A 144,179-nucleotide genomic window follows, 5' to 3' on the forward strand; every position below is an offset into this window, starting at 1 on the left:
GGACACTGTGTGACCATTAAGCAGAATAGTTCTTCATAGGGTTACAGAGGAGCAATCTTCACCTTTCTCTTCTGGGCTAACACTGAAAAGGTAACACAAATCCATTCTACTTGTCACCAGCAACCACCTGCTTCCTAAAAAAAATTCTGCACCTCTGCTCAGGCAAACCAACTAGTTCTTCATGGGAGTGGATAAGTGAGGCTAAACATAAATGCCATCAGGTGTGTTTAAGTAAACACTATCATTAATTTTAAATACTGTACGTTTCAGTTTGCAGAAGGGTAAAATTCTAACCAACCCAAACTGACAGTGTCTCTTTGTAGAACAATTATTCCTACACAGGCACTGCTTGCATCAAGAGCATAAAACCCCACAATTCATTCCCTAAATTTATTACATACTTTCCCACCTTCTTCATGTTTTTCACTTATCAGTATAGAAAACCAACCTATGAGATGGAAGCAAATACAATATGGTTGGATTTGAGCACACTGGGACAGAAATCCACTGTAGCTTAGAAAGTCTATTTCTTGTTTCTTTTAGTGGGCTGTTAATTGTTCCCCCATGGTTTCAACCAGCTTAAACAGAACAGAACCTTGATAATTTGTATTGAAGATCAGGGGATTCCAAACATCATGATCAATTAATGATTACGTGGAAAGTGAATCAAGTGAAATTAGCAGAAATAGGATACTACAAGATGCTCAGTGCCCACTGAACAAAATAAACTGCATTTTATTGGTCACTATAAGAACCACCACTAGGGCTGGTAGATAACTGGTTTTCAACATTCCAATCTATGTCTGAAACATGGAGGTTTGGGGAGAGTGAAGATCGGTCAAAGGAGCAGCCATGAGGGAGATCAGGTGAAGGAGCAGTTGTGGAGATTAATAGGTATGTGCTATGTGCACTGTAAATTCCTCCTATCAGAGGCAGGCAAGCACTCGAGTTTGGAGTGCAAATTCCTTCCACTCCTCCCTAGATAAAGGGAGAAGGAAGAAGCAGCCCAACCATGGTTTCTGCAATGTGTAGAGACACTGCAACCACAGTTACGGGGAGGTGCTGAGGCTGGGAGTGGGGTGTTCTGCCATCGGAGGGGAAAGGGAAAGCAGGAAACCAGCTGCCAGAGGGCTCTCAATTATACTGCCCTCTGGAGTTGTGAAGTCTGTGCTTTGCAATACATTGCCAGCTCAATTATTCTGAAACGGTTCTCACAATGTGGTCTGCAAACTAATTCTGGATGATGTATCAATACATTGCCCAGCCCTAATCACCACCCTGTGTGATATCTACTAAGAACTAGTGGATGCAGTCAGGACACCATATACCAAGATTTGTGAGACCCTGGAACACTTCAATCCAAAGTAGCAATATTCTGCTTTCTAAAGGATAGAAACTGCTGGGAATTAATGTCATCCTCTCAGTGGATAAGGCCACAAGTTTTGCCATTGGCTATGGGCAGTGAAAAATCAGTAGTCAGTTGGGAATGGGAGGGAACACCTTATTTTGTAACAAAAGGAACAATTAATCCATGGTGCTTTTTCCTCTTTTTTTCTGCAGCACAACCACCAGTCCTTATATGCTTCCTATAAATACATTAAAAAAACTTCCTTCCAAGAAGCTTCAGTAGATTTTCTTAGCTGGGAGTCGAAGCAAATCCACACAGAACCTAAAGACAGGCACAGCACTGTGGAAGATGCCAGTTATGAGTTTCCCATGAATCAAAGTCATGATCGTCTGGTGGCCGGAAGCCCATAGTCGATACGAAGGGCCATAGAAAGGATCCGAGATGGCAGGGCACAGCATATTGTTCAAATTCACTTGTGTGGCCTAGGAGAAGGGGGGGGGGAAAAGGATGGTTCAACAATCCTCACAGCAACCAATTTGTTTACCCAACTCCCTTAGCAACCCAGAAGCAGCAAGCCAGTCACTCCCTGAACCTCCCATGGCGCGCGCTGTTAATAGGTACAGGGCTGGGCAACAGCAGTTGGCCAGATGCAGCATCTGCAAAGAGAGGTGTGGCTCAGAAGCACCTGTGCACAAAGCAACATTGCCTAGGTAAGTCACATTAGCATTAAGCACCTACACACAGTAATTGCTCTTTCAACTACTGGCAGGCATATATAGCAAACATTAATGTTCACTCACCAGTCCCAGAATTTGTAAAACGCTAAAGTGGTAGACAAACATCAGTCCAGTGGATAATAAAGCCCACCAGAAATTCCAAGATGGCTCAGGAGTGTAGACACCTAGTAGAAACAGAGAGATGGAGAGGAAGCAGAAGTCAATGTTTCATTGATTGCTATAGTTCCCAAGTAAGTAGTGCCTCTTTAATAAGGCATTAATTTTCGCACCAAGATAGATTACAAACTGCGGAGCACCATTTCTTGGTCTTCAACCATTAGGGTCTGCACCTTGCCTCCAAAAGATGGGGGATACCTCACTTGAAAATCTTAACTTATGAACATAGTCACAATTTTATGCCGTGTATGTTTCCAAAGGCATGTGAACAACACACACATGGTTACAGATCCTGCAGCCTTTCAAACCAGACATTCTGAGGATGTAACCAGTCAAAGAAGGCTTCTGCTTCCACTACTGCCCTCAGACGTAGGATTCTTAGTTTGGAGAATACGGTGGCATCAATGTGTAGTTGATGCCAAGGTATTCTCCAGACCTGCTTCTCCTAACCTTCAGCCTCTAGTTTACTCTTGCTGTGTAAAACAGATTTCTACTATCACCACCTGCAAACACATGGAGAACTTTTTGTTTGTTTACCACACAGCAAACAAGACAATCCGACTCTAAACACTGATGCTCCCTCCTCATGAGCAGCTTCCACACATGCAAGGGAAGCCACTTGCAAAGGAGCAGAAGCTGCTAAGTGGGAGGATCAGATCCTGTGCAGGTGGCAGGAACAGGAAGGAAAAGAGGCCTTGAAGTGGCGGAAAGGAGGAGAGGCCTGGTGGAAAAGGCATCTCCCCCCCACACACACACACAAACTTTATCCTGTGAAGATGCAGCTGGCCAGTAGTTCTCTCCTTTTCACAGTTTCCCCTGGCTTATGGCTAACGTCTGCATCTCTTTCTTGCCTGACATCCTGACTCTGAAAGCCCCAGATGGCTCTGGGAATATCAACCCAACCGGTCACTACCATGTATCTGTATCACTCTCTGGGGGTGGCTCAACCCAACTTGAACAAGGCACAGATCCCTTCAAAAGGGCCTGATTTGGCTCAGTGATTTGGGCTGTAGCTGAATCCAGTGCACAGCACAGCCCTGCCAATTAGGCAAAGCTGCCTGAATATTGTAGGAGTGATGCCATTTACACAACCTTGGCATTCGTAACTGAGCACCTTGACTTCCCAGGAGAGGCGGTTACGTGCGCTTCCAGGGAAGGAAACAGCTTTCAGGCCCAAAGCAGCTTATAAGCTTTCTTAGCCAGTGGGTGGCTAAAGGTCAGCACAAGCTTGGGGGGGGCGGATTTTGGAAAGCAGAGTGCCAGACTCCATGGAGAATCCTTAGAAATCCCAGGAGTGAGCACATGCTGCTTCAGCAGAAACAGGCAATGAGAGGAAAGCTTTACTGGGGAGGAAGGAGGCTGATCAATGTGGCCTCTGAATGCACTTCTTTCTCCCCCCACCCCACCCCATGTAAATAAATGGTTGCCTATAAAACAAAGGGCAGTGCTTCTCTTGAAGACACTATTACAATAATGGCAAAGCCAATTAACGTAGGAAGAACTTTCGATATATAGGAAGAACTTTCTGACAGCTAAGAGCTGCTTGGCAGTGGAGAAGACCACCTTAGAAGGTGGTGAACTCTTGTTCACTGGAGGTTTTTAAGCAGAGGTTGGGTGGCCATCTGTCAGGGGTTATTTAGCATTGATTCCTGCATTGCAGGGGGTTGGACTAGACAACCATTTGGGCTGCTTCCAACCTTTCAATTCTATGTTTTTATGAATTCTGTACTGAAGGCAGCCTCTCACTGATGGGGGGTGTTATTCATTCAGCTAAAACAGGGGTTTCTGAAACACCTATCAGCTCATCACCCATTCCCACCAAACTTCTGAGTAATACCTCTCCCCACTCCCTCACTATATTTAAGGGTCTGGTGACTTCTGTTTCAGTGTATCTGATGAAGTGTGCATGCACACGAAAGCTCATACCAAGAACAAACTTAGTTGGTCTCTAAGGTACTACTGGAAGGATTTTTTTATTTTATTTTGTTTTGAAACATACAAGTTATCTTGAAACGCAAACCTCACTGGTCTCAGTGCTAGAAGGGAACAGGGAGACAGAAAATGTATTTCAACTTTTCTGAAATGTGTCTGCTTTTACTGCACAAGATGATGGACGGATACCCATGCCTCGACCGCTTTTTGTGTGGAAGCAGGATGATATGAACCTTCATCCTTATCTACTAGGGCATTTTATTGGTATATAGTTCAGACCCCCCCCCCCCCAAAAGCCACTCACAAATAGCCTACACCTAGTAGAAACTGCCCTAGAGGCTCCTGACTTACTCCTGGATTTCCAGCACAGGTATATCCCTACTTAAAATAAAAATCCACAGCATGCTCAGAATAGTTCCGAACAAATGGTGCATGTTTCAGCCAGCTGGAGAAGGAAGCAAAACATTGGAAGGCTTTCAAATGCAACTCACTCCCTTCTAGCCTTTCATCTTCAGTTTGTGGTTGCTTATCTCCTTAATTAAATTCTCTCTCTGGATAGGGCTGAAAGTTATTGTTTGTGGCTCCATTAGCAAGGTCATGTATGGAAATACTGGTGATAAAAGCAGAGGGTGGGAGAGGAAGACAACTGAAATTAGGTTAGTTTTGCTCTCTCTCTTTTCATTGATTGATTGCACATATAGACCATTTTTCATCAGTCTTCAAAAGCAATTTCCCTGCTTCCTGGCTGCTCCTCCTGGCCTCTCATTAAGTTTAATTTCCTCCAACCTAGTCCGTCTCCCCCTTCCCCAAACTGCTTCACCACCACTGCTGTGTTATTTGAACAACTGAAATACAGCAACAGAAGGAGCCACATTATACAAAACAAGCGAAATTGCACATTTTGATGCCTGGAATCATCTAAGGGGCAAAATCCAAATTTATTTCAAGTTTAGTGCTAAATAAATAAATAAATAAATAAATAAATAAAGCATTATCACTGCCATGAATTCCCTGTATATTTCTCCCAACACGGATGCCTCAACACTGTTCAGCTGCTTCCAGAGCTTAGGAGACTATTAGGAAGCCAGTTTATTCCTTCACATTTCTAGGTGTGAGCAAAAGCAACATGCAACATTGCAAGCTTCATCACAGACTTGACTTTTTAAAATGTCACTTGCATCAGAAAAGAGATAATATGAGATGACCCAACCCAGGCCAACCTTAATTAAATTCTAGCACCTATAACAAGCCTATATAGCAATATTATGCACGTGACTCTCAACTCACACTGAGGTTATGTTCCAGGGACAGTGTGTAAAGCCAAAATTGTGTTTAGTCAAAACACACTGGATACAATGGTGGGTGGGATTGCCAAAGTATTTTTTCCTCTGTTAAACCTGTCCACATTCTGCCCCCTTTCTAATTCTTGAAAATTGTTTTGCTAAGTGCGTAAAGCTGAATGTGCATGAGTTTAATGCGCGTAAGTTGTGAGTTACCTGTACATACATAATGTGTAATACTACTGTGGGGAGGGGGAGGTTGCGCCAGCCCTCTTGCTTCTCTTGCACTCATGGGCTTCAGTATCCAGCTTCTGCAAATGGTACACCAGGCATGTCCAACAGGTAGATTGTGATCTACCGGTAGATCACTGGACGTCTGTGGTAGATCACCAGTAGATCAGTGGCTCCCCCCAAAGAAGCTAAAAAACTTTGGCTCCCCTAAAAAATCTCAACATCTTTGCCCTGCACCCCTAAAATGACCTGAACCACCAAAAACAGGGCTTTCCTTCCTTAAAAAAAAAGCTCAATGTTGCTTTCCTCTTCCCTAAAGAAGCTCAACAACTTTTACGTGAATCCCCCCTAAACAGGGCTTTCCTTCCTGAAAAAAGCTCAACAACTTTGACCTGAACCCCCCAAAGGGGGGTAGATCACTGCCAGTTTTTAACTCTGTGAGTAGATCACAGTCTCTTGGAAGTTGGCCACCCCTGTGGTACACTAAACAAATGGTGGCATTATGCTGAAAAAAGGCACCAAAAGGAGCAACCACATCTTCTTCAACAGAAGAGGGAGCTCTGGCTCCTCCTGCTGGGTGATGCAGGCCACATACACAAGGTTTAAACTTAAAGGGAACTTTCCTAGACAAAGACTGCGATCAAGCTACACATTAAAAGCACATGACTTCCCTGCAACAATCCTGGGAACTGTAGTTTGTTCAGGATGCTGGGAATTGCAGACCTGTAGAGGGTAAACGATTGCTCCCAGGATTCTTTGGGAGGAGTGATGCGCTTTAAATGTTCAGTGCTCGCAACCAGAGGCATGCAGGGGCTCTTGTGTGAGACAGGTTGTAATGCAATTGTAAGATAGCCTCAGTGCTCATTTGCACCACTGCTTTCCTGCACCAGCACATATCAGATGTTAACTTGCAATTTAAATCTCACATGTGAAAATGTCCTAAGGCTGAGCAGCAAGCTATGTAATCAGCAGCACTGAGTGGTGAAACCATTGCTGGGCTGTACCACTTCAGCATGCAAGTGAAGGATTGGTATTTTTGGTGCTGATACACACACACACACACACACACACATACACCCCCCCAAAAAACCAACCACCACCTCCCTATGTATACAGAGCTAGCAGGAAGAAAGCCAAGACAGAACCCCAGGGATCATTCACACATGCAACACCTTGTGTTAAGTTAAGAGAAACATAACCAAGCAATTGCAGCACCACATTACTCCCTTGTGCAGCTTGCTTTTAAAGTAAAAAAGGGATGCAAAATGTGCACCAATTGTCATTTTGGTATCAGGATAGGGAGGGGAGAGGAGGGAGAGAAAGAGAGAGAGAGAGAGAGAGAGAGAGAGAGAGAGAGAGAGAGAGAGAGAGAGCATAAGATTCTGGGATGCTTGAGGAATTTAACCTTTGCAAATTCCAACACAAACTGGCATTATCCACAGGTTCTACATCAATATCGATGCAGTTATCCACTAACATCTGCACCTCCCAGATGTTGTGGCATGGTTAGGAACATAGGAAGCTTCCATATACAAAGCCAGATCATTGGTCTATCTAGCTCAGGACTGGCTGCACTGACTGGCAGAGGCTCTCAAGGGTTTCAGGCAGAGGACACTCCCAGCTCTACCAGGAGATGCCAGGGATTGCACCACTGAACAATGATGCCTTTTGAACATTTCTCTGCTCAAAAGTGTATCTAGAGCACACTTGTGATTGCATATTCCCTCCAGGCCAGCATTCCAAGGGCCACATGGCAGTAGTGGCCAAGGCCAGAGAGAAAAGCTACAGATACAAAATTTACCTCCGGACAGCAGGCAATCTTACACACATATTCCTTAATCTAGGCAACCAAGGGGCATTCTCAAAGTCTGAGAACATACTGCAGCCAAGCAAAAGGAGTCAATGAGAGTAGGAGGCCAGGTGTTGCTCAGGTGAGTCCAAAGGGCTAAGCGGAGTGGCTCAAAGGGCTAGGGAACAAAGATCTGCTGGGTTGTGGTGGGGCTGGGTGGGATGAGATGGTTAGAGAATCTTTTAGCCAATATATATAAACAAAGTTGAGAAAATGCATGGAAGAAATGGTGAAAAATAAACACTATGTTACTGTGAATTGTGCTAGAGAATACTCTCCCTTTCTTGCAGTGCTGACTGCTTTCCAGCAGGCTAATCAGGAATTCACACTTTCTAAGCAACAGTCCTACAAACTCTGGCACTCGCCACACTCCTAGAACCCATGTAGGTGGAACAGATGCTGGCAACAGCTCCTGGATCTCATGTTGACAAGGTACTGCTCACCAGCCAAGATCCTTCAATGGGCTTTTGTAATGCAAAGTTGGCCTTCCGGCTACAACTTTGTATATATCTCTAAGGCAACCAGGATTTTAGAAGGGAAGCTGGTCAAACTCTCTCGGGCCAGCACTAGAGGGCAGCAAATAGCTGTAAACCAGCAAGCTGTAAACCTATCGTAATGCAAGGCAGCAGTCTTCAGATGTGTCACACACTTTGACCTTTTCTCAAAAAATCAGAGTGACTATGAAGAAATGTGAGGCTTTATATGGTTTGTCCCCTTCCTATGAGCTCCCTAGGCTCCCAAATTAATCTTTTTCTGTTCCAGCAGGCTTTTAGCCTCACCAATTTCATGTTCTGCTTCCCAAGTATAACATGGAATAAATGTTATCTAGGGATGGAGGAGGAAAAAGTCCTCATTCGGAAGCCTCAACTTTTATACAGATTGATAGATGTGCTCAAATTGGATTGTGCACCTCTCCAAACTTAGGGGACGAAGGCATATAAAATATGTATACAAAATGTGTACAATTTAAATGCAAAGCGGGGGGGGGGGGCTTAAAAAAATCTCCAAATAAGCCTTACACACACACACACACACACACACAAAACATACCTCTTTTATGCAGTAGATAGATGGGAACAATGTACAACATGACATGCTGAATGTAATAGACCTCCAATTCAAAAGGTAGCTGGGGAAAGAAGGAAAAGAAAGCAGTAAGTACTTTGCAGAAATTAACATAAGACTATAGATAGAGTCCTGCTGGATCAGGCAAAAGGCCCATCTGGTCCAGTTCTCTGGTCTCACATTGGTCAACCAGATGTCTTTGGGAAGCCTACAAGGACCTGAGTGCCATAGTGCTCTTCCCACCAGTGACTCTCAGCAACTAGTATTCAGAAGCATCTTGCCATCATTTATTTACAGAACTGCATCTGGGAATAGCCATTCAGGAGATATTTCAGCTCAACTTTCCATGCATTCGTAGAGCGTGTAAAAATTAACATGGCAGCCTCCTTCAGTTTTCTTTAAGAAATCACACAACAGGAAAACAGATCTGAAATACTTTCTAATTCCAAAGCTTCACCAATGCCCTTGAGTGACTAGGGTCACTGTGGAGTCAAATCCTGGCACAAGAGAAGCAAAAGCGTCTTCAACCCCAGCTGAGGATACGTATATAGATACCAACAAGTACTGATTGTCAAGCTTTAGGGCAAAATCACACAATTATGGTCATGAGTTTATTCACTTACTTAACAGGTTGTGTGGGCCATGTAATATGTGAGATAATAACCCATATAATTACTGTGGTGTAATGTACTGCTATCCCTAGTGCATTTCAGGTTCATCATTAATATGTTTCCTGGTTGTCACTAGTGACTAGAAAATGTTCGGAAGTGAGCAATTGTGACTCACAGCCTCTGATTTGCAGCACATAGCCCATAATGCATTTGGTCTTTTATTCTTCTTCTTCTGAAAGCGCACTAAACAACTTCATCACAGCCTCCCACTAATTATGGAGCCAATTTTTCAAGCTTTGTTACCCTTAACTTTGGTTTGCAAGGAGTTCAGCTGTTTAGATTTCATGCTGAATTGACTGGCTAAATTGACATTTGCAAGAGCATCAGATGTGTACTTGCAAAGCTTTGCTTGTTTTGTCTTGGATCTTCAAGGTTTGTTCTTGACTTACCACTCCTGGTTTATTTGAAGCAAAAGAAACCATGGGCAGAGGTTCAGATGTTATGCTTGAGCCAAACTATGGCTGAAGCCCATATCATTACATCATAATTTTTGACCTGGCAGTGTATCACAAATCATGGTGCATGTGTGCGTGTGTGCACACTATGCAAAAATCACAACACAGGAAAAACTGTAAAGGCAACTATCCTTATTTCAGACATTGTGATATATCAGTACAGTATATTGTAATGTTTAGCTGGTGTAGGAGCAGGCTTAGGTGAAAGGACAGTGAGATCATTTCTAGTCCTAAAAATAAATGCCTTCTTTCTAAATGTACAGAGGCTCCCTTTGCAAACATTTTGCATCTGGCTCTGGTTGGTGACTCTCAAAGCTATAGGAGAAATCGAAGTAGATCCATCCAGCCCAAAGTCTACCCACCCCTAAATTACACTACTTAGAAAGGGTCTTAAATAAACAGCAAATCCTCTAAAAAATATAAAGAAATCTTCACAAACTGCTAAATATACACATTGGCAAACTGTTTTAAAAAGCTTTATTAAAAGGCCCCCATGGCAACATGGGGGCCTTTTATGACACTTGTTGTTAAGCAAGTTGACAATTTAATGCCACCAGAATCCCAGATGTCTTTCTGGAAAGATTTAATGCGAAAACATTTGCTAGTTTAATCCTCACTGCTATCTTAGTCACATGTCTGTATTTAGATATCGTAAGTGTATCTCCCAGAGATATTCTTAATATGCGGCTGACAGGTATTATGCTCTGTTTGGATGTATTTTGTTACCTATTATTATTATTTATTAATGATAATGATGAAAAAACCTTGCACAGAAAACATTTTTAAACTGTGATTTTTCCGAACGGTTTTAGGTAAAAAAAAAAACACACACACACACAAAGTATTCGTTTCTACTGTTGCCGATATTTGATATTTGTTGCTGATTACATAATTGCCACAAAGGGAACACTTCTGAAAAATGATTCTGCTGCAACAACATGCAGAACAAAAGTAACCTTTCATAGAATGAGAATGGTTTTTTCTCCAGTTCGGCTAACCAAACAAGTACCGGCATGTTTCCTGGAACAACACCGGCATCTGTCTAAACAACATAATTAAAACAAGGAATAACCAACACCCACTGTAATCTAAGATGGAAAAAGGAAGAACATCACATCTATCAAATTAAACACAGCAGTACATTTATTTCATGAATTCATGACACCGTGTGTGACAAGAAACAAGGGCACACATATCAGGGCACAAGGGCCTGAGTAGGTCCCTGATGAAGGAAGCCAAAGGCTCATCTAGTCCAGAACTTAGTGCAACATCACTCTCCCCACTTGTGAATCCCAGGAAATTGTATTCGGCAGCAGTATCCTAGTTTAAGAACAAGTACCTGGGTTCACGTGCACCCATAAGGCAAAGTGAGATGCAATGACAAATGATGGTTAGTTGAAACCCAGACTTGTATGCTTTCAATCAGCTCCTCAGGGCCACAGGAGTTTACATGCCAACCTAGCCATTATATTACAGAGCCATGCTATCATTTTAATGCTACTAATGGTTTTGAGAGCAAAAAGCACTTTGCCTACATTATCATAGTACTCCTTGCAACCTATTATGCTAATAAGCATTTCTGCCCCATATAATGCAGCTGGGGAGATTCTTGGGCTGAGAGAGAGAAAGGCTTGCATAAGGCTGCCTAATAAGTTTATTACAAGATTAAAGCAAGATTTCAAATGGGGCCATTCCCATTCTTCACTCTCAGCCATATTTGACAATACTGTAAGCAGCCTGTCAACCCTGAGGAGGGCCAAGAGAGGCAAACAAGGTAAGACAGGAGCAATCCCTGAGATTCTCTTAACTATATATGCATTATGTAGCAAGGATTGAAGGAAATGGGGAATGCAGGAAAAAAGCCTGGGTGTTCTGGATTTTCCAGTGTTGATATTGCAACATAAGAAGCACTGCCAGCCATCTAAGAGGAAGCCATGAATGCGCAAGTCAGGAGCAGCTTAGTCAAAACCACAGTTGCTGTTTATTAGTCCAGGCACATTATTGCACAAGTATGACTATTCTTACCAGTAAATTGTTACAAAACATTTTCCTGCACATAGTGAAGTTTGAACGCCATAGAAATCCTGGACACAAGGGTTGCATTGACTGATGACCAAAAAATAAACAAAATATGCCAAATCTGATCCCATGGTCAGCAGCTTTGTCAGACAGTTACATACATGTGGTATTAGCCATTAAAGGATACATGTAGAGAGAAAGGGTGATAATTCAACTGCCATACCCAGAGTAAATCCACTTAATTCAATGGACTAACCCCTAAAGGCTGTTAACCTCACTTACCTGTGAATAAACCCCACTAAATTCAACAGGATATACTTCTGTGTAGATGTGGTTAGGGTTATGCTGTAAGGGCCAAGCACTGAATGCACACATGCCAACATGTGAGAGAGGGAGGCTCCCACACTGTGCATCTTATCTATCTCTTATTTATTTAGAGTATTTGTAATATGCTCTTCAGCCAAAAAGGCTCCCAAGAGTGCCTTACATACAGTCAAAACAAGGCAGCCCCTACCTGAAGGCTTGCAATATAAATACAAAATGAAATCCCAACACACATAGGGAAAAGGTCAGGGAAGGAAGAAGAAAATTGAGACCAAAACTCAGAGCCCAATCCCTAAACCGTTCTTCCCAGCTAGCACAGGTCAGGGGCAGGAGGTGCCTGGAGGAGCTAGGCTACCAGCACCTTGTGATGCTTAAAAGTTAAACATGCCTTGATAGAGGAAGCACCCACAGTTTAACTATCATTTAAGTTTTACTACAGGTTCTACATCCAGCGGACTTAAATGTGTTTCTTGGTTGAGACACAAAACTGGCATGCTGGCAACTCATCTACAACTAAAGACACTGAAAATTAATGACAAGGGGAGCTTTTATTAGTCATCAACTGCTATTATATTCTACTCTTATGTCCAAATAGGCACCAAGAGTTTGGCACAGAACAGCAAGTTACTGTTGTGCTATTGGTGGCATGCATCTGCCTTGAGAGACAATGGAGTGTGTGTGACTCTGGAGATGAAGCCAAACTGCTGCATTAGCAGCATAAAAGTGACACACACACACCCTGACGCAAGCCTGGGCAGTGTATATGGAAGTCCTGGGCTGCCTAGCCAACAAGACTCCCCTCTGGGCCTGCACTATAACACTTCCCCCTATTTTCAGGATCCCTGTACACCATACCATTATCATCATCACTCTTGGCCTGATTTTCTGGGAATGATCCATCCAGTTGATGGATGGGGAGCCTGATGCTCTCCAGATGTTGCAGGACTACTATCCCCAACAACACCAAGAGGTCACTATGTTGGCTACTCCTGCAAATGTACCTGGAGGGACACAGGTTCTTCATCAATGACCTAGTTGTTCCAACACAGTGATTTTGCCATTCAGCCAGCAAATGCACTTGCAAATACAATGGCAGGTGGAGTTTGGGTGGTGGAGCCAGAGTTCTGAGCCGCCCTACTGTCTGGGAGGAAGCGTTACATAAGAATCAAGCATTGTCCCTTACATAAGAATCAAGCATTGTACAATGGAAGAGGCAGCACACAAACTCACACACTCCTCTCTATTCTCTACCTAGGTGAGAAATAGAGTTGAATTAACATATTCCGGCAAAGAGGGTGCACACAGTTGGCCTAGTGAGACAGAATTCGCTGAGGAGAAGGTGTGACCTGGGAAGAGGGATTCAGGCTAAGTAGGAATCCTAGTACGAGGAGAGTCCTGAGGCTCAAAGAGAGAGGGCTGGGGGGGGGTGCATTTGGCCCCTGGCAGGAGGTTCCCCACCTCTCCTCTATGCCAGTTTCAACATCGTTCTCTACACCCAAATCCCTTTCAAAGTAGATTAGAAATCAATGCTTTGGTTCTACAGTACTTTATCTTCTGATTTCTAAAGTACCGGTAAATGCCTCTTTAAATCACATGTGACACACAAATTAATGTGACAATTAACTGAGATCTACAGGACTAACTAAATAAATAAATACTAAAAGACCACATGCAAAGCTCTTCAGAGTTACCAAGTTTTCTTCCTAGACTTCAACTTGTGTTACTTATTTACATGACAAGCCCCTAAATCTAAATTCCTTCTTAGAATAACCCTAGCCTAGGAGATATTTTTTGTGAGCTCCCCAGGGAACAGCTATAGGGTGTGGTCTATAAACTCTATGAATATACAGAGAAAATTTTCCCAGTTTACAAATGGAAAACCGATGCTGATGAATTCTAGTGCTTTGCCTGAAACCATATAAAGAAGTCAGAGTCAAGGTGGAACCCGATCCAATCCCCACAGGCTTTGGGGCACTACAGTGGTACCTCGGTTTATGAACTTAATCTGTTCCGGAAGTCCATTCTTAAACCAAAGTGTTCTTAAACCGAGACACGTTTTCCCTACTGAGGCCTCCTGCTGCTGGTGCCCTTCCACAGTTCGGCTTCCGAGGCAAAGTTCGCTAACTAGAACACCTACTTCCGGTTTTGCAGAGTTCATATCCCAAATAGTTCGTTAACAGGGCTGTTCGTAGACCGAGGTACCACTGTACTTTTATCTGACAAACTGAGTCAATAATGCAGAGCTTGTTTTTGATTTTTTAAAAAAGTACATTGCCCCTGCTACCTAGGATTCAAGCTGTGCTTCTTGGAAGTCCAACTGGAACTCTGCATCTTCTTGCTTCCAGAATTCATAGGTCCAGTTTCAAAGAGGCCTTATGAGGTAGCAGAACACCATTTGGAGGTTTGCCTTGGAAAAGGCAGCTGAGCAAAGCAACGTCAAAGCTTGATGTTGCCATAATCCCTGTCCCAAGAGGAGCTAGTTCTTCAGTGGTCTAAGTTTAGCATTCGTCATCTGGTTACACAGGCAGGATGCAAATGCAGTTAAGAATTTCACGAAAGCTGCAAATGTTTCCAGATTACACAGTTTATTTTACTAGGTTTGTTGTCTGGAACCCAAACAACTTAATGTTTTTTTTCTCATGTGGTCTTTTATGGAGTTTAGATTTGATTCTATGCTAGTCTAATCCTCGCTTGGCCATGGAGCTCAAATGGCAAGCTTAGTCACTGCCTCTCAGCCTAGCCTACCTCACTTCCCCATTGCAAGGGGAAGACCAAGTACACTCCAAGTATTTCCCTGGAGATAAGGTGGGATACAAATGAAATTAAAAATAAACAGGACTGCATATACCTGGAGGGCACTGACCACATTAAAGACATTATTTTTTTTTTTTTTTTTTTGCAAATATTTTTTTTATTTTCATCATCTTACAAAACACAAATATACATGTCAAATAAAGTTTTACAATATTGCTAAACTCCGCCGAGTTTTTATTGACTTCCTCCCCTCTCTTCTCTGGCTTTCTAATTTTTCCTCTTTCCTACGCTTTCTCTTCTTTTCTCTTTTCTTCTTTCACATGTTTTATTATCTTCATATTTTCATTACTCATTTGTCCTGTTACAAGAATTCCATTATACCCCGTAAGTGCTTACACCTCCTTATAGTCCTTTATATATTCCAGAAATTTACCCCATTCCAATTGAAACCTTTGATCCTTTTTTTCTCTTATTTTCCCAGTTAATTTTGCCAACTCTGAGTATTCCAATACCTTCCTTCTCCAGTCATTTATTGTTGGTACCTCTTTTAATTTCCACTTTTGCGCCAATAGTACTCTCGCGGCTGTGGTGGCATATAAGAAGAGATTTTGATCTTGTCTTTCAATCTCTTCCCCTACTAACCCAATCAGGAAAGCCTCTTGTTTTTTTGGGAATGTATACTTAAAAATTTTCTTTAGTTCATTATAAATAGCCTCCCAAAAAGGTTTGACTTTTTCACATGTCCACCACATATGGTAAAACTCACCGTCCTTCTTCTCACATTTCCAGCATTTCTTATCATATTTTTTATACATTTTTGCCAATCTTACGGGTGTGAGATACCATCGATACATCATTTTCATGATGTTTTCCTTTAACAATATACATGCCGTAAATTTCATATGTTTTTTCCATAAATTTTCCCACATTTCTAATTGTATATCGTGACCAACATCTATCGCCCATTTTGTCATTACCTCTTTGACTTCTTCATCCTTAGTATGCCAATCTAATAGATAATCGTACATTTTAGATAATAATTTCTCATTACCCTCTAAAATATCCACTTGGAATTTTGATTTGTTACTGTCGAAAGACATTAGGCACAATGTAATGCAGGGCCTACTGTATGATAGACCGAGCAGGAAATTTTTGCATCATATTTTGTCCTTACATACAGTCTGGTTTTAAAATATATATTATTTGCACCTTCCTACCAGCCAGACAGGGATTTCCAAACTGTGACCGACAGATTACAGGTGGCTTTTGAGCTTCATTCAGGTGGTCTGTGACATGTCTGTGGATTTGTGGTTAAAGATGGGAGGGACCATATGCATTGCATTATATTATATCTACTGTTTTTTAATGACATGTTTTCTTTTATTTTATTTCTTATATTGTATTGCAATATCAATTCCTGTGTGGTGTTGGGACTAGGACTTGGGAGTCTCAGGTTCAAATTGATGCTGAGCCATGGGACTCACTGGAAAACCTTTTCCCAGTCACAGTCTCGGGCCTAATTTACCTCACGGGGTTGTTGTGAGGATAAAATAGGGAGGAAATGAACCATATATGTCACCATGAGCTCCTTGGGAAGAAAAGCAGAATGTAAATGAAATAAATAAAAGTCTAAAAATGGAAAATTGTAATACAATGAAATACTATGTAAAATGAAAGAAGCGATTTTTTTAAAAAAATGCAGTTAAAACCCACACAGCATCTAGCACAGTGCTTTGCAATTGCTTCAACAGGTAGAAAAATCATTAAGTGGTCCACAAGCAAGTGGCTTGCGGGGTTGGGAACCGTTGCTACAGTTAATAGTGAAAAAGCATGGAAGGGAAATGTATGTGGGCAAAGAGAAATTAGCCCATAGACCCATGGGGGGCTCCAGGCTCTCTTTTCATTGGGGGGGGGGAGCGGTTCCAAACACTTAACCATGTTTGAGAAGTTGAGAGGGGGAAACTGCGACATTTGCATGTAATGCTAAACCAGACTAGGGCTTAGTGTGTATGTGTAAACTCTCAGGAAGGAAAGTGCAGCTACTCTGTTCCTCCCCTCCCAGGTAATTTTAGCTCAGTGCGGCATTGCAATTAAGACATAACTCTGATCAGAATGTCATCCAAGTCCCTTGGAACTCCCTCCCTAGAGAAGCTAGATTGGCTCCCTCCTTGTTGTCCTTCCGCCAGCAGGTGAAAACTGTTTTATTCTGACAAGATTTGGGAGACTGATGGGGTTGTTCGTTTTTTGTTTGTTTTTAAAGGAAAGGGCTTTTAAATAGTGCTGTGCTCTTTTTATGACAACAAAAATAGTTGTTTTTATATTGTTTTAATTCTATTAGAGTTTAATTACTTTTCAGCTATTATTTTTAGTATGTTTTTAGCTTTTTGTTATTTTATCAGCGCTGTTTTAATTTGTGTAAGCCACCTTGAATCCTGGTCTGAGAAAAAGGCAGGATATTATTATTATTATTTTAAAAAAACTTGATCTGCAGCCAGGAACAAACCTGGGCTGCAGCTCATGGTTAGCAGAGAAGTATTACCCATGACTCCTTCATGGACAGTGTTCTCGAAGCTACCAACATGAGTCTGGCCAAACTACGGGAGTCAGTGGAAGACAGGAGTGCCTGGCATGCTCTGGTTCATGGGGTCACGGAGAGTTGGACATGACTAAACGACTAAACAACAAAAACAACAAAATTACTCATGACCCTGGGTTTGAATGATACATAAAGCCAAACCTTGTCTTCAAGGCTGGCCTAATACATTTTGACACCTGAGACGAACAACAAAATGGTGTCTCCCTCCCCGCCAGGGAAGAAAAGGTTAGAGAAGAGCTACATCAGGAACAAGGGGAAAAATAAAGACCTACATCAGGATTTGCTGCCCCTGGGGATACTGCCACCCGAGGCAGTTGCCTCACCTTGCCTCATTGGTGGGCCAGTACTGCTTGTCTGAGCTGCTCTGCCACAAACTATTATAAAAAGGACTGGAGAGGAACAAACTGGCTGTGATTTTCTCCCCAGGAGGCAGTGCATTCACACGGTCTCGGTACACCATAGTTTCCTGCGAACCAGGCCTTTATTATTTCTACATTTGGATCGCCAAAGCCTGCTCAAGCAGAGAACCCTGGGCCTAAATTGCTGCTGTTCACTATGTGGCTAACATGGCCAGGCAGCATGAACAAACACCCAAATGCTAAAGTGGGGGCTTGGCAGATCTTTGAATTATAAATGTCAGAGAGCAGATTGTGAAACTGAGCACTGGAAGTACTTTGTTTGTACATCATGGGGGTTTCAATGACACCTTGTTTGTGTCAATCTGTTCAGCGGGTTCTCAGCTTTCCAACAAAAGCCGGGAAAACTACTCCTGCTGGTTATAAAGAAAGGTTTGGTGCTGTGCATATTAGAAATTACTGAACTGCCTTTTGTAATTATGACAGCTGGCTTCTTATACACTCGCTTTCATGATATGTGATAATTTCCTCTCAGCCCTAATTAAAATGGTCCAACAGGAAAGGGGGGATTAGTAAGGAAGGCCTGTAACATATAGAAGTGGTGCTTTATTTCATTAGCTTTCTGAAGATTAGAGCATTTAAAAGACTTGGTTTAAAAAAAAAACTTTTCAAGAAGGAAACTACATCTTTTGCATTTCTTTTTAAAATTTCTGTTTAATTTCCCTGTTTTGTTTATTTTATATACAGATAGATAGATATAGATGATATAGATATAGATATAGATATAGATCTCAGGAAAGTTCCTATATTAAAGAATGTCCTGGACTGGCTGGATGCAGAGGAGTGGTGGGGGCACCAGCTGGGTAACCCGTGAGGGAAGAAGGCTCAGAGCCAGGGGATTGGGTGGTGGGACGACAGTCAATGGTCAGAGGGAGAAGAGGGAGCAGGCTGGAAGGAGGAGGTGTCAGAAGCTGAAGAGGCAACAGGGTTTGGTAAGCAGGAAGAGTCTGGGGCAGAGAGCAGTCCAGAGGCAGAGGCAGAAGTGGAGGCTGGAGAGGAGAAGGGGCCACAAAGCAGAGATCAGACAGAGTGCTGAAGAAGCCAGGGAGTCTCCCCATCCTGCTGCAATCAGCTCTGCTGCCCCCCTGGAGAGAGCAGAGGGCAGAGCAAAGGGAGACAAGGCAATGAAGTCTCAGATTGCTTGGGAAGGACAAGGGCAAGGAGTCATCTTAGGGCGCTGTGGGAAGGCAGGGACTTTCAGTCCTCATAACTACCTAGTTGGGGCAATATCTACTGTGGAGAGTTACTGGGTTCATTAGGCCTGAGCTGTTTTGTTTCTTTGAATAAAGAATTAACTTCACTGGCACTCTGAGTTCACCGGCCCTCGTATCTGTGTCTGACATAGAAGTGGCTTGTCTTAATTCCTCTGCATTAATTCAGAGCAGATACTTATTTGTGACTCACCACGCCAAAGGCCTACAGCAAGCAAAAGTCATTATATCTGAATTTAGCATTTTGCAGGCAAAAGTTAGTGGAGGCAGGTGAACAAATATTTCAGAGGACTAGTGTGTGCTACCACCATCACTGCATCCAGTGACATCCTGTACAAATGGAACAGTCTGAAACAGCCTCCCTCTAGGAACACCCACTTATGAGAGGCAAGCAAGTCCTGAATTGGCTTGTCCAAACACAGGATGTTGCTATGCTGCCTGCCTAGTTCTTACCAACAAGACAGATGCCATTTACCAAAGGCATCCCTTTCTCTGCGCACTCAAGTTGGGCACTAAGGGGGGAAAGAATCAACAGTTTTTCTGACATGAGAGAATGGATAGATTAACCATGTCAGTTTCACTGGCGTTCAATCATTCTGTTTTTAAGAATGCATGGGGGAGGGGAATCTGCATTTAAATTGTACATCTTTTGACCAGGTTGTATAGATTCTTCGTCCAAAAATATGTGCTTTGTATGCTTTTCAGTATATTACCCCCCTAGAATGCACAGTTTTAAAATACATTTTAAAAGTGAAATTTGTATTTTGTGCACATTGGGGGGAATGAAAATGGCAGTGCAAAATCTGGAGAATGAAATCTGACTGAAAGTTGCATTCTTGTTTGCCAACAAGTTCACTTCTGCTCCTCTCAGCTAAAGCCATGATATTCTTGATAATGAGGGTAATCATTAATCTGGTCTTAATGTAACCAGCTGTTGATTCATAAGACATCTCATTAAGATTCTCAGTAGATTGGGAAGAACTGCTAAAGTATCGAAACAAGATTTGAGTTTGCTAACCCAATTCTTTTTAGTCACTGTCATCAAGACAGGACACTTGTTTCTCTAAAATGATAGGCTGGAGAACAAAATTTGGATAAATAAAAATACGCACAGCTTACAGCTCATTCTAAAATATGAATACCTGGTTATTTTATTTTTGGAAAAGATGAAGGGAGGCAGCAGTTATGAGTTATCAATCTCTGCAGTCACAACAGGTGCTGTGATTCTTCAGTAGTTTGACTTCACCCCCAGAGGCACACTGCATTGTCTCTCAAGACAGATCAGTGCAAACAACCAACAATACACAAAATTGCACTCTGTGCATTCAGATTCTAGTCAAATAGTGTGGGGTTATCTTGCTTTAAGTGACCCATGTACAGTGGTGCCCCACTAGACGAATGCCTCGCTAGACGAAAAACTCGCTAGACGAAGGCATTAGTCTAGTGGAAGGCTGCCCCACAAGACGAATTTGTCTATGGGGCTGCCTCGCAAGAAAAAAAAAATTTCCGTCTAGCGAAAACCGCGGTTTGCATTGCCGCTTCGCTAGACGAAAAACCCGCTAGACAAAAATATTCACAGAACGAATTATTTTCGTCTAGCAGGGCACCACTGTAGTTATATAGCCATGTTTAATGATTGTTTAATTATTTGGGTTTAATTGTTGCATGATAAACATTCTTACCTGAAAAGGAGACATTAGCATAACCCGCACTTCCATTATTACCAATGTGTGTGATCAAAGATCAGTATATTCTGTTAAAAATGAGAGCGGCTAAATCAACATTGCCTAAGTGGTACTGTGTGCTCACTTCCACGTTGGCCTTGCCTGGAATCCACTGCAAAGGTCAAGTGTCTTTCCAGGGAAAGAGTGTGTTGTGGAAGGACATAAGAGTAATATCTAGGAGAGAACACAGAGTCAAGTAAGGAGAGAGGCAGGTTTTGCTTACTCACCAATCGAGTGTTAACCACAGGAAACAGCAATGCCAAGAGTGCCCCATTAAGCATATGCATCTGCAACCTAACAAAAGGAAAGTACAGGGTCACCTTTACAATGTAAGAACATACATTTTTAAACAGATGTTCCATATGACTGCATAAAATGTAATGCAAGAGATTTGCACTGTCCATGCCTATCCATATTGGCATTCTGCTGGCTTCAGATGATGCACCTATACACAAGCATTCTCTTCATCTCTCAATACAAGCCTCCTGTTTTAATTACTGTGTTTGCTTTATTGCATATTTTAATTATAAAAAGGTAAAGGTACCCCTGACTTTTAAGTCCAATCGCGAACGACTCTGGGGTTGCAGCGCTCATCTCACTTCACAGGCCAAGGGAGCCGGCGTTTGTTCACTTCCGCAGAGTTTTTCCGGGTCATGTGGCCAGCATGACTAAGCCGCTTCTGGCGAAACCAGAGCAGTGCATGGAAACGCCATTTACCTTCCAACCGGAGCGGTACCTATTTATCTACTTGCACATTGACATGCTTTCGAACTGCTAGGTTGGCAGGAGCTGGGACCGAACAACGGGAGTTCACCCCATCGTGGGAATTCGAACTGCTAACCTTCCAATCGGCAAGTCCAAGCAGCGCAGTGGTTTAAATCACAGCGCCACCCGCACCCCCTATATTTTAATTATAGATGTTTATATTTCAATGCTTATGTAATTGGTATATAACGATGCACATTTTCCCAGTTAGTGACATTTTCCGGTTAGTGACACAGCCAAAAGATGCATTTTTGTGTGTGCAAGCATTTAGAAATAACTGAATTTATCAGGCCCTAACCCACAGAGCCTAGGGCTTGCCAAGCAGAAGGTCGGCAATTCAAATCCCTGCAACGGGGTGAGCTTCCGTTGTTCGGTTGCAGCTCCTGCCAACCTAGCAGTTTGAAAGCACGTCAAAGTGCAAGTAGATAAATAGGTACCGCTCCGGCGGGAAGGTAAACGCCGTTTCTGTGCGCTGCTCTGGTTCACCAGAAGCAGCTTAGTCATGCTCGCCACATGACCTGGAAAAACTGTCGGTGGAGCGGACAAACGCTGGCTCCCTCGGCCTATAGAGCGAGATGAGCGCCGCAACCCCAGAGTCATCCGCAACTGGACCTAATGGTCAGGGGTACCTTTACCTAACCTACTGATATAAGTTTTAAATTATTTTAATGTTTTCCTGATCTAATGCTTTTTATTTTCTGATATATGTTATGTAACTATTTTTCATATATTTGTTATGTAACTATTACATGCTGCTCTAGGATCATTGTCATGAACGGTGGCTAATAAATCCAATGCAGATGCTTACTTGGGTGGAATCTACACACGTATAAAAAACACTGTGAAAATGCTTTTTTTTTTTCAAAAACGTTTTGAAAAATACATTGAATTTTGCGTAGCTCACTGTTGCCATCTGGTGTCACATCTGTATATTGCACTTTACAACACATTTAAAATGTTTTATTTGCAGCTGTGTAGCTGAGTCCTTGGTCTAGATCCAAACATTTTTATTCTTTGGTCTTTGCTACATCTACCTTCACAATTTAGCCCAGAGGTAGCCTGAACCCTGCAGCTTATCATAGGGTGGCTCAGAGAACAGGACTTTTCAGTGGTGGCCCCATTTGTAGAATATTCCCCCTAGGGACCATCACTTTTCAGGTGCCAAGCCAAGGCACTTTTTATTTATCCAGGGTTTTGGTAGTGCAGTTAGCCACAACTGTGTTGCTCACCTTTCACAGAGTGGGGTAGAACTTATCATCCTTATTGTATTGCTGGGTGAGCATTTTAGGAATCATGTAATGTACATTGTTTTAAATTTTCTGATTTTCAATTGATTTTATCTGTTTGTATTTTATCTTGTCAATTCACCTTTTCAATGAAGTGACTAGCAATCGCAGTAAGTTTTTTTTTTCTGTGACATGTGGCCTAAAATATTTCACATAAAATTACATGAAATATGAAAGTTGCTAAAAGTGTTACCTGAAGACAACCATTGCAAGATGACAGGGTGGACAGGCAAGCAGAAAAATCTGAAATATTAACAAACAAACAAAAATCACAATTATGTTTTTTTTATGCAGAGCATGATACAAATAGTTTGCTTCACTTTTTTAAAACTGCTCCAACAGCTTTCGCCAGATGTTTCCACTTATCAGACATTCCATCAAGAGTGCAAATATTCAGTTTCAACTTCTCTCGGGATCTTTCTCCTTATTTCAACAGTGACTACTATGACACACCTGATATCAAAGTTCACCACCAGTTAACGTTAGCTCCATCAGCAGAACCTTTACTTACTGCTCAAGTGGAAGCACTGATTACAATACCCTACCAAGAGCTACAGTTTCCAAGAACATAAGACGAGCCTGCTGGGTCAGACCAATAGCCCACCTAGTCCGGCCATCCTGTTCTCACAGTGGCCAACCAGATGCCTGTAGGAAACCCGTAAGCAGGACCTCATCACAAGAGCACTTTCCCCTTCTGCAGCTTCCGGCAACTGGTAAAAGCAAACATCTTATTCCTGCTATTCATATAGCAACTGTGTGAGCTTTTTCTGTTTAGGGTTGTTATGTATATGGGCTTAAAGCCAGAGGGGGAAATTATACTATACTATACTGTGTGAGCTTATCAATCAGAATTTGGGTGTGTGGCCACATAAAATAGGGCTATCATATTTCAAGAGGTGAAAACTATTCAACACTTTTCCAATGTGGGCTGCCATATGCCCAGGTTTTCCTGGACATTTTAATCGACTTTCAAATATTCCACCCAGACACCATTTTTGACGGATGAATCCTGGCCATGTTCGAGAAATTCCAGACCTATGGCACCCCTACCAAATAAATGAACAAATAAAAAATAAAAAATGACCTTCCAGTAGCACCTTAGAGACCAGCTAAGTTTGTTCTTGATATGAGCTTTCGTGTGCGTGCACACTTCTTCAGATACCTGTAAATGACCAAATAAGTTCGTGTGACCTGTTAACTTTCAGGGGGGAGCAGAAGAGTAGCAGATTCAAGAGTCCACTTGGTATCTAAGTGTTCTGTGACACTTGTGGGGCTTGCTCATCCAAAACATTTGACAACAGTCAAGTAACATGAAGTACATTAATATCCCTGGACATCTTGTCCATCCCTCTGCTCAGTGCAGGTAATCTAGAGCCAAAGCATCTCCAGCCTCTGCCTGATGCAAACCTGGTTCACCAGATTATGAGTCTACTGCTCTTAACCACTACTGGCTCATTAGAACCAGTCCTGCCTCTGAGGCAGCAGAGAACCAAGCTACATTCACACCATAAAACACTGTGATGCCCTGTTAACCAGCAATGGCTCCCCCCCCCCCAAAAAAATGAAAGCCATAGTTTGCTAAGGGCACTAAGAGTTGCTAGGAAACACCTAGAGTCACAGTTCTCTGTGAAGAAGGAATGATTGTTAAACCACTCTGGGGCTTGTAGCTCTGTAAGGGGAATGGGAGGTGGGCATTAATTTCATTGGAGTGTGACTAGTATTGGATACAACCCTGAGATCCCATGAGGTTGCAGAGCTCATCCACAAGCATTCCCAGGAACCTCTACTGAAGATCACTAGTAACCAGATCACTGAAGGGCTGACCACACACAGGAAGGCAAAGAGTTAGACCACATTAATACCATATATTTAAAGCAGTATTATACCAAAGTCTTCTTTGTGTTCACTGGAACATCTGGAAGAATGATGCAGCCCTCCCTGCCTGCAAAGTCTAGGTTGCTCAAGCGTTAAATTAGTTAGATGCTGAGTGTTTTATTATTATTTTTTATTAATATATTAATAATATGTTTTATTACATATTGCACTCTGCTTAACTCTCCCCCATGTCCTTACTCATTGCTTTTCTAAAATAAACTCCCTTAACGTTTTTGAATACAGTAGGTAGGCTGGTTGTTATAGAACACTATGGTTTATCTCCCACAAGCCAGACTGCTTTAAAGTTTAGGGAATATTAAAGATACGGATTGACTCTTGCACCCAGTGGAAGCTGAAGGGAGTTGGCTGGCAGCTCCCCCAAATTCTAGGATAACAGCCCGAGGACTTATGGGGATCCTTGCTTCCCCACTAGTTTGGGGACTTATAAGCACAGTGGCAGTCGCAGCAGTATGGAAAGGTTGGTGCCATGGGTGACAGTTCTCTATGTTCTTTTGCATACTTTAAATTTATGTGTCCTTATATTCAGATAATAATTATGAATTAAACCTGGGAGAGAACAGCTGCTATGGGATCTACACAACTATGCCTTATTGGGCAAACAACAAAGGAAAGGTTGAAAAAAAAGAAAAGAAATAGCAATGTGCATGGCTGGACCAAGACATTTTGGCACCTGAGGAAAACCACAAAACAGTACGACACCCCCCAGCCAGGGGAGAAGAGGTAAGTGAAGATCTGCGTGAAGAACAAGGGTGGAATGAAGATCTACATTGGGGCCGAGGGTCAGAGGAGACCAGTAGGTAGCAGAACTGGAAGGAGCTGCTGAGGTGACAGCAGATCTGGCCTCCAAGAACTGCACCCCAGCTGTTATTGCCACTACGGCAGCAACTGCAGCATTGGGCTATGTATTTCTTGGAGGCCAAATCTGCTGCCCCTGTGGATCCTGCAGACCAAGACAGTCACCTCACCTTGCCTCACAGGTGGGCCGGCCCTGTCAATATGACAGTGGACAAAGATGGGTACACATGGTTTGAGCTCAGTAAGCAGACAGCAACATCATCATTCAGAAACTCACATTTCTAGATGGAGGGAAAGGGGAGGTGAAACACCATCCCCATAAATTTATCTAGAGCAATGCCAGTGAAAAAGTAGATATATCAAGATCTTTGCCAGCAGCAATTCATGAAATCTGGACTGCATAACTGCTTTAAAAAAAAAAAAAATGTTGTCCTCTCGCTCAGCTGTTAAACATCAAGTGATGAGTGGTTCTGTAATGTGACAGGCAAACAATTTATCTTTGGTGTATATCCCAATTGCGTTTATATTCTTTTTTATACATAATTCAAGAAAATGCTTTGAAATTTGTTTTTTTTATAATGTAAATATATGAGGGGTGTTGTTTTAGTTATTCCACACAAAACCCCTTTCTGCTTTCGAAGGTTCCCAACCGTTTTGGACCCAATGTGAAATCTAACAAACAGTTGTGGACAGCAAAAATATAATTTCATAAAACAACTGGCACATAGGCACCCCTCTCCCCCAAATTCAGGACTCCCAAGAAGGCTTTGGTTGGCACCAAGGGCCCTACAGTCACCATGGGAGCCATGTTGGGGACCCCCAGCAGTTTATCAGGCTTTAGGAGTGCAAGGAATCCATACATCGACCAATTTCCCCTTGGTCTTAATGTCTCTAATGACACCTAGTTTGTAACAAGACACCAACAAGCATGGAAATTGGAAAGGCCAATCCCTGCTTCATGTATGAAACAAAATGCATTTGCCACTTAAGTGTTCAGATTCATAAATCACTAGTGACACTTGTTTTAACAGTCGTCATATGCCAGAAGCCCTATCTGTCAGGGCTGTAAACATTATCCAAGCCACATCGGATCTGCTTAATTAACATCAGTGCTGTTCCAACAGCAGGAACCCACGTAATTCCATAGTAATTACTGTCACCTTAACACATGTGCACTGCTAATGACACCAGCCTTGCTATATCCTGTGTAACCCATTTGGTGAACTCGTTTTTTTTATTTTGGTCCCTTACTCTGTGCTTAAAGCTGTACTTTCACAAAGATAAAGAAGACAATCAATAATTCATTTCCAGCTTTCTCCAAATATCGAAGGCCTTGATGTGGCAGCATGCATTGTAACTGGGTGAGAACTTGCTCATCTCAAAGATTACAGTATTTATCTTATTTAGAAAATGTCTTAACTGCATTGTAGTCAAAAGAATCTAAGAGTCAAAAACAAAACAGAACTCAAATACACCAATACAATGTACTAATCATCAAATAAAAAGCTATTAAAATAGCATTATTCAATCAGTATCAGCCACCTGCAATCTGGCGGTACACTTTGTAGAGGGAAAGATCTTCCTCCGTTCTGAGGCTGCTACTGAAAGGGACTGAAAAATCAAACTGCTGATATCGTAATGCTGTTATACAAGTCTATGGTGAGACCACACTTGACATACTGTGTAGAGTTTCAGTAACCTCGCCCCCAAAAAGGATATTGCAATAAAAAGTTCAGGAAAGGGCCACCAAAATAATCAAGAACAAGTTCCCCATGCGGAAAGGTGACAACATTTGGGGCATTTTTAGCTTGGAAAGAAAGGTGAATCAGAAGATACATGACAGAGGTGTATAAAATTACGCATTTCCCTTTCTCATAATACTAGAGTTCAGGGTCTTCAAATGAAACTAAGTGTTGGAAGATTCCAGACAGAAAAAAGAAAGCACTTCATCACATAGCAGATACCGGTAGTTAAAACTGTGGAATTTGCTCCCACAAGATGTTGTGATGCCACCAGTTTGAATGGTGTTTTTAAAGAGGATTGGACAAATTCATGGTAGGGGAGGAAGGCTACCAGTGGATACTAGCCACAATGGCTATGTTCTACCTCCATTGTGAAAGGCAGTATTTCTCTGAATACCTTTTGATGGGAATCACTATTGGGGAGAGCACAGTTGAACCAGGGGCGTATGAAGGGGGTGTGGTCCACCCCAGCTGTCATCCCTGAGAGGGTGACAAAATGGCACACCGCGGGGGGGGGAGCAGTTACCACGGGGCCTGGCCTGCAGTGTGCCCAAGCCACGTATCTCTCCTGGGAGTGACGCAGTGGCTTGGGACCCCGCGCTGCCCGAAACAGCAGCGTGGGGCTTGCATCCGCCAGGCGGACTCCATGCACACAGCTCACCGCGTCACCCCCCCTGGGCAGATTGCCGTGGCGCTCCCCCCGGGTGGATCACCAACACGGCCCTCTGGGTGGCTCGCCCTGCCCCGCTGCTCCGGGTGCCGGAACAGCTACCTACACCCCTGTGTTGAACTCAGGTCCTGATCGCAGGCTTCCCATAGGTTGGCCACTGTAAGAACAGGATGCTGAACTAAGATAGGCATTTGGCCTGATACACCCTCTCCCATAATGCAAATTCATTCCAAAAGATTTGGAAAGAACGTGAATCATTTCCTGAGCCAACCCAAGGTTTGGAAAGTCGCCAATACACATGCCTCAACTCCTAAGAACCCTCCTCTCTCCCTTTATTCTCCTCAGCAGCAGCACTAGGCGTGGCAGGTTGCAGGGCAGAAGATCTGTCAATGTACACATTCAAAGGGCTACAATGCCTTTCCTTTGGGTGCATTGCCATTGGCCAACTAAATGGAAGAGTGAATAGGAAGGAAGCCAGGACTTGGAGGGCTTTTATAAAATGCTTTTCCTTTGGAGGCATATTGCTACAGGCCTGGCTTGACAGAACTTTTGCTAACATAGCTAGGGGTTATAAATGCTCTCTGAATTGAGTGGTTCCGGTGTGCTCCTTTGCAAGCAGCACATATACTATACAGAGACTACTTTTGCATGCCGTTTTGGCAAAAAGGAAAGCTAGGTGAGGATCCTTTCCCTGCCCCAATGCCATGCCTGCCTAGCCTCCAGCCCCCCACACAGGAGCTGAGTTCCAGGGAAGGTGGGGAGCAGACTTCACCCCCTTGAGGATGATAAACAGCAGAAAGAAACCCTCCTCCAAAATCTGAGTGACTTGCAGAAAACAGTAAAGAAATATGGGGCTGAGTGTCATGGACCGGTTGGATGCAGAGGAATGGTGGAAGGAAACCAGCTGGGCAACCACCAAGGGAAGGGGCTCAGAGCCCAGGGAATGGTGGTGGGACGACGATGAGTAGTCGCAGGGAGAAGGGGGTAGACTGGGAAAAGGGGGTGTTGGAAGCTGAAGGGGTAGTAGGGCTTAGTGAGCTGGGAGAGTCTGTGGCAGAAAGAAGTCCAGAAGCAGAAGCTGAAGTAGGAGAGTGGGATGAGGGAGGCCAAGAGGCAGGGGTGAGTCCTGATGGTGAAGATTCACAGGTGTCTCCTCCTCCTCTTGCAACAAGCTCCCTTCCCACCTAGTTTCCCAGAAGAAGCATGAATATGGCAGAGAAGAGATTGGCACTGTGAAGATACAGTCTCCAATTGCTTGTGGGGAAACCCTGGAGAAGAGGAAACTTAGCTGTGGACAGGCAGGGACCTTCAGTCTCAGCAACTGCTTCATGGGGACAAGACCTACCAGAGACGAGTTGCTTTTCTCATTGGGCCTGACACTCTTGTGCGGATCCTGCTTTTGCTAATAAAGAGTTACCGGTAACACCAACTTGCATGGTGTGATTTACTGCTGGCTCGCTCCTGAAGCTGGGTATGTTCCTGTGGGCACTTCTGTGCACCTCTCTAAACTATGAGGATACTGTTTTGCTAAATGTTCACCACAAATTAAAGCTTTCCTATCATTTCAGGTGTTACAAATGACGAGGTGATGACCTAGGCAGAGAGAGCAGCACTTGAGTGGAACAATGAAGATGGGTAGATGCAAAACTGATGTGAAACTGAACTGCATAGCATTCCAAGGAGCTGACAACTTGCAACCCTGTAAGTGAAAGTGTTAACAAGGGTGTTGTTGATACCACCATTATGCACCATTTACACATCGCCCCTGCCACTCCCAAGAGGGTATTTAATATTCCTGTAAGTATGAAGTGGCCCACTTGGTATGAAAAGTTGGACCACCCTAACTTAGAAGCACATGTTACCTGTGCTTACCTTTATACAGATACTGTTTTCTTGAGTATTTGTTTTGATAGCAAGTTCATGTCCTTTTGACTTCAGTGGGCCTACACTCAGTATGAGTAACCTTGGATGTTATCCAATGTCCCTCCCTCACCAAACAACATCTGTGCTTGGCACTGATTGCAAGCAAGATTGGCAGGGGTCCAACAACTCAGTGGCATCCAGGATTGGCCAAGATCTTATGCATGATCACTGCAACTGTTTATTACACTAAGGCCACATTTGCGCCATGTATTTAAAGCACTGTGATACCACTTTAAAATAACCATGGCTTCCTCCAAAGATCTGTGGAAGCTGGAGTTTTGTGAAGGGTGCTGAGAGTAGTTCCCAGAGAAGTTTAATAATTAATCCCTCTTGCCCAGGGAACTCTAGGAATTGTATCTCTGTGGAGGGGAATAGGGTTCTCCTAGCACCCTTCACAAAACTACAGCCCCCATACTGTTTAAAGGGAACCTAGATTGTTTAAAGTGGTATCATAGCACTTGAAATTTATGGTGTGAATGTAGCCTTATATTCTGCTTTTGTTCCATGAAGAATGTCAAAGCAGCACACATGGGGATGCCATGCAGCCCTCCTCCCAGGCAATTATTGGACCTAGATCTGTTTACCTTCGTCAAGATTGCTATAACTATGCACCTTCGGATCATGCTCCAAGAAGACGTCAGCCTTCACTGATGCAATACTTGTCACCACCCTAGAAAGGCAGCCTCCTTGGAAACCAGTCTCCATCTGTCTATTTAAGAGAGCCACCTACCTCTGCAATAAAGGCTAGGCACCAGCAGTCAACACCACCCTCAAATCACATCATCATATCCCTATAAATGCCTTCATAGCTCCAGTGTGCTGGTCACAGCCTCACTATGCTTTTCCCCAATCTAGAAAGGTATGATAGTTTCCCTGATCCTCTCACTCCTGGTACACAGAGCACATGTGTATGGAGATGGCAGCTTCAGCAGTGTTTTCAAACCATTTTTCAGAGAAAAAATTGCAGAAGAATAGAAATGACCCTCATGCTTTCCCTGCCAAGGAAACAGAGGCGCACACAGAGTCATCTGCCAATAAGAGAGGCAACAAGCTCAGCAGAGTTTCCTTAACTGAGAAAATTCAGTGTCACAAGCAAAGCCAAATTTATTTTGCCACAAAATAATTGCTCTCACAAAACCAGAATTTCCTGTGCATTATTCAAGGTTCAGGCATTAACCAACGCTAAGAAGTGAAGAATACCAGATCAAGGAAGATTATACCCAGTTCACTCACTGAACCTTTCAAAGACATCCATAAGCCTAATTGCAAGTGTTATCTAGACAAGCCGGCTGCATTTGGGTTATGCTCTTTGTAGAACCTGCTTTTTATCTAAATAGTGCATTCAGTAGATACTCCATCCACGGAACTCTTTCAGAGCAAACAAGTCTTGGAAACATGATCACTACAATGGAAACATCATTCAGTTTATAGTAAATTACGGTAAGAGCTAATGGATGGACACAAAATCAGTGCAAGGAAAGTCTTGGGGGGAAATGGTTGAAAGAAAGACCATTAGGAACTAAAAATAAGTTAGGTTCATGGGCATAGCCAAGGAGGTGCAGGGGAAGCTTCTCCCCAAATCAAGTAAATCAATGGAAAAAAAAAATACTTAACTGAAGTTCTGCCCCCACTAGCAAAAAGTCTGCCCCATCCCCCAACATAAATCCTGGCTACACCCAAGGTCAGGTTTAGTGAGAAGCATGAGCTACTAGATGCACATCACTCCTTTTAAAAACGTATCTGTTCTAAGTGCAACTCTAGTATGATAAAACAGCCATGAAAATGAAAATGGCAGGAGTTATTAGGAAGGCACAACATGCTGGAAAATATTGTTTAGCAACTCAGTTGAGCCTTGAGTGATTTTTCAACTCTCCACTTGCAGCCTTAATCCACAGCAGGCAATAGTCTAGAGCAGGATATTAAACCAGTCCAGACTAGTGTGGCATGGCATCACTTAGAAACGGACCACTCAGGAGCATGCTCCAACAGCTTTGCAAATCATGTTGAGGGGGAAACTACTCAGCTCCATGTCGCAACTGGTTAAGGCATGTTGGAGGTCTCTGGTGCCCAATTACAGCTTGCAAGATCAATTTCAGTTGCTGCAGCCCAAGAATGTCGACAGGACACTTGCAGTGGTAAGGCTGACTATGTGCCCTGTTGATCCCTTCACGTATGGCAACATCTCACGGAACAGGAATGACTGGATGAGTTCAGATCAATGCCATCCCACAGGAGGGAGTTGAAGCCACTTCCCTGAAAGAGGTGATGATGTGAAAACCAGAAATTCTAGCACTACCAACCAGTCTCTAATATCCCCTCCCTAGGCAAGGTGATTGCGAGGGTGGTGCCTAGCCAGTTTCTGGGATGCTTCCAGGAAGCAGATTCTCCAGATCATTCCAGTCTGGTTTCACGCCACGTTTTAGAAGCACAACACCCTTAATTACCCCTGACTGATGACTGCTATCAAGATATGGGGAGTATGACCCTGATGCTTCTCCTTGACCATTCAGTGGCTTTTATTTATTTATTTCATGAAATTTATACACCACTTTTAAAAAAACAACAACCCAACAACCTCAAAGCAGTTTACAAAAGATAAAACAGTAAAATCAAGAAAAATGATTTAAAACATGTCAGAATACTAAAGCGAAGCGAAAACAAGGCAACACGTGACCAAATTGCAAACATTCAATATGTAATCACAACTAATATAATGTCAAAAACAGGACATGAAACTGAGCATATATAATGTAATTCTCATCAACATAAACAATAAAACAGAAATCTATAAGGTCTCTGAAAGTCACAGCAGAAGAGCCTGCCGTGGCGCTCCAACCGACGGGTGGGCTCTTCCCCGTACTCAACTCTCGGGCCCCAGGCTCTCGGACTGACGCCCCTGAGAGCCCGGTGCCTGGGTGCCCTGCACCCCTAGCACCTATGGGTAACACAGCCCTGGATCTCACTTTGGCTAAACAAATCAAGGCTTAATCATAACATGTAAACCAGGCCACTGAGTAGCTCAACAAAAACGTTAAGAGTACAAGTTGTTACAAATTTTCATGTTGATAGAACCACAATTAACAGTTATGACAGGCAATGACAATGAACTGGAATCCACAAAACCTTACCCCTAATTCAAGGAGCTGTTATTCCACCAACCCAAACCTTGGTAAAGAAACATTATTAGACAAAGGAATTTTTGACCAACTTCTAAGTGCCTTCCAGGTTTTTTAAAAGTAGCTAACTAAATGTGAAATCTACTGTAGACAGTAACATGCAGCACTAAACAGCCTTCAGGAGTGCAGTATTTCTGGCCAATCCACCGAGCAAATAACTTCTGTTTGCTAAGTGGAGCATGGGAAATGTAACCTTTTCAAAAGGAAAAAAGGATCAAAAAGGAAAAGGTGAGGTTTGTATGCTAGAAGTGACAAACCTCCAGCCATTTGGGTGCTGAGTGTTACATCAAGGTGGGAGCACATTACTCCAATTATATTTTATTATTATTATTATTATTATTATTATTATTATTATTATTTCTATATAGCCCTTCATTCAAGGGTCAAAGGGTGGTTTACAATATAAAAACACAAAAATATATACCATAGTAACAAATAAAAACAATAAACCCACCCACACACCCACAGTTTAAAAGGCCATCCATTATTTAACTACCTAAGGCTAGGACATTTATCATTTGCACTGCCTACCTATATTCTTCCAGGCCCAATTCAAGATGGTGACTTACAACAGGCTGAATGACTTGGGCCCAGATATTTGAAGACTCACTCTATCTGTTACCATCGTTTTTCAGTTTTGGGCCTGAAAAATACATTAGCCCACAGGAAAGTTGCCAGAGACTATAGTCCAGGTGTGAGAGGGGCTATAATCACACACCTTTCACACACCATATCACACACCCAGAAAGAGAGAAAGCCATTTTCCACGAAAACAGAATCATATTTTTAATTCTAATTCCATTTCTTCTTATCTGTATTAATATTATTGATTCCAACTCTTAATTCTAATTTTAATGTTGCTCAAGTTTCCCTTTTATATTTTCTTCAAAGACCTTTCTCTTTCACAAAATTTGTAAATAAATAAGAACTCTCCTACTTTATGCCCTTTATCTGTCCAAAATGTGGAAAAGGCTAAACCCTCAGTAATCCCAGAAAATGTAACACTAATGCAAACCTGAACTTCACAGCTATTTAAAACCTCTGATTTCAACTTGTGTTGCAAGAGCAACAATAGCAGCAAACTGCAAGGGCTGCTTCTTCTATATTTCCAGGGAACACAAGCCTGCTGAGACTTTATCTTCTTGCAGAGGAAGCAGCTGCAACTGCACACTTTGAAGAAAACCAAAAGCCCTTTCCCTTCAGAGGGAATTAAATCTGGCTGTCAGAGCTTCATATTGATTTAAACCTGATAGCTATCCATAGGCTTATGCTATATGCAAAAACATGCCTTTTGTTGTTGTTCTGCTTCCGTTACTCCCCATGTGGTTGACACCTCAGAAATTAAATGTAAAATATTAATATCAGTATCTTCCTATCTCCCAAGGACAGTCACACATTTGCCTCTGTCCTTCCAACGGCATCCCTGGCTGGTCCTTGGAGACATTTAATATTTGTTTAGTTACCTAGACAACTCACTCCTGGACATTAAATCATTCAAGAGTAAAGAAAATTCCTCGGCCTGAGAGCCACATTCCCTAGTGGGTAACCTTCCAGGGTTCGCATGCCTGTGATGGGTAGTGATGGGTAGGTAAATGGATCATGGAATCACAGAGCTGAAAGGGACCATGAGGGCCATCTACTTTAACCGCCTGCAATGCAGGAATCTTGTGACTCTCTCTGTCTGTACAGTAGGTTACCATCCAGCTATGGAAAAGTAAGAGGTTTCTATATGTTCATCTCTACATCCAGGCAACCAAGAGGCATTATTACAGTTCAATAACATGTTTGCCAGCCTGGCAAAACAACTAGAGGAAATTGTGGAGCAGTGTCAGTAGAGTGGGGGGCAGGGATAGCATGTGGGGATTCCTGGGGGCTGTATAGAAGGCCCAGGGGGGCACATTTGGCCCCAAGGCCCAAAGTCCCTGACTCTTGCTTTAAATACTGTCAAAGGGTCAAGCTGAAACACCCACTGCACATGCCTATTCCATGACTGCAGCATCATTTGAGATTCTGCAGTATTTCTAGTTCCAAATCGGGGGCATCATTTGTACATTAAGTTATGGAGGAGAAGGGCAAAAGCAAAAGAAGTGACCTTGCTATTCACTGCCATTCCTGGTACATTAAGCCGGTGCATTTCCGCTCACCTGCAAATTTCAGGGGCAAGGTGTCTGCAAGGTTTACCCTGAAGCTCTGCCTACAGCAGGTGCCGTCTCCAGCCCAAGAGGCGGCAGCAGCAAAGAACAAAATGCTCAGTTCGCCCCACATGGCATTCCAAAATAGCACAAAGATCAGCGCTTCTCAATGTGCCAAAATCTTCTCTGTGCATTAATTAAAATGCAACTGCTCTTTCATTGAGGACAACCTGCTCTTCTCCAACTCCAAAAAGTAGCCAAATTCAGCAGAACTAAGACCTTTTGCAAAAGCATCTTGGTCTGCTAAGTTTGAAGTGCATTAGGCACTTTGAAGGCAAAAAAAAACCCCTTTTTGACTGAGAGGGCCACATTTAAGCAGTGAGAAGTTGTAGTTGTTTTCCAGTATTTGAGCAGATAGCTGATAACTGTGTTTATGCAAGCTATTCGTTTCTCGCTCATCTGTTTCCAAACTAGAACACATGTGGGAGATACCTCACTATAAAAATAGTAATCCTGCTCATTAAGTTTTCACACACAAGCTTTTGGCTTCTTTTAGCCTTGACTTCCCTCAATCCATATATATATATGGAGTGTGTCCAGCCGAAAAGGGGTCTGAATTGAATTTTAATGAAACTCCCTGCACTGAAAAGGCTTATTAGACTCCCATTTAAAATTATGTAAGAGGACTAAAACGAAGTGTCATGTCCCAAATCCCACTGTGCTCCATGCACCCAAATAATAATTCCAGTTTAACTGCCACTTTCTACGGTCTGTAAATCAAGTGATTCTGGTGTACATTGCAGTTCTCCAGAATATTGGGAAGTGCTCATAATGAAGCATTAAAAGTGTCCCAAGTCATTCGTCTTTTAAAAGGTACTCAGAAATAGCCGGAAACAGTCACTGTACAAATAAATATACCTACTTTTCCTTCCATTATTTTCAGCCACTTTTTTGCCAAATACCCAAACGTATTTGAAAAATGGGACCTTAAGTTGAGCTCTTGCACAGTTAGATTTGGGCAACCACCTCCCACACAGACTACAGCCTGAAAGACATCAAAAAAGTTAAGCTTCAGGTGATAGGTTAGGGAATGCTTTAGAAATGTCTCTTTCATGCATTGTGACAAAACTGTTTAAAAAGTGGTGGTTTGAATGTTTGCAGGTTAAGGAGTTATGAAGCAACCTGCTTCGCTAAGTGCATTTTATAGAATAGTGCTTGAGCAGAAAAAGAAATTCACTGCAGGTGCCTGAAAACAAAGAGATTTTAAGCTCATTCTTCTCTTTCCTTTGTTGTTTCCCTGTGACAAATTCTAGACTGTAAGCCCCTTGTACTCTGCTAAGTGCCATGTACATGGCTGGCACCACAGCAAAAACAGAACAAAAAACACTTCTGAGCAGGAGTGACTAAGTTTTGACCCTCCAGATGCTGTTGGAACTCAAACCCCATCATCCCTCAACTATGGGGTGTGCTGACTGTGGCTGAAAGGAGCAACATTTGGAGAACCAAGGACTTAGCCATCTTTGCTTCAAAGGCCTTCAAGGCTTGGAAGATGTACCGGTATGTGCTGCCCCATACAGTCCACTCATCATCAGAGGAACATTTAGGGGAAGGGTTGGAGCTCAATGGTAAAGCATCTGTTTTGAATGCAGAAGGTCCCTGGTTCACTCCTGGCATCCTAGGCAGGGCTCCTGAATAAAACCCCAAAGAGAAATTCAGCTATGAAAACTAGGAGCTAAACAGCACCTTAAACCTTAAACCTAAGGTTATGGGCGCAACAACAAAATGTTTGGGCACTTTTTTATATACTAACAAGAATACAAAGCTGAAAATGAATGAACTGTAGGTAAAATACCATGTTCATTTTTCACATGGTCTAGTCCTTCTCCTGCCCACCCCCACCCCCCAATATTCTTAAGAGGATCTCTTCTCCAGTCTTCAGAGAGTAGCTGGAAAAAGGGAGGCAGGAAAAAGTCCTCCTTTCCTTCCACTCTGCAGTTTTAATCTGAAATCTTAGGTGCAGTGCTGCGCCCAGAGCTCAGAAACTGCTTGCACTAATGAAACTCCCTGTTGCAAAACATGCCTAGAACAATGGGAGCTTCAAACACTGAGAGCAATGTAGGCTGAGTTGGATGGATCAGTGGTCTAACACAGTAAAAGGCAGCTTTCTATGTTTGAGGAAGGACTACAGCTCAGTGGTAAAGCCTCTGCTTTGCATGCAGAAGCCCTTGTGTTCAACCCTCGGCCTCTCCAGGAAGAGTTGGGAGAAAGCCTAATTTGAAATCCTGGAGAACAGCTTCTTATGTTCTAGATGCCTTGTTCCAGGCACCTCTGCCAAATAAAGTTTGGCACATGTCTACCAGAAGTAAGTAGGTGCCAAACTAAATCTTGGGTTTTTCAGACAGGTTTTGGATTAAACTGAAATTGTATCTGATTTTGGTTTGGGCCTTTTGTTACTGTTCTGCTTTTTTGTTAGTTCATTTTTGCTCCAGCCAACTCCTATGGACTTTTTCTTCCCATTATCTGCCCTTCTTTGCTTTTTTGTGCTGTATTTTTTTCTGCTGGTTTTAGCGTGGTTGTTTTATTTATTAATGTAATCAAACTTTTTGATTACTTGTTTTATTTAGTGATGGAAGCTGCCTTATGTCACTATTGTTTTAAATAAGATGGGAGGATTCAAGCTTTTAGGTAAAAAAGACAAATCCATCCATTTCACAGCTTCTTTCTGGCAATGAATGAGCCACATGTAACTAGAATGCTAATAACTCCTTGCGATGTTTGAAATGATGCTACAACCCTGAATAAGGATGAGTACAGTAAAATTGCTTTCTTCCCCTCCAGGAGCCTTGGGATGACATCTTAAGTGGGTACCTCCTTTACCTTTGCTGCTAGAAATGCACTGCACCTAATGGGGTAAAGGTAAAGGTAAAGGGACCCCTGACAATTAAGTCCAGTCGCGAACGACTCTGGGATTGCGGTGCTCATCTCACTTTACAGGCCAAGGGAGCCAGTGTTTGTCCGCTCCATGGAGAGTTTTTCCAGGTCATGTGCCACAGTCAGCATGACTAAGCTGCTTCTGGTGAACCCAGAGCTGCACACAGAAACGCCATTTACCTTCCCGCTGGAGCGGTACCTATTTATCTATTTGCACTTTGACATGCTTGCGAACTGCTAGGTTGGCAGGAGCTGGGACCGAACAACGGGAGCTCACCCTGTTGCGGGGATTCAAACCGCCAACCTTTCGATCAACAAGCCCAAGCGGCACAGTGGTTTAACCCACAGCGCCACCCGCGTCCCTATTGCAAATGATGCACCCACTTTAGCTTCCATGCATAATATGACATCTTTTGCCACAGTAGCTGCACGGGCAAGAGCAGGAATAGCCCACATGCTGCCTTCAGATGCTGTGAGTTCCCATCATCCTTGACCATTGCCCATGATGACTGGGGAATGGGATGACAGTAGTACACAAAATCTGGAGGGCACTACATTTGCTATCCCTGGGCAAGAGTCTGGGAAGGGCTCTTCAGAAACCTTTTCCACTGAAATTTGTTTCAGTCCAAAGTATGGATTTCCAGATCACGTGAGACCCCATAAAAATTATGGATTGAAGTGACAATGTCTATTCAAAACAAAATAAAATAAAAAATTCCTTCCAGTAGCACCTTAGAGACCAACTAAGTTTGTTCTTGGTATGAGCTTTCGTGTGCATGCACACTTCATCAGATACCCTACGCCAAAGGATAAATGGACATAAATCTGATATCAGGAATGACAAGACAGAGAAACCAGTAGGAGAACACTTCAATCTCCCAGGACATTCTATAAAAGATCTCAAAGTAGCTGTCTTAATACAAAGGAATTTCAGAAATAGACTGGAAAGAATTGCAACTAATCACCAAACTTAAAACCATGGAGAAACCTGGTCTGAACAAAGACATTGGATTCTTATCTCATTATACATTATAAAGCTATATTTAGCCATCTCACCCCTTGCCTTTCCCTGTAAGACCAAATTGCAGTAGTTAACAGTCATCAACAGGTTTTCCACACCTATCAGCTGATCACCCATTCTTACCACCCTTCTGAGTAATACCCCTCCCCACTCCCTCATTATATTTAAGGGTCTGGTGACTTCCGTTTCAGTGTATCTGATGAAGTGTGCATGCACACGAAAGCTCATACCAAGAACAAACTCAGTTGGTCTCTAAGGTGCTACTGGAAGCAATTTTTTATTTTGTTTTGACTATGGCAGACCAACACGGCTACCTACCAGTAAATGTCTATTCAACATATCAGGTAGAGATAGCAACTGTCCTAAGCACACTTAGCTGGGAGTAAGCCCCACTGTACCTAGTGTGGCTTACTTCTAAGCAGACATGCAAAGGATTGCATTGTTGTTGTTTTTTTACTCAGCATTACAAATAGGTCCACAGTTATAAACACATACGTAATACACGAAGCGACAGAGAAAAAGACAGCCTAATATTTAAATCTATAATTTCCCCAGCCTTGTTACCTGAAGGCAATTCTTACCCAGTGAAGGCAAATGGATATTGGCAAGCCTACATTAAATCTATGGTATTTATACTTATCACTTCAACCCCGACTGAAGCTCCAGTCACAACACAACATATATAGTTGCTTATAGACCCATAACTGCTGGTTTTCGTATTTCCAAATGCGAAACTAAATGGTTCCTGGCCAGTGTAAATCATACTCAAAGTAGACATACCGAAAATAATGGTCGTGACTAACTTAGGTCCATTAAGTTCAATGGTTCTACTCAGAGAAGAACTCAGTTAGATACAACCTAAGTGTTCCCTTCTCTGTCCTTGCATCATCTTTGTAACCAAATGTCTTTTGCATTAAGGCACAATTCCAAAGTCATTAATCAGTTCCTTTAATCACCAACTTAAGACTGAAACAAACTGTAGAGAGTGTTTTACCCATATTTCTCTCTCCCCCGCATCCCGTTCCATTTGCTTTTAAGCATCCAGCACGAGGAAGAGTGTCTATGTATCTCGTATCTCGAAAGCTCAATTACCACAATGTGAACTTTGGCTGGCCCTAATAGAAAGTATTTTGCTACCGCTCTTGTTTCAAAGATTCCAGCCAGAGAGCTGAATGAAACAGCTACTAATAAAATATAAAGGAAAAGAAATTGCATAGGTCCCCCCACCCACAACACATACACAGCTGAAAAGGACACTGCTGCCTGAAAGCTGCTCCCACACACACTGTTCCTCTGTAAGAACTAACTTGTCTGATTTCAGTGTTGTCAACATAGATCATTTAGTCCAAGATACAGTATCACAACAGGCCCTCTTTAAGATATGGGGGCAGTTCCCTGTGTAGTAAAGGCAGAAGCTATGTTTTTCTTGGCTACTTTAGGCTCAGTAAGCAGCTGTGGTTGGCAGCAACTCAACCTTTATTTGCTTATCAGGAGTTTGGCGATAGTCCCATTGATGCAATTAGAATCGTAATTAGTAAGACCCATAAACTAGTAACATAAGCACTTCACCACACAGCCTAGCCCAGAAATGCCCACCTCACATTCGTAGGGTATTAATTTAGCTAGAAGTCAACCATTCCCAATTCTTTCCCCCCCCCCATGCTTCTGCATGTTCAGAACCAAATATTTCCCTGCCCAGGAAAGCCCCCATGGTACCAGTCTTATCTTTGGGGTAACAAATATGGCTCTGCCAGGCTTTTGAATACAATTTTATTGCATGCCACCATTTATTATACGTTAGCTATTTATTTTATCTTGGTGCTCTCTCTTTTTTTTTGTAAAGTACCCTAGAAGCTTTGCTGAAGGGAGGTAATGCAACATAAAATAAATAATGTTTGCAGTAAGAAGAGCCACGTTGGATCAGCATTCCGTTTTCCCAGAGTGCTTAACTAGATAGTTACAGGAAGCCAAATAGCAAAACTTGAGTGCAATGATGCTTTCCTCCTGGTCACACTCAGCATCTGTTATTCAGAGCTGGCATACTGACTCTGATCCTAGAGAATACAACACTGCTAAGCAGGATAATTTCAAAGGAAACTAAACCTTATCCAATCAGGGGTACCAACTTGAATAAAATATTGGGAGGGGCAGATAGGCCCTGCGCCACACAATCATTCACAAGACACACACACCATTTGGATGGGAATGCCCATTAACTTGGGGGTGGGGGCTTCATATATTTTAGGAAGGGGCTGGAGGGACCTTGGCCCCCTAGGAGTTGGCTCCTATGATCTCCATATCTGGAATGAATGCCTATTATGCTAATGACCTGTTATACCATCTACTCCTATCCCTGAAAAAAAAGACAGGTATTTCTAGGAAGATTCTGTTTCCAGTGTGGCTAAACAAAAGGGGTCCAAAGGCTTTTTTTTTTTTTTTTGGCAACAGTATTCCTCACCTGCATCATCGTAACTACGTGGCAGGGGTTCAGCAAGTAGATGACTGTCCTGGAAGCAAACTTGAATCCCACTTCCAATCCAAAAGTGAGGCAGAAGAAGACTAGCAACAGGTTTTTCCCTATGCTCTCCTCTTTCCTCCGAGACTCAGCAAGCAGGTCCCCCACCTCCTTGGAATGGGTTCGCCTGATCTTCTGCAGGGACACCACCACCTCCAGAACTCCCACGGATAAGAAGACCAGGCTCTCTACCAGGCGCTGTTGCCAGGGGAGGAAGGCAGCACACTCAGGACCCCCGTTGCCTTCAAAGCTTGGGTCCACCCCACCGTACATCCAGTCCAGAAGATTGGAGAAGCTGTAACGACTCATGGCAAACTCCTTCTGTTCCTCTTCTGCTTGGCCGTCCTGGAGTAGGTGGGAGCTTGATGAGATCAAAGCTAATATGCTGTTTGGGTGACGAAACATGAAACAGAAGAGTCCTTATCAGCAAGTCCTCTCCCTTCCACTTGTGAGACACAGAAATGAACTGGACAGGTGATCCTCAGTTCTCACTCTAGGCTCTCAGGTAAGAGGCTAAACAAACCTGCAGGGAGGATAGGAAGTGAAACACAACTTAATTATCAAACCAGAAAACAGGATAAAGAAAGGACACATAACAGAACCAAGTTCCCTGCTCTCTCTTCCAGCAGAAGGCCCAGTCAGCAAACTGTTGCTTTATGACCCTAAAAGAACTTTGGCAACCTGTCACAATCCAGATGTTTTTACCTACAATTCTCAGCCCCAGCCAGCAAGGCCCCTGCAGGCCACCAGGTTGGCAAAACCTGCCTGAAAACCCCAGGCACTATGTAACCAGCACACTGTGTACAAACACACACCACGTATAAACAAACACACAGTGTGCCGGTTACATTGTGTCTGGTTGCCCAGGTTTCTAAAGAAGCATGGCTGGTAGTACCTAGGTATATAACAATACAAAATAACCGCACAAAAACAGCTGTGAGGGATATATATATATAATATACCTATACTCTGTCTCCCTCTTTCTCTCCTGCTTAAATGATTTCCGACTCCTATTTCTCTATTTGAAATATTTCACAGCCACTCTTCATCCAATGGAATCCAGGGCGCATCTGCTACAACAGGCACGGCAATGCACAAAACAATGCAATAAAACAACATCCTTCACAGTAAATTTGCGGATGGAGAGGCAACAAAAGGCTACGGAAACTAAAAGCAAACAGAGGCAACATTACCTTCTTTTTTTAAAGAGCCACGGCAGGTTTTTGTTTTGCTTTTTAACCTCTTTTAACTCGGCACAGCTCCTTTCTCCCCCAACCCGGCTAAGCTCTCCACGCAAAAAAGAAAAAGGCGCTTCGCCGACGCGATGTGGTCGCCGAACGAGATCGTCAGCAACCACAACCCTTGAAGGTAGGCCTACTCGCTTAATCACCGCACTTTCACCAAATTCCCGCGAAAGAGGAGGGAAGCGGAAAGGGGGCGAAGAGAGGGAGGAGGAAGCAAAGGAGCAATTTATTTATTGAATTGAAGAGTTGGAAGAAACCCCGAGGGTCATCTAGTCCATTTATTTCCCTCCCCCTCACTGGCGCCACGCTCCGCCTTCTCCCACTTCCTCACGACACCATTCGCGCGCGCGCGCGCCCCTACCTTCCATGGAAGTGCCCCCGCAACTCTTTCTCTCTCTGGAAGGGGCTAGCTATAATCTCCCCTCCCCGGAAAAAAAGCTGTGTTTTCTGGTCCTCTGTCTCCTCCAGCGAGACTTCCCAGCGACGTGGGGCACCCCTTCCCTCCCTCTAGTACCTAAAAGGAAGGCGGGAGCGAGGGAGGGGGCGGGTCGTGGCGGTACTGCAGGCCCTCCCTCAGCTCTTGCCGGGGCAGGCGCTACATGAGGAAGCCCAACAGCCCGGCTCTGGGTTATAGACCCGAGGAGGAGGAGGAGGCGCAGCGGCAGCAGAAGTGGCTGCCAGCGCTTATCGGCTCCCCTTCCTCAGGTGTAACCCGGAACGCAGCTGAGGCGCAATCTGCGCTCTGGACGCCGCCGCTGCTGCTGCTGCTAGTCTCTGCTCGCCTCTTCCAGGAGAAGAAGACCACCACCACCACGCCACCCCCACCACAGCAGCCAGCGAAGCAGCATCACCCCACCGACGTGCTCGACTAAGGCTAAAAAATGGAAGGTGCACCCCGGATTGGTTGCGCGGGTCTTCCCGCTCCGCCTCTTAGAAGGCGGGCTCCTGTGTTTCCGCGCTGCTGTTGCTGCCCCCTTTTCTTCTTCCTCCGCCTCGCTTCCACTTGTCGCCTCAGTCAGCCCGTCACACAGCGTAAGGAAAAAAGGCGGAGAGGCGCGCTTTGCCGCGCTTGCTCCGCGAGCTCGGTTTCTGCCCCAGTCTTTGCCTCTCCGCTGCGCCACTTGCGAGCGCAAACGCAAACAGTTCCTCTGGAGTGTGTTGTGTTCCACTGCCTTCAGTGGGGCTTAGCATCTGGTAAATGTGTGTAGGTGACAGCAGCCTCAGTGTTCCTATAATGCTTTCCGCAAAGTGTTTTTAAAAAGAAAAACTAAAAACCTCCCCAGAAACAGCCAGCACCAAACCGGTGGCCCTCGAGATATTGCTAGGCTCCAACTCCTATCGTTCCTGACCGTTGGTCATCCTGGATGGGGATGGGGGGGAGTTGAAGCCCCCAAGGACATTTGGTGAGCCACAGCGGATCCCTTCCCCTGAAACTGCATTTCATGGTTCTAGCCGAGCCTTCCACCTAACATGCTGGATTTCTAATTGCAGGGTCGGTGAGAGTTTTTGTTTTGTGTTTTTTGAAAAGCAGGCGCATACCTAGGGGTTGGCCAGGTTTCTCCCCTTACCAAAAGTGCAGACCAGGATGTGTGTGCAAAAATTACATCTGTCCACTCTGGCTCAGAGTGCTAATGGTGCAAGATATGGGGGGGGGAGGCGGCGCTGATACAGCTCCTTGCCAAGGGCACAAGAGAGCCTAGAATTTCATCACATCAGCCCTCTGCACATAGGAACCTAGCATGTACACAGAGGCGTAGGAAGCTGGAGCAGCGCCACCGGCAAACCGCATGCCTTGTCACCCACGGAGATGTGGCACTGGGAGTGCACCGCCCCCACCACCTCCCGTTGCTACGCCCCAGGCTTTCGCCCCAGGGAGGTCACTTAGGTGCTGCTAATGCAGTGTTTTGGTTTCACTCCAGGAGGCACACACTCCATTGTCTCTCTGTGAGTGCCAACAACTCTCCACTCCTGCCTTGGGTGGGGCATATGAATAAGGACCTCTAAGGAAGAAGAGCACAGGATCTGGACTACTTATGTAGGGAGGTAGCTAGCCCACTGGGCCACAAACAGCTTTTTTTCTTTTATTCCTGTAGGAGGCGGTAATCTGAGCCCCAAAGTTTTGAGATTTAGCCACAAATCAAGCTTGCCTGCTAAGCCTCCTAAAAGTTCTTAGCTCCATAGCAGAAAGGAAAAGCAACAGACTTGCCAGTAGGTGTTTTTTTTGTGTGTGTGTGTGTGTGTGTGTTTTAAGGTGTAGATGCTGAGTGGCTTAAATCTCCCTACCCTACATGTACACAACCAGCAGTTACAGAAAATCCCAGTGATACCAGTGAGGCCTGCAGCCTAGGAAGAGTTCCAAGGATTAGATAGGAGGGTTGGTGGGCCATCTTCAAGTGGAGGTTTTCCACCCCGACACACAGGACCTAACCTAACACAGTTGCATGGTCAACAGTGTACTTTAAATCCTGGGGAAAGCTCTTGGAGAAGAGCTTAGACTTAGCATCAAGTTAACTGGAAACCTAATATAATGGTCATTAGGAGGCTCAGAAAGAAGGTATCCACAGAGAAAACATCTGTAGTATAAACAATATCGTATTATCCTAACAGAGCGACTTTGCAGTGTCAGATATCACTATTGATATGAATAACACTTGAGGCAGGCTCCGTGTATCCAGTCTTGTACTACAGTGAAAGGCTGGCTGCTATTTCAGCTAAACACAAAAGATGGCACATGTTCCAGCTATCACTTTTCGCCAGGAATGGCCCCTGTTTTCATGTATCTTTCTCTAGTGAATTGCTGCCCCAGTGCCACTGTCACTGAGCTACATTCACACCTGAGCCTTCACCTGAGTACACCCTTACAGCCTTCTTAGAACCAAATGGCCGCCCCTACACCCAAATCTGGATTTTCCACCATATCATTCTTGAGGTCAAGGTGACAAAGAGGAGAAATGCGGATCAAGGCACAGCTGGGGTTGCAGTGGAATGGATTATCAAGGGGGCTGTGGTGGGAAGACATGCCTTTGGAAATCCTGCAATTTCTAAATTGTATGGGGTTCCTTGCAAACCCCCCTGCTTCTTCCTCAATGGTGATCTCTGGAACATCTGGGTTGGGTAGCATCCTAGCAGAAATTAAGGAAGAGCCACAGTGAGTGCATAACTGTTATTAGAGTAATTGCAGCAAAGGACAATTGGCCGGGGGCAAAACCAGAGATGGCTCTGCCTACTGTTGCTTCTTGCTCCACCTACCATTGGCCACCCTGCTATCCAGTGGCGCCAACTGCTATTACTCTTTCACAGGCTAGTTTTTCTTTCAGACTACCGGTATTAATTTTTGTGGGCTTATTTTTCAAGGACGGTGTTCTCGCCACAGTACTCTGCTAAGGAATTATTACTCTTGCAAAGACCTGGAGCTGCTTGCAGTTTAACAAAAATGCTCCTGACTCTTGCTGCTACGTTCAGAGCCCAAGTTGCTGTTCCCTATTTGCAAAGCTTTTCTCCTCACTGGTTAATCTGCAACCTTCCTATGAACCTGAGTAAACATCCATATCTTGTGTTAACAACAGAACAGACCTCCAAAGGCTATAGATTCCCTGGATATGAGACACTTTACCTCTTCACTTTTCCTTTTATTTGACCTCAGATGGCCTCTCTTCATCCTGTTGGCTTTCTGAAATGGTGGCAGTGCCATTGGTGATGAAGAGCAAGTAGGCACATTCATTTTAATATCATTCATTGAACCCAGAAGGCTTTAGAGGAAGTCCAGTGGCATTTCCTAAAGGTGACACACGGTTGCTGCTGCTGCTGCTGCTGCTGCTGCTGGCATCTGTCTGTCTCAGGAAAAAATGGAGTACACCTCCAAGGGTGAAGTCAAACTGCTGTGTTAGCAGCACCTAAGTGGCCTCTCTGGGGCACAAGCCCGGGAAGGGTGTATGGAGGTTCTGGGGAGCCAGAAGGTGATTCGCCTAGGGCGCAAGAAGCCCTAGCACCGGTCCTGCTCCCGCTGATGGAGGCAGATGTAATTAGGAAAAGAAACAAATATTTAGTTAGAAATAGAAGATGACAAATGTAATCTGACAAATCTATGCAGCACAGTGGAGCTGGGCGGGACCTGCAAGGGTGAACATCACTTTCCATGCACCCTTTCCCTTAAGTGCCACAGCCCCTCTCTGCCCCTCTGACCAGAGACAGAGAAGCCATGGCTGGGTGCCTTGAGTGCTACAGCCCCTCTCCACCCCTTGGGTCAGACTCATAGCTGTCAACTTTTCCCTTTTTTTAAGGGAAATTCCCTTATTCCAAATAGGATTCCTCGCAAGAAAAGGGAAAAGTTGACAGCTATGGTCAGACTTGACCCAAGGATGGAGCAGCTGTGCCCAGGCGCCTACAGCCAGCAGCCTCTTTCCTCTGTGGAGGAGCTACATGTGGTACAGCCCAGTTGAGGAGAGGGGTGGCAGCTCTCTGCAGCCAATTCTCCAGTCCGAGGATGCTCTCACATTTCAGAGACAGGCTCCGATGGGAGCCTCTTGCGGGGAGGGCACCTGGTTGCCCCCTCCAGAAAATGCACCCAGTGGATTGCGGGCTGAGTGGGTCTGGCTGGTTTCGAGAGTGTCATGCATGTGATGTCATGCACACGTGATGTGCCCCCCCCAATGTTGGGCACAACTCAGTGCACCTGCTTGGGGAAGAGGAAAAGGCCCAACATTATCATGTACTTTTGTGAAGTTTGTAGCTAATGAAAGGTAAAGGACGCCTGGACCCCTTTTACTGTAGTTAATAGCAACAGCTGGGGATAGAACATCATAATCTCAGGTCTCACAATTGTAGGTGTACCTCAGTAGTGATTTATTTGTCTGGTTCATTTATTATTAAAAATATGTACAGACCAAATTTCATCTGCACTGATACCAGGCACATAATAATAATAATAATAATAATAATAATAATAATAATAATAATAAACACCATAAAACTGTTGGAATTTTTATTACCACAAGGGCCTGCATTCCCCTGTAGGGATCACACACACACACACACACACACACACACACCGTAACTGCATGCCAATGGTGCGTGGTGATCAGAGGCAGAGGGGAGAGTAGCAGATAATGTGGCTCTTATCTTTGTGCCGTAGGCTCTATTCCTGCTATGCAAAAGCCAGAGGTTTCTATGCCTGCCCTCAAATATTTCAGTCCACTTAAGATGCATTATCACAGTTAAAGGAAACATTCCAACAAAGGCAAAAAGCACTTGAAATGTGGAGTACAGCTGGAGAGGAGCATGATCTGGGGAAATATGAGGGTAAGCTGCACTGTCATAGGACCCAAGGGTTATATCCAACCAGAGCTGGATTAGCTTGGCTCCTGCTAGTCCTCTTCACAAGCTCTGCTTGCTTTTGCAGTCCTGCCCCTCATGCCAGGTGAATACTGCACTCATAACCCCCTCTTGCCCATCTGGAGAGCCAAGCCCTCCCTCTGCCAGCTGGGGGTGATGGGGCAAGCCTGGAGACTTCAGGTCAGCTAAGGGGGCGAGGGTCTGGCAACACTAGTTACAATTCCCAGCAGCCCTTAACAAACCACAGTGTCTAGAATTCTTTGTCTCTCTGTGTGCCTTTTTCAGTTGATGGAGGTCATGCTTGCCGCATTTTTGTCCTAGTCTGAATATGTATTGCATCTGAACTTATATATATACAGTATATGTACAGCGCATATATGAATATATATATATGTGTGTGTGTGTATGTATATATATATATATATGTGTGTGTGTGTGTGTGTGTGTGTAGTTGTTTAATTGATTAATTAATTAATTAAATTCACATACCACCTTTCATCCGAGGATCACAGGGTGGTTTACAGTATAAGAATACAAGAATGCACAACTTAACAACAAACAGAACAATAACCCGCATTGTTCTGATGAATAAAATTGCATTGCCATCCACGACTTGATTGTGGATGGTGGACTTGACCTGGCATGTGTAACAGAGACTTGGTTGGATGAAGCGGATGGGCCTGTCCTTGCCGCTGCTTGTCCACCAGGTTTCTCTTACGCACAGCAACCCAGGCCATCTGGGCGGGGAGGGGGGGTTGCAGTGATTTTTAGGAAGTCATTAGTTTGCACCAGGCGTCCTATTGGGAAGACCCAGTTCTCTGAGTGCATGTTCTGGAAGTTGGGCAATAGGGGCAGTACAGGATTCCTTTTGGTGTACCGACCTCCCCGCTGCACCAAGGATTCCCTGCCCGAGCTGCTTCAGGTCGTGGCGGATGTTCTCCTGGAGTCACCTAGTTTGGTCGTCCTAGGGGATTTTAACATCCATGCCGACACGACCTTACAAGGGGCCGCTCGGGACTTCGTGGAAAGCATGGCCTCCATGGGGCTGTCCCTGAATAAGTCTGGTCCAACTCATAGCCGAGGACATGCCTTAGACCTGGTATTCACCTCTATGGATGTTGGTGATCTGACATTAAAAAAAAGTGAAACTAAAGAAGTGCCATGGTCAGATCACTTCCTGGTACAACTGGACTTCTCCGCAACCCTTCCCCTCTGCAGGGAGGTGGGACCAATTCGGATGGTCCGCCCCCGCCACTTAATGGATCCAAATGGTTTCCAGAGAGTGGTAGGGGATACTTTATCCCATGTTGATGGCCTTTCAGCCGATTCCCTGGTGGCCCGCTGGAATGTGGAGCTAACCAGGGCTATTGACTGTTTGGCTCCGAAGCGCCCTCTCCGGTTGCATGGAGCCCGGACAGCCCCGTGGTTTTCCCCGGAGCTGAGGGCGATGAAACAATCGTTGAGACGGCTAGAGCGCCGGTGGCAGAAAACCCATTCTGAATCCGACCGAACACAGGTTAGAGCTCAACGTCGAGCCTACCAAGTGGCGATAGCGACGGCGAAGAAGACTTTCTTCACCGCCTCTATTGCATCTGCGGAAAATAGCAGCAGGAGACTCTTTCAGGTGGTTCGGAATCTATCGGAGCCACCTTCGTCATCGGGGCCTGGTAGGGACCCCAAGATCTCCTGCAATGCGTTTGCAAAGTTTTTTGCAGATAAAATCGCTCAGATTCGGAAAGAGATAGACTCCACCGTGGGAGCAGGGCCAGGGCGGGAGAGTGCCAGAGTCCTGTCTAGTCCAGTTGCGTGGGATCAATTTCAGTCTGTTACCTCCGAGGATGTGGACAGGCTGCTTGGACGAGTGAAACCAACCACCTGTCTCCTTGATCCTTGCCCATCCTGGCTTATAAAAGCTAGCCGGGAGGGGCTGGGCGATGGGCTGCGCGGGGTGGTGAATGCTTCCCTCTGTGAGGGAGCCTTCCCAGCCCCGCTGAAAGAGGCGGTCATTAAAACGCTTCTTAAAAAAACATCTTTAGACCCGGCCAATATGGCCAACTATCGCCCAGTCTCAAATCTACCATTCTTGGGCAAGGTGATTGAGAGGGTGGTTGCTGAACAACTCCAGGCACGCCTGGAAGAAGCGGACCATTTGGATCCCTTCCAATCGGGATTCAGGCCTCACCATGGGACTGAAACCGCCTTGGTCGCGCTGGTCGATGATCTCCGGCGGGCTAGGGACAAAGGTGAGAGCTGTTTCCTAGTTCTGCTGGATCTCTCAGCGGCCTTTGACACCATCGACCATAACATCCTTCTAGACCGGCTAGAGGGGTTGGGAGCTGGAGGCACTGTTATACAGTGGTTCCGCTCCTTCCTCCTGGGCCGTGTTCAGAAAGTGGTGGTGGGGGATGAGTGTTCAGACCCCTGGGCTCTCACTTGTGGGGTGCCTCAGGGTTCTGTCCTCTCCCCCATGCTTTTTAATATCTATATGAAGCCGCTGGGAGAGATCATCAGGGGGTTTGGGCTGGGTGTTCATCAGTATGCGGATGATACCCAGCTCTACCTCTCTTTCAAATCAGAACCAGTGAAGGCCGTGAAGGTCCTGTGTGAGTGCCTGGAGGCGGTTGGAGGATGGATGGCGGCTAACAGATTGAGGTTGAATCCTGACAAGACAGAAGTACTGTTCTTGGGGGACAGGAGGAGGGCAGGTGTGGAGGATTCCCTGGTCCTGAATGGGGTAACTGTGCCCCTGAAGGACCAGGTGCGCAGCCTGGGAGTCATTTTGGACTCACAGCTGTCCATGGAAGCGCAGGTTAATTCTGTATCCAGGGCAGCTGTCTACCAGCTCCACCTGGTACGCAGGCTGAGACCCTACCTGCCCGCGGACTGTCTCACCAAAGTGGTGCATGCTCTGGTTATCTCCCGCTTGGACTACTGCAATGCGCTCTATGTGGGGCTGCCTTTGAAGGTGACCCGGAAACTGCAATTAATCCAAAATGCGGCAGCTAGACTGGTGACTGGGAGTGGCCGCCGAGACCACATAACACCGGTCCTGAGAGATCTGCATTGGCTCCCAGTACGTTTCCGAGCACAATTCAAAGTGTTGGTGCTGACCTTTAAAGCCCTAAACGGCCTCGGTCCTGTATACCTGAAGGAGCGTCTCCACCCCCATCATTCAGCCCGGACACTGAGATCCAGCGCCGAGGGCCTTCTGTCTGTTCCCTCACTGCGAGAAGCAAAACTACAGGGAACCAGGCAGAGGGCCTTCTCGGTAGTGGCGCCCGCCCTGTGGAACGCCCTCCCATCACAGGTCAGGGAAATAAACAACTACCTGACATTCAGAAAAAACCTGAAGGCAGCCCTTTTTAGGGAAGTTTTTAATGTTTGATATTGTTGTATTTGGTTTCTGTTGGAAGCCGCCCAGAGTGGCTGGGGAAATCCAGCCAGATGGGCGGGGTACAAATAATAAATATTATTATTATTATTATTATTATTATTATTATTATTATTATTATTATTATATATGTTCTTTGTTAAATCAGTTTGAGATATTTTATAGGAAGCAATTCATAAATGGAATGAAATGAACAGTTTTATGGTGCTGTCATTTTTTCTTCTCTTTTAGAGGTAGCAGCCATTTTGTGCCACACTACTCCCCAGGACAGCCATTTTCTGACTAGCATCCATGGCATTTCCTCATAACTCCAGTGGTGACTGCCCCCCCTCCAATGGTCCATTGAGTTCACTGTAGTATATACGGCTTCATCTGTGATGTAAATGCCATACCCTCCAAGTGTCCCTTTTTCCAGGGACAGTCCTGGAATTACAAAAGCCACCCCGGCTTCTGAATTGATCCCCAAATGTCCCTATTTCTCCTGCCAGTGCTGCTGCTGCCAAGCCTAGGGCGGAGGATGAGCCAGCACTTGTCCTGAGCAGCAGCAGTGGTGGTGGTGGTGACTGTGAGGGAGCACCCCGTTGCCTCTCCATAGCCTCTCCATGGCCACCTCTACTGGCCTCAGCTCATAGTGGCTGCTCACATGATGCGTTGGCTCTTAGGCACAGGTAGAGAAAAGGGCAGCCCTGGGTGGGAAGGAAGGGGGAATGGAGTGGAGTGCATGGAAGCTTGATTTTATTTTATTTTATTGGTGTATCCGTGTTTAATCTTGCCCCCTTTTGCAGGGGTAAGATCATGGTGTGTGAGATCACAGCACCCAAAATGGCTGCTGTGCTCTTGTGTGAAAAAATGGGGTGTCCTGGTTTTCCCAAGACAGTTAAGGGGTATGCCATGCATCTTTCAAATGAGTGAATGGTCCACTCAGTGTTTCACATAGGACTTCTTAGGTTACTACGACCAGGTTCAACCCCCAAATCTCCAGCTAAGGGTGGGAAAGATTCATGTCTGAAAACCCTGGAGAACAACTGCCAGTCAGTGCAAATAGGCCAGGAGTATGGGGAATGTTTTTCTGCTGAGGACTGCACTCCTTGGAGTGGGGCTAATTTTTCATGGGTGCATGCTGGTAGTGGGTGAGTCCAAAGTCACTGCAGACAGTAAACTAACAGAATCCCTAATCTGTTTCAGTTGTGCAGCTCTAGTCTTCCCCACAACAAAAATAGAGCCAGGGGAGGGGGGATAATTTCTATAGACCACCCCGACCCTCAAGTGTGCCCTGATTCTGCACTGAGTACCAGGTGGCCACAACTGGGTGAAACCAACTCCACTCAGCTCCCCTACCCAGCTCTCAGTGATACAGACCAGATCAACTTCCTCATCCACAATCTGATGATAATGGATGAGAGAGGTCTTATTCAGAGCCAACCTGGCATTCAGTAACAGCAGACTTGAGGCCTGGCTGACAGGACAATCATATTCCACCAAGTTGAGGAGGGGGTGGCACATGGCACAGTTACTAACTGTGCCCCTTACCTGAGCTGCCCCACCTCACACATCATACTTCCCCCTACACGGAGCCATTGCAATTGGCAGCATCCTGCTGTCCAAACACATCTCCCCTCCCTCAATAAAAACAAACGGGGGGGAAACCCTCACACAAATTAAAAACTATTAAAACAATTGTAGCACATTCCCATATTCTGCACAGAGAAGTGGGGTGTGGGAATGACACCGGGCCCATCCTACTACTTGCCTGCTCAAAGGATTCTGAAGTGGACATACAGTTCTCCTGCATGCGATGCCACTCAAGAATTCTATGCCAATGCCCCCACTTTGAAGGGTAGTACTTGGCCCTTTGAAGTGTGGCTTTGAATAGCTGCTGTTATAACACTAGGAACAGTTTTGCAGTGCTGCAGTCTGGAGACAATCCTTTATTCAGAAGGCCTGTATTTGTCACCCTTGTTCATAGCACTCAGTTCTGGTTATTCAGAGAGTCTTCAGAGGGCTCTTTAAACACAGAACAATTTTCTTGGGCCCTGCATTACAGTAACAAATTTTAACCAGCGTGGGGTAAAAGGTGTACTGGTGCACTTTTTTTAAGGGGTGGGGTAGGGTTCAGAACTTGCAAGACAACGTAAAAGGGTTTTTGAATGTTCATGTTACATCACTCCTTGAGATTTGAATGTGAAGCCCAAGCAAGGCATTGATCCAAACACACATTTCCCCTAACTATGAAGCCTTTTAGCTGGGGCTGACATTATGCTAGACTTTAAACACTCTGCAGAGGCTCCTTTTCGTCTGCCAATATATATTTCTAGCCCACAGATCACCATCTGGAGAGTGTGTTACCCCTGGAAATATGAAAGTCAGTGATCTCTCACCAAGAAAGTTGGAAAGGGTCTTTGAAACCTCTTGTTTTTCTACAGTTTTACGGTGTAAGCAGAGCCTTTGCCATGAAGCAGAGGATTATGGGGGCCTGCCCCTCTCAGGAAGATTCCAAGCCCCTTCCCTGAATGTTCAGCTTTTATATAAACATAGTCACCTATAGGGGGAAAGTATGCAAACTGCTTTATACCCAATGGTTTGCTAAGAAGCAAACCTGCTCCCATCTTGATAGAAGAGCCTTGAACGATCAGACCCGCCTAGTCCAACTTTCATCCTGTCCCAGATGTTTGCTGGAAGCTTGCAAGCAGAACATGAACAAAGCAGGTAGAACATAGCTATTTCTAATTTTATTTTAAAGCTACAATAATAGCCTTGTTGGATCAGGCCCGTGGCCCTTTTTAATAGTAGCCAACCAGATGCCTATTGAAAGCTTGCAAGCAAGACACAAGTTCAGCAGCACTGTCCCCTCTTGTGGTTTCCAACAAGTAGTATTTGGCAGGTATACAGTACAGCCTCTTACTGAGGAGGCAGAGAATAGACATCCGATGTGGTGTCCATCCATCACTATATATTGCGACAGCCAATTCCAGAGGTTTAACTATGTGCTGTGTGAAGAACTTCCCTTTTTTGTCATGAATCTTCCAGCATTCAGCTTCATTGGATGGCCCCAGGTTCTAGTTTTCTGAGAGAGAAGGAGAGAGAGATCTGCAAAGGCAAGGGGAGACTAACAGTCAAGGACTAAGCATTAAAACCTTTATTTTAATAACATTAAATGCAACCAAGGATACAATCCTTCAAATTATGCTGGATGGACAGTTTAAGGATTTGGAGTAAGTCATCTACAGTGGCATTCTTAGAGAAACATCACTGTTGAGGACTCAATGGTGACAGAATGTCAGGGTCACAACACCATCTCTGCACTACTGACGAAATGCAACTAGTAGAAGCCAATAATGGACAGCACTGGGAGTATGTCAGGGAGAAGCAGACTTAATCTAATTACTAAACTTCCTTAGACTCCACTTGCAATTTCTAAGCTGGCATAACAGTACGGTACATTAGTAAAGCATTATGTGTGCATGGTGGTTAAAGTGTGTGTTAGTATTGGTTTCTCCCTGTTATTAATAGTTCATTCATGAGATGGCTTTGCTCACCAATTTCTTCACTGTATGCAAAGGTAAGCATTCAGTCTTGGAAGCCAGATGGGTGCAAGCAAAGTTGCGCCATAAATCTCCATCACTTTCTGTCAATTTGTTTTTGGGGATCTAATTTAGCAGGAATATTCTGCCACAGAGTGCAGAATAAGCTGTCAGCTTTGAGTGCATAAAGTAGAAAGCATATAAATAAAAGGCACACTGTGGTTTCATGATTTTTAATCTGAACAGCTGCATGTTTTAATTACAATGTAGCAAGTGGAATGGCTTAGATCACATATCTGCCAGCTTTCAGGGCAATTACTTGTGCCGTTTCTCTCTCTTTTTGCAGCAGCTGGTTTTCTTTTTTCACAAGGCAAAAAAAAAAAGCATTGGAAATTAGAAACACTTGCCTGTGGGAGACGAAGGTGGGTGAAAAGGAGGAGTGAGAAATGGAAGAATATCTGTTAGCTTTAGGTTCCGCCCCGCCCCCTCCCCAGCCCCAGATATAAAAAGCTCAAAGCCTTGATTTGTTCTGCAGTGAATCTGTTCTATCCATGTTAGATCAAAGGAGCCACGTTTACCTCTCAAGGTGATGTTGAATCAAGAGACCTTTTGACAACATCCGGTCCAGAAGAAAAGGTGGATAGGAAGAGGCCTGGCAAATGAACCTAACAAATGCCCTGAAGTATCGTCGCTTTGCTGAGAGAATATAATAGGTTTTGAAATGAAGCTTCTGCTGCAAGAGATACTAGAATCCAATGCATTTCTGAAAGGACTGTCAGAAATGTTTCTCTTGTATGCAAGTTAAAGAGACTGCTTCTGCTGTGGGTCCCAGTTAGTTTTCCTGTGGATTCCTTGACTACTGTCCTGCAACAGCCAATATAGGCAACAGCTTGGACCCTGGGGGAAGTGGCGGAGGAAGGGGTAGGGGTGGGGATGCGGTCCGCCCAGGTGTTATCACTAAGGGGTGTGTGACAAAATGAGGTTTTACGAAAAAAAATTCGAGTGACATGGTGACTTAGGCGCCTGCAGGTTCCGCGCTGCCTAAAATGGCAGCACCTTAGAGACCAACTAAGTTTGTTCTTGGTTATGAGCTTTCGTGTGCATGCACATGAAAGCTCATACCAAGAACAAACTTACCGGTAGTTGGTCTCTAAGGTGCTACTGGGAGGAATTTTGAATTTTTTTATTTTGTTTTGACTATGGCAGACCAACATGGCTACCTACCTGTAACTAAAATGGCAGCGTGGGACTTGTGTCTGCCTACTGCCCCTCCCTCAGCTGCCCAACAGCTGAGGGGGAGGCGGCGGAGAGGCTCCAAGCAGCGAAGAGGCTCACCCCGCCCCCATGGGCAGCCACCCCACAGGCAGCTCACCCCCAGCTGCAGGACATGCCCCCGCACCAGGCACCCGAGTGGCTAGCTACGCTGCTACCCGGAAGGAGAAGATAGTGAAGGGGCAAGGCACGAATTCCCCTCCATCTGCACTTTCACCCATGCCCTCACCTGTTCCCATCTACCGCTTTGACTCCTTACCCCAATCTCCAAATGCATACAGATCACATGCTGAGATAAGTTTAACTTCACAATCCAAAGGTGGCCTAGATACACATAGGAGTCACAAATAAAAAAAACGACATATTAGGGTCATTAACTGATCACATACAATCATGTTAGGGGAAAAGATGGATAGAAGTGCTGATGTGCAGTTTTCACATTTCCTTGATTGCCAATTACTGGCAGTTGCAAGTTTAATGGCAAGATGTCTGCAGTGGGCTGTGAATGAATGCCAAGTGTATAAATAAGGTAAGTTCTTTGTTTTGCACAAAAATCTATATTTGGGGAGAACATCAGTCTTCTACATGTATATGTATATACATATATATATTTCTTTTCAAGGTGGGTAAGCCGATCAGAGTGGCTTCACAGTCAGCTAACACTGTTCACACTTCATTAGCTCCTCTGAGGATTTTGACACTCTGAAGTTTATGTAAGTGCTGTTCTCAGAAGAGAAATACTGAGTTGGGGGCAGGGTTCCTTTCCCAGACCCTCCAAGTATCCCTATTTTCCAGGGACATCCCTGATTTAGAGAAACCATCCCAGTTTCTGATTTGATTCCAAAATGTCCCACTTTTCCCTAGGACATCCCTATTTTCATTGGGAAAATGTTGGAGGGTATGGAGTTATCTGACCCCAGAGCCATCTGATGGCAATCCTATATAGGGAAGTTTACAAAAAAAGTTTAATGTCTTATTATGTATTTATATATGTTGGAAGCTGCCTAGAGTGCTGGGGCAACCCAGTAAGATGCGTGGGATATAAATAGTAAAATTATCATTATGGAATGGGACATCCCTGTTTTCATCGGTGAAATGTTGGAGGCTATGCTTTGCTTTCCACCAGTCCTTGTTATTTGTTTCAAACTACAGTAAGAAAAATTCCTGGAAAGGGGGATAGTAGGCCAAATAAGTTTGGGAACCTCTGCCATGCACTACTTGTGGATTTAAATGCATTCTGTTGGAATTGTTATAATCTGTTTTGTGCCAAGAATGCACTTCTCAAGTGCTTGCTGCCTACATGTGCACACCAGGAGTGCTTTCTCGGGTTTCAAAGGGGAGGCATGTACACATCTGTGGAAGAAAAAGCATCAGCAGTCTGTGTTTTATTCCAGAGGTAGGCAGCCTATGGTCCTCCAAGTGTTGTTGGACTTCAGTTCCCATCAGCCCCAGCCAGCGGGATTAATAGTCAAGAAGACAGGAAGATGTGGGCCAACAACCTCTGGAGGGTCAACCACAGAGGCATTAATATTATTTGTAATCCAGACAAGCACACATGGTGTTGGTTCAGGGTTCGGTTTAGATGCAAGTGTCCCAAAGTAGAGAGGTCGAAAAAATCCTTCCCAGATTCCCATTGCTGGAAGATACTAATTCCCACTTATCTCCCTTCTAAGGATAGTGCTAGGTTTGAATGCACAACCACCACAGAAATACAGACATGGTTAAACAGGTAATACTTTTACTTTATTTTACTCAACCCTAAGCAAATGATAGAAAAGGGGAAAGCACTAAGATGGCAGATACTATGTGGAATTTTGCAAATGCTTTCATTTGATTTAGAAAGCCCATTTTCACATTAAATGATGCTGGTACTGAACTTGTAGCATCTAGATTTTGTCTGTGATTATGTGGTTTGGGCTACTGAGAAGGCTTGGTTACAGACTCCATATATGGCATTGGAACAAAGTCCTGATTATACCTCACATGCCAAAGAATAATGGGCATCTGCAACATAAAATGTTGTTCACTAGAAGACTTTTTGTAAACACTGGTAGGGAAGTGGAGGAAGTTATGGCAGGATTGTAAAGTGGGACAGATGCCGAGACACTGTGGAATGCTCTCTCCATAGATGTTCATTTGGTATCTACCTTATAGACTTTGTCAACAGGAACAGATCGTTTACTTGTCCTTTTAAGATACAATTTTTATCTAGTTGCCTTGTGCCGCTTTTATTATTTATTTTTATTTTTGCAATATCTATCCATTAAGGCTCTGCACTGGGGACTCAGCTACATTAGTAAAGAGAAGGCACTTTATATGTGTTATAACACTTTGACACCAGGTGGTGCTGTGGAGTCCTGTCTTTTACCAATGTGATTTCCCTTTATGAAGTTCACAATACGTTTTCCTGAAACTTTTTTTGATGTGTCTAGATCCAGCTTGGATTTGGCCAAATCCTAAATTCTGAGGTAAATCCTGCTGATTTGGGGGGCTGCAGATAGCCATGGGTGAGATCTGGCTGCCTGGATGGTTCATTAACAGGTAACAACACAATTGTGAAGCAGCACTCAGCAGGATTTGGCCCTCTTGCTCACAGTGTGCTGCATGATGAAGATGCAGCATTTCTTTCTTCCCCCACCCCCTCCCAAACATATGTTTAATTTGGGTTTAACGAGCCCTAATTAAACGTTAGCCCTGTCCCTCAGATCTTAGCTGGGTGTACCCAAGGTCAGCCCAGATTGGGTAGGGGTTACACAGTCTATCTCTCTGTGTGTATCTTTCTATCATTATACATACATACATACATACATACATGCATACATGCATACATACATACATACATACATACATACATTTTCATTGTCGTTTGCTTGTTTTGAAAGCACTCTGGGAATATTATTGAAGAGTAGAATAAAAAAACATGCAGTATAGTATATAAATAAGTATATTCATTTAAGGCTGCAGCCCTAATCACACACTTACTAGAGAGCAACTTTTATAGAATTCCATTCCATTATGAGTAAACATGTTTAGGATCATGCTACACACTTAGTAGTATGACCAATCCCAAAGGATCAAAGTAAGTAATGTTTTTTTCTTTCTTTCTTTGAACTTAACATCTGTTAAAATGGAACAGGTCTGTAGGTGCTCTTTTTCTGTCAGTGCAGCTTCCCAGATGATAATATCTGCCATTGTTACAGCTCAATAAACTATTCATGTTAACATCCATCTCTATTTCTCTTTTATATCTGAGTCAGGTAAAAAACCCAACAACAATGGGTGTGCTGAGCTGGTGCCAGAAACTAGTAATGGACTGGATGAGAGCCGACAACTTTGAGCTCACTCCAGACAAGTTGGAAGTAATGTTGATAGGTAGTTCATCTAACCAGGAAGGTGGAGTTCAACTTCTTTCTCTAGGGCGGTTGCATCTGCCCTTACAAGTCAATCTTGGATGGCACTGGTGTTTTGGAGTGCCTTTCACCAGCTCTGTCTAGAGCAGGTTTGGAGAATCTTCTGCCTTCCAGGTGTTGCTGAATTGCAACTCCCAACAACCCCAGTAAGTGTCGCCAGTAGCCAGGAATGGTGGGAGCTTGGGACTCAGCTACACTGGCAAAGAAAGAACGCTTTATATGTGTTGTTTATACACTGTGACACCAGATGGCGCTGTGGAGTTCCATACTGTATTTGCTAACCCAATTTCTCATACTAAGTTTGCAACACATTTAACTGAAACCCTTCTTTGATGTGTCTAGATCCAGCCTTAACCTTGCCCACAATTGTCCACTATGATAACCTCTAGTTACAGCAATGTGTTGCTTGCAGAGCTACCTTTGAAGACCCTTCAGAATCTTCAGTTACTGCAAAATACAGTGGCAAGACTTGACCAAGATCAATTAGTCAGGGGCAGACTTTGGTAATATGGCACCTTAAGCAAGGACAAAATTTACCCTCCCCCCAAATATTTCTTATTTTTACAATGATTATTTTTCATACAGTTGGATAAGATACGGTTTCTTAATGGATATTCTCACTATTATTATTGTGTGCCTCCTCGGCTCGGCACCCTATGTGGGGGAACCACCTGCACTGCGTTGTATCCAGCGCTGAATTAGTTGGAGCACATATCATATATTCTTACATTTTCCGACTGGCTATTGGCTGGTTTCTGAGTAGCCATTTAGTGCTGATGCTTACATTGAGAGCCCTACACAACTTGGGATCAGCGTACTTGAAGGAACCTCCGTATCAGCCTGTCTGCGTGCAACATCATTACCTTAGACACCCCTCCAAATACCCCCATCATCAAATGACAGGTGGGTGGCCTGCCCAATGGTGGCTCCCCACTTATGGAATTTTCTTCCCAGGAAGGCTAGCCTGGTGCCTTCTTTACAAGATAGGTAAAGGTAAAGGGACCCCTGGCCATTAGGTCCAGTCGCGGACAACTCTGGGGTTGCGGCGCTCATCTCGCTTTATTGGCCGAGGGAGCTGGCGTACAGCTTCCGGGTCATGTGGCCAGCATGACAAAGCCGCTTCTGGCGAACCAGAGCAGCGCACGGAAATGCCGTTTACCTTCCTGCCGGAGCGGTACCTATTTATCTGCTTGCACTTTGACATGCTTTCGAACTGCTAGGTTGGCAGGAGCTTTACAAGATAGGCATGTTTATTTCCCCAGGCTGTTAACTGCTAATTTGTGTAGACTTGCTGTAGCTGCTGCTAGTTTTTATTCATTGTTTTAAATTTATAGGTTAGTTGTTGTTCTGGGGTTATGCTACCTGTTCTTGTTGATTCTTTTATTGCTGTGAGCCACCCTAAGAATATTTATATTGGTGTTTGGCATAGAAAACAAACAAATAAATTATAGAATCTAGCTTCCCCACCTCCACTCCTCCCTTGGTTTATTAAAGAAGAAGAAAATTATATACAGTAGTCCTTCCTAGAAGGGTGTGGTGGAAAACACAAAGAGAATGCCATTTTTTTAAAAGACAAAGGCATGTAGTATACCTTTTGAACTCAGTTTGTGTTTTAATTCCGCCAGCTCCTTAATGATACTTTGTGGAGTGTGGTGCCTCCTGGTGGCTGTCTGCTGTTTTAAAATGTGCATACTCTCATTTCAGTCCTACTGAAGGGGGGTGCAGATCAGTTCTCTTCTCTTGTAAGATTTGTGGTTATTGCTTTTCATGTCTTCTAAACTGAAATATTGCTACAGTTGTACAACCAATAATAAACAAATGTTGCAATTCATTGCACTTGATGCAAACAGGTCTGTGATAAGTGGAAAACAGTGCTGTGGTAATACCTGCAATTTTCTTTTAACCTGCATGAATTCATTCAGAATCAATAAAATCTTAGGCTCCCTTCTGCCAATGGCTACAGGTGAGAGTTGCCAAAATGCAATTAACTCTTCAAGTTCACCTTGTTGCTTAAATTTTAATTCCCTATTTGTATATCTAAGTGTGTTTTGTTTTCATAAGGGTGACTTTCACATGTATTGACAACATTGCTGCAGTTGTAATGAGATATTTAAAAGTTACTGCAATAAGTCAGGGTCCGCAAATGTACTTACCAGCTTGCCAATAAAGAGCTTTTAAAAATTATTGTTCAATGCCACTCCAATCTCCAAGAGGTAAGAGATGCCAGGAGTTCTAGCACTCGCCCTTAGTTCAGTTTCCTTGGAATGAAGGTCGGCAGACACTGTCGTCTCATTAGCATCTATGGATTTACTTACACATATAAACAACCTGAGCATAGGATGGAGATGCTCATAGTATTAACACTCCCAAATATATTGAATCTCCATGAGCCACAACTTTGGATCCAGCACTTAGCAAGCATGTCTATGTTTCTACAGCTACCAGCCAACTTCCAGCTCAGCTCATGTACAACATTGGCTATTGTTCTCCTACAAAGATGTGGGGAGGGGGGGAGGCCCACCCATTTGTTTTATGGCACAGAGCAACTCCTTTGGTTATGCAAATCATGGTGCTTAATAAATCAGCCAAAGACAGTACGTAAACAAAGGAAATGGTTTGGCAAACTTGCCCTCAAACATTCTAGCCCAGGGGTCTGCAACCTTTAAGACCAAAAGAGCCACTTGGACCAGTTTCCGAAGGGGGAAAAAAAACTGGGAGCCGCAAAACCATTGCGACATTTAAAACAAATATAACACTGCATTTTATTTTTAAAAATCTGATTTAAATTTTAAAAAATCCGATTTAAATAAAAAAAATCCGATTTAAATAAAAAAATCATTCATTTTTATCCACCCTGGGGACCACTACCAGGTCACAGCCTGATCCAAGGTGGGTTGCAACAGCATACAAATATTTGATTTGTTGTTGTTTTTTTAAAAAAATGAGTCCTCAACTGCACACTTGTGTTAAATGTTTGTCCTATGACTTATTGAAGACTGCTGGCTTTTACAATAATCTTAGTGTCTTTTACCCTTAATATTCCAGACCAGAGGCTATGTTCACCTCTTCCAACCTCCTCTCTTGCTAAATAAAGCACAGAATTGCACCAGAGAAGCCTGTGATGTTTGTGCTGACTTGCATACAGGTGGCTGTAGTAGTTCGTAGTGTTCAAACCTTTTTAGGGGAGTTCCCTGCCCCCTTAATGACAATGGCGATAGATTTTGCACATGAACACAGATCCAAGTTAGGACTCCTCTCTTCCACGCCAACAGGTGCTTTGTCAAGGCTCCCCTAACACACACTCAGGACAGAGGAAAAACTGCAAAACGTCCTGGCCTTGCTCCGGGGCGGAGAGAGACGCGCGCCCGCGAGAGCGCGGTCTGAGGCTGCGAGCGGAACCAGGAGTGAAGGAGGCAGCGGCAGGGAAACAGGCGCCGCTTCCTCAACCATTTTTAAAAAGAGGGCTTCCCCCCTCGCCCGCCACCCGCCGCCCCTGGCCCAGCCCGCAGCTGCCTACCTCGTCGTCGCCTCGACTCAGCAGCCAGCAGCCTTCCGAGAGGAACCACGGCCAGCCCTCCCCGCGGTCCCACGACCCAGTCAAGGAGTCCTGGCCTCCAGTGCCCGTGCGGGGATGCGTCTGAAGACCCCCTTCTTGCCCGCATCCCGTCCCACCTCCCAGCTGCCTCTGGATGCCGCGGGGTCCCGCCGACCCTGGAGCTCCCCTGTCCGCCCCAAGGCTGCCTCCCATGCTAGGAAGACTCCCGGAGCTGGGCAGGGTTGGTCCCGCCAGGCAGGCTCGGGGGGCGGCCTCTCCCATGGGCGCCTGCTTCGGAAGTGGGGTCTTCAAAGTTCCCCCTCCCGCTCGCCCAGCTCCATCTCTTCCCGAAGGAGCGTGCGCACCTCAGGCGCGCTCCCCGCCAGAGCCCTCGGCTGAGCTGCGCCACCTCTACTGCGTCCCCACCGCCTCCGAGCCCCGCTGCCCCGCTGTTCAAGGCCAGGTGATCCTGGGTACGCCCCTGAGCAGCGCCCTCAGCCTCCGGAGGGCGGGCCGCCGGCCAGCTGGAGGGCGGTCACTGCCAGCTGGAGAAGTGGGCGGGCGTATCCGCCCCGGAGTCCCGGAGCCGCGGCAGCCGTGTAAAAGAGCCGCATGCGGCTCCGGAGCCGCAGGTTGCTGACCCCCGTTCTAGCCCCTCAGATACAGGATCCCAAGAATTGAAAGGAATTCAGGGCATCATCCAGGCTGATCCTCCAGATTCATAACAGTATTGATTCTGATGAAATCCTTTGTCCCTCTTCTGAGCTGACAAGCATCAAACATCTTGCTGCTTTCCGCAGCTGCTTCCACACTTAGCATTTAGTGTGGAATAACCGTGCTTTGTTTAAAGGTAAAGGGACCCTGACCATTAGGTCCAGTCATGTCTGACTCTGGGGTTGCGGCGCTCATCTCACGTTACTGGCTGAGGGAGCCGGTGTACAGCTTCCGGGTCATGTGGCCAGCATGACAAAACCGCTTCTGGCGAACCAGAGCAGCACACGGAAACACCGGAGCGGTACCTATTTATCTACTTTGACGTGCTTTCTTTTTTGTTTTTTTGTTTTTTATTAAAGATTTTCTTGGTTTACAAAGTGTGTGTAATGTCTCTCGTATTTTTCCATAAAGCATTTTTACAGATCAATTTTAGTTGTTGAGATATTAGGGAGGGGGGGGAGGAAGTGGGTGGGATGGGTGGGGTGGGGAGATGATGTTTTTATTTTCCTTAAAATATGTAGGGTTTGGTATCAGCGTCACTTGTGTTGGTTCTCTGTTGTTTGCTTGTGTTACTTTGGCGGTGAGAGGTTGCGATTGGCATAGGGTTTGTTTGTTCATTTGTGGTTGGCTGTGGTAGTCTTTGGTTTCCTGTGTGAGTGGGGTGGGTGGGTGTTTTGGATCAGGTTAGCCATATTGATTTGTATGCTGTCGGTAGATTTTTGTCATTGTCTTGTTGGGCTGTGTGTGCGATGAAGGGGGACCATATGGGGGTGAAGGTGTCTTCTTCTGTTTGTCCCCGTGCTAGTTTTAGGTTGCTGGTTAATTTTTCTAGTAGGGCTGTTTCCCATACTACTTGGTACCATTGGTCCATGTTGACTCCTGACAGGTCTTTCCAGTGTCTGGTTATGATGTTTCTGGTTGCTGAGAGTAGATGGATTATGAGTTCCTTGTGTTGTAAGTGGGCATTATTGTCTTGGAAGATGTTTAGTAGAGCCAGTTCTGGGGTGGTTTCTAGCACTTGTTTGGTTATTTTGCATATTTCTCGTATGGTTGTTGTCCAGAATTACTTTGACGTGCTTTCGAACTGCTAGGTTGGCAGAAGCAGGGACCGAGCAACGGGAGCTCACCCCGTCGCGGGGATTTGAACTGCTGACCTTCTGATCAGCAAGCCCTAGGCTCTGTGGTTTAACCCACAGCGCCACCCGCACTTCATTTAGTTGGTCAATTTATATATCTCTTAATGCCAAAATAGGCATTGAGACTCTGGTCAGGAGAACATGGAAATGCCTACCGTATATACCCGAGTATAAGCCGACCCGAATATAAACCGAGGCACCTAATTTTCCCACAAAAACCTGGGAAAGCTTATTGACTCGAGTATAAGCCGGTTCACCTTTGCCGCTGTGGAGGAGGAGGAGGAACGAGCAGCCCGAAAGCAGCCCTTTGGGCTGCTCCTTCCTCTTCCTCCTTTGCCAAGTTTGCATTTATGTGAGCAATTCAGGAATGGAACAAGCTGCCTGGGGAGAGTAAAGAACCACCGTTCTTGTACGCTTCTTAAGGAATGGTTAACTGGGGAGAGCGGGTGGCGGCACGAGCAGAGAGAAAGGGCTTCTTTCTCGCTGCCCCCACCGCCCGCCTCACTCAAGTATAAACCGAGGGCAGCTTTTTCAGCACAAAAAATGTGCTGAAAAACTAGGCTTATACTCAAGTATATAAGTACATAAACTTGTTGTGTTTTTTTTAACACAGCATCTATGTAGTGTCATCAAATCACTGTTCTCCTCTATGTTCCTTGTGTTATTTCCACCTTTTCTCAAGTTACAGAAAATCCAAACTTTCTGGAAAGTACAGAACACAGTATATGCCAGGTGTAGATGGCCTTAGCACAGCCTTCACCAACCTGGTGCTGCTCCCCCAGGACTTTGGACTGCAATTCTCATTGACCCAAGTCAGGTGGCTGCCTTCATGTCATACTTCTTTCTTTAAAATACACCTGGTTGTGCTGTGCTACATGTAGTGATGTACTGAGTGGCCGAGCCTATTTCAATGCAGCTATATCTCTGAACACTGTCTATATCATCTTTTCAGTAGATGCCATTGTAGCCACATATTTTTTCCAGTAATTTGCAGTTGGTGCTGTTTTATCAACTTCTTCTTCTTCTTCTTCTTCTTCTTCTTCTTCTTCTTCTTCTTCTTCTTCTTCTCTAAACATTATCAGAATATTTTCAATAACTGGCCTTTGAAAACAAAATAGAAAATTCTTTTCAGTAGCACCTTAGAGACCAACTGTGTTTGTTCTTGGTATGAGCTTTCGTGTGCATGCACACTTCTTCAGATACACTGAAGATAGCCTTTGAAAAGGCTTCAGTTCAGATTTGATAAATACTGGGGAAGGCCCCAGGGGAAGACCTAATCCCATCAGAGGCCATTAAAAACAATATGGACTTCTGGGCCCCTACTCAAGGACTGGGGGCGAGCAATCATTGGCCCTATAAAAAAATATTTTTTTAAAAAAAAATAATTTCAAATGGTTTAAAAAATGATGAACCATCTCTTCCTTGCCTTGTCTACTCAGCTGCTGTTCCCAGAACACTGCGGGATAGTGGCCTGCTTCATACATAACACCAACCCACAATTAAAGCAAACCAAGGTTCATAAGCCACAGACTATGGTTAAGATTCTGGTGGTTGGCAACAAATAAACCATAGTTAACCTGCTGGGCAGGGTATACACATAACAGTAAGCCATGGTTAGGGTTTCAGGCAGGAATATTTCCCAGTCCTGCTTGGAAATGCCGGGACTTGAACTTGGGGTTTTCTTCATGTATAGTGGATGCTTTGCCACTTACTGCCCTGTTCCCCACCTCACTGGCCAGTGGCCACCACTGAAACTTCAAAGTGCTTTCACAGTACCTGTTCATTTCAGCAGGGCTTGTGCAGAAGTACTTCCTAGTAGGCTGTGCCCTATGGTAGGTTGTGGGAGGAACCACCTGGATTTGCATCTTCAGGCACCAAAACATATTGGGCAAAACCATACTCAGCAAAATAAATAAACCCAAGTCTGAAAGCCGTGGAGGAGGGACATCAGATGGAAAAGGACGGAACTTGTCAGAAGTGGTAAACAGAGCAAGGAGGGACTGAGTTGTGACTAGCTGGGCGGAGACCTTGAAAGTAAGCCAAGGCTGGATAGGTGGATACCAAGAAATTGCAGGTACTGGAGCAGGATCTTCAGCATCTGAAGCGTGGATGTGATGAGCCAGGAAAGCAATTCCACCACACTGGAGAGGAGAAGAGCACAGGCAGGCAAGCAGGAAGCCTCTTTCACACGCTGAAGGTGAGAAAAGAAAACAGGGGGAGGAGGTTTGTGTTTATTGTGCTGCAGGCCAGCATGAGAGCAGTAAACGTTATAATGCTCATAGCATCAAACTGAGTTATTTGTTGGGATTGTTATGTTTTGAAATGATGTAATATTTAATAGTCATTGTAATGGTGTATCCTTCTACAAGAGTACAGGTAAGAGGCAGGCAGGCAAGTCTATGAGTAAACAAGGAGCCTGGCAGATTGGGAAAGCAGTAGGTAACATGAATTTGGGATGATGGCCGCTGTCTTTTAAAAAGGTATTGGGCAAATGCTTGGAAAAGGATGGGTCTGTCAGTGACCACAAACCATGACCACTAACTGCTGCATTCTGAGTCACTGTTAACACATAATACTGGTTACTAAAGCAGAGCAGGACTATTGCCTTCAAGCCCTTTTTGTGGTCTTCTCTGAGGTATCTGGTTAGTCACTGCAGGAAGCACCATGCTGGACTAGGTACCCACGTGGCCAGATCCAGTGGGGCTTTTCTTTTGTTCTTAAGCTGGGGGGCGGGGCGGGCAGAGATACCTGGTGCAAGAGAAGGGAGACATGGGGAAGACAGGCCTCTGGACAAAGGCTCAGACCTGAAAGCACAGTTTCTCTTCTTCTTTTGAAGTGCATCTTAAAAGGAATACCGGTAATCCTAACACTGTGGAGTCTGCCCTTCACACGTCCACATAGTGCTAATTAGGTTAATAATGAGGATATGTTCCCTAAGAAAAATGTCCTCAGTGGTTCCTGGAAGCATCCAATTGCCTCAGCAAAAATGTTCCACCTGTTATTTGCCTTGAAATAAAACGGAGGCATTTCCTTTAAATGCAAAAAGCTCAGCCCAAATTTGGATCATAGCATAGGGGGCAAGGGGTTAGAGCCTGATTCTCTGCCCACCACACCAGGGTCCTAATCTAGATTTGGGCTTCTTGTGCTTGCTACTTCTCCTTCAAATGCCTTTCAAACATTTTCTAATTTTGTGTATACTGTTTTGCTGCTTTGGCTCTGGTACACGTGGGGTGGGCCTGCCTATCTTTGGCTCTGGCTCCATGTAGTTTTGGTCTCCCTGCCTTTAGCCGTACCAGTCCCAAGAGGAACAAACCACCACTGGGAATGTCCTCTTGCTTCCTTGTGTTGTGATGCAGTGGCCAGCTGGCAGTTTTTCCTGGAGATTCACCTCACTGGCTGCCACTGCTTTTCCAGCCATATTCATGCAAATGCTCCTGAATGGACAGGAGGGTGTTGTGGCTCACATCCAAAGCCACGTGTGGCCAACCATACATTAGTAAACTGGCATTTGACCATATTGTATTGGCATGCTTTGATAAGTAAGGATGAGGGATTCAGGTAGGAGAGGCAAGGCGGTTTAGAATCCTATGGTTATTTTTCCTGCACCCTAAAAGCCAGAGCTAGAGTGCAGCACTCCTGTGTCCCATAGAGTCATAATCATACATTTCTCATCACTCAGAGACTCCCTGGAATTTTTCCTGTCCAGCTCTCCAGGTATAAGGTATAAAATTCGAACTCAACCGTTGCACTAGTAGAAGCCAGCACAAATCCTGCTAGCGTAATGGGGATTTCACTCTCTCCTCCCCCATGTGCCCTGCCCAAATCAACTCTGGCTTGTTGAAAGAATTCCCAGAACAGCGCATTGTAGGAGGCAGGAGATCCTTTAATCTGGCAAGCAGAAATGCTTGCTCCGATGGAATGAACATAATACTGGAGTATGGTGTTGCATTCCTCCAGAGGCATCTAACTTGTTGTTGGTTTGGTCTTAAGTATCTGGTGCTTGTATTCGAACATTGCTTAAGTGTCCACTATATTTCTGAAATGGAGGAGGGTGGGAAGTAAACAAGTAAGATGAGTATCCCTATTGACTTCTGGGCTCTACTGCCCATTAGCTGACCTGCCCACTGCCTCACCAGCTTCAGTGGTCATCAGCCACTACTCGATTCAAGAGACAAATGATTCATATGGGCTGACTTAATGTTTTGGGGTTGAAGCAGGCTGGGCAACTTTGGGAAATCGTTACTATGCAGGCAGAGAGCAAGACTGTGACCATTGTTGTCCATGCGTTAAGGTATCTGGTCTGTTTGGCTCAGCATTGCCTACACTGAATCACAGCATTTCTCCAGGGATTCAGACAGGGGTGTTTCTGAGTCCTGCCTGGAGATACTGGGAGTTGAACCTGGTACCTTCTGCATGCAAGGCAGGTGCTCTGCTACTTCCTCAACACCCAAGTGTCTTTCGGCCGTTAATTACACAGTAATCCCGGCAGGGTTTCTACTGCAGGTATGCAGTCATGAAAAAAATAAAAGGTGAGTGGGTGTGTACCACTCTCTGCCGAAAGTGATCAAGGTGTTCTAATTAGCCTTGATATCAAGAGATGCAGCCTGAAGTTGTTGGCACTCTGGTTGGGCAAGCACATCTTGGGAGTTACATGACTCCCCTTTCAGATGTTACTGTGCAGAGTTGCTCTGAGACACATGGCCACTTCACCCCACAAGTGGCTACTCTTTGGAATATAGGCTTTTTTAGGCACATGAGGCTGCCACCTTGAGTCCAGCCATTGCCTAAAAGGGTCTGACTTCATGGTGGTCACATGTATCCTGCCTTGGGATCCATGATGGAAGAAAGGTGGAATACAGAAGGCAAGATAGTTAAATAATTAATTCCCCGATGGACACTGCATTGGATGGCTGCACTCTTGCCTCCACAGTCACAAGTGATACGCTTCTGAATTCTAGCTGTTGGAAGCCAACAGAGGAGAAAGTGCTGTTGCACTCAGGTCTTGCTTGCAGGCTTCCCATTGGGCCATTTGGTTGGCCTCTTTGAGAACAGTGTGCTGGACTAGATGGACCACAAGCCTGCTCCAACTACAGGGTTCTTCTTATTGGGCAACTCTCATTTCTCACTGGGAAAGCTTCCTGGTAGCAGTGAAGGGAGCTAAATGCAAGGTGGTTGAATTGAGTTGTCTCCCATTTTCTGGTGTGAAGGGACAGCAGGGAGCACATCCTGTCTCTTACACTCCTTTTCAGCCTTTTGGTTGACAACTTATGCGCACAACTCAGTGCACAACTTATGGGGGGGGAAGGGAGAAGAAACTTAAATGAAGTCTACCAGCCCCACCCAACACTTCCCAATTTTAGTGAAATCAAGCTCCCTTCTAAAAACAGTTGTTCATCCTGTTGCTAGGAGACTTTCCTCTTCCCCCTTCCGAAAATCTCCCTGTTCCTGTCATCTTTCTCCTGTTTGTTTCCACATCTGTTATTTCACCACATAAACACATCATCATGACTAGTGATGAGGCAGCTGACACCAGCTGCTGTCCAGCTATTTTTAATGACTTATCTGACCACAAGTGGGGGCTGAGAGCTAAGTCAGCCTGTTGTCTTCAGCTCTAACACTCTGCATGTTGAAGTGAAGGTCAGACAATATGTGATGCAGAAGACACATAGTGCTGGACCAAACATACATACTCAGAAATGGGGCTGACTCTTAGTGCCAAGTAATTCTGTAGAGGATTGCATCTTCAACCACCTATTAAATAAGGCATAGGGGCTCTCAGTTTGATTGGAGCCATGCTGCCAGAGGTGGGTGTGTTCCCACATAACTTGGTGAAACACACAGGAATGAACTACTTTCACTTACAGAGAGGAAATGCAGGGGCTTTTGTTGTATTTCCACCGCCCCAAAGGGGCAAATATCATATTTGTAGCAGGAGGGTGCACTAGACTGGGTGGGGAGGTGTAGTGGGAAGGTTTGAAAGCCTTCAAAATACAGAGCCTTCTGTTAAAACAGTTTGAGATATCTGATCATTGATCTTCTATATCAGTGTTCTGCAGGTGTTTTAAAACTGTGCACTGTGGGGTGTTTAAAAGGATGGGGAACCTTTTTGGCTTCATGGGCCAAATCCTTATCAGGATCAGCCTCACTGGCCAAATTTGACAGGTGGGCAGGGCTATTCACTTGTCAGTTGCAAGTGTCCAGATCACATGATTGACAGACACTGACCACCTGAAAATATTTTGCTGGAGTGGTGTTAAAGATGGGGAGGGGAAAATGCTTCAGAGAGGCAAACCACTCTCTAAAGCACACACCCACCCCCCAATTAAAGGTTGCTTCAGTGAGCTTTAATAAAGGGAGGGAGGTGCTTCAGAGAACATCCACTAAAAGTCTCTCCAGTAAAAAGGTAAAGGGACCCCTGAAAATTAAGTCCAGTCGCAAACGACTCTGGGGTTGTGGTGCTCATCTTGCTTTAAAGGCCGAGGGAGCCAGCGTTTGTCCACTTCCGCAGACAGTTTTTACGGGTCATGTGGCTAGCATGACTAAGCCGCTTCTGGCGAAACCAGAGCAGCGCATGGAAACGGCGTTTACCTTCCCGCTGGAGCGGTACCTATTTATTTAGTTGCACTGTGTGCTTTTGAACTGCTAGGTTGGCAGGAGCTGGGACCGCGCAACGGGAGCTCACCCTGTCGTGGGGATTTGAACCACTGACCTTCCAATCAGCAAGCCCAAGCGGCACAGTGGCTTAACCCACTCTCCAGTAGGATGTCCAATATGATGTCTGGTGCAGGGTAGGCAGCCACAGCTTGACCCAAACAGCCTAGTGGGCCAAATTGGGGAGGCCAACAGGCCAACATTGGCTCATGTGCCAGAAGTTCCCCACCCGTTTTAAAAGTGGAAGGTAGGAACTGGTGGGAACATCTGGAAGACATCAGATTGGCAAAGGTTTCTTTCCAACTGGCCAGGACCCCTCATATTATAGTGGTGTTAAGGAGCCAGACTTTTTCAGTGGTCCATTTGGGTCTGGGAGTATATCGGTATGTTCAAGTAGAAAGGAAGCATTCCAGAAATCTGAATACAAGTCAACAGCAACAGGTTCCACAAAACAGGCCCAGAAGAACGTATGGCCCAGCTGCAGTTTCTGCAATTGTTTTTCAGCTACTGCAAGCACCAAACACAGAAACCCAACTATACCTGTGGGTGGGTTGATTCACCAATTACATCCAGCATTCCCATATTACACATTGTGGCTAGTTGCTGTTTTATCAGATTTGGCACACAAATCAGCATTCTAGATATCTGGGTAGGCTTGTGTAACAAAAAATGTTTTTTAGAATGTGCCAAAAAGGGTACAGTGAAAGCACCTGCCTGGTGTCAAAAGGCAGGGAGTTCCAAAGTGTAGGTGCTGCTATTAAAAGATCAATTATTATAAATGTGAAATGAGTAACGGTGCAGTGCCACAGATCAAAGTGGTCGAGTGTGCATATATGGGGAATAAAGCGTATAATGTATTTCAGTGGTAAAGCATGGGTTTTCCCAGCGGAAGTGCCAGGACCAAAAGAAGGAGGGGGGGGGAGAAACCACCTGGACAGGGGTCTGGAAAACACAGACCTATGCCTAGAAAGTGTGGAGCAAAGTGTGAATGAGCCCTAGTATATTTCCTCTCTCTTTATGGTCTAGGCTAATACAGAAAAGAGTTGGTGTGTAGCTAAAGATTTGTTCAACACTAACAAGCGAGATTTACAAGATTATCAAGCTCAATTAGCATTAGTGTCGCCCTCCAAAGGTGCTTAGTATGGCTTTCTTGCACTAAACTTTTAAATCTGGTATTATGGAGAATAGCTTTTAAAATTACATTATAAAACAATTAGTTTCAAGTTAAGACTCTAATGATCAGGATAAACCTTTTCTTTATCCCAAATTCTCCATGTGCGTCCTAAACCTCTGTTCTCTGGTGCCAAGAATCTGTACCTTACAAGCTAATGCTGTGAGGTTTTTCTACAGATCAATTTCCTACATGGGATCAGTTCTGGTTTTTGAGGCCTACAGATCTGGACAAGGTGCTTGCGGCTGTCTATCTGACTTCCTTCCTTCTTGGCTCTTGCCCAACACATAGCTCTTTTGGGCAAGCCAATGGAGAAGTAACCAAATAAGTCCAGAGCATGAAGAATGCATCTTTATTAAGTCAATATATTGATTTGTGTCCAGAAACACACACTGGATGTGATCCCTCCATTCGCCCAAACCTCCAGACACCCCTCTGTCTATTTATTCAGATGACAGGAGGGTTGGCAGGACTGACATATGCTGAGCTGTCCCCATAATACAAGAGGTGATATTGACACACCATCCTTACACTATTTGATGGCACACTCCAATTTAGGTTGCTTTGTCCAGGCATCCAGTTGTGCAGCTTTCAAAAAAATAAAAACTGAGAAGTGGCAGACCCAACATATTATTGGCTTGTCTGCTGTTATTGTATTATTATTATTATTATTATTATTATTATTATTATTATTGCTTGGTTGTGTCTTTCGACTACTTTGCAATGGGCTGGGCTGTGTAAATAACAGCTGTTATTTCTATTTGTAGTACTAAAAATAATGCACTCATCTCCAATGAACATAAAACAGTAATTTGCATTGCCTTGAAATGTCTCCAAAGGCTTCAGAAACAAATAACTTTTTTGCCAATTAAGTAATGAGTAAGTTTTCTTAGAGTCACTAATAGCAATGTAATTATTGTAATTCTTAGTATTTCAAATTGTAGTATCCTTTAATACTGAAACAACACTATGCTATGCTTCTATTTTTACTGTGATTCAGGAGCCCTCAGAGAATGTTTCCTGAGATGATTGCTGCTATATTAATTACTAAAATTGCCTGAAGGTATTCTATATTTTATTTTCATCCTGGTTTTTGATCCAGAAGGATCCTCAAGGCAGCTTACCTAAAATTACTAACATATAATTACATTATTGTTGCTTCTCTCTCCTCCAACACTTAATGTTCCTTGGAAGCTGCATCTCTCTCCCCTGCCTCCATTAACATTAGGTCGTTGTGGCAGCTCTCACTATCTTTCATCCTAGCTCATTCCCCAGCTGCAGCAACTGTGTGGTCCTCTGTCAGGTGATGTGCTTTTTACTCTTGTTGTCCTCCATGGACTGATGCTGTTTTACTGTCCAACGGCCAAAAAGAAGGAGTCAAGTGCAGCTGTTGTGCCTCTGGTGAATTCGTAGATGATGGCATTTGGATGGTAAAGCTTAAAACATATCTGGTACATCATGAATACAATCCAAGCAAATTTGCAGTGCAATGTTAAGCATGTTTACCGGGGCTCATCAACCTGGAAAGGCAGCCCGTATGGAAGAAGAAAAACTCTGATCCTAAACGTTTGCTGCCTTGCAGAATATCTTCAGGACAAGAAAAGGAAAAGGAGTAAACCCTACACAAATCAGAGTGGAGTCCCTAAGAGTGGGTGGCACATTGTACGTCTCCTTCCAGCAATTCCTGCAACCAAGCTGGTGTCAAAGGTATTGCTCTGCTTACCTTTGGACCACATCAGTGAGGCTGATGGTAGGGGGTCTTGTCCTCTGAGCAGAACTCTCCTCATCTCAGCTGACAAACCTCAAGATACTTTGGGGAAGGGCTTACCCAGCAATTTTTCAGCTGTGGGCCGGTCCACCGTCCCTCAGACTATGTGGTGGGCCAGACTATATTTTGAGGGGGGGGGGATGAACGAATTCCTATGCCCCACAAATAACCCAGAGATGCGTTTTAAATAAAAGGATACATTCTACTCATGTAAAAACACGCTGATTCCCGGACTATCTGTGGGCCAGATTGAGAAGGTGATTGGGCCACATCCGGCCCCTGGACCTTAGGTTGCCTACCCCTGGACTTACCGATTAGTGATGCAACACTAATACAGTAATAGAGAAGGGATGTCCTCAGATGCTTGCTGACAAATTTCTGTCTTCTATCTACGGCCTTCCAAAAATATTTCAGGAAGCGCAGGAGGAAACCTCAATTGCCTAATGGCTTGCAGTACAGACAGGAAGGGGGTGGGGAAGGCTGGATGAATGAGAAATGCACTCTGCTGTTCTCATTTGTACATGCCTCTGGCCTCTCCAGTTTCCCAGAACAGTGTGGGCCTCCCTCGCACCTTCTGAAATCTCTCAGAGAACGAAAGAGTTGTTTCCATAACAGTGGAATCAAATCCAGGAAATGACACTGTGTGTAAGAGACAGAGACAAAGAGAATCAGATTGGTAGTGGAAAGAAAGGAGTAAGCGAGCAAAAGGATTTTGTGTTATTGCCCTCTGTCCCTTGCTTGTGTGCACTTTGTTAAGAGGAGGGGGGGCAATAAGAAATAAAGATTGTTAAGTCATTTGATTAATTATTAAATAAATTTAGTTAACAACAGATAAAATGCTTGTTTACTGCAGGCTAAAATATAAAAGTCTTGGTGTATTGGGTTTTAAAGCTTCTGTTTCATTCACGAGACTTATTTCTGAAAAGTTAATCTTGTGGATTGTTCCAAGTTCTAAGGACATCCTGTCAGGGTAAACTTCCGTTCTTTTTGCTGGCTACTATCATTAAGCAAAGCGTGATGACTGTAGCAGCATCAGTCGGGGGCAGGTGCTGAGGGCTGTGGAATAAGCAGTGCTGCAGTTTGCTTTGCAATCCCCCAAGCTAGTCTGCTGCCCTCAGGATCCTGTCAGTAGTGAAGTAAGATTCAAGTGCCAGTCTGACTGGCTTATGTATGAGGAGTGGACAAAATGGCTCAAGCCTGGCTTGCAATTTACAGCACAGTCCTCGGTTTACCTGCTGATGTAGTACGTCTCATTGAGTTCAATGGGGCTTATTTGCAGGGAAGTGGGTAGACTGGTTAGCTACCCTCAGTCTCCTGGCTTTAGAACAGCACTGTGAGTGCTGTTACCAACGCAACAGGTGCTATGGTGCTTGGAAAACTGGGCAGACAATAATGACAATAGAAAGCAGCCAGTTCATATTTTTGTTTTGCTTTCTGGCTTCTTGCCAGAAAAGCAAAGGGCAAGACCTTTTCATTTGTTTTCACTTTCAGCTCCTTTGTTTTTAAAACATATTTTTGGTCTGCTGTGCCCAAGTGTGAAAACACACTCTCCACCCACACAGTTTGAATGACCTGAGGCTGCACAGTGAGCTTAACTGCTGCCAATTGACTTTCCAAGTGAGAGTGGCAAGTCCCTTTGCCACTAGAAGCCATAACTCAGCAATGGCCCTTCAGCCACTGTTGCAGCTGCCCACCCAGTGCTGTCATGGCTGCTGCTGCTGCTGCTGCTCTCCTCTGCCACTATCTGAAAATGTTCCCCCTTTGCTCACTTCCAAGTGCAGCTCACCTGCCTCTGCCATTCCTGACTGTGATAGCAAGCTGAAGCAGACACTTGGACCTGGGGTGTGGTGCATCTATGGGTCTGGATTATCTGGACTTTGTAAGATAAGTGTTTGGTTTTTGTTTTTGTTTTTTGGGGTGTGCATATGATGATGATGTAGTAGTATAATTTTTGTGGGTTCTATGCTTGTGTGAGTCAGTTAGGATGAGAGACGATAGTTTGCCCAAGGCTTTCTAGGGAGCTTCATATTTAAGCAGATTTTAAATTGGGTTTTCCACCTTCAAGCCCCAACCTGAGCCACACTAGTTCTGCACTTGCAATTAGCAATTAAGAGTATCTCAGTCCTACTTGAGTCTAGGAGTGGTACACAACTATTTAACAAAGCAATGTGTCCATTATTCTGAAAGATAGATCTTTTTTCTCCTGTCATCCATTAGGCCTTGCTACTGTCTTACTTAGATCTATGAGGAACTTAGCCCAGGAACACAGGGAGCTGAAGACAAATTGGACTGTGTGTCCATCTAGGGGATTATCCATACTTAACCTTTCCTCTGCTCTTTCAAGGTATGGTCTGTGATTTAAAGCTCCATATCTGGGCATTCCCCTTCTTTTTGCTCCACAGTTTTCCCCACAAAAAAACTCCTGCCCTTTAAAGTCTAATCAGAACAAACAGCAACCTACAGAAAACCCAAATTGACATTTGCTCTGATTGAGGACTAAAGAGTGGGACTTAATGGGGCAAAAGAAAGAAAGAAAGAAAGAAAGAAAGAAAGAAAGAAAGAAAGAAAGAAGTTAAATATAGATAAGCCATAGCTCAGCATTGCCTATTCTAGTTGGTAGCGGCTATCCAAGGTCTCATCGGGCTTGTTTCCCCCCCCCACACTTTCCACTAACTGGATGACAACGATTGAACCTGATACCTTCTCATGCACAGCATGTGCTCTACTACCACTCAGCTATGGTATGTCCCTGGAATTCTCAAGGAGGGGCTTACATCTCTCCCAAGCTCCATGCCACAGACAACAGAAGCCCTGGTAATCTTCACTTCCTACACACTGCAGTCCAGATCCTGCTTGGGTTCCCCTTTGGCTGCTGCCGTTAAAGGAGGTGGGAGACCAGAACTTCTAGATGCATTCATAGATCTAATATCATGACTGTTTTGGCCCTTGCAAAGAGAGGAGAAAGAACAGCTTTGTGCCCCAAAGACCTTACAGTCTAACAAACGTCAGTAGAGGGAGGGGAGCTGAAGGTGAGAGAAACAAGCACCAGAAAGAAAATAAACATGGGAGAGGCTGAGGAACAAGGGACACCAATGTGCCTGCTTGGCATTTGCTTATTTTCATACCCTCCAAACTGACATTGAAAGTGTTAGTTTCTCATTAAAAGTTAATATTTAATGACCTATAGGGAGCAGTAGTCAAGCCCCCAGCTGCTGGGACAGGAACAGCGCCTGCATTCATATGCCACATAACAGAAGGGTTGGGAGAAATGGAATAGCAACAGGTGTGAATTTATGTTCCTTGGGCACACAACAATTCTCATTCAAAGAAGCTGAGTGGGAGGCAGGCTTGGCTACAGAACACCATAGAGGAACATAATCACACAAGATGTTGCTGCATCTATTCGTAGAGATCCCAGAGAAAGAGGAAGAGGAAGAGAGGGAGAGGGAGAGAGAGGTGGGAACATCAGGTAATCAGAAACCCCAAGTGCATTATGCTTTGACTATCCTTTTTAGCAGGGGTTGCCAATCTTTTTGGGCTTGTGCACAAATTTGCAAACTGGAGAAACTATCATGGGTGCCACACACAAAATACCAAATGCACAGCACAACTGACTTTATCTACTACAATAGAATACTTCTTTCAAACCTAATTTTGGCAGATGTAGTGAACTTTGGGAATCAGGGAAGCAACCTTTTATTTTATTTTTTAATTCTTTACATTTATATACTGTTTGATTGCAAGGGGGAAAAACTTCCTCAGGTGCATGTTCATTCATAGTCACCATGATGTCTCCAGCAATTAGCAATCACAGAACCATAGTATTGTAGAGTTGGAATGGACTAAGAGGGTCAAACCCCCTGCAATGTGGGGCTCAACCTACAATCCTGAGATTAAGAGTCTTATGCTCTACCAACTGAACTATAGGAATCTAGGAAGCTGCCTTACGTTGAGACATAAATTGGTCCATCTAACTGTATTGTCTACTGAAACAAAATGACTCTCCCGGGTTTCAAACAGAGGTCTCTCTCAGCTAAACAGTAAGGAATGTGGTACTTCTGAACACATTCTAAGCCCAGGTATTGCAATATTGGCTCACAATCCTTTCACTTCCACTTCTGGTTTTGCTCAAAACTTTCTTAGTTCAGTAGCCTAATTTGAATGGGATTCATGTTTTATTGTTAAAAATTAGAAGTCATAAACTCTTGCCAATGTACTGCAATTCAAACAGGGATCTACCAGTATGTTTCCTGCTGCCAGTCCCTGCTCTAAAGCACATATAGCTAAGAGAATGCATATGAACAAAAAGGCACCCTGCAGTGCACAGAAAGACATTTGAGAACATCCTGCTGGATCAGGCCATCTGGATATCTCTGGGAAACCAACAAGCAAGAACCGAGCAAAAGAGTACTCTTCCCTCCCGTGGTTTCCAGAAAACTGGTATTCAGAAGCACTGCTGCCTCCAACTGTGGAGGCAGAGCATAGCCATCATGGTTAGTGCTACCAACAGCCTTCTCCTCCATGAATTGATCCAGTCCTCTTTTAAAACCATCAGAATTGGTGATTCTCGCTGCCTCCTGTGCAAGAAGGACTTTCTTTCACATGCTACAATTGAACAGCTGCCTTGCAGGAAAAAAAATAATTAACAACAACTCCTCATTAGGACTTTGGCTACCATTATTGTAGCCAACCAAAAATGTCACAAGATAGTATGCAAGCTTTCAAGTTCTCTAGAACTCTTCTTTAGGTTAGCATACCACCTAAAACTAATATTCAGCTTTGTTCATCTAAAAACTGCATCAATTCCTGTGTTTTCTTCCTATCAAGGAACAGTGTGTTTCACCCAAGGATGAAGACAAACCTGAATAACAATAGAATTTTATATTCTAGAGATGTGGAATTGGCCATGGTATGAAATTTCAAAACTGTGTAGCACCTAACAGAGCCCACTTTAAATGTCTGCTACCTCCTCCCACATGCCATATTAAAACTCTTACCAGATGCAGACTCTACTCATCTGTAAGACCAGTAAGTCCAGGGTCCAAGGTTACCTAGCTGCACCCCTGAGCACAGGACAGGCTAGGAACAGACAGATAATTATCCTTCCGCAAATTTATGATGGTGGTGATCCAAAGCCTCAGGAAATAATTGTTGACATGAGAATGGGGTTGTTACAAGTGTGTCCCTACTTTCACCTGTGAAATGTTGGAGGAGTGGGTTGGGTTTTTTTTGGGGGGGGGGGTAGGCTTCCCACCCTTCTAAAAAAGAGGACTCTCTCTTGGGCTAATGAAGGTTTATCTGAATTGTCAGCTCCAATGTCATCTTTGAACCCTCATTGTTTTCTCTTGTAGGATTAGCCAGCAATGCAGCTTCTCATATGAATTGTCAAAGACAACACACACACTCATGGATTTCCTTCCGTCAGTGGCACCACGTCACTGCAGCCATAGCAACCGCTTTTATCTTAAAGGCACAGGAATGCGTAATGCTCCAGTTGCATGAATTCAAGGCAGCCACTTTGTTAGCCTTCCTCAACAAGACAATGAGTGATAGATTATTATGTCCTGTCTGGGAAGTGGTGGGGGAGAAACTCTCCTCTGGGATGGGAGTGCTGACTCAAGGATAATTTATTTCAGTGAGGGAGGGTGGTACGAATCTCTTGGTAAGAAGAGAACAAGAGGAGCACAATTTGTGCCTCCCAGCCTGCATATTTTTCTTGTCCGCAGCAACAAGAACCAACTGTTCAGAAATATGCTGCCGTCACCAATATGGAAATAGATTGCCTGATAAGGAGCTACTGAAATAAACTTGCTCTGTAAAGACAATGGAAGCGACAAGTACCTGAATGAGAGGCTTTCACTGATTCTATTTTGTAATTCTTTTAAAATACTGAAGAAAAGATCTTTAATTCATAGTTGTCCTACTATTGTATTTTTGCATTTTTATTCATTTTTATCCCTTGTGGCTTTAAATTATGACAATTACAATGAATTTCAACATGACAAAAAATAATGCAAGCGGGACCTGCAATGAAGTGTTGTGGAGTGTTTTTTCCTTAGCTGTCTGTCTGGAACTCTGCTCTGTTCCAGGATATTCCATTTTATTAACCCTCACCCTTGGAGGTTTTGTGCCAACTCCTCCAGCATTCCATGGCCACTGGGCAGTCTTCATTGGAGGGATTTCACACATGAGTTTTCCCCCCTAAGTTTTTTGGTACTTCAGCAAACCCTGAGGTTTACCTAAGTCTGCTGCTACCTCCCTCTTCTGGTTGGCTACATAAGGATCACCACTCCTTTGCTATTAAGCAGTAGAATATGTTTATCATTACTTACTATACAGCTCTTTATATTCTGAAATGAAGGCAAAGTTTATTCTTGTGCCTGAAGAATACTGTTCCTAGCAACCCCAAGATCATTGGATGGAATAACGTTTTTAACTATAGCTGCTTTTAGAATGTTTTAAACTCAATTGTTCCCAACATGTTTTAACTGTTCCACAGGGTATTCCTTTGGGAGGAATAGAAGGTCAATCAATAAAATCATCCAGTCAATAAAATAAGCTGTGATACATATCTAAGCAGGATCAATAATAAAAGATCTCTGGAGGCAAGGACGCCAAGGGACAAGATTATCTCCAGATGCATCTGCCTTCAGAGATTAGGTCAATGGAGGTTGGGAAGAGGCACTTTAGGGTTATGCAAGAGACCACAGAGATGCAATCTCCCCTGGAAACTTGCCTGCCACCTACAATTCTTTGGTGGCAAGTGAAGACCTTTTTTTCTGTGATAGGGATGGAACAAACATTCAGAGCAAATGTGTTCACAAATGCAATCACTTCTGCTCAAATTATAAAGAGTCAGAATGGCACAGCCCATCTCAAGCATCGATTTTGATCACCTGAGTCCACCATTCTCCACTGCTGAATTCCTCATCCATGCTTCCCAAGAGGGCAAAGAACTCAGCTTAGGAACCAGAACCAGGGTGACAGAGGGATTCATTGAAGATGGGTTGAAGCCTGTAAAATGGGATCTTATCATGGACATGTGTGTGTGTGTGTGCCCACAAAAAATTATAACAAAGCATTCCCAAAAGTCAAAATAGGGACCACTTTGTACTAGGAATAAGTACAAAGACATTTAGTATAACTTTAAACACGAAGTTGTGGTTGTCTGCTGAATAAAGTGTGCCTTTCATTCGGCGCAACTGTAGAAGAGAGTATGTTTGGTCTGCCTATAAGGAATAACCTGCTGAGAAACATCCTAAAAAGGTTAATAAAAGAGCTTCACAGGGCACAAAAATAATAAAAGAAAAATACTCCTATGGCTATTTTCTGATAAATCCAATGGGTGAAACAAGTATAGGCCTAGGCTTAGATTTCAGTTGTGAAGTAGAGGCCAATTTACCGGTATACATGATGGGTGGGGTGACAGCAAGAAAGAAAAGTGCAGAAATGGCTAAGAAACCTTGACCATGGCTAATAAGCAGGGATGGTGCATGGAAGCTATGATGCAGCAACGTATGGAGGGCCACTGGTTCCGATAGTGGCCTTTGTTGTTGTTCAGTCGTTCAGTCGTGTCCGACTCTTCGTGACCCCATGGACCAGAGCACGCCAGGCATGCCTATCCTTCACTGCCTCCCGCAGTTTGGCCAAACTCATGTTAGTAGCTTCGAGAATACTGTCCAACCATCTCATCCTTTGTCGTCCCCTTCTCCTTGTGCCCTCCATCTTTCCCAACATCAGGGTCTTTTCCAAGGAGTCTTCTCTTCTCATGAGGTGGCCAAAGTACTGGAGCCTCAACTTCAGGATCTGTCCTTCTAGTGAGCACTCAGGGCCGATTTCCTTGAGAATGGATAGGTTTGATCTTCTTGCAGTCCATGGGACTCTCAAGAGTCTCCTCCAGCACCATAATTCAAAAGCATCAATTCTTCGGCGATCAGCCTTCTTGATGGTCCAGCTCTCACTTCCGTACATTACTACTGGGAAAACCATAGCTTTAACTATACGGACCTTTGTTGGCAAGGTGATGTCTTTGCTTTTTAAGATGCTGTCTAGGTTTGTCATTGCTTTTCTCCCAAGAAGCAGGCGTCTTCTAATTTCGTGACTGCTGTCACCATCTGCAGTGATCATGGAACCCAAGAAAGTGAAATCTCTCACCGCCTCCATTTCTTCCCCTTCTATTTGCCAGGAGGTGATGGGACCAGTGGCCATGATCTTAGTTTTTTTGATGTTGAGCTTCAGACCATATTTTGCGCTTTCCTCTTTCACCCTCATTAAAAGGTTCTTCAATTCCTCCTCACTTTCTGCCATCAAGGTTGTATCATCAGCATATCTGAGGTTGTTGATATTTTTTCCGGCAATCTTAATTCCGGTTTGGGATTCATCCAGCCCAGCCTTTCGCATGATGAATTCTGCATATAAGTTAAATAAGCAGGGAGACAATATACAGCCTTGTCGTACTCCTTTCCCAATTTTGAACCAATAGTGATAGTGGCCTAACATGTTCCTAATACTCTCTTCAAAGAGGTGGCACATACCTGGGTGGTGGCTAGCTATGTACTTAGAAGATGCCACAAATAAAGGTCCTAAGTGTGAACTTGTGCCATGTTTTGCATCCAACAGAGCATATACTGTTCCCTGTGCTTGGGTGTGGGTGTGCCTCTAGTCTTTTGAGCCAGGGATGAGGCAAGAGCACAGCACACAAGAGAATGATAAAAGGCTAGGTATGTCTTTATGCAATTTGCAGGCCTTTCTGCTATTGTTGCCCATGCCTCTGATGACTACACATGCCTTAGGACAGGGATGGGGAATCTGCAGCCCTGCAGATGTTTTTGGACTACAGCTCTCACCATCACCAGCTAGGGCTGATGGAAGTTATAGTCCAACAGCCTTGGGAGGGCCTTAAACTCCTCATCATTGCTTTAAGCATCAAAACTCAGCAATGTAATCTTAAGTATGACTTTTTTTAACCACCTTGTGACTGAAGGTGAGTGAAGAATGAAGAAGGAAAAAAAGGTGACCGTGATGGTTATAACCTGGAAGAGTGGGGTGGGAACACTACATTTCTCTTCTGCCGCTGCTGAGTAGAAGCCTAAGAATAGTCCAGAAAGTTACTGACCAAAATGAAAAGACTCAGTTCACGAAGCTTAGCAGCTGCAATACTGTGATGACAGAGGCATAAAGTACTTATGCTGCACAGCTGCAATGTGGATAACATCAGCCTGCATCGATTATGGTTGGGGCCGATGCAAAAACCCTTTTGTATAACTTGTACTGTGACAACTTCCTTTACCAAGTTGCCGCTCAGTGGAGGCAGATGGCAAGTACAATGTGTCATGACTGTTGTTGCGGACAAGCAGGGATGAAGAGGGCAAGAAATGTCACAAGCTTTGCACTTCCCATTGTCCCTACTTCTTGTCATGTCCAAAGCTGATGTTTAGGGGTGGCCAGTGTGGTGGGACAGTGCTGCAGAGCTGCTGTCCTGGCACAGATGTCATTGCGATTTTCCTGAATGGTGTGCGGGGCAGGCAGACAAGAGGTACCGGTAATAAGCTGAAAAGCGAGGTAATATGTTTTACATACATAAATGAATAGGAATTCAGCGTAAGAAACAATCAAACTAGAAAAGGAAGTGGGAGGGGGACACATCTCATGCACTAGCCATCAACTACCATGCAGGGTTAGTGCTACCAGTGCTTGACTTTGTGGAGTTTTGATATTATTGTTTTTTGCCACATAGCTCTTGCTAGCTGTTATAACACAAACTGATTCAGCATGATGGCCACTCAGGAAAGCCTTTACCTGGGAGCACTCATGCAGCTGAGTCCCATGAAGAGCTAAGAATGCCTTGGTTCACAGGTGCACCTAACAGAACCCACTACAGTATTGTTATTGTAGCTTCAAAGGAGCTTAGCCCCAAATACAATGGAACTCAGTGGGATTTATTTCTGAAGAAACATGCTTAGAATCTGGCTGCCTGCATATTGCTAAAGAGTTGTGCATTTTTAATCACAGCAAAGATGCACATGAGCAGTTTTTATCTGAGTTATTTTTTATCTTAAAGAACATCTAGCTGTCAGCTTCACACACATTTCTATCACAAAAGAATGCATGCACATTCAAATTCTCTCACCATACTATTCCTACAGAGCTGCCATGGTGAATGGATAACAATGCTATATGGGTGAAATACCATTAACTCCATAGCTCCTGACCTTTGTTTCAATTGGCAAGCAACTAAGAGATGTAATAGATCAAAGTCTGAATTGAATCATTAATTACAACATGTTAGACAAGCAGAAACCTGCTAGTTGTGCTCTCATTGTTTTAGGAGTAAAAATTAAAAATGCCTTTTTTAGTTAGCCAGGTGACAACCAAAGGGGGGAAAAAACAGAGCCAGATTAAGATGCCCAGGCTTGCAAATCAATAAACAGACATAGGCAGGTTATGAAACATCCTCTTGAGTTTACTCAGGGTATTAATCTGCCTAGTGCAATAAAAAGCAAAAAATCCAGAAAAACAACAACATGCATCTCTTTTTTGCTTGAAAGTAGGAGAGGCATGAAAACAAGGGAGGTGCAGGTTTGAAGTTTCATAACCTGGATCCAGTATTTCAATTACCGGTAGGCACCATTGATTGTCAGAAAAGTATTCACTATCAGCAAAATAATATAGGGCTTTGGGATAGCACTTTCCAGAAGATGGGCTATGGAAATTATTTAAAGGAGAGATTCTTTGACTTTATTTCATGCTCACAATTGCACAAATAACCATATTTAGTTGCAGGATGCATATTCTGTAAGGTCAGCCTGGATACTCATCAAATATGTGGATGGTACTAAGCTAGGAGGGGCATAGGAGCCAACTTCAGTGGGCAGTGGGTGCTTGGGCACCCACAAAGCCAATGAGCAAAATAGGAGAGAGGCAACCAGCCAGCCTCTGCGGCACAGCCTCCGAGAATCAATTCAGTTCCACCCTCCGCAGTCAGCGAGCCACCCTTTTCCAGGTGGGGCTCGAACATGGAGGCAGAGTCTCTTTGCCTCCAAGTCTGAGCCCCTCCCCACGGAAAAGGATACCTTGCTGGTTGTGGAGAGGAGGTGGAAGAGTCGCCGTCAGCCACAACAGGAGATGTGTGATGTCACATGCACACACCTGACGTCACATGCACAACATCCAATGTTGCACTGCATTTTTGGAGGAGCCCCCCTCCCCAAATGTGACGTGATGTTGCGTGTTGTGTATGTGACATCACACACATGTGCAGGTGTGTGTATGTGATGTCACACATCCGTGTTATGGTGGCGGGCCCCCACAATCCTGAGAGCGAGATTGCACCCCTGGGGAGGTGTAACTAATGCAGCAGAAGACAAGAATCAGGATTCAAGATGACTTTAACAGATTGGAGAACAGGCCCCAAACTAACAAAATGAATTTCAATAAGGACAAATGTAATGTTCTGCACCTAGGCAGGAAGAACCAGATGCACAAATATCAGATGGGGGGCACACCTGGCTTACTTATCAAATATGTGGATGATACAATAGCCATCTTCAAATATCTAAAGGGCTGTTGCATGGAAGACGGAGCAAGCTTCTCCTGCTCGAGAGTGGGACCCAAACCAATGGCTTCAAATGACAAGAAAGGAGATTCCGATTAAACATCAGGAAGAACTTTCTGATGGTAAGAGCTGTTCAGCAGTGGAACAGACTCCCTTGGAAGGTGGTGGACTCTCCCTCCTTGGAGGTTTTTAAGCAGAGGTTGGATGGCCATCTGTCATGGATGCTTTAGTTGATATTCCTGCATTACAGGGGGTTGGACTATTTGGGGTCCCTTCCAATTCTACAGTTCTATGATTCTATGATAGTGGTGTTGTATACAGACATCATAAGCATAAGTCAGTGTATTCTATGCTTTAGACATACCGGATTACTATGCAGAGAACTTCTATCTCAGGATGTTAGATGACTGGGAAACTTGGTCTTCAGCAGAAGTGGATTTAGGGGAGCATGACCTGCTTGGTGGCACTGGGCCTGGATGGTCATCTGTCATGAATGCTTTAGTTAAGATTCCTTCATTGCAGGGGGCTGGACTAGATGACTCACAGCGTCCCTTCCAACTCTACAAGTTTATGATTCTTCTCAGAAGTAATTCGCTTGCAAAACCAAGCCATTAGCTTTAGCTAGAAATCTATGTTGATATGAAAAATGATGAAATGTATTTAAAGAATTTGCTGGCATGCTCTTGCTGCCTTCTCTGCTGCTCTCAATCACTGGTTATGTGAAATGCTGTAGACATCTAGAGCAAGGCAAGCCTTTAACACATGCTTTGGCAGCCCAGTGTGACATATCTGTTGCTACTTATTCATTCCCACTAGGCTGAAGGTTAATGCTGGTCATTGGCATCTTAGGGCTTAAAACTGGGTTTGCTGTTATATACAGTACAAGCATATTACAAAGCTGCACTTCCACTGCAGATATGTGTTTTGCTGGCTATTTATAACACACCATGATTGTAAGTATATAAAAACACAGAGATATGCTACTCATGCCAAATCAGAAGTCAAAAATAGACTTCAAGGGTATGTGACGGCAAAACTGCTGTACTGCAGTTGATGAAACTACAAGTCCTCAGCTCCTATAGATGATTTTTCTGTTCTTGTATGAATAATTTAACTTATCATGATACGGTTATGAAGTGAATCAAGGATATATTTCCAAAAGGTAACAACAATGGATAGACCTTCTGGCTTGGATCTATTTGTCTGGGTTTTGTTGGTCACAGCCTGATCTTTTTTTAAGTTTTCAGAATAAAATTGTTCTACAAAACAACATTTCTATACGACATGCAATCCCTGCTTCTTCTGCTTCCCCTAAAGACATATCAGACCCAAACATCTCCACAGTTTCCAGAGGCATAGGTGAGTAAGTCAATAGCAGCAAAACAACTACTTTTGCAGCCCCTCCAAAGGCTTGCCATATGTCAGGAAAATTCCTGATGTGCCCCGACGTGTCCAGCACAAACGGTTTGTTCCAAAAAAAAAGAGTACTCAGAGCTGTTTTTAAGGGCTGAACCCACATCACGACAGAGCTAGTGGGGGAAAGGTGCCATTTTCAACAGAGAAGTGGACCGGAGAGGTGTTTCAGTCTCCCCCTGCCTTCCATTTCACCCCACAATACTGTAATCCCTTTCACCACTAGCCAATTTTCTCTGTGATACAGCAGCATGTGCCTGAATATTTTGATGGCACAGAAACCAGCTGTGGTGATGGTGTTGCTGAGGAAAGGACTTGTATTCAAACCAGGACTCGGGTCTGAAAGATGTAGACATGTTGCAGAGTAAAAATAAACTGAGTATATCAGGGCATGTACTTTCCAACCATCACTGAGTAAACTCAACCATACATTACAGAAGTATATCCAGACTGAATGCCACAGCATTGGCATAGGCAACAGGACAAGAATATGACTTTTGAAATTAAGCTTGGATCTCACTCCCCCACACACAAGCATAGGGTTATGATCCTATTGACCAGTTAGCTATTTTGTAAAAACAAGTGCCCTGACCTGTTAGATAAGACGAAGGGTCCATCTACTCCAGCACTGCTTGTGGACATCCAAGCCAGAAGCTTCTGTGATATTTCATAAGCAAGGCCTGAAGGCAACAGTACTCCCCCACCGGATGCCTTGTAACAACTGGTATCCAGAGGTGCGCTGAACCTGAAGATTGCATTTAAGCTATCATGGATAATTAGAGTTTTAGGCATACACTTCATAAATTTATCTAAACCCCTTTAAAATCATCTCTGCCATGGCCATCATGGCCACCACACTGGGTCTGAAGTAGTAAATATTTTGTATCACTAACTGTCTAAAGTGGCCAAATCATTATTCCCGTGGACATGTAAGCCTACTCTTTTTACAGCTACCTTTGCGTTCTGAAGAGTTTTGCAGAACTTGAAAGCTTACATAGTCTTTGGTAAACACACACAAGAGGTAGTTATGTTGGCCTGTAAGGGGGGGGGGGATCAAAAATCCACATTAGGGCGATACCATTATTAGTCTAACTAAAATGTTATAAAATAGTGTGCAGGCGTTTCCCAGAACACTTCAATAGGCTAGATCAGTGTTTTTCAACCACTGTTCCGCGGCACACTAGTGTGCCGCGAGATGTTGCCTGGTGTGCCGTGGGAAAAATTGAAAAAATACTTTATATATAGTCAATATAGGCACAGAGTTAATTTTTTTTAACATTTTCTAATGGTGGTGTGCCTCGTGATTTTTTTCATGAAACAAGTGTGCCTTTGCCCAAAAAAGGTTGAAAAACACTGGGCTAGATAGTAAACAAAGAGGAAGTAGGAGAAGAAAAAATGGACAGCGAAGCCAACAAATCTACACCAGGTTAGAAATGTAGGTTTGTTAAATTTACAGAGATCACTTCTCCCTACAAAAAACCCCCAAATCATGTACAAAGTAAAAATACAATAAAAATCACACAAGCTTGCTAAAAACATAGAATAAAATATCATAAATGGTTCATCCCTATCACAGCCACCCACCCATTCTAAAATGAATTAAAAACAGGACAAACATTTAGAGTCTTAAGGTGGAATGTGGAAGGAGGCAGCAGATTGAAATTAGGACATGAGTTTGGCCAAACTGCGAGAGACAGTGAAGGATAGGCATGCCTGGCGTGCTCTGGTCCATGGGGTCACGAAGAATCGGACACGACTGGACAACTGAACAACAACAACAGGAGCTTTGTGGGTTTCAGGTTTCACCCCTTTAATAACTAGAAATGGTGGCGAATAATAGAAATGGGAAAATTAAAATGGCTCTATGTTGAAGGCACTGGAAATCCTTATGGCTTATTTTTTGGGTCTGCAGTTTTTCATAAAAAACATTTGCATAATTCATTATAAATCTGAAAAGCGCATGCTTCACTCAGGGGCAGATTAGGATTGTGTGAGCAGTACACACACAGTGGGCAATGAGCCGAAGGGACACAACATCTCTAAGGCCAGTAATGTTGATTGCCTTTGATTTAATTGTGTTCCCTTAGACAAAGTAGAAAACAAAAAGAGCTGCTTGGAAAAGCAGACATGGTGCTACAAATTTACCTAGGTTTTAGGCAACTATACAGTAATGAAATGGGCCTATACACTGGTCTGCTGGAGGAGTAGGGTTAATTGTTCCTCCAATGTCACTTTCTGATATAAATCTCCCTTCCCATCCTTAACTACTCTGTACCTATCTGGAAATGTTTTCTTCAACGGGACAAACAGCAGCTTGTTTATGTTTGTGTGCACACAATTTAGATTGAGCAAACAGTATGAGGGTAAGGATTATATCTCGTTTTAGTGTTGCAGACTGGATCCAAAAAATATTGGGGAATGTGATCACAGATTTCCTGTAGTTTAGCTACAGTATTTTGGCCCCTAGAAAGCAGTAAGAAGTCTTACTGTTCAATTAACAATACAATTCACCTTTCCACTGAAAGCCATGGAAATGACCCTGTTATGTCGTGAGTGAAGTGTAATCAGCTCTGGGTAGTGATTCAGCATGCTAACATTCAGCTCTGGGTAGTGATTCAGCATGCTAACAATCTCCTTTATTGCAGTAGGAACTTGACTGACTGGAGGGAAAGGGCGAGCTCCTTTTATACTCTCAGGAACAAGAGTTGGGGGAAAGGATACATTTAGATTTTGGTGGGACCCAATCAGAGTAAGGATCCAAATTGTGCCAACAAGTTAACCAATAGCAACTGTCACCGGACCCGTTTGAATCACCCTGGAGCGGGAATGGTAGTTACAGAACCAGCAGTGAAACTCATGTATTCATATTAAACCAATACATAATAATAATAATAATAATAATAATAATAATAATAATAATAATAATTTTTATTTATACCCTGCCCTTCCCTGCCAAACCGGGCTCAGGATGGCTAACACCAATAAAATCCGCTGGCGGAGCGGAGCTGGCAGGGAAAGGAGAGGGGCGGGCCAGCGAGGGGAGTGACACCCCCCCTCGCTGGCCCAACCCCTCTCCATGCCCTGGGACGGCTCCGCTCAGGGAGCGCAACGGCAAAATCCCTGCTGTGCTCCCTGAGCGGAGCCTGCGGGGAATGGAGAGGGGCGGGCCAGCTGGCCCGGGCAGAGGTGTTGCTCCGTGCGCATGACGTCATGCGCACGGAGCGACACCCCGCCCCCAGGGGTGCCCCTTGGCTTGCCACCCCTGGCAGCCCAGCGGCTCACTACGCCCCTGCTATGTACTCTGAGGAGCAGAGGCTATTCAAGTTTCAGGAAAAGGTATTTTCCAGCCTTGTTACCAGAGACTACTCTTAGAAGAAGAAGAAATTGGTTCCCTTCAAATGTTTTGTACTATAGCTCCTATTATCCTGGAACAATAGCCATGTTGGTTGGAGCTGATAGAAGTTGTAGTCAAAAATATCTAAAGAGCACCAGGCTGACGAAGACTGGGCTAGGAGTTGAACCTGGTACTACATGTGCAAGTTAGCCGCTCTTTTTTTTAGTGCACTTGTATGACACAACAGCAAACGAAACAAAGGTGTATTTACAAAAAGGGCTCATCCACACTTCTACTTGTCCTATGATTTCTGGACACAGGACAAAAGAAGAACCTTTGGGACCTGTGCCTAGAAATTACAGGGCAAATGGAAATGTGGATGAACCCAAAGACAGAGAAAAGTTTGTGCAGCAGAAAAAAAAATACCAGTATGCCATTGAACACCAGCTGCTTGGAACTGCAATGGGAAGAGTAGTGTTGTGCTCAGACGCTGCTTATACCTGACATAAGCATCCGTTTGACCATAGTGATAAACAGAATGCTTGACTAGACAGGCCCTTGACATGATCCAGCAGGCCTGGTATGAAAAATCCAGTATCTGATATCCACTCATGCTAACAATATATGCAACCTTGTAATCTAAGATTGCATTTCTATCTCACATGAAAGAATAAGGAAGGATTTAACTGGATGTTGACTACACATCCATCCACTGTTGAAACAGAAAGGGGAGAGGGGGTAGAAAGTGGGGTTTTCATTCAAGGATTAGGCAGGGAACGTGCACTTAAACATTAGGAATCAATTAACATTTTTGCCTTGGTATTTCCCAAAACAGTTCAAGGATTTGGCATACCCACCCAAAACAATTAGAATCACATCCTGTTGATTTTAATGGATCTTCATTTGAATTTTGAATGAATCACTAAATTCTACTATAGCTTGCTGCAGTTTTTTTTTTTTTTTTACTATGTAGTCAGAAAAGGAACTGTGACTGTTGTTGTTATGTATTGAAGTTCTCACCCTAGGCCACTAGGGGTGTTGTGTACCAGGTTTCACTCTGCCCACCGTGACTGCAGTTCTCACTCAGGTCCACATGCAAATGAAGGATTGAGAGTGCCGTTCACAGATTGGGTAGCTAGAGAGAGTTGTTACTGTTGCATGTTACTGAGTAGGCCTACTGTATAAGCAGGCTGGCTCAGCCCTTCAGTTCAGTTCTGTTCCAGCCTGAGAATAAAGAGAGCTGCTTGGAGAATCACTATGTCGTCTGCTATGTCCACCCACTACCTAATAGTTGTGATCTCAGATTGGATGAAAATGGGGGTGGGGAGAGATTCCTCATCCTCTGTGTGCTATATACAGGAGAAAAACAAAGCCTTGTTGACTGTGTTCTTCCTTTTCATTTGATAACATCTTGTACGCAACTTCAACCCCAAAGAATCAGTTCTGAAGTCCCACACCAAATATGGTCATGTCTTTAAACTGGAAGTTGAGGGGATGAAATCATGGGAAGAGTTCAAGTTTCAATTATTTGCATGCCAAACCAGTCTGTTGAGCACACAGTATTTCATACCAGTGTGTACAAGGCCATTTTGAGTATACTAATCCAGAATTTGAAAACGTCTATGGGAATAAATAAACACTTTGATTTTTTTTTTACAATGTGCATTTTAGCACAAAAAACTGTCCTAGCTGCATTTTCTAGTTCCTCTTATATCAACACTTTAGTTTCCATTTCCCAATATTTTCTCATGAGTCTCAAGTTACTGAGTTTACTGAAGAGTTCTGCCACCAATTTCATTATGTGACTTTTCAACTGAAAGACAGTTTAGCATAAAAAATTAATTTTAAAGATGAGCAAAAGGGTTTATTTCCCCCTTTTTCAATTTCACACATTTTAAAATAACCCACAAGGAAAGTGGATGTCAGGGATAAATTTTAAAAGGCAAAAACCCCAACGTTAATCCTACAAGGCTAAGATCTACTCACCCACGTTCTAGAGAATAGGCCCAACTGAGCAAAGTGAAATTTACTTCTGAGTAAACAAGAACAGGATTGCACAGCAAAGCTGTTACCCTATTCAGTAGTCTAACTGTGCGGTTTCTGCTTCCTATGCAACCACCATATGCATTGCTGATCTGCACGAGTATCAACATTAATTGGTGTGTGCACTGACTGGCCAATATACACATTCTCTCCACTTGGGTTCTGTGTTAATTACTTGCCTACCCTCCAATATTTCTCTGATGAAAATAGGGACGGAATGAAAATTTTACTAATTATACCCCACACATCTTATTGCCCCAGCCATTCTGGGCAGCTTACAGCATATATAAAAACTTAATAAAACATTAAACCTTAAAAAAAAAAACCCTTCCCTATACGGATTGCCTTCAGATGGCTCGGGGGTTGGATAATTCCATACTCTACAAAATTTCTCCAATGAAAATAGGGATGTCCTAAGGAAAAGCAGGACATTCCAGAATCAAATCAGAAACCAGGACGGCTTTTCTAAATCAGGGATGTCTCTGGAAAATAGGGATACTTGGAGGGTCTGTACTTGGACAATGTATAAAGCATCTCTCATCAGTTCACATTATCTGATACCCATTTGGTGATCATCCATTGTTAACTGGGCAAGATGCAAAGTCACCATAAGACACTTTATATTTGTGTGGCTTCTCCATGTGAACATTCACTGCTACAGGTGCGTTTGGTTAGTTAAGCTGTTTCTAACCCAGCTGAGTCCTCAGTACCAGAGCCAAGCCTATGTCCTTTTACACATACAAAATCCAGTTTTTCACCCAAGCATGCTGGCGGCGGCGGTGGCGCGGGGGGGGGGCAGGGTTAGCTGTTGCATTCTTTTTTCTACAATAGGTAAATATAACCATGGAAAAAGAGGAGGGGGGATACTTGAGCTCCTTGCAAGAAAAAGGTGGGATATAAATGCAATAAATGAATACATGAGGGATTCGGCACAGGGGACTGCTGTGGGGAGGAATGGGTGGGAAACTTTCCTTCACTGAACTTACTTAATAGTGAAATCCTATACATGTCTAGCCAGAATTAAGCCGCACCAAATTAGACTGGCCTTTTTCCTATGAAAGTGAATACCAGATTGCTGCCCAAGTTAATATACTGTAACTTATGATCCAAGATTCTGTGTTGCCATCGTAATTTTTAATAACATCATTTTAATAGCTTGAGATTTTACACTAGTTTATCATGGTTTTCAATAAATTATTGGGTGTGGCGACATTAAGTTTGCATGATTTTATTGTGTTTTGTGTTGGTACCCCTCTTTCTCAAGAGACAGTGAGTGAGCCTCTGGGGGTGAAGTCAAACCATTGTTTTAGCAGCACCAAAGTGAACTTCCCCAGGGCACATGCCTGGAAAGGGTGCATGGAATCCTAGTCCAAGTGGCTGGGGAAACCCAGCCAGATGGGCAGGGTATAAATAAAATAATAATAATAATAATAATAATAATAATAATAATAATAATAAGCTGCCTCCTTCTCAGCCTTGGTGATGTAGTCCAAAGGAAAGAAGAGCAATACAGCTGGCACTAGCTTGGCTACAGGAGTTGCTGGAAGGAGACATACAAGGTGCCATCCAACCGTCTTAGGAACTCCACTCTAGATTTGTGTAGGGTTTAAGGTAGGTCCAGTCGTGTCTGACTCTGGGGTTGCGGCACTCATCTCGCGTTACTGGCCGAGGGAGCCGGTGTACAGCTTCCGGGTCATATGGTCAGCATGACAAAGCTGACAAACCAGAGCAGCGCACGGAAACACCTATTTATCTACTTGTACTTTGACATGCTTTCGAACTGCTAGGTGGGCAGGAGATGGGACCGAGCAACGAGAGGTCACCCCATTGTGGGGATGCGAACTACCAACCTTCTGATCGGTTTACTGTAAGGTTTACTCCTTAGCATTTTCTTCTCCCAAAGATATCCTATAAGGCAGAGGAGGTTTAGGTCAGAGTTTTCATTCTCCTACATGGGCTACCTTCCCAGGTTGATAAGCCCCATCTGCCCCTCACTTCTCTCTACAGCACATGCAGAAACCTCCTTCTTGACCATTGGACCCTCTATTGGTTTTGTCTGCTCAATCTTCCAGAGTCTGTCTTCGCATGCAGGGGAAGTCACTAACTCATCAAGGGTTTGGGACCAATCAGCTACCCTCACCTGGTTTAGCTAGCGACAGGGGCGGAGGAAGGTGGGGGCGATAGGAGCGCACCGCCCCCATTGGCACGATCCTGGGGGGGGGTTCCATCGTGGCTGCCCCCTGCACTGGGTGCCCCGCCCCGCAGGCTGTGCGCCACGCCCCCAGGACACGTGCCAGCCCCACTACTTCCTGATCCCCATGCCCAGTGCCGGAGAATGAAGCTCAACCACTGGCTTGCCAGTCGAAGCAATTTCCTGGGGGGTTGCCATGTGTCCTCTTCTTCCAGGACACACTCTTTTCCAGGGGTAAAATTTGAGACAAATTGAATTTATTTCCTTTGAATGGCCGTCATAGCATCATCTTTTTTGCTCTTCAAAATATGGCCACCACACTGGGGTGTGACCGCAGTCACATGCCAACAGCTTCTAGGAGCCACAGGTGAGAGTTGAGTGTGGGGTAGGGATCAAAGGAGGACAATTTACCCCAGATAGAGCATAATGTATTCCCCACCAGAGGTACTACTCCTCCCCTAGCACCCCATACACCCTACAATTTTATTGTACTGTTACATTGTTCAAAGTACTGTTATTGGATTTAACTCACATGATTATCCACTTAATTTCCTTGTGCTCTTAACTTAACTGGGGGTCATGAAGTAATTTTCTTGAATATTTCATTGTGTCCTTAAATTAATTTAACTGGGGGAAGCCACTGTTTGATCTGTCATTTTATGATTATTTTTTGTGCACCAAAATTATAATTGTTGCTGTTAATTAACAATTATAATTTTGCCCCAGCAAAATATTTAAAAAAGCATAAAACATTAAACATTAAAAACTTCCCTTTACACATTCTGCTTTCAGATGTCTTCTAAAAGTCAGATAGTTATTTATCTCCTTGATGGGGGCATTCCACAGAGCAGGCCCCACTACCAAGAAGGCCCTTGGCTTGGTTCCCAGTAACTTCGCTTCTCCCAATGAGCAAACCGCCAGAAAGGCCTTGGAGCTGGATCTCAGTGTCCAGGCTGAATGACAGGGGTGGAATCACTCCTTCAGATATACAAGGCCAAGGCCACTTAGGGCTTCAAATGTCAGCACCAACACTTTGAATGGTTCATGGAAATGTACTGGGAGCCAACATAGGTCTTTTAGGACTGGTGTTATATGGTCCCGGTGGCTGCACCTAGTCACCAGTCTGGCAGCTGCATTCTGGAGTAATTGTAGTTTCCAAGTCACCTTCAAAGGTAGCCCCATGTAGAAGCACATTGCAGCAGTCAAAGCGGGAGATAACCAAGGCATGTACTATTCTAGCGAGCAAGTTCCCAGACTTGTTTTGATTTTTCTCTTCCCTCCCTGTCCCTTTTTCCTTGTGTGCAGTGTACTTTTTATTTATTGTTGTTGTTGTTACCCTGAGGGTAGGGACTGCTTTGTTTTAACTGTGTATGCTGCTCTGGCAGCCTTTCTGACTACTTTAGAGTGGGGCACAAATGTTCACACACACACACACACACACACACAATATTTTGGATGAAGGGCTGTACAGAAATTTAATAAACATATGAGAGACATATATGTGTCTGATCTGTTATACGTTGGCGGTCAAAAAACCAAAACCAACAACCCAGATCGAGAGAACAGCTTGAATTCCGGTCAGACCTCGCACTCGCCCACCGCCACCTCTCTGGGCGAAGCTCTCTTCCTTACCTCGCCAGCCTCCAGCCCATCACCTCACCCTCCAGCCGCCTGAGCAGCCGACGCCGTCAACGACGACGACAACACCGTCACGGCCGGCTCCACTGTCACCACCACCAAACCTCCCCACCCACTGTCTCTCTTTCGCTCGCGCCCCCCCTTCCTCCTTTCTGTGAGGCTGTCCTTCGCATCAATCAGCGGAGCGGGGCTTCGGATTGGTCCACGCGCCGGGGCACACCTTTCCTCCTCCCCCTCACTTTCCCTCCCCCGCGTTACCTCAGCCGGCGCAGCCCCCGCCTCCTCTCCCGTGGTCTTGCTTCGCTTTCTTTCCCCCCTCAGCCATTTTAAACAGCGTGAGGCGGGCAGCGGACCGGCTCCAGTTGCGGGAGAGGAGGGATTCGGTTACGGCAGCCAGGGACAGGAAAGAGTTCTCGCTCGTTTCCCCGCCCCACATCACGGTGAGATTCGCCTGGCGGCGCCCCGCTTGTTGAGGGGGTGGGGAGGAAGTCGCTTCCCGCCCATTTTTATTCGGGAGAGATTATTCACCTGCCCACCCTATATGTAGGGTACATTTATATATGCCGGAAAGGGGTCGCCTCTGCCTTCCACCGCATGAGGTGAGTGATGCTGCGTGGCCCTTGCGAAAGACACAGTTTGCTTCCTTCCCTCCAGTCCATCCGTCGCCAAAGGGGATGAAAGCGGCGCAAGATCTTTCCCCTGTCGGGTAGAAGCAGGAAGAGGGGCTCTTTTTTCTTTCAAAGCTGGCTTTAGGGTCGCTTTCCTCTGACCCCGCCTTAATTAACACGCCACCTGCGTTGCCTAGCTAGCTTCCCGTTTTTCTGAGCCATCCATTTCCCCCTCAGCCTCACTGACCCCCCCCCCGCCCTCCCCGTGGAATGTAGCGGTAGATCAACTCAAGGCCATCCGGTTAATCGGCAGGGGTAGGAACCCCTCCTCAGGTTGCGCTACTTTTGCCTGGACAGGTGTACATCCTCAAAGCTGCTTGCCGGTAGGATGTAGTGGTGTGTGTATGGAAACCTCTTTGTGAATTTGCATGGCTGTCATGCAGCCTAGAAAAGTAAGGATTGCATTCCTTCTCCTCTCACTTTTGCTTCTGGCTATACAGCTATATTCCCAAACGGTTGTCCATGAGAGGAAGTGTGGTCCTCTGGCAGGGAAAGGGCATGCTGCCTGCCTCCCTAAACCAGGGTTTCTTTAATCAAGTGAGAGCCCTAAAATTTGTGTTTGTATGTTTAATGTTAATCCATTCAACAGGATTTATATTCTGCTTGGTCATCAAAACCTCAAATATATGTTGTTATTAATGCCATTTTTGTTTGCCTGTTGACCTTCTGAGTTTTTTTTAAAGATCAATAAAAAATACAATAACATCAATAAAACATTACAGAAACTCAGTATACATAGCAGCCCTCACACTTGAGTCATGTGTGTGTTTGTGTGTATAACACATACATTTTATATGCATTTCATAGATTAATCAGGTCAGTTAAAATTTATACAAATATTCAACTAGTAGTGCAATCTTGTATATGTCTACTTATTGAGTTCAGTGGGGCCTTTGGTAGGTGGGTAGAAGATTCCAGTACTGTACGTATTTGGTTTCTATGCAGTACAGTACGAAGTTAACTGGCAGTGTAAAATTGCTGCCTTTGCTGTTTATATGTATGAGTTTTGACTGATTTAGGCTACATTTTCTCCCACTTACCTAGGAGTCTACCCCACTGAACTGAGAGAGCCTTATTTCTAAGTAGACATGTATGGATTCTGGTACAAATTAAACTCTTATATAATTGCTTACGAGGGAAAAACAATGGGTTCTCTTTCTTTTCTTATTTAGATGATGCATTCCTGGGCTGCAATAGGTATCCCAGAAGAGGTGTTCTGTTTTCTCTTGCACAGGATAAAATTCTTCTTCAGGGAGAACTTCTAGAGGGGTTGCCATGTTAGTCTGTTACAGCAAAAACAACAGGGTCTTCAGGTAACTTGAAGATTACCAGATCTATTGTGGCATAAGTTTCCATAGTTGATGAAAGCTTATGTGACAATATGTATGTGTGTCATTATGGTGCCAAAAGACTTACCGGTACTTGCTTGTTCTAAGAGGGTGTTGCTAATTAGAGTGCTTGTTTTTAAAATGTTTCTTTAATAAATCTGATTCTGGAAGTACCTTTTAGCCAATCAGAATGCTTTGTGCAGTACAATCCTCTGCATGTTTACTGAGAAATAAATCCCACTTTGTTCATACTGTATTTGTTTAGGGGTGCATTGCATGTAAGTATATTTCAGGTTACAGCCTTGGCTAATGTAATCACTTAATTGACTAAGGGTGCAGTCCTAAGATCTTGCAGCTGAGGAAGTCTCTGTACTTGATGCCTGTGTAGAGCAGATGTTCATCCTGAAAATGAAGCATGTTGAAGGAGGTATTGAATGTATCAGACCCCCTTGTTCTCTAACATGCTTCCAAAAAGGCCTAAAACTATGTTTTAGCCCTGAAGCTGGTGTACGCCTGGAAGAAGCGGACCATTTGGATCCCTTCCAATCGGGATTCATGGGACTGAAACTGCCTTGGTCGCGCTGGTTGATCTCCGGCGGGCTAGGAACAAAGGTGAAAGCTGTTTCCTAGTTCTGCTGGATCTCTCGGCGGCCTTTGACACCATCGACCATAACATCCTTCTGGACAGGCTAGAGGGGTTGGGAGCTGGGGGCACTGTTATACAGTGGTTCTGCTCCTTCCTCCTGGGCCGTGTTCAGAAAGTGGTGGTGGGGGTTGAGTGTTCAGACCCCTGGGCTCTCACTTGTGGGGTGCCTCAGGGTTCTGTCCTCTCCCCCATGCTTTTTAATATCTATATGAAGCCGCTGGGAGAGATCAGGGGGTTTGGGCTGGGTGTTCATCAGTATGCGGATGATAACCCAGCTCTACCTCTCTTTCAAATCAGAACCAGTGAAGGCCATGAAGGTCCTGTGTGAGTGCCTGGAGGTGGTTGGAGGATGGATGGTGGCTAACAGATTGAGGTTGAATCTTGACAAGACAGAAGTACTGTTTTTGGGGGACAGGAGGAGGGCAGGTGTGGAGGACTCCCTGATCCTGAATGGGGTAACTGTGCCCCTGAAGGACCAGGTGCGCAGCCTGGGAGTCATTTTGGACTCACAGCTGTCCATGGAGGTGCCGGTTAATTCTGCGTCCAGGGCAGCTGTCTACCAGCTCCATCTGGTACGCAGGCTGAGACCCTACCTGCCCGCAGACTGTCTCACCAGAGTGGTGCATGCTCTGGTTATCTCCCACATGGACTACTGCAATGAGCTCTACGTGGGGCTACCTTTGAAGGTGACCCAGAAACTGCAATTAATCCAGAATGCGGCAGCTAGACGGGTGACTGGGAGTGGCCGCCGGGACCACATAACACCGGTCCTGAGAGATCTACATTGGCTCCCAGTACATTTCCAAGCACAATTCAAAGTGTTGGTGCTGACCTTTACAGCCCTAAATGGCCTTGGTCCTGTATACCTAAAGGAGCATCTCCACCCCCATCATTCAGCCCGGAGACTGAGATCCTGCACCGAGGGCCTTCTGGCGGTTCCCTCACTGCGAGAAGCAAAGCTACAGGGAACCAGGCAGAGGGCCTTCTTGGTAGTGGCGCCCGCCCTGTGGAACTCCCTCCCTTCAGATGTCAAAGAGATAGACAACTACCAGACATTTAGAGGACATCTGAAGGCAGCCCTGTTTAGGGAAGCTTTTAATGTGTGATATTTTAATGTATTTGATTTTTGTTGGAAGCCGCCCAGAGTGGCTGGGGAAATCCAGGGCGGGGTACAAATAATAAATATTATTATTATTATTATCATTTTAGTCCTCCTATTAATGTCAAGATGAAGAAATAAAACGGAGAAGGGGAGGGAGTGTAACAGAAGGTAAAAAGGTAAAGGACCCCTGGACAGTTAAGTCCAGTCAAATTTGACTATGGGGTGTGGCGCACATCTCTGCTTTCAGGCCGAGGGAGTTGCCATTTTTCCTCAGACAGCTTTCTGGATCATGTGGCCATTTAAATTGAATAGGAAGGTTAGGAGAGCCTGGCTCTGCTCTTCCTTTGCACAACAGCTTTGTAGAGTAGGCCAGCGGTGTCTTAGCTATCAGGTAATTGCTGCCATTGCACCTGCCAATTATTTCTTTCAGCTCCCGGGCATGGTGAATTTTGAGAAGACAAAGCAATTGCTTTCAGAAGGTTCCTGAGGTAGCACACTCCGCACTTCTCAGTCAGATCCCTAACAGTTACTTGGGGAGTACGAACAGTACCCAACTTATCTGACTCTCCTAGAGAACAGAGAAGCCTGCTTTTATCTTCCCCCACACTTTCACCCAGTAGAATACGCTCAGTGGTTAGGCATGTAGGAGATTTCTAGAATCCTTGAGTTTGGTGTAAACACAATTCATAATCCAGCAAGCAGGCTTCTGGTCTCATGAGTAACACAGCATAGGTGGTCTGTTGCAGTGGTTTTGATTATTGATAATGAACCCTGACGTGAGGGACTAGTAGTCTCTCATGGAAAGGACAAAGGGCTGCATATCGCAGCCCATTTTTAAGGGCTCTCGCACCCAAGTTGGATTGAGTGACAGTTGGTATTTTTCAGTATACAGGTTAGATTTGGCAGGTAACTATTGTAGTGTGATACTTTGCCAGGAGATAGGGAGATGGCATAAACCCCAGAGGAAGGCAAAAGTTATTGCTTATGAAAATCAACACTAGATTTTTGTATCTTCCTGCCAGTCAAAACATTCTGTGCATTGTGGATTCAGGAGTTGGTGGGAGTATGTGTTGGCCTTGCTTGGGCAAAAGGAAAGGCATAGAACTGTACAGTTGAAGGGATCCCAGGGGTCATCTAATCCAACTTCCTGCAATGCAGGAATGTCAACTAGATCATGCATGACAGAGGACTTTTATCTACAAGAAAACTGAGAAAAGCCACACATGTTTCACCCTGGATAGAGGAATTTATAAGGGCTAGGTAATGGTGGTTCCTGTGCCATTTATTTCCCTTCCCCATAATAATAATCTAAGTCATAACATACATTGAGACCATCCTAAGATAATCAAATAATAGTTAAAATGATCTTCCCTTTATCCTGATAATGATCTTGTTTAGAAGAGAAAGCTACACTGTGCTTGAGTTGATGGACTCATCTGTGAGCTCACTTTCTTTCTGTTGCATCAGAAAGGATGGGTTGTGTGGATTGGGTGAGGTTGTTTGTGGGGTTGTCATAGGATTTTTTCACTTTCAGCAGCACAAATACTTGTATCAATGGTGTGCAGTACATAAGTTCTCAGAAGGGAGATAAATTGCTGCTATATTATTTTAATTGTCCTTTTCATATTGTTTTTCACATTAGGCTACATTTAGGTAAGGAGACTTAACCTATATATCTATTCATCTGTAAACTGATTGAGTTCAATGGAATTTACTTCCAGATAAGAGTGCAATCCTGGGTACACATAATGCTTGGAATATAGCCAATTGAAGAGAAAGGAGCTTCACCACAAGTAGACATTCGTAAATTTGTGTGTAAGATATTTATGAATAACACCAATTTATATATGTTTTATTATGAATTTGAAGAATTTATAACTAAAATGGGATATATTTGCAACAATAGGATTGTAATCTGTTTTAAAAGCAATTTAGTTTGTATGGGACAATCTACTGTAATTATTATCGCTGTCTTGGTCAGTGAAATGAATCCTAGGCTGTTTGGTAACCTAAGTTGAGAAATTATTTGATACCATGTGTTTTACCTAGCTAAACTATGCAGGACTTTCATTTCTTGGAAATTGGTAATCATGCTATGACGATCACTGTATATTTATGGACTTTGAGGAAAGCAAAGTTGGACAACAGTGTTAGGAAAGTGGGCGATGTAGAAACAGAAGAGTAGGAGAGAAAGAAAAGCAGAAATGAAGATTTAGAGGACAGTATAAGAGAACAAAAAATTGAAGGAGAGGAGTAGGAAGGGACGGCATAGGTGTGTGGTTCTGAAAAAGTATCACAATGGAGTATGAGCAGTGTTAGAAACAGATATAAAACCTTTTCGCCAAATGGTGCCTTAAACCTAGGTTACAGACTCACAAACTGAATGTTTAGGCACCTTTTTTTTACAAGATTACAAAGCTGAAAATGAATTGTGTATATTATCAGTCAGATTTTACCAGCTAAAATCTGATGCATGACATAGCACAGCAGCAAAAAAACAAAAAAACTGCTACTGTGCACCAGCCAGCCAGAAGGTGGAGATGTCAGGTGCCATCTTGGCACCCAGGCATCTTTACTTGGTAGCAAGTGGCCAATAGCCAGCAGAAAAGGGGCTAATTTTGAACGCTGAGTATGAGGTGGTCACCTGGGATGAAGTTCACATGAAGAAGTGTAGAATTGGCAAGGGGTGGGGGGGAAAGCATCTGTAGTTGATGAAGTGTGGTCAAATGGGGATTGGGTCCTGCAAGTTGGAGAAGCATATGCATGCCAAACAGGGCTAGTGGCTCAGGTTTCAAGATGTAATGTGAGGCAGCTCATTTCAGGGTATTCCAGATAGCTGCCTTATATGTAATGGGGTGCTGCAGTGGTAGGGTGAATATATGTGGGCACATGTTATTTAAGAATATATTTTTTGCTAGTATTAGAGAGATTTATAGAATAGGCTTAACAAAACTCAGCAGCAGATGTTTATTTCATATTTATTTTACTTATAGAATTTCTTACCCACTCTTCAGCATAAGGTCCCAGGGCAGGTTACAGCTACATAGTATGCAATTATAAAAACAGATAAAACTGTTAGAATTATAAAAGTAAAACTGTTCCAAATGGAACAGAATAATAAAAATTTAACAAAAGAGGTGGGTCTTTTAAAAACACAAAAGCAAACCCTTAATTGTCAATATGTGTTGTGTAGCCATTGTGGGAAATGCACTTTGATTTGCATAGCATTTGGAATGTTGCCTTCATTAGGGCCTCAGGTACTGACGGGTGTGTGTGTAGGTGTATGTGGCTTATCACCACATATGATCATCACTGTTGCTACACTCTACTGTAATTGTCATTTCACTTCCTCCCGTCTGCCACTTTTTTTAGTTCTAGCAGCTTTTTGCATTACCAGATGTTTATATTTTGTTGCTTTTGAGAAAGAGATGTTATAATTATTGTTGGTGATGTACCTTAAAGAGTTATATTCTGGATTACAAACAACTCTGTGAGCTGATTCTGGCCTTTGTCCAGCTAGAGTATCTCCTTCCCAGGAGCTGAATGAGAAGTAAGCAGTTCTTTGTTATTCTTCCCCTGAATCAGTAGCATCTTTCTGGCTTCAGACCAGATGGTTTCCTTTGGACATTGGTTTTCAGTAGCATAATCTCCTCCCTCTCACGCCCCCTTTGTAGACGCAGCTCAGGAGGCTGGGCTAAGGATGTGGCCTGATGCTGATGTAACAAGCGAGGGGGGAGGCAGAAAGAGAGAAAGAAAACCAAGAAAATGTGATTCACTGCTTAGTAGCTTCCAAGGTTGCATATTACATCTTGTCTATTATGATAAGAGGACACTAAAAGTGTTCTCTTCCGCTTGAGGTAAAAGACTACATCAGCTATGTTTTGTGTTCTCATATGAACTAATTGATGCATGTGGCTTTCCTTGGTTGGGTAAAAAGTAAGCTTTCTATTATACAGTATCTATTAGAAAAGCAGTCACTTATAAGGCAGCAATTAGCCAAATTGTAGATACAGTATAAAGCAATTTGAACAACACAGGGTTTAATAGCATTGTCTCATGCAGTACTGAAGAGCAGGACATTTTATTTTTTTTACCTTTCACACTAGCACTGTTTCGTCATCTTCCAAAATAGGCACATTAGTATAAGGATATGAAGCTTTGTTATGTCCCAACATAGAGGGATGACGGATATAAATAGTCAGTTGACTTTTATTCATCAGTGCTACATTCCTAATTGTTTTAGGCTGCAGACATAGCCAGTTGTGCTTTCCCTTTCTAGCCATTCATATAAAAATTCAGTTTTGTGGCTTGGGTAACTAGAAAAATGAATATTGTGATCACAGTATTTTTCTTTCTTTTTGGTGGGTGTTCATAAAATGAACTAGGCCATTGCTGCTAAATATAATCAAACATTGTCTCTGGCCAAAAGGTTTTTAATAGAAGAATGGCAATTAAAACAGCTGTTGTGGTCAGCTTTATTTGGAAACTGTCTATCAAACATAATACTGTTTATTTGTACTCTTATGCAATCTATACAACTTTCCCATACTTAATTGTTGATTGAAACCTTAATGGTGATGCTTTCATTGTTATCAATGGACTGTTGTATTGACTTCTCATCTGTATTACCCCCAGATCTAAGAAATAACTATTGAATGACAATAATATTAATTACAAAACAATGTAAGCTATCAAACACTAAAATAGTGTTCCTTATTATTGAAGAATAGCAATATTAATTAAATGTATTTGGAATCATGATATATATTTGGCTGAATAGACAAAGAAAATAGAAGCATTTGCTCTTGGTTTGAGCAAGTTACCGGTAATATATACAGTGGTGCCTCGCAAGATGAAAATAATTCGTTCTGCGAGTGCTGTCGTATAGCGAATTTTTCGTCTTGCGAAGCGCCAACGGGAAAATAGCGGTTTGACGGGGGGATTTCGTCTTGCAAGGCAAGCCCATTGACAAATTCGTCTTGCGGGACAGCCTTTCGCTAGCGAATGCCTTTCGTCTAGCGAGTTTTTCGTCTAGCGAGGCATTCGTCTAGCGGGGCACCACTGTAATGTAGCATGTAATGTATCAGCTCTTGCCAACCTAGCAGTTTGAAAGCATATCAGCACAAGTAGATAAATAGGTACTGCTGTAGCGGGAAGGTAAGCGGCGTTTGTGTGTGCTCTGACTTCCGTCACTGTTCTATTGCACCAGAAGCAGTTTAGTCATGCTAGCCGCATGACCCAGAAAGCTGTCTGCAGACAAACACTGGCTCCCTCAGCCTGAAAACAGAGGTGAGCACTCCACCCCATAGTCAAATTCAACTGGACTTAACTGTCTAGGGATCCTTTACCTTTACCTTTTACCTATGTAATGTGATTATATATTATTACTGGGGGGGGGTGTTGCAGAAGGCAACCAACTCTTGTTGCAGGAGAACATGCAGGATAGAACCTTTAAACAAAATTAAAGCTGTTTAAAACTGAAATTTTATACATGAGACCTGCGAGTATAGGGCAGTGTGCAGCAGCAGCAGCAGCAGCAACATCATGGTGTCATCTTGGAATGAAGGCTTGCTGAGTTTTGTGGGGCTTGCTCCCACATAAGTGGGAGCAGCTTAAATGGCTGAAGTATTTGTTCAGTTTTTATTGTTATATTTGTTTATTTTTGACTTGGGATTTTATTTCTAGTGTGGCTGGCTTTTCATGGAAAGGAAATTTGAGCATAGGAGTCACTTCCTACAAGGGTACTTCATAATGTCCTTGTATTTGAAATGGTGGAGGTGGTTTGCTTTTGAGTAATCATAACTATTTTGTAATTGTACAAGCATTATGCTTCCTAGAATGGTTGTACCTAGTGACTAGCCCTCCTCCTTTTCTCGGACATGCTGATTCTGCTAACGTGAAATATGCAAACACCAATAATTATCTGACCAGATTGTTTCCCCCCTTGCCTTTTTTGAACCCTAGTCATTCACATCTCTAGATCATAAGCATGACACGGTAGAGTCTTTGGCAGTCATGTATTCTGAGCAAAACAATTTTAAATAATATTTAAAGAACAGGTAGATATTCTGTTATATGATTGCTCAAGGAAGGATGCGCACTTAATATTCTCATGTGCAGTTTCTCTGGGAAAGGGTTTAAATAAATGGAAAAGCAGATAAGTAATATTTTTATAGATGTTTACTGTCTTGCTTTCTAGAGCTCTTAATCCACCATTCCTAGGGGTTTGGATTTGTCCATATACAGTTGCCCTTTTGGGTTGTCACACATTTTTAGAGTTCAGGCAAAGACTGGTCTGGAACAAAAAGTTTTTTCCTTTTATGGTTTCTTGCTCAGTGGAATAATTTCTTAATAAATAAGCTAATTTGTAATAGGAAGTGTCTTGCAGTGGGGTTTTTTTTAAGCAACAATTGGTGCAGCAATAAAACTGCTAACCCATTTGTAAAGCTAAGCAGGGTCCGGTATGGTTTCACATTGGATGATGGTGTTGTTGAGATTCCTGCATTGCAGGGGGTTGGACTATGGTTTTTGGAATCCCTTCCACCTCTATAATCCATTATTTTAGTACCTTTGGTAAATGATTTTATAATTCCAGAGTAGAAGAGTCTTATAACTGATGCCCCAGTATAGCATTCTCTTCCATGTGCAGGAGATGCATGCATAGAGTACCCATAAATAGATTCCATTCTAGTGGTGTTAAATTTTGGAAATAATCTTTTGGAGAATATTCTCAATTAATGAGAATATTAGAGAATTTTCATTTAAAATAGGAGAATATTCATTTTAATGCATTGAAAATGATATAATTTTAATGCATTGAAAATGATATAATTTTAATGCATTAAAAATGATACAATTAGTTAATATACATGTTTATTCATGGGTAATCTTGTTCAGATGGCAGCCATAAACTGTACAGATACTTTTATTCAACAGGGCAATGCAGTGAATTAACATTCTTTGACTTTTTTGTGCCAAACCTGAAATTGAAAATTCAACGTGAATGACTCACGTTAATCACTAAGCCTGCCACTAACTGTATATTTAGTAAAAGAACCACAGTGAAAATATATAAGCACAAGCCTACTTGTCAATTGCAAGTATCAAATTAAAAAGTAAAACACGTTTCATAGTTAAAGTTAAACCATTCTAAGGTGATGGCACCAGTAGTTGTCATGTTAAGGTCTGGTATAAGGAAACTCAGTAGTTAAATCATATTTTCTTCTTCCATCAGAACATGTACATGTTAAAAAATGCAATTGGCATGTTAAGGTTTGATACAAGTAAATTCAGTATTGGCTATCTTGTGCTTTAAAAAAATATTTTTATTAAAGATTTTCTTGATTTACAAAGGTAGTGCAATGTCTTGCTCGTATTTTTCCATATAACATTTTTACAAATCAGTTTTTGTTGTTGAGACATTAGGAAGAAAAGGGGGAGAGAGGTGGGTGGGATGGGGAGATAGGTGGGGTGGGGTGACGATGTTTTTATTTTATCTTGTGCTTTTAATAGCTCTAACACTTAATAACTGATTTGGTGACTAAAACACAGCTTGATAAACAAAACTATATGCGTACATATAAAAAAGAAGCCATTAACACTAAATATATTATCATATGATAATATATTTCAGTATGTCAATCTCTGGTAAATGGCACCTTGTACCATTGAATGGTTGTTGTTGTTGTTCAGTCGTTCAGTCGTGTCCGACTCTTCGTGACCCCATGGACCAGAGCACACCAGGCACGCCTATCTTTCACTGCCTCCTGCAGTTTGGCCAAACTCATGCTAGTCGCTTCTAGAACACTGTCCAACCATCTCATCCTCTGTCGTCCCCTTCTCCTTGTGCCCTCCATCTTTCCCAACATCAAGGTCTTTTCTAGGGAGTCTTCTCTTCTCATGAGGTGGCCAAAATTGAATGGTACTGTACTTCATTGAATGGTACTGTACTGCAAAAATCAGTTACTGGCACTAAATAAAAATACAGAAACGTCAACTGTTTTCCCCTCAGCCACACCTCTTGAGGCACTGACGCACTGCCACAGTCAGCGAACGTTTAAGCACTTTAAACTTTATTAAGGTAACTTGAAAACATGGATGTCTTGAGTTATTACTGGTACAAATCTTCTTATATAATTCAGCTCAGTTATAATCTTTCCTGCATCCCGTTAGCAATGGTAATGACCTTTCCTCCCATTCCCCAAAGCCTAACCTCGCAGTTTCTCTTTCTAACCTCCACACCCAACTGCCAAACCCCCAACTGCCTTTCCAGGTTGTTCCCCCTCCTTTTAGAATGCCAAGTAGCTCCGCCTCCCGGGGAACACCTACCTAACATGGGAGTGATAGGTTAACCCATGATGAACCAGGCCTTATTCCGCCACAACACCAAAATAGAAAAAAGGCTATTACATATAGTTGAAATACAGTACATACAAATTCAAATGTTCATCAAATTAAAAGAATAGTATTTTTTTTTAAAGCATTTTCTGTAACTCACATTTCAGAACTGCCAATGGTGAATGACACAATGCCCAGTAATGTAACTGGGTCAAAAAAAAATAAAAAATCATTATTCATTACTAACACTGGCAATATCATGGGTTGACTTATTATTTACTAGATTTTTTTAATGTGGGTTGCAAAACTGGTTCTTACATTAAAATTTACAGTTTGTGGAAAATATTCTCCGGAGAATTTTCTAGCAGAGAATATTCTCACCTCACATCACTCCATACTTCATTTCAATTGCTTGCACATAGACCAAATTAAAGCCTATAATCTACTGCTATTTAAGAAGTAATACTTTCTCTTTGACTGTTTTATGACTTGATCCAGTATTTGGCTAAGTAAGAACAGGATGTGAATCAATATATTTTTTTAGCTGGTTTGTGAGTTGTTAAAATTCATTGAAATTAGCTGTAGTAGTGATTTATGGAGCACTGATGCTATCTGACTCTTGGTGAATTTAACAGTGGATTCAAGATTCCAATAGATGCAAGCAATTTTAGCCTGTGCAAACAAGTCACAGCAAGCTACCTTTGGTTCCACCACCTCATTTCGGCAAGAGTATAAGAGGCATTGCAATGTTCATAATAGTTATTTGCCATGTATCAGTTAGCAGAGCCTAAAATTACAACAATTAGCATATGGGTGTCTGCAAAATAATTGAGGTTAAAAAACGCCCTTGGGCTCATAAAAGTTGGGAATCACTGCTATATGAGAAGTAATAAAGCCTAAGAACAAGTTACAGGAAGCAGTAGTGGAGGTGGTGTTATTGAAGAGGGGAACTGGCAATAACGCCTTGGAATTGTTATGAGATGGTTCTGGGCATCCTTACACAAGCTCCATGTAAAACTAGAAAATGAAATGAATGAGTAGGGTAGCCAACAAATAATTGTTTTCTATAGCAGTGTTAGGTGGGCTTGGGGTAATGTGATTCCCCTTTGCTAGAGGAATAGTCTCATTTAATGGGTAGTGCAGTTCGGCCCCCAGGACAGGTGCAGTTCAGTTTCTCTTAATGTGTTCCATTGTCTTACATAGGTTGGCAAAAAGGGATCTGTTGCAGACATTCTAAACCAGATTTTGATCAGCTCTTAGAGAACCTAATGATGTTTCTCCAAAGAAGCATTTTTGCTTTTATCTTTATATGTATTTAACTCTTTGAAATAGGTTATTGGTGCTTCTAAAGACTGCAAATTTGGTATTTAACAATCTTGTAACTGTTACAAGAAAAAACAACAACTACTACTCCTTTTCCCTTATGGGGTATCCAAGAGCCCGTATAGATACCTTAAGTAGGTTCCCTATCAGTAGGAGAAAATAACAGTCCTCCACTCACCCCATGCAGGGAGGGAAGAGAGGAACCCTGAACAATGGTGTGCAAGCCCTTATATAGACCTTTGAAATTACCCACCCTGTAGCTCAACACCATCCCCCAAAACACCATACATACACCACAGAAGGAGGTGGTCTCCAACAGAAATACATCACGGGGCAGTCTACCACAGAAATCCTGTTTGTCAGGATACCTGACAGTGGTCACTGATTGCTCCACCTAGGCAGCCTGGCCATTCCTTTTGAGATGCTAAATACTTAGTTTCTGAATCCAGGTCACAGGCTCACCATATTCATAACAAATACGTCCTTAAGACTGGATTTGAGCAAAGGGACAATGGGGGGGCTTTCCATCCTCACTGCAGAGAATATTTGAGGTCACTGGAAGAGTCAAAATGGCTTCAGGATTGCTCTCCTGTACTATTTCAGACATGTGGTTTATATACTTATGTATGTGTTTGCCTTGTAAATTTATAAACAATATTTTTATATACGAGACCTTAGAATTCTTATAACATAAAACCATACTACCAGCATAAATATATCTAAAGGCTAAAGGGCTTTAGAAATGTTTATTTAAGTAGAACTGTCATCTTATTCAATGTTATGACCGTCTTTATAATGGCAGTAACGTTAGCTAATTTAGAAACTCTAGTTTTAAGATGAAAAACCCTTGAAACCTACTTATTGGTTTTGTTGGAACTGCCTGCTTGTGCAGTCACCCATTATGGTTGAATAGTTGCACAGGGTTTTTTAAAAAATGGTGTTGCGTTGGGGGTAGAGAAGGTATAACACAATTTCCATCTTTTCAGCAATTTTTCTGAAGGTAGAACATTCTCCTACCTCTTGTTTACAGTTCTCAAAATTTGGCTATACTGTATATGTAGGTTCTTCTGATGCTAGGTAAATAGCTAGAAAGGGAACCAAACTATGCAGATTAGGACTACTTTATAGCAAGAATCTTGTTATCTTTATTTTGTTATGGTAAACAAGACCATTTGGCAGTTATGCCTAAGAGAGCAACTTGGTTCCCTCTTAATCTTTGTAGTTTAATGTTGATGTTACAACTTTTACAAACTTACAATAACCTTTTGATTACATGGCTTGTGTTTCAAAAGCCAGCAAATGAAATATGGAGACGATGTGTACTTGCACCTGCTATCTAAAGAGCACAAGAGGCTTGTGCTAATCCAACGCTGACTTTAACCTAAAATTAGTGAAAGTTCCTTATTTTGTGTTTGGGGGAGTTGTAATTGGATTGGTAATATAGAATGCCTCAATTGAGCTGATGGAAATTTGCTTTTTTCATAGCCTACGTAATGTGGTTACTTGGTCATCAACTATTATACAGCTATACATCTTCTTAAGAATTTGCTTCAGCACTTCCGTAGTCAGGAGGTTATTCTAGGACATCACTGATAAACTTGTGTGCTTTTCCTACAGGAAGTACATTGAGCAAGTCCTGTGAAAGCTGTTTTCTGATACATTGCAACTTAAAATTGCATATGAGTGATGTCCCTTTCTGCAGGAAGTCTGCTACTGCACCATTTCTGTCAACCCTAAAAATTTTGCAATCCTATTTCCTATTGATCTACAATTAGGATTTTATTCAACATGCACAAACTTATCTTTTGTATTTCCCAGTAGTAATTTTAAGCATGCAAGTTGCTACTCCCAATTAAATGTTGTGGCTTGTTCTGAACTTTAGCACCGACAAGGAAAAATGTTTTGGAAGGGGTGAAGGGGACAAAGATTACTTTTTCTGTTTCCATTCTGAACACCCCATTAGCCAACCATACTGAAAGCTAGCTTTATATACTGGGACACTGTTAAGCAAGCTACAGAACTAGGTTATTAGGCTGCATCTTGTTCTTAAGTAGCCCTTTCACAAAAACAGAAGTATCATGTACAGACCATGCTCCAGTTGTTTTGTGCCAAGAACAGGGAGTTAAGATACGGAAATGGTCAAAACATACTGCCCACCTGAACATTTAAGGCAATTTTATACTTGGTTAAAACTGCAAGTAGGAATGACTGAATAAATCTGAGAAGTAAAAAAAACAATTTGATTGGAGAAAAATTTGAGGGATTGTGTTAAGTTGCTGTTCATCATTGCAACAGTGATGGTTCCAATTGCCACCAAAGAAAACTTTGGACAGCTCTATCATTGATGATACAAGCTTTTTAGAATTGTTCCACTGACAACTCCACTGGCACTAGCAGGAACCAAATGTGTGGAACCTACTACTGATTATTTGATAGTGGTCTGCGACTTTTTTTCCTAACCAGTATGTTGATCCTTCGACTAACACTCCCCTTGATCTGACTCTTTGTGAATGTCTCCGCTGATCAGTGTGAATTGCAAGCAGGTATATGTTGAAAGCATGATCAGCCAACCACTCCCTCTGCTCCCCCCCCCCATACATACACACACCTTACACAGACAGAACTGCCAGGCTGTGTGAACATAGTTAATAGTCTACATTGCAATCATATATTGGGTGACCTGCCATTTTCTTGTTTAGCTTCAAAAGTTTAAAGCTAATGTTCCAAATACATAGCTGAATTTAGGCTATGTGTGTAGTCTATAAATGAATACTTCAGAAAGTGACTTTCTTTTAAGCATGTTTCTGATTCCCTTGGATATTCTTTTTTAATGAGCAGAAATCTTTCTTTTTTTTTGTAAAAATGCTAATCTTTAGTGATCAGAAGTTGGGGAAGCTCCGTGGCTCCTAGTACAACTCCCCATTCTGCTATCCCAAATCTTGATTTTGCCATAGTTAAAAATGCAGTGGCAAGATGCAATTCAGACTGATGCAATACAGCACAGCAGTGTTAGCATGGAGACCCTACAATTTCAAAAGTCCTAGAGGATGACCACCTATGTGATGGATGGACAGTCTAAAACTAACAGCAGGGCTTATGCCGATGCAAGAAGCAAACAACAGAAATGCAGTGTATCTTAATTTACTTTTATGAAAATAACACCGAAGGCAGAATAATTAAAATAGTACTCAGGGTTATTTGCCAATTGCCCTTTGCTCCCAATTACGTAAAAGTGGGCAGCTTGTATCAATGAAGCAAGAAGGCACATACGATTTTTGTTTTCCTTTATACCCAGAGGAGTGTGTGCTAATGTGCTAATGATCATACGTCAGTGTGATATGTTATAGCTTGCAGTGCTATAAAAACATGACTCTTAAGGCTAGATTTATAAAATGTTACTCTGCTGGGGGAGGGGAGACATTTACGAGCCTGCTATTGTGGCAGAGGGGTTGGAAGAAGAGAGATAAGGAGCACCATGACTCTTCCAGCAGCTCTCTACAGTTCTACACTTGAGTGTGGAAAAGAGGGCTTTCCCCTTTTCTGGCAATTTACTGGTACTTGGTTTCTATTCCGGTCGGGCGTACCCAGGATCAAAACTGGGGGGGGGCAAGCCATGGTCGTTCTTTTCCCCCATACCTAGCAAAACATGGGGCTCTAAAAGCCCACCAGTTTCCAACCTCTCGCCATCGATTCCCAGCCTTTCGCTGCTGAGGAGACTAGTCCTTCTTTCCCTCCCCGATCTTGCCCCCCGCCACAAGCGGCGCCGAGGGGAAGCACCGCGGAGTAGCCTCCGCGTCTGGCTCTCAAAGACCGGTCATCGTGCTCGCCAGTGGGGGCGGCTTGTTCCAGGGTGAGGCTCTCCGCCCTTCCCGGGAGAAGAGGAGGAGGCACCTCCCGCCCCCCCCCCCTGCTCGGATCTGGTTTCTCGGCTCCTGCCCTCTCCCGCAGCGTCGCCCTGGGGCACGCCAAGCTGGTCTGAGCCATCGGGAGTTGCCGCGATGGGAGCCTGAGGCCTGGCGGTGATGGTGCTCTGCAGTCTGGCTGCTGCAACCTTCAGTTGCTTCTAGGGGGGCAGCTGCCCCCCACAGCCCCTTGCTGGGTACCCCCATGGCTCCTGGGTTGAAAAGAAACCCACTCAGACTGATCCCCATCCAGTCTTTGGCCACAGGTGGAAAGGACCAAGCTCATTGGTTGAATTATGGAATCATTGCATTGTAGAGACGGAAGGGACCCTGAGGATCATCTAGTTCAACAGCCTGAAATACAGGAATCACAACTAATTTATCCCTGACTAATGGCCACCCAACCTTTATTCAAAAACCTGCAACGAAGGAGTCCGTTCCACTGTCAAACAGCTCTTACTAGCAGAAAGTTCTCCTTAAGGTTTTGTGCAACCTCCCTCCTTTTTTCCCTGCCCACCTGCACCCCCAGCTCATATTTCTATAGGAAAACACTGTTTCAAATAAGAGTCTGATAGATCCCACTATAGTTGGTGTTCTGTTGCGTATGTGATTAAAGGGTACCCTGTCTCTGTAAAAGCATCCGTGCTTTAACTTCCTTGGCCAGTTTTTCTGAAAGAGCTATGATCCAAACTTTTTGTTACAATTGTGACATTTGCAAATGTTCCACAGATTTCCAATTAATGGGCAGCAAGATGTAGAGCTGTTACTAAAAGAGAAGTAATTCAGATTGACATTTTCATTTTTAAAGATTATTAACAATTCTAAAATTGGGATACAAATAACATTTTGTTTTGTAAGCAAGCTTATTTAATCAACAACATTCTTTCAAAGTAGCTGTAATCTGACATGTGCCCACTACATGTGATAGTTGTTCCAACCTCTTTACACCCTCTTTAGCAAAGAAGAAAAACAACCATGCTAATATGAGTGTTAAATGCCACCTGCATAGCAGTGTTAAGATTATTTTATTTTATATACACGGATACTGACTTTAAAGGCTTTTTAGCCCACAGGATCTGCCAATCGATCATCTCAATTACTGCTTCTAGATCTGTATTTTAAAAAATTACTTCCATTTGACCCCCCAAAAGGGCCCCATGGCTATTTATACCATAAAATCTCAATACAATTAAAACTACAGAGACTGCTAAAATACAGAGTATAAACAAATAAAAGGGCACTGTAGCTAGCACAGTTAAAATTTATTAAAAGCCTACTAGAAAGAAAATGTCTTAACTGCTTGTCTGAAAGATAATAAATAAGGGGCCAGATTGCAATCTCCACTAATATTTTATCACATCCTTTACAGTTCATACACTAGCCATTCAAGATGAACATCAGCTCAAGGGTCAACCATGGTTATTAGTCTCTGCTGCAAGACAGATGACTCCTCATTGTAAATAAGCTTTTGCGGATTTATAATACATCATGAGAACATTTGTGGCTATGTAGGAAAGTGCTTAATCATATGCAGAATATTTATATTACAACAAAACAGCAGTTGCAAAAATGGTCAGTTCAGTTTGACCTTTCAGAAACATCACCATTGCCATGGCAAGTATTGACTCATTTCCCCAGAATCGGAAGTAATAGGTCATAATGCTTACTTAAAAAGAAAAACTTATTGTCTTAGTAGGCGTGTTCTTGTAGCCTTATAAGTTCCCTAATGCATATACAGACTAGCAGACAGACTTGGAAGGCTTTGCTTGGTGAGTAGCTGCGTTTGTGTGCATATTCGTAGTTTGACTTGGATGTGCAAATACCTCTGGTTCAATAGCATTACGTATTCTGATCTTAAACCATTTGTTTTCTTTTTTAAGCTGCTAGCTATTTCTGTGTGCAAATGGAACAGTGCTTTAAAATGTCACATATTTAACTTTTTACCTGCCCTTGATAACTTTACAAATATTTTGTAGTGGACATAAATGTTTCAACTTCTACAACTTTGTAAACCTTACAACTTTGAACAAAAATACCTTTTAATTATGCAGTGCCTTTCAAAGCCTTCTTTGATAGTAAATAACAAGTATATTTCTGTATGAATGTTGTAATCTCTGGTATCTTTTCTTTCACATTAAACCTTGGGGTGGAGGAAAAGAGCAGTTATGGAAAATGTAATCTTGTCTTCTGCTCATTCCATGTGCAGCATTTTAAAAATTAATGATACTGTAACAAGAGGGCCTTCTCATTATTCTTGTGACCTGTTTTTGCCTCTGCAGTCATGATTAGTGGGGAGAAAGCTTAATCATGTGTCCCAGTTTTGGCAACATGTTAAGCAAAACCTTGGCTTGGCACAACAGTAAAAAGGACCAAGAGGGAGCAAAGCAGCTGCAAACTCCCCTTAGTGAACCTGTGCTAACCTGGTAAACCATAGTTTGGCTTACATTGTTGGGCAAACCCGGACTTGACAGAAATAAAGCTGTTGCTGAATTTTAGGACATTGTCACCTGAACAGAAATAAACAATGTCCTAGAATTGCTGAGTTATAGTTTCATATCTGTCTAAATTCCACAGTGAACAGGGTACAATTTTTTGTCTGATCACTTTTAAAGAACTTATATTGGAGACCGAACAAGGAATAGAAGCTGCTTTTAGTTTCAACAGCTCAATCATATATGTGGCTACTCAGAAGTATCATTGAGTTCAGTGGGGCTTACTTCCAAGTTACATGAGCATAAGAGTAAAGACTTACTATGGTCATTAGTGCCAGTGCAGATTTAATGTTATGCCATAGATACCAAGGGGAAGAGGTGGTGGTGTATTTAAGTCTTCAGAATACTCCCAGTAGCCAGATAATAACATCTGAATTTTATCTCTGTCATCCAGTTTAAACTAGACACAGAGTTATAATAGTTCCAGTTTTGTTCACTCAATATTCAGTTTAATAATACCATAGCATCTCTGACTAGTGACTGTATATACGGTAGTATGATAGAAGAGTTCATTATTTTATGACGTAAATAAATTCTTTCACAATCCCATTTCAAAGGTAGTTACACTATTAAGAAACTCTATTTTTGGGTCCTGATATGTTTTCTACAAATGATTGGGTTTTGTTGTTGTTGTTGTTTTTAAAAAAAAACAATTTAGCAGTCTGGAAAGGAGGGATGTGTGTGTGTGTGTAATACTGCATACCAGCTAGGCCTGGGCAATATATCCATATATTGGCCAGGACCGGTATTAGGGGTAGACCTCAATGACAGTTTCACTCAACGGTATATCTTTGGTGAAACCGCCGCTGCCTGAGTCCCTCTGCTACCAGCACCCAGCACGCTGAGAGAAAAACAAGCTGCAGCCGGGCATTGGAGGCAGAGGGGCTCGGGAGCAGTAGCAGTTTTACCTGCGATATACCGCTGAGTGAAGCCATCATTGCAGTCTGCCCTCATACTGCTGCAGAGGGAGAAACAAGCTGCATCAGCAAGGTGTGATACAGCTTGTTCCTTCCTCTGCTTTAACAAGCCCCCGCCCTGTCCCTCTGGCACACACACACATGCTGGTTGTGGTTGCTTAGCGGGGGTGTGTGTGTGTGAGAAGACTCCCGTCCCCCAGCTGAGCCTCACCACTCCCTCTGTCTCAAGGCAGCAGCATATGCAGCCTCAGCTCCTACCGCTGCCTTTGGACAGATGGGGGGGGGGAAGGCACAAATGGGATGCTTCCTTCTCCCTGTGAGGGAGAGGCAGCCCACCTGCATCTCCTTCCCATCCCAAGGCAGTGGAGGATGCTGCCCCCAGCTGCCTCCGCCACCTTGGAACATGCGGGGGAGGTACAAATGGGCTGCTTCTTCATCCAGGGAGGGAGAGGTAGCCCGCTCGCTCCCCCACACCAAGGCATTACATGAGGCAGGCAAACGAACAAAGTGTTAGCGCACTTGCCTCATCCATTGCTTTGATGTGGGCTTCTTTCTGACATTGTGATATACTGACATCGTGATATAGATCGCAGTGTTTAGCTGGCAGTATATTACGATGTTGGCAAACAGTTATTGCCCAGCCCTAATACCAGCCACTGAACTGCCTCAACATGAGCCAGTAACATTCTTGTTGCACTTGTGGTTGTTCTTCTAGTATTGCAGGCAGATTCACTGCGAAAATTTGTGCCTGCATTGATGCATCTTTCTAATAGGATTGATGGTTCTGAAGCATAATCAACCCTGGTACTACTTTGGTGATATAGTCGTAACTTGGATCTCAAACACCTTAGCTCCTGAAGAAATTGGCTCCCAAACAATTGAAACCTGGTTTTCAAATGATTTTTGGAAACTGAATATCTGGCATGACTTCCGGACAATCCTGTAACCAATCGGAAGCCATGCCTTGGTTTTTGAATGGTTCCAGGAGTCGAACCGACTCCCGGAACTCATTCTGTTTGAGAACCAAGGTATGACTGTACTGCTATCTTGTTTTAGGGAAGAGAAAGAGATTAGGAGTTTGTTGATGTACAATCCACTCCACTTCCAAAGATGCCCTGACAGAGCTGACACATGATCAGTAGTAGTAGTAGTAGTAGTAATTTATTTATACCTCACCCAACTGGCTACGTTTCCCCAGTTCTCTGTGACATTAAACTGGGATATTTATTTATTTATTTATTTTGCGAACTTACCCCTTTCTCCCCAGCAGGGAAATGGGGGTGAGAGGTGGGAAACTTGAATGTACTTGTAAGTAATACCCTATATTGTAAAAAATAGAAAATGTACTCAAAAGTAGTTGAAAACACAAACAACTTTTTACAATTTCCAAGAAAACCCTTGCAATTTTGTAATATTAAAAATGCTGTCCTTTGATGATGTGAGAAGTGGAACATGCAAAAGATAAGGTCATATAGCAGGTAAACTATACAATACAGATGGGGAACCTTTTTCAGCCTTAGGACCATATTCTCCCTGTGGTTGGTGATGCCAGAGACAAAAGTGAGCAGAACTAATATAAATTTTACTGCATTTGACTCCTCCAGGTCTGAGGTTTTCCACCCCTGCTGTAAAAGAAATACAAATTTGCCCATTGTCAGTTCAGTATGTACATTTTTCTCAGAAATAAGTCCCACTGAGGTCAGTGGTGCTTACTCCTAAATACTGTAACTGTGCATAGGATGGCAGTCTGAATGACTGCAGAAAATAAAAAAAATGACATATTTGAAACAGTGCCCCCCTTTTCTGGTTGCAATTTTGATATCCTACCCATTATATAACATGCTTTGGAAACGCCTTCAAGAGAGCACAACTGCAGTTTTCCTTGCATGCAGTCCCTTCTCACCTATGGGTACAAGGCTAGTACTTGAATACAAGGCTGTCTTAATTTCTAATTATGCATATGGAAGAGAACTGTTTCTTTTGTAGTGGATAAATGTATGGGCTAGGTTGTCTGTCTCACTGATTTTACTGTGTGAAGCAAATGTCACAGAGTATACTTCTGCTGGTGTGCTTTCCATTTGCTTTATACCATCTGTGCAGCACATGCAGATTTAATTGCACACTCATTCAATGGTGGTCCTAATTAAACATTTTGAAATTTCAGTCTTTATGGAAGGTTAGTGGCCTAATTCACACAATCAAATCCTAGTTTATTAAGTCAGGGTATGCACAAACTTTAAGCACTAGAACACAGTCCCTTTGATCCTCTTTTTGTGTGAGCACAGAAACAAAAGCTACAGTTTACTATAGTTTCCCTTGACATGCAGTCAGGCACTATGATTAATAGGTTCCAAACAAGCAAGGATTCAGAAATCAAACATTTTGATTGCCTGAATGGGCGTCTCATTGTTGGGCAACATGATCTTCTTGTGTTCTCAGTTCTTCTGTTCCAAGAAGCCTTTTGTGATATTGTAGAATTGTAAGAGGTTCAGAAAAGAGCAACCAAAATGATCAAGGGGATGGAGCGACTCCTGCATTTGGGACTTCTCTTAGTTTAGAGATCAGGCAAGTAAGAGGTGATATGATAGAAGTTTATAAAATTATTATGCATGGCGTGGAGAAAGTAGATAGAGAAATGTTTTTCTCCCTCTCTCATAGCACTAGAATTCATGGACATTCTATGAAGCTGAATGTTGGAAGGTTTAGGACAGATAAAAAGAAGCACTTCTTCACTCAGTACATAGTCAAACTTTGGAACTCCCCCCCCCACCAGGCAGTGATGGTCACTAACTTGGAAGCTTTTAAAGAGGATTCGATAAATTAATGGAGAAGGCTGTCAATGGCTACTAGCTATGAGGTGGCAATACCAGTTGCTGAGGAGGGGAGAATGCTATTGTGCTCATGTTCTGCTCACTGGTTTCCCACAGAGCAGGATGCTGGATAGGCCATTGGCCTGATTTGACAGGCTATTCTTAAGTTCTTATGTTGCCTTTTTAAAAACAAACCTATCATTTTGTTGAAAAGCAAAACTTGTTTATGATAAATAGCCATATAAAACTTGAAAATTAAAGTTCTGTGTAACTTTAAATCTAGAGTTACAAACGGTCTTTCCCATCTTACTGTGGACTGAGCAACTTCTGAAGAGTTCTCATTTCTCCTAGAAAAACTGTAAGTTTGAATTTTGGCATACCAATACTTATTGTTGAATATGTTTCATTAACATATCTGTTTTTTATGTACTGTTTTTAAAGTGTGCTGATTGAAGTAATTTCCTGTTTAGAAATATATCCTAAATGTAGCCTGTATCTTTCTGATGTCATATATTTAATGTCTATAGCAGTATTTGATTGGGTGTGTGGTTACTATCAACCTTTGAATTGGGATGACTAGCAACTTTTTCAAAACAAGCCTTCTAGGTGTTTAAAACATCTGGATCTGAAAGTTTCTCAGGTGCAATTTACCATGCAATTTTCACTGCTTTGAAAAAAGATGAAATAAGATATAGAATTACCCAAGCTTTTAATAGGTTATGTGCCATTAACTCCACAGTCAATTTGATATAAGCTTTTTTCATATCACACTCTGATTGTAACTGATGGATTACTCTGAAGTGCACAAACTTTTAATGAGATTATGTGTTTAAAAGCTTTGAAGTGCACTTTTCTTGATGCCAGTGGTTTGACCTTAAATAACAAGGAAACAATTAAAACACTGTTTAATGGTGGGACCTTTCCTCATTATTATTTTTTAAAAAATATGGAGCACCTTTGGGCAGTGCTACTTTCTACATTAAGATACCATACTTTTCTATGTATTAGGTGAGGGTTTTTTACTCTCAAATAAAGTAAAAAATGGGGGGGGGGGTCGTCTTATACCTGGGTAGTGCAGGGTGGGGTGGGCGATTGGTTGCACCTGCAAACAGGATCTAGCAATTGGGTGGGTGAATGATGTCTCCTGCAAGGGCTGCTTTGGATTGGCTGCCGCTTCAGCAATTTGGCTTGCGTTGTTTGTGATTCCCCCCCAAGTGATGGGAAGCGCAGAAGCAGCTAAGGAATTGTGCATGTGTGCGCACACTTTCTCCAGTCAAAATCTTCCCATTCCAAAGAAGCTTTTCCTGGAGGGGAAGGAGAAGGGAGTTCAGATGCACACATTTATCTATAAATGTAATGTTAGGCTCTGAATTGGTGTTGCATGCTTTGTTTGTTGTCAGACTTTGAACACAAATTTTCCAGATCTTTTCTTAAATTATGTCATATTGTATAACTGTTCTTCACTTGAGCTTTAACTAGCATTAACATTTCTGCCCATGTGTTTTTGTGTTATGTGCAACTTACTTCTACTGGAGTGTTTAATTAACTGGGGGGGGGGGTACACATCAAAACAGGTTTTAAGGAAAGAGCTAATGCAAATTAATGTAATTTACTTGAAAGTCTTGGAACTAGCATTTTTTTTGCAAACAATATATTTTTTGAAGTCCTATTTGGAGCTGTCAAAATATACTTCATTGGAGAGCCATGGCTGTTCCATTTTAGAACAGGAAAACAAAATGAGCATGCCATTATGCGAAAAATAACTAAATTTGCAGATAGCCATGCTAGTTTATCAAAAGAAATGTAAAAGCAACAGTATCGTAGTAGCTTTTATTCAGAAAATTCAAATATCAGCAAATACAAAGCAAGCTTTCATTTTTAAAGAATTCAGCTAGGTGCTAAGCTTTAAAAAAGAAAGGGAGAGTATAGGATAGGATAGAAGAAAATGAACTTTTTGAGCATGATGGGTGGAATTAAAGTGTCTATAACATCAAAATGTAGCATGTCAATTGTTATATAAACCTACATTAGATCATGCTCAAAATCTACAAAACACTGTTCCGTCTTGCTACAGCATGCAGACTTGCGGGGGGAGGTATTTTAATCATGCTCTCAAACAGAGGCTTTTAGATAAACAGAACTTATTCATGCTGCACATAGTTAAAACTATGGAATTTACTCCCACAGGAGGAAAGATTAAAAGAGGATTAGATAAATTAATGGAGGAGAAGACTATCAATGACTACTAGCTATGATAGCTGTGTTCTGCCTCCACAGTTCGAGGCAGCAATATTCTGAATGGCCACTGCTAGAAACAACAGGAGGGGAGAGTGCTTTTGTGTTTGAATCTTGCTTGCTGGTTTCTCACAGGTATCTGGTTAGCCACTGTGAGAACAGAATGTTGGACTAGATGGGCCACTGTACTTGATGGGTCATTAGCCTGACCCAGCAGGCTCAAACTGGTTCTCTTAAACTGGTCCACAAGCCACCAGGTGATCCATGTAAAGGTTGCAGAAAAGTTGAGGATATCTGTATTTTGCACTTACAGTGGTGCCTCGCTAGACAAAAATAATTCGTTCTGCGAGTATTTTCATCTAGCGATTTTTTCGTCTAGTGAAGCACCAATGCAAACCATGGTTTTCACTAGACGGGGAAATTTTTTTTCCCGTCTTGCGAGGCAGCCCCATAGACAAATTTGTCTTGCGGGGCAGCCTTCCGCTAGACGAATGCCTTCGTCTAGCGGGTTTTTCGTCTAGCGAGGCATTCATCTAGCGGGGCACCACTGTATTCATTTTTTGTTTTGATCAGAGCCATATTTATCAATAAGGCCAACAAGGCCATGGCTTAAAGCATCATAATACAGCGCTGTTTTTAACAGTGTCAATCTGGAATACAAAAAAGTGCAAGTTGAAACTTCCAGAAATTTTCAAGCACAAAGGTGTTCAGAACCGCTGCCCTAGAACCATATTTTTTCCTCCCTACCCTGGCCTTTTTTTTGCTGAACATCTAGCAGCTCAGTGAAAGTCCTGGGAAACTTGAAAGCATTCCCACTTCCTTGTGATATTTTGGTTGACTCTGATAAAAGTTATTATACCACAGTTGCTTTGGGATTTAACTAAATTAGATTTAAATTCATGGGAAATGTCTTTTTTGGAATATTGGTAATGTAAAGCATATTCACCTATGGATGTAAACATATATTTATGTTTCTATAAAAGCTAGATACTCTGTAGGAATTAATATTCCAATTTGAGAAAATGGAAACTAGGGGATTTCTAACAAGTCATATGACTGTTACATATGAAGGACATCTTTTAATTTATGTTTAATGGTATACATGGCTGGCTTCTTTGCTAAATTTCCTCAAAGGAATTGGGGCCTTGACAGATAAAGTTTTACTGTGATTATAAATATGAATCAGAAATTCATCATGTTGCACTATATAATTAAATAACATTTATCAGCTGAGTAATACACACTACTAGTCTGTAGCTGCTGCTGTACCTTAGAGCAAATTCAATTATCATGATTAAATAATGGGTGCTGCAGAATCTTAATTATTGACATGCTAGTCAGTCATTTACAATCTATTTTTAAAGCACAGTGTGTTTCATCCTGAAACATCAAATATGTTTCTACATCACTTTAATACTGGGGTACAGGTATAGCTATCTGAATTCCTTGTTCCTGATTTATTTATTGTCCTGTGTTTCCTCTGCATTATGCTTCATCAGTCTGCCCAAAATAGTCCTAATCCTGAAGCACTCTGCAACCCTCCATTAAGTGTGTAAAGAGATGATCCTCGCTTCTTGCTCCCTCATATCAGAATGTTTTGGGCCCATTTCACAAAACAGTGTTCTGTGCAGCTTCCAGCATTTCCCCTGGAAATTGTGGGGAATATTTAAGAAAGCCCCAGTGAAATGGGACTGAATGTTGTTCAGTCAGTGCCTATCATTCCTCTATCCAGCGCTCACTTTCTCCTTTTGCAAATTTAAATCCTAACTCCCATATAGAATCAAAGAAGTATGAAGATGGAAGGCACCCTGAGGGTCATCCAGTCCAATCCCCTGCAATATGTCCGATGATCTGATTGCATATAAGGATAGGTTTTATGAAACCATGGTTAAACTGCAGTGCTGTTATTTGAACAGAAGAAGTTCCTTCCACATAAGAAGCCAAAATTACATGTCTATATTGGCTCATGCCTGAATATTAGGATATGTTTAAGACCTTGTTTCTATCAAACTGGTTGCTAGTCTTAAAGCAAGGTCAAAAGGGAGGCTATGGAAGCATTTTGCAATAAGCAATTGCAACAGTTCCGTATTTTGGCCTGCCAAGGAATCTGAATGTACGCAAGTCCAGTAAACAGTGAATTAATGTAGCTTCTGAGTCATAAACAGCACTGCTAAATCCTCTCCTGCTCAAGTAAAAATATTTAAAGAAAAAGCTATGAACTTTTGAACACAATGATGCAATACGTATTTGCTAAACTGGATTAAAAGTATAACATTTTAAGAGTGCTTCTCAAAAATATTTGAGTTGGGGTAGATGGAACAAATATTTATTTCAATTTTAATCTCCTTAAAATCAGTTATGCCATGTGTATAAGTATGAAACCAGTTTTTTCAACCTCCAGTATCTAGCTGCATTTTATGATGAAACCAATAAAGGATTGAAGCTAACAAACTGTTACTAATTTTGCCTCCTGCTCTCTGATTACCTGTGATCTTCAACCACCAATAATCTGCTGCTGGCTTCCAGTATTTCTAACATTGCAGTGATTACTCTAAAACTGAACCACCTAAACCTTCATTCTGCTTTTGTCTGCGGCTGCTTCCACTTTTGCCTTGCAAAAAACTAAGGCACTTCGAATCCCTGAACGACAGGAGACAGAAAGCCATCCATTATGAAGCTTAAGCTAGGACTACGCATCTTTCTCTTGCTTCCTGTGTACTTGTTGATAAATCTGTACAGTGCCCTTATATTCATTCCGTGGTATTTTCTTACAAATGCTAAGAAGAAAAAAGCTATGGCGAAGCGATTAAAAGCTAAACCCATCTCGGACAGTCCTGGAAGCCCATACAGAGCCATTTCACATCTTGAGTCATTAGCCACTATAGACTTGCCTGGAGCAGACACTTTGGACAAATTGTTTGACCATGCTGTAGCAAAATTTGGGAAAAAAGACTGTCTTGGAACAAGAGAGATCCTGAGTGAGGAGAATGAAATACAGCCCCATGGAAAAGTATTTAAGAAGGTAATAACATTGGTAAATGTTTAAACACCATTAATAAGGTATTTTTAAAAGGTTGATACTGTCTTAAATATCTTACTTGCAATGAATTGGGATCATTTTTTAAAGCACTTGGTATGTTTAGAGTGTCTTTTGAAATCTATGCACTTTATTATTTGTTATACTATTCAAATAGTAAGTTCAGGTTCTTTAAAAAAACAAATACTTTTTTTGTTAAATTAGTAATAAATAGGTCAATGCTCATTTCAAAAGGCATCACCCACTGTTAAGTTACTTTGTCAAGCAAACATAGATATGAAGTTTAATACTTGTTCCAAGTATTGGAACTACGTGCTTCTGTCTGAAGATATTTACTTTGTATGTATTTCTGTGGCATTTCTATTGCCATGTGAATTGTTGGCTGCTAATCAAGGGAGAGGATTCTAAAATACTTCAGAGAACAATGTTATTGAACAAGCTGTATTTATTGATATAGTAGGAAAATGTAGTATTTGCACAGACACCTTACTGGGCAGGTTTTTTAGCACTACAAGCACAGCTGGCCTATTTTGAAAGTTACCTGCATTTCTTTTAGACCAACATTGTGGCTGACAATGATGAATAAAATATTTAGATTTTAGGCACTCTTGTTCTAGTGAGTACTGTCTCGTGTTATATTGATCAAGTTATTCAACAGTATATTTTACTTATTTATTTAGGAGCCTACTAATCAAAGTTATTGTATATTAAACAATGTGTTTTACTCTTTAACCAGCTGATCTTAGGAAACTATAGGTGGCTAAACTATGAGGAAACTAACCAGAAACTGAACAACTTTGGGAGTGGATTAGTTGCACTTGGGCTAAAACCAAAGAGCACAGTTGCTATTTTCTGCGAAACCCGAACTGAATGGATGATTGCAGCACAAACCTGTTTTCGATACAGCTTTCCTCGTGAGTATTGATGCTTTATCTGGCATATATGAGCAAGTTTGTGGAAAAATAGGACTATGATCCCCAGGTTCCTTGTTCCCTCCTTTCCCAGTCCTATATTTCCCCCCTCACTGCAATGTTATCTCCTAGTTATCAAAACAGGTATGTAACTTTAAAATACAATGCCAGAGTTTGCTGTCCATGATGTTTCTGTGTAAAACTCAAATGTACACAAGAGTAAGCACAGTCGTCATTTGGAAGACTCATGATTTGCATGAATATTCACTGTATTTTTCTTACAAACTTCAGAATTTTGCATAGATATGTCAGGTTTATTCCACTTTGGGATAGTGGTGTTTTTTTGCAGTAGATGTGAAACATAAAATGAAGATGAAAAACCAAAATGCTTTTACTCATTCTTCAATGCGAAATAATTGATGGCTAGAAAATACAGATTTGGTTTTAGCTTTTATTTTTTAAGCAATTTCCCCCTTTCTGTTAAACAGTTGTTACTTTATACGCGACCCTTGGAGAAGATGCAGTAACCTATGGACTGAACGAATCTGGAGCATCTTATCTAATCACTAGCACAGACCTTTTAGAAGGCAAACTCAAGGTAAGTCTTGATGAGATATCTTCATTTGGTATAAATAATAGTAATCTTGCAAAAGATATGGGTTGGGTTGTTGTTATGTTTCATGGAAAACTAATTCAACATTAGGCTGAAATTCTGGAGATCGTGTGGACTAACTTGTGGCTATGTGTATTTTGCAGTGGGGCTGCAAAGTATTGTCTTGGCTCATAAATCAGTGGGACTCTCAATAAATTCCCTTCATTGAAATTATTTGAAAATTCTAAACAAACAAGTAGCATATTGACCACCATGATTTGGGCACAAAGCTGGAAAGCCAAAGTACAAACATTATTGATAGCTTCTCTACCTTTTGTGGAATGTTCATCTGAAGGTTTTCATAGTTCTAGTATGAACCAATATATAAAAATATGCTTCCATTTGGACTGTGTGTTTAATGGCTGCAGGTAAGGGGAGTAGGTTTTTAAAGCACTGATACTAGCCCAAACCATCATAAGGATAGAGGTATCAAAATAAACAGGCAATATGTTAAGATCCTGTGCTGTACACTGTGTAATCAACCTTCAAATATTTCTTCATCAGAATGTTTTGTCAGAAATCCCCTGCCTCAGACATATCATTTATGTGGACAAGAAGACTATCAATAAGTCAGACTATCCTGAAACACTAGAGATCCTTAGCATGCAAGCAGTAGAAGAACTGGGAGCCAAATCAGAAAACTGTAAGTGGACTAAGTGAAAGGCTAGCACAGCTGCTTAAAGTTATGAAACACTTCTTTCACTATAGTAAGCAAAGTTGTAAATATATGTTAATCATAGGGAAGAAGTATGAAACTGTAAGCTGTTTAAAATATAAGCTTCTCCCTCAATATTGTATGCTCATGTGTATTTATTTAAAATACTTCTAGCCCATCCTTCATCTATATCAGAATAGAAAACTCTTTTCAGCCCAGGAGACACATTACCTTATGGGCAACTTTCTGGGAGCCACATATCTATGTTGGTGGGGCCAGGTGCAAAAGTGGGCAAAGCAATGGTGTGACTCTTACCCTTGTACAGTATCTTACATTCTAGCCATGAGGTTTCTATAACTACCACACATCTCTTCAGCCTCCTTTCAGGCAAGCAGCATTATCACAGTTCAGTAACACATTTCAGCCCAGGATAAATGAGTAAAGGAAGGTTTGGCCTGTGGGATGGGTGCGGCCTGGAGAGTATCCCAAGGGCCAGATAGAGAAGGCCACATTTGGCCCCTGGGCTTGCAGTTGGTTCGCCAACACCGATCTCTATAGATATGAGGGTGAAGTACAATATATACTGTACAGTACATAATAGAAACAAGCCATAAAATAATCTTATAAAACCTTGCATCTGAATAAATAGAAGCAGATAAAATCAAAGTACAGTAGCAGGTAAGATCAAACTATCAAACTCTTAAAATGCTGGGTCAAGTAAGTCCTTACATGCTGCTGAAATAATAACAATGTCACCACCAGTTGCACTGCTAAAGAGGGGGCATTCCACAGGCACTCTAGATTGGCGATTCTCATTCCAGTGAGCAGAGTATTAAAATTTTGATAATGCAATATTCCAGGGATGGGGTCCCATTTGGTCCACCAGGCTGCCAAATTTTCCAAAAACCATGTTCACCTCTCCCATATTGATGCCATATGTGAAGTTGTATGTAGGACAGGTAGATATGTGGCTGGATCAGCTGCAGAAAGCAGGACTGAACTCCCTGTGCAGGGATTTTAATTCTGCCTGGTCGCTGTCTCCCTCAATTTCCACCTCTAAAGCTTTGGTCCGTGGACAGAATTACTACTCCAGGGTATATTCCATACTTGTCCTGTTCTGCTCCCACATATGAGCCCACAAGGCAAGGCAAGATTGGTTCTCACAGCACCAAGGAGGACTAGTGAACAATCTGTTCTGACGGGTTGGAAGTGAATTGAAACCTCTTGTGCCTTTGCCTCCAATCCACCTCTGTTCTTTCCTTCTTGAGGACTAGAGTTTTCTTAAAAGACTAATTCTCTGGCCTGAAGACAGACACATCTCCTCCAGTTCATGGCTTATCACCTTGTGTAATCCTTGTGGCACTAAAGTAGTGAGGTAGTGAGAGAAGCATGCAGGCCCTCAGGCCCAGGAAATACACCTATAAGAATACTAGATTTGGTTTTATTTCGGTCCTCCTGCTATAGGAGCTAGTTCAATGGGCTCCTGCCTGCAAGCCTCAAATTAAGTGGTCCTAGCATCAGGCTCAAAGCCCAGGAATCTGGTCTGGTTCCTTTGCTAGTGACACTGTAGCCTCTGACCTGGTGCGCTGGTCACTGCTGGATTCCAGGTTCACAGCACCACTCACATTCATTTTAAAACTTGCCTCATAACAGTCACCTTCAGTGGAAGAGCTTTATCCTGTTCCTCTGTGCCTGCATTGGAGCAAAGCATCAGGAAGACAGCTGAACCTTCCAGATGTCAGCCATAAGTTGATAGTTCTTTCAAGTCCACCTGAAGCCTCGGCAGAAGGGCAAACAAAGCACCCAGTCAACTAGCTAATTTGTCAATAAAGATGAAGCCTATTTTTCACCCATAGCCAGAACCATGCATCCTGTTCAGCAGGAATAGATATAATGAAAAAGACACCAGCAGGGTATGGATCCCATTCCTGAGAACTATTTGAGCCCTTCTCCAAGCAGGATACTTTTGATTTAACATCAACATAAAAATGGCATGTAGATGTGTCACATATCTTAGTCTTTCACTACTTTCTTCCCAATGAGATTAAAGTTGCTTTGGAAATTTCCATTGCTATAAAGAAGCCCTTCCAATTAGTTCTAAGCTAAGAGACAGAAACTTCTGGGACTTTTTGACCTTTTATAGGAATGCAGATAAGAGTATTCTGGTTTTGGTTTCCCACACAGAGAAAGTACTTATAGTCAAATTTCTTCATAAATTTTGTTTATACCTTGTTTTTCAGCTAAGATTGGCATCCAATATAAAATACAGTTTAAATTCATTTTCTGTGATATACTGACCTGTAATGTTTGTTGCCCCTGATCTTTTTTCTAGTAAATATCTCTCCAAGTCGACCTACTGCCACAGATATGGCCTTAGTAATGTACACCAGTGGCTCCACTGGGAAACCTAAAGGAGTGATGATGATGCATAAAAACTTGATAGCTGGAATGACAGGGCAGTGTGAACGGATACCAGGGTTGGGGTAAGCATTTCCTGTTTTTCAAAGATGTATGTCAAAAACTCAAACTCCATTTTTAAAGACAACACTATCTTTCTGTAATCATTTATAGTGCAATCCCGCTTTCTCCCCATGGAGGATCAGGGCACAGCAGCATACCTGTCAACAGCGTGGCAACCAGAGGAATTGGGCCAATTAATGCCTTTTTTGGTGCTTCCTCTCACCTGTCATTTAGCAATGATTAAAGTTAATGTGGGAGGGTGGCACTTGCTGTTAACTGCAGCTACAGATGGACAAGCAAGGTGGGAGGGCAGAGAGGATTAGGTTGGCCCATTCTAAACCCTCTTCCTATCCCTTTCCATTCCTTCCTCTATGTGTTTTTACATCCTGCCCCCAGCAGATAGGGGGATTGCACTCTGGCTGAATCATTAGCATGAGACTTAACTGACAAGGACTAGAATGGGTTAAACAGAACAGTGTTCAAAAGAAGAGATAAATTTGTATAAGATAAAAGTTATGTGCTTTTCCTAAGAAATGTTATTTATGGATCCTGGGTTCATACTTTGGCTATTTACCTGCTTCTTACTGGATTATAACATTGCACCTTGGACAGGATCATTCTAAGGCTTTACTATAGCAACAGTAGTGATAGAATATTTAACTCTGGTGCTGCTAAAGTTAAGGGGGAGACATAGGAGTGGAAAACAAATAAACCCTTTATAAAACAGAGGTCTGAGATGTTTGAATACCAGTCTGAGGATTTTGTAATAGACTTTTTGGGCATCATATATGGGGCCCCACCAAACTGCTAGATAAGTGGGGAAACCTAAGTGCTGGTGGCTGATACTTCACCAGTATTTTGGAAATTGGGTACATCCTGGAACTGACATGAATGCACCAAAGGGAAGGTTTCTTTTTTTTATTGCCTGGAAGACTATTGGTGAGGAAGTGGGAGAATAGAAACAGACTTTAAATGGAAACCTGTTGTAGCCTTAAGAAGGACAATAATAATACCACAGTAGAAACCTATTTTAACCTGATGTCTCCAAGCTAGAGAGAATGCTCTGCTTGGAAAATAATTGACAAGTCCAGGAAGTTGAATAGTAGGTACAAAATTCTTTCCATTGGTGTGATGTTTTTAAAGCTTTCATCTGTTAAGTAATCTAATTGGCCTGGCTGTATGTTAGAGAACATAGATCCCAGAAGCCCCCAATTATGAAAAAAGAATGTAGAATAAAAACTGTTTTCTGTGCTTTATAAAAAGAGGATTAGACAAATTCATGGAGGGCAAAGCTATCGGACGTTAGTCTCCCAAATGGCTATGTTATACCTCCACTTCAGAGGCAGTATGCCTCTGAACAAGAATTGCTGGGAATCACTGGTGGAGGAAGTGCTGCTGCACTAAAGATATGCATGCAGGCTTCCTATGGATATTTGGTTGGCTACTTTGAGAACAGAGTGCTGGACTGGATGGGCCTTTGACCTGATCCAGCAGGGCTCTTTTTAAGTTCAGATAACCTGCATGCTATACTGAAGCACATAATTTTTCTCCTTTAGACCCAAGGACACATACATTGGCTATTTGCCTCTGGCTCATGTATTAGAACTGACAGCAGAAATTTCCTGTATTACTTACGGCTGCAGGATTGGATATTCCTCTCCTCTCACACTATCAGACCAGGTAAGCAAATGCATTGACCTCTTCTGTTGGTTGTTCACAAAGAAAGAAATGCATTAACATTCAGTTGAATTAACACAACAGTTGTGAATAGCGTGGAGATGATTAGCAATCCTAGACTCGCCACATTGAAATGTTCAAAGCGCAGTAGTGGCTAGTGTAGGAAAGTGTAACACCCAAAAAGGCACTCAGGAAACCTTGCTCAGGAAACTGGTTTTAGAAAATTCTAGTTAAACAGCATGATCCATCCCTCACCACCCATAGTAATCTTTAGGATCAACTTTACAACTACCGTAAATAAAAAGAATTGTACCCATCCATAGCACTTTTAACAGCCTGCCCACATATATGTGTATATAATAGAGTATCTTGAACAGGCAAGCCCATCAGTTGCTTACCCTGATGCACTATAATATGTTGAACATGCAATAAATAATATTTACCTTGCTCACGAACTGAATAATTTTAGCATGCACAGATCTGTGATGTCAGAAAAAGTTTTGCAGCTCCCTTATTGTGTGAATAAATGGATTTAAGCTACGTTTCAAAGAGCACCACTCCCCAATATTTTGTCTCAATAGTTAGTTGCATCAAGGCCTGCAGATAACCACATACAACATTGCTGTTTCTTTTAGTATTGAAAAATGTATTGTTAATGGGCTTCCTTGTATTTTTGAGGTTCATTCTCTTTCACTGAATGGAATAAAGTAATTGTTTTTGGAATGTGGCAGTCTTTGGGCTATTAATGTACTTTTAACCGGGATTCTCATACTCTTTTCTTACAGTCAAGTAAAATTAAAAAGGGAAGCAAAGGAGATTGTTCTATTTTGAAACCAACATTGATGGCAGCTGTGCCTGTAAGTATGGGTTGGGACAAGTGGCTAATAAAATACTTTCATTTTCCATATCTTTTAAAAAATAATATTTATTCAGTTTTCCAATTTAACAATCCAATAAAGGCCACATTAAAGACATTCCGAATGACAAAATAATCAAATAGTCCAAATATTAAACCAAATCATAAATCTTTGTTTGACTTCCCATGCTCTGAGGTCGGAGGATTGCCATCATCTCACATTTGCGCTGCTTTCTTAATTAGTCCAGGTGGTTCCCATAAATCAATCCGATGTTAATCCTTCGTTCGTTTTCACAGCCTCTGAGTTCATCCAGAAAGCAAGTTATATAAAAACAGTATGTTTCTGTGTGGGTGTTTATTTTCTTTCACTTTCACTTCTTCACACCAGATGTTATCCAATACAACACGTCCCAAAATGGAGGAAATCTGGCTTTCTACCAATTGTTACAGGCATATGTCCAAACCTTTCCGTTTTGTCTCATATCATACCAAAACAGAAAAGCCTGTACTTTGGCTATAAGCCTCAATTCCCATCTTCCGCTCTTAACAGTCCCATGAGAATTAATTGCAAGTTCGTAAATCTTTTCCACACAGTTAATAATTAGATCAAAATTATATCAGTATTGCAATACAGTACAGTCTCACTTGTGTACATAATCGGTATTCAGATTTTCCAGGGGGATTTGCCAAGTAAAATAGCAAATATGCAGTATATCAAAAAGAAACAAAGGTGGCTCCCTCCCCCCACTTTCCGTTCCGACATACCAGTTTCATAGTAAAGATAATCTCTCTTCCACTCGATTCCTTTAGCTCCTCAGTGGCTGAATCAGTTGGCAGAGTAGTTTATCTCATCTCAGAGCATGCCCGTTAATTAAGTCCGAATTATCATCTTAAAAAACAGGAGTTTGTTCGCTCATGGTGGCGACTTTGGAGAGTTGCCAAAGAGACACACAGTGTTTTCCACTCAGCACCCCCTGCCCCCTCATTCCTACCAGATTCGGGGGCAGGTGTTGGGCAGTTACGGGTGAAGCTGCCCCCCCCTGCCCTGGGGGGTTGGGAGGATGATTACTTCCATTTCATCCTCAAAATATCATATGCAAAACGGCAGAGATGTAATCAACAGGCTCTGCCGTGGCAAGCCAAAGCAGAAGTCTCCTTTTATTTTCCATATCATTCACTCCCAACAGCCTCAACACTAAGAAGTAGAGTGAATCTGTATGGTAACTTTTTTATTTTAATTTAGTAGTTAAAAGGTACAGTAACATATCTTCCCCAATAAATGTACATAGGATTGCAATCATTCATATATATATACATATATATATATATTACATTTTAGAATTATATTTGGTCCTTGAGTCTGGTATATTTGAGTGCATGATTGAGTGCAAATAATCCATGCTACTATAGATAAGTTAGGTTGCCTATATTCAACAGCAACAGTCAGCTATGTAAATTATTAGCCGCTAAGATAAGTGTCTTCTTTCCCTGCCGCCACAAAACATTGTGTTTTTAACCAGCAATTGAGGCTGCAAAACTATGTCCACTTTCCTAAGAGTAGGCTCCGTTGTATTTTACTGGGATTTGCTTCTGAATAGATATGTACATGACTGCACTGTGAAAGACCTAATGCAAGCTATGGAAGAAAGTCCAACTTGCAGGAAAAGAACTTACTTCATAAGTTTGATGAGTGTCCCATAAGTCTGACTCATATAAGTAGCATGCTCAGAAAATAAACAAAAATCAGTGCTGGGGCAATTGGAAAACGTCTTTATGAGTTGTTTTTTCACAAAAAGAAAAGAATGGGGTGGATAGAACTGCAGACCTTGAAGGTTGTCTTCAGATACTATAGTGATGCAAATTAGATACTGCTGTAACTATTTCTTAAACATTCAAAACCGACTTCCGGTTAGGTGCCGGTCAATGGCGGACGGGAGTCCGATGGCTCCGTCCTCCGTCAGGCTTTAGGGACTTCTGTGCCTGCGCCACGGGTCCCTTAAAGCCACGGGAAGAGCGTCCCGTGGACCTGAGCTTCGTGGGTCCCAGACGTGCCGTCTCCGTTCCCGATTGACCCTCGTAAGGGGGAAAATCGGGTGAACGGAGCGCCGGCACGGGACTGAAGAAGCGTCTGCCTGCGGAGGATCAAAGCAGCGATCCCGCCAGACTCGAGCACCCGGCACTTCCTGCAAAGAGACTTCCAAAGAAACTCTGTAAGTTAAAAATTGGATCATTTTTACAAGATTTAAGAGCACTGCTTGCAGAGGAATTGTAAAAGGAAGCCTGTTCCCTTTGAACTGTTTGCGCGAGCTTGGTAGCGCTAAAAGATCAAAGCCGCGACTAACGGAAAAGTTTTGCGAACTTTTTAAAAGTTGATTAAAAGTTATTTAAAGGATGCTTAAAGACTTAAAAACAGTTGATATGGCAAAAGAAGATGCCCCTCACCCTCTGGATTAGGATTCCGGGTCAGTAGCGGGCTGTAATACATTGTTGCCATTTTTTCTTTGTTGGTGTTTCAGTGACTGTTTACCAGTGGAGACATTTTGACTTTTTTGTAACCAGTTACAAGTTACTTTGTGGACTTTGGTGGTAACACTGCAAGCTAGGAACTGTGACTGACTTGGGCTATTTGAAAATAGACTCTTCTTGGCTTTAAGGAATTTATATTTTGGAAAATCAAAACCCTTTGCCTAAAAGTTGGACTTTCAGGACTGGTGTGGGCTCCTGGCTCAGCAGCCTCTTTGTTCTCAGGACTGAGCTGCTGGCCACCTGGTGTTTATTTTTGGGACTGTTGGCCTTCTGCTGTGAATGTCTGAGATTGTTACTACAGAAACTGGAGTGACCTTGAGATTACAGCTGCAGAGCCCACAAGGAATGGAACTTAGATCTAAAGGAACTGGCTCTGAAAAAAGAAAAGGCTCTGTTTCCCTTACTCTACAGGAACAAATGGAGAAACTAGTTGTCAGCGTTGCAGAAATTGCAGCAGGATTGAAAAGCGTGACTGATGGATTGAAGCAAACACAAGACCAAGTTTCTTCAGGAAATACAGCAGTGAATTCAGCAATAGAAAAATTACAAGCTGATATAAAAGCTGATATTAAAAATTCTACGCAGACCCTAGAAAAATCTATTGGACAAATTGAGGAGAACGTAAGGAAGAACAGAGAAGAGATTAATAGGATTGGGCAAGAGGTGGCCACCTTGAAAAAGGACTCAGAGGAAATTAAAGTGGTCAAGGAAAAAATAAAAAAGGTGGAGGAAAAACTGGACAATTTAGATTTGGAACAGATAGAGAATATTGGAACACGACAGAGGTCTGTGGAAGAGTCCCTTGCGTTTCTGCAACTACATCAAAGAGAGGGCAACATCCGCCTAAGAAATCTTCCAGAAGTGGAAGGAGAAGATTTAAAAGACTACATAGTGAAGCTATTCTCAGGATTTTGGGAGATAGAAGAAATTAACGTCTCAGCGCGCATAGTGAAGGCCTTCAGATTTGGTCCAAGAGGTTCCAGAGGAAAGAAAAGTAACAAAACAGTCAGTGACTGTTTGATTGTGTGTCACGATCGACACGATAGAGACTTCTTTCTGGATTGCCATTACAGAAATAACCTGGTGGTAGAACAGAATAAAGTAATTTTTTATAAGGACATCCCCAGATTTTTCCTTGACAAAAGAATTCCTTACAACGATTTGGCAACTGAGCTTAGAAAAAGGAAAATCTCCTTCAGTTGGGAATTTCCAGAAGGCCTGGCATTTACGTTTGAAGGAAAAAAGATAAGAATAAGGTCCCTGGCGGAGAAACAGAAGTTTTTGGACAAGCACCTGGAACAATTTAAAGGCACACCACTCGACCCAGCACAATTCCACAGGTTCCCAGAGGTACTTCCACCACCGCCGGGACCACCACCAAGTCTACCAAGTCCAGGCAAGGATCCAGAGGAAGACAAGAAAGGAGAAGCAACTGGAGGAGAAGACTAGAGAAAGGAAAATGGCGCTCAAGTTGATGACATGGAATGTCCGGGGATTGAACCAGAGACCAAAGAGACGCAGAGTGTTTTACAGCATAGAAAAGAAGAATCTGGATATAATATGTCTACAGGAAACCCACATAGTTCGGCGTCACAGAAGATTGTTACAGAACAAAAAATTAGGCCAAGAATTCATATCATCGGACAAGGTCAAGAAGAGAGGAGTAGTGATTTACGCAAAGGAGAAATATAGCCCAAGACAGCTATTTAAAGATGAAGAAGGGAGATATATCGCAATTGAAATTAACGTACAAGGCGAAAAATTTTTAATTCTGGGACTCTACGCACCAAATGATGGAAAGTCGATTTTTTACAAAAAAATCCATGACTTGCTGTTGGATTATTTGGACTATAAGGTAGTTTGCCTTGGAGACTTTAATGGGGCAGTTTCCACATTAATGGACAGATCTCAAAGAACAAAATTAACAAATGATGGGAAACTCCCAAAGACTTTCTTTGAAATGGTGGACAATTTGAACTTGGTAGATGCTTGGAGATTAAAAAATCCCACAGAAACAGAGGCAACGTACTTTAGTGAATCTCAGCAGTCATGGTCGAGGATAGACTACGTCTGGATCTCGAATGAATTGGCTCCAAAACTACAAAAAGCAGAAATCGGTCCCAAAACGCTTTCAGACCACAATCCGGTACAGGTAAACCTAAAAATGATTTCCAAGGACTCTTTTAGGTGGAGAATGGATGATGCATTGATGAGAGATACCAAGCTAGTAGAAAGAGCGGCGAAAAAGATGAAAGAATATTTTCAAATCAACTGGAACTCAGATGTGGAGAAAAGGATTGCCTGGGATGCAAGTAAGGCGGTAATGAGAGGATTCCTCATTAGTGAAAAGGCAAAAAAGAAGAAACAACAAAGTGCAGAGATGGAGAGACTATTGAAATTAATCAAAGAAAAGGAAAAAGAACTAAGAGGACATCCTAGATGTGTTAAAATTCAAAAAGAAATCAAATATTTGCAATCCCAATACGCCAATATTATGAATCAAGATATCGAATGGAAAGTGAAAATGATGAAACAAAGAACATTTGAATCTGCAAATAAATGTGGAAAACTACTAGCTTGGCAATTAAAGAAAAGACAAAAGGCAAATGTCATCAGTAAATTGGTAGTAAATGGAAAAAATGTAGAGAAACCGGAGGAAATCAGATGGTGTTTTCAGAGATTCTATAAACAACTGTACAAGGAGGAGAAGATAGATGACGCAGAGATAGACCGATTCCTGGAGAAGAATGGATTGCAAAAGGTCCCAGAGGAAAAACTAATAACTCTCAACCACCCAATAACGACACAAGAAATAGAAGATGCAATAAACAACATGCAACTGGGGAAGGCTCCAGGACCGGATGGATTAACAGCAAAATATTACAAGACATTGAAAGACTGGCTATCACAGCCGTTAAGAGAAACTTGCAATAGAATACTAGAAGGAGATAGGGCACCAGAGACGTGGAAAGAAGCCTTTATCACACTGATCTTAAAACCAGATACTGATAAGACTTTAATGAAAAACTATCGTCCAATATCCCTTTTGAATGTGGATTATAAAATCTTTGCAAATGTTTTGGCTACAAGGTTGAAAAGAGTGTTGAAAGATTATATACATAGAGACCAAGCAGGTTTCTTGCCAGGAAGGCAAATAAGTAATAATACGAGGATTATTGTGGATATTTTAGAAAAACTGGAGAGAGACATAAACACAGATGCAGCACTATTGTTTGTTGATGCAGAGAAAGCTTTTGATAAAGTATCTTGGACATTCATGAAAAAGAATTTGGAAAAGATGGGAGTTGGAGAAAAATTTTTAAATGGCATAAAGGCCATTTATACAGAACAAAGAGCAAAAGTTATTGTAAACAGTGTGATATCGGAGGAGATCGAAGTAGAGAAAGGAACAAGACAAGGGTGCCCTATCTCCCCTTTACTTTTTATCACGGTCCTGGAAGTCCTTCTGAATATGATTCGGAAAGATAAACAGACAAAAGGAATTAAAGTGGGAGAGAAGGAATACAAATTACGTGCCTTCGCGGACGATTTGATGCTATCCCTGCAAGAACCAGAAGGCAGTGTCCCCAGAGCCTTGGAATTAATTGAACAATTCGGACTTGTAGCTGGCTTCAAACTAAATAAGCAGAAAACCAAAGTTTTAGGTAAAAATATGAGTGCAGAACAGATCCAAAGAATTCAAGAAGCCACAGGCCTCAATTTTGTTAAATCCGTAAAATATCTAGGTATCAATCTCACAAGTAAGAACTTGAACCTGTATAAGGACAACTATGAAAAACTGTGGATGGAGATAAAAAAAGACATGGAGATTTGGACAAGACTCAAACTGTCGTTAATGGGAAGAATAGCAGTGGTTAAAATGAATGTCCTACCAAGGATGCTGTTTTTATTCCAAGCCATACCAATTTTGGACAAATTAGACTGTTTCAAAAAATGGCAAAAGGACCTATCGAAATTTATATGGCAGGGCAAAAAGCCTAGAATAAAATTCAAGATTTTAACAGACTCTAAAGACAGAGGAGGCTTTGCCCTGCCGGACTTAAGGCTTTACTTTGAAGCTGCGGCCTTTTGCTGGTTAAAGGATTGGTTTAAACTAGACAACGTGGATGTGTTGGACTTGGAGGGACACGATAATATGTTTGGATGGCATGCATACCTTTGGTATGACAAGGCTAAAATCCACAGAACGTTTAAGTCTCATATTGTGAGAAAATCCCTATATCAGGTATGGACTAGATATAAAGACTTGTTTGAGAGAAAGACCCCTAGATGGATCTCCCCAGTGGAGGCCAAGGCATATAAGAGACCGAATATGTCTGCAAACTGGTTAAGATATATGGACATATTGCAGCAGGAAGGGGACTCTTTTAAGCTAAAAAGCTATGATCAAGTAAAAAGTCAGGTCCCCGACTGGCTGCACTATTATCAGGTTTATGAAACATTTAAAATGGACAAAAAAATTGGTTTTCAAGTAGAAAAATCAAAACTGGAAACAGAACTGATAGAATCGAACTTTAAAAACCTTTCCAAAATGTATAATCTTTTGCTAGAGTGGCATACAAAAGATGAACTGGTTAAATCTTCAATGATAGATTGGGCAAAAGATGTCGGACATAACATTATGATGGATGACTGGGAGAGATTGTGGCAAAAAGGTATTAAATTTACTGCTTGTCATGGTTTAAGAGAAAATATAATGAAAATGGTTTATAGATGGTACTTGACACCAGTTAAGATTGCTAAGATGAATACCAAAATGTCAGATGTATGTTGGAAATGTAAACATGCGAAAGGTACCTTTTTTCATATGTGGTGGTTGTGCCCAGTGGTAAGTGCCTTCTGGGACAAGATTTATAATGAGCTTAAGAAGGTAATGAAAGTTACCTTTTGTAAGAAACCAGAGGCATTCCTCCTGAGCATAACCAATGAAGAGATACCCAGTCAGGATAGAGTGTTTTTTATGTATGCCACAACAGCAGCTAGAATTTTATTGGCAAGAACATGGAAAGGTGAAGAGATACCAACGGTGGAGGAATGGCAGATGAAGATGATGGAATACATGGAACTCGCTGAACTGACCGTCAGAATCCGAGACCAGAGGGAGGGGAAGGCGTCGCAGGAGTGGAAAAAATTCAAAGACTATTTGGTTAAATCAGTTAAACTGAATATTTGAGCAGAATTAAACAGAATGTCGGCTTTGGTAGATATGTGTTAGATATGAATGGTAAGAGGAATTGTTGTTATGTGAAAGATGTATGTGTCAAAATATGCTAAGATAGGTCGTTAAGATAAGATACATAGCTATTGAGATATTTGACTAAGAGAAAGCTAAGTATATTAAAATTTGGGTAAAAGTGAATTGAACAATATATAAAGCTACCTTGAAGAAGTATATGTTTTTTGAAGACAGTGGAGGGAACGGGGGAAGTCCCCAAACAGAGAAGTTAGAAACAAGAAATATTTAAAGAAAGATAATGGTTAAGGTTTGTATATGTTTATTTTTATGTTTTTATTGTTGTTATTGTTTTGAATGTTGATTTTGTTTATTGTTGATTATGTTTAATGTTTATTGTGTTTTTATTGATGTATATGCTATGTGTTGTTTTTGTGTTTTGTTCTTCTTTTTCTATTGGAAAATAATAAAATCTTATAAAAAAAAAAAAAATAAATAAACATTCAAAACCAATGTGCTATACTAAAATCTTGTTGAAATAGCATAGCTCAGAGGGAAAGGGAGGAAAGCTCAATTTTTCCATTGTGCATTTCAGCTTGTGCCTACGCAGAATGGCTCCCGGCTAACATTGACCATAAATAGATTAACTAGACTGTACACTAAGCATTGCACAACTAAGGAAAAATTAAGCTGCTTAAAATGAATGAGATTCCTGTTTCCTGTTGCCTTTTTAGATTGCCAGACTGTACTAGTATAAGCAGGAACAGGAATGGTAATTTTTCTCAACACTCACCTTTATAAAAAAATCTTTCTATAGGAAATCATGGACCGAATTTATAAGAATGTTATGAGCAAAGTTCAAGAGATGAACTATATCCAGAAAACACTATTCAAGATAGGATATGACTATAAATTGGAACAAATAAAAAGGGGTTATGATGCACCTCTATGTAATTTGTAAGTATATTTCATATATGTGCCAGTTAATATGTTAAAGCTACAAGTCATTATATAGCTACAAGTAATTATATAAGGAGCAACAATTGAGTAAATGCATTTCTACTAATTTTGTATTCTAAAGAACCAGTGCAAGAAGCATCCCAAATATGGTCCTGTTGCTGTACATCCTCAAGTGTATCAGAATAATTCTTATGCAGGGGTTAATGTATTGCACTTTAGGCTACTGTTCCATTATCATCTAGGTTATGAAACCTTTTTAACCTTTCTACCAGATGAAACATTTGCAGTGCTAGCACTCAACGAAGGGCATAGAGTGGAAGTAAAAACCATAAAGTTTTCTCCTGACATTTCAGTGGGCTTTGGATTGAATGCATTGCAGTCAGAATGTGCACATTTGGATTTGAACTGCACAGTCTAAAGCTGGTTTGAAACACAGCCATTATTATTTGGTGTCATGTAAATATTGCCTCCATTTAGTTTCTTAAAAATGGGATGGCTAGCCACTGCTGTAACAATAGGGTATAATCCAGAGCACATTGTTTGTCAGGAAGGAGATATTGGAATTGCACATACTTGTTTATTAATGCTAGTTTCTTTTCCTTTAAGACTCTTATTTAACAAGGTGAAAGCACTCCTAGGAGGAAATGTACGCATGATGCTTTCAGGAGGAGCACCCCTTTCACCTCAAACACAAAGATTCATGAACATTTGTTTCTGCTGTCCTGTTGGCCAAGGATATGGGTTAACAGAAACCTGTGGAGCAGGGACAATTACTGAAGGTAACAATTTAGGGTTACATCATCTCTGTTTCCAGGAGGTCTGTATGGTTTTCTGCTAAACAACTGAATTAACTTTTCACTGGTTGTTCTTTTATCTAGTCTCCGTAGTTTAATTTACAATGCTTCCAGAGAATCTGTTTGTTGAGCATTCATCTGATTTGTTATCTTAAATTTATGGGTAGGTTATACAATGTTGCATCAAGCAGTTATCTCATGCTTTTCAGTGCATTTTCCCATTGCTTTCTTTACCACAAAAGTCTTACTTTGTTTTATTTTGGAAGTGGGTTTGTTGCACAAGAGCGTCAAACCCACTTTAATTGCATTAGTTGAATTTGCCTGTTTCTGCTTGAATATCATCCAGAAAACAGCAACAGTCTGGAAGCACCTAGAATTTTAAAATGGAAAAACTCTTTTGGCTGCTGTCTTAAATCTTTTCTGATTTTCCTCTAGTTTCTGACTACAGCACTGGCAGAGTAGGGGCTCCTCTAATCTGCTGTGAGATTAAACTGAGAGACTGGCAAGAAGGTAAGAGAGCACTGCATGTCCGGTACAAATTACAGCAGCACTTTCCATTTTTCAGTTAGTAATATAACGCATGTATAAACCCTGAAACACTTAGCAGTCAAACTTACAGACCAATCCTATGCATATTTGTTCAGAAGAAAATCCCAGTTAAATTGAATATGGCTTGCTTAGTAAGCATGTACAAGATGGCTGTGTTAGCTGCAATTGTATGCTCATTTAATGGAAATAAACCCCATAAATTGGGGGGGGGGGGTTGTCTTAATTCTGAGTAACCATGCATAGGCCAGAGTTGGTGTCATCTTCATGCGTGTCATGTAACAGACTCAATTGGCTTAGCATTAAAAGGGGGGGAGCATTGTAGGAATTTTATATTCCAAATAAAGGATGGTATTTTGTTGTCCCTGTGAATTTGGTATCTTGATACAGTTAATCATTGATGTTCACTTCTTCAGTACAGCATTTTATTTTTATATAGCTTTACTGCTTACTTTTATAGCCTGCTTTATAGATGTTTTGCTTTATTTCTCATTGATTGCAGGAAAGCAAGAACTATAATTGTTATTGCTAAATATTTTATATAACTTTTTCAGGAGGCTATACGAACAGAGACCAGCCAAACCCTAGGGGAGAGATTATAATTGGTGGGCCTAATGTCTCAATGGGATACTTCAAAAATGAAGAGAAAACAGCAGAAGATTTCATTGTTGATGAAAATGGTCAACAATGGTTTTGCACTGGAGACATTGGAGAGTTCCATCCTGATGGCTGTCTGCAGATCATAGGTGCCTTATCTTTTTTCTGATTGGGCTGAAGTTCGATACTTAAACATTTAATATCCAATGTGTGTCATACTGGAGAAGATCTGTAGAAATCAGTGGACTTAAATAGCTTCTATTTATTTCAGTGAGTCTACTCTGAATATGATTTGGTTGGATTTCAGTCACCCAATGTATTATGTCTTCCTGTTATACAGTAGTGTGCTAAATTAGAGCCTTAACCAAATTCTGTCTTGCCATACATCTTAACAGAAATTCTTTTAATCTTGCCTTTAAATTTTATGTATACACTTTTGACTTTGGCATTGAACTCATAGTAGAGTCCCTGTTGCAAAGGCAAATCCCTTGTCACTTTGAATAACCAAATGAAAGATCTGATTGTATATTGAGCTTTCTCCTAACACATGGTGTAAATGAAAACATATATCTTGGTGTTTGCTTCACAAATGCAGTGGGACATAGTTCTGAGTAAAG

At 42.7% G+C, this 144,179-nt stretch overlaps 2 protein-coding genes across 4 annotated transcripts in view; one reads left to right on the top strand and one right to left on the bottom strand.

Moving 5' to 3' along the window:
- Window positions 1-1,061: 1,061 nt before the first annotated feature.
- TMEM164 (transmembrane protein 164) lies at window positions 1,062-43,860 on the bottom strand. 2 transcript variants are annotated; one of them, XM_033137167.1, is made up of 7 exons: window positions 43,759-43,860; window positions 41,564-42,143; window positions 23,013-23,062; window positions 20,996-21,062; window positions 8,584-8,662; window positions 2,149-2,249; window positions 1,062-1,830 (listed from the first exon to the last, which is right to left on the bottom strand). In XM_033137167.1, the coding sequence occupies exons 2-7, from the start codon at window positions 42,023-42,025 to the stop codon at window positions 1,624-1,626; spliced, it is 966 nt and encodes a 321-aa protein (XP_032993058.1). In that variant the 5' UTR covers window positions 42,026-42,143; window positions 43,759-43,860; the 3' UTR covers window positions 1,062-1,623. The 2 variants fall into 2 exon arrangements, with proteins under 2 accessions (XP_032993058.1, XP_032993059.1); XM_033137168.1 differs by lacking the exon at window positions 43,759-43,860 and adding an exon at window positions 42,814-42,829 and having other exon boundaries at window positions 41,564-42,005.
- A 53,337-nt stretch (window positions 43,861-97,197) lies between these two features.
- ACSL4 (acyl-CoA synthetase long chain family member 4) overlaps window positions 97,198-144,179 on the top strand; it is a 51,444-nt gene continuing 4,462 nt past the window's right edge. Inside the window, exons 1-13 of one of the 2 annotated variants that reach the window (XM_033138072.1) lie at window positions 97,198-97,377; window positions 120,746-120,820; window positions 125,224-125,719; window positions 126,471-126,648; window positions 127,134-127,243; window positions 127,802-127,940; window positions 130,285-130,435; window positions 131,969-132,092; window positions 132,875-132,946; window positions 141,483-141,622; window positions 142,232-142,404; window positions 142,855-142,929; window positions 143,520-143,711. In XM_033138072.1, the coding sequence (XP_032993963.1) occupies window positions 125,369-125,719; window positions 126,471-126,648; window positions 127,134-127,243; window positions 127,802-127,940; window positions 130,285-130,435; window positions 131,969-132,092; window positions 132,875-132,946; window positions 141,483-141,622; window positions 142,232-142,404; window positions 142,855-142,929; window positions 143,520-143,711 (1,705 nt within the window). In that variant the 5' untranslated portion in view covers window positions 97,198-97,377; window positions 120,746-120,820; window positions 125,224-125,368. The remainder of the gene's footprint in view (window positions 97,378-120,745; window positions 120,821-125,223; window positions 125,720-126,470; window positions 126,649-127,133; window positions 127,244-127,801; window positions 127,941-130,284; window positions 130,436-131,968; window positions 132,093-132,874; window positions 132,947-141,482; window positions 141,623-142,231; window positions 142,405-142,854; window positions 142,930-143,519; window positions 143,712-144,179) is intronic. The other variant, XM_033138073.1, reaches the window with a different exon arrangement.

Source organism: Lacerta agilis, chromosome Z, assembly GCF_009819535.1.
Source record: "Lacerta agilis isolate rLacAgi1 chromosome Z, rLacAgi1.pri, whole genome shotgun sequence".
Classification (NCBI taxonomy): domain Eukaryota; kingdom Metazoa; phylum Chordata; class Lepidosauria; order Squamata; family Lacertidae; genus Lacerta; species Lacerta agilis.

Excerpts from the sequence above, each read along its gene's own strand:
- TMEM164 (XM_033137167.1), bottom strand. The coding sequence starts at position 42,025 with ATGTTTCGTCACCCAAACAGCATATTAGCTTTGATCTCATCAAGCTCC. Across the intron at positions 23,063-41,563 it reads ACGTAGTTACGATGATGCAG|ATTTTTCTGCTTGCCTGTCC; the intron begins GTGAGGAATACT and ends TTAATATTTCAG. Across the intron at positions 2,250-8,583 it reads CTATCTACTGCATAAAAGAG|GTGTCTACACTCCTGAGCCA; the intron begins GTATGTTTTGTG and ends TGTTTCTACTAG.